At 43.9% G+C, this 104571-nt stretch overlaps 1 protein-coding gene across 4 annotated transcripts; it reads left to right on the top strand.

Annotated features, from left to right (window-relative positions):
• Window positions 1-1115: 1115 nt before the first annotated feature.
• Window positions 1116-92416, top strand: LOC141100346 (patatin-like phospholipase domain-containing protein 6). 4 transcript variants are annotated; one of them, XM_073588762.1, is made up of 35 exons: window positions 1116-1226; window positions 21743-21794; window positions 29864-29963; window positions 33049-33101; window positions 35861-35898; window positions 35975-36115; window positions 36275-36434; window positions 38676-38756; window positions 39473-39601; window positions 40549-40629; window positions 40717-40789; window positions 41040-41138; window positions 41811-41884; window positions 42112-42195; window positions 45760-45837; window positions 45986-46188; window positions 56674-56805; window positions 57919-58042; window positions 58174-58287; window positions 69191-69254; window positions 71312-71422; window positions 71501-71564; window positions 71699-71867; window positions 72111-72293; window positions 72504-72622; window positions 72831-72987; window positions 73233-73349; window positions 73431-73500; window positions 73581-73697; window positions 73779-73927; window positions 76369-76521; window positions 89661-89777; window positions 89903-90029; window positions 90679-90740; window positions 90827-92416. In XM_073588762.1, exons 2-35 carry the CDS (start codon window positions 21744-21746, stop codon window positions 90884-90886), a joined length of 3654 nt encoding a protein of 1217 aa, XP_073444863.1. In that variant the 5' UTR covers window positions 1116-1226; window position 21743; the 3' UTR covers window positions 90887-92416. The 4 variants fall into 4 exon arrangements, with proteins under 4 accessions (XP_073444863.1, XP_073444864.1, XP_073444862.1 ...); XM_073588761.1 differs by having other exon boundaries at window positions 1153-1226; window positions 21714-21794; XM_073588763.1 differs by lacking the exon at window positions 21743-21794 and having other exon boundaries at window positions 1139-1226.
• Window positions 92417-104571: the final 12155 nt, after the last annotated feature.

Genomic DNA, 104571 nt, shown 5'->3' with positions numbered 1-104571 from the left:
ATTCACACACTGAGGTCAACTTTGACACATGGTAAGGTTTTTAATATTAGACCGTGTAGGACCGCCCCGATCAGTCACCTTGTCGACGGTGGGACGGCTTTTATGCCATTTTTGATCAAAAACAGTATTACAAAAAACTCTGTGTTATTTAAATGCACTTTTGCTTTTTACTTAGTTACAGCAGGGTTTCTGCTCATTTTGTCCCTTGTAGGTTTTGTATGCTTTATGGCCAATGTGAATATGCGTTTGTGCCGCATGTATACCAACTTAAACCAAGCTCAATTTTTGTGTTTTTTCTTTGTATTTTTGCCTGTGCTATACATGAATATGAATGCCAGTCTAGGAGCATCGTGATGACAGGCAGTAGGGATCTTCTTGGGACCCCTGCGGTTATAACAATCCATCGGCGCCGCACGATCATGTGACGGGCTCCGGTAGGCGGGGTTTGTGACGCGCTTCCGGCCGTCACGTGTTATATACCCATCAGCCCCTTGTGATATGAGCTCAGGAGGCCTGATGAAGGCGTCCACAGCTGCCGCCTTTGTCTTTATGTGAAGTCCAGTCCTTGGATGGGCCTTTTAGGAAAACGTCATTTTTAACTATTGCATTGCAGTATATAAAACAGCGATCAAACGATTGCATGTCTTCTAAGACTTTTTGTAAAAATATGAAAATAATTTTAAAAAAAATGGACTCTCCCCCTTTAACACCTATTAATAAGAAATAAGAAAAGGCAAATTTAACATCGCCACATCAATAAATATCCGATCTATCAAAATATAAAAAGAATTACACCAAATGGTAAATGCTGTAATGCGAGAAAAAAAATGAAGCTCAATTTAATTTTTACAGGGTGTCCTCCCCTCTATAACAAATTGCAAAAAAAAAATTTTATCTTCCCGAAAGTAGAATTAAAAAAACATCAGCTTATGGTGCCTAAAGAACTAACCCTTAAACAGATTATTAAAAGAAAAAAAAATAGCAAAAATTGAAAATGTTCTGTTCCCCCTAAGGGGTTAATGAATGAGATTCTGCTGCTGTGCCTGTTGACAAGTGTTGGCACGTGGCCGCCCCATATATAGAGATCCTGGGTGGGGTATACGGCACGGTGTCATTGCGCCACCCAATTATAGCCCAGATCCGGCCCAGCAATGGCCATGATGTCACTAATAGTAGCTGAGACTTCATAAGAAAGTCGAAAGAAGGTCGACCAAGTGAGGAAAGAGGTGAAAAGTGTCATTATCTAAGGGGGGTGTAATGGCCTGCCGGAGTCTGCGCTTCTATAGAATATGCCATTTATATAGTGCGATTAGTAAAAGCTGAAAATAATCCATTGTTTCGCTCGCTGCATCCGCTTTCACCTTCACGCTGGTTTACGGGTAGATTTATACCGCTATTATAATAACAGTAGATTATATAGGATGTCGTAAATCTGGCCAGGTGTGAACGTGACCTTAGATTTGTATTTTTTTTTTTTTTTATAAATAATGCCGCATTAAAGGAAAATTGTCAATTCCGTTTAGTAGATGTATAATCGCCTAAACCGAGCAGAAATACGTCCATATTGTGATGGGTAAAATGACGCACAGTCTACGTCATGGTCTGAGTTTTCATACTGTGGCTAAGTGGCCACATTGCAGACTTTCTCTGCGGACTTTCTGCAGATCTATGACCAGTCCATCACCGGCTTGGAAAGAAGAGCGTCTCATTCCTAGGAGGGCTCCACAGGATTATCAGGATTCGAAAATGGGAGAGATTTCCTCACAAGAATGCAAGAATCTGCACCACATATCTGTGGGAATTCTGCCATGTCTGAATGGGATCTAAGAATTGCTAAATTCATACCTTCCCACTTTTAAAGAGAGGAATGAGGAATATATATAGCAGCAGACACAGCACCCATATAGCAGCGCCCGCGCAGCAGCAGGCACAGCGCCCGTATAGCAGCGCCCGCGCAGCAGCAGGCACAGCGCCCGTATAGCAGCGCCCGCGCAGCAGCAGGCACAGCGCCCGTATAGCAGCGCCCGCGCAGCAGCAGGAACAGCGCCCGTATAGCAGCGCCCACGCAGCAGCAGGCACAGCGCCCGTATAGCAGCGCCCGCGCAGCAGCAGGCACAGCGCCCGTATAGCAGCGCCCGCGCAGCAGCAGGCACAGCGCCCGTATAGCAGCGCCCTCGCAGCAACACGCACAGCGCCCGTATAGCAGCGCCCGCGCAGCAGCACGCACAGCACCCGTATAGCAGCGCCCGTGCAGCAGCAGGCACAGCACCCGTATAGCAGCGCCCGCGCAGCAGCACGCACAGCACCCGTATAGCAGTGCCCGCGCAGCAGCACGCACAGCACCCGTATAGCAGCGCCCGTGCAGCAGCAGGCACAGCACCCTTCCATTTTGTGCTTCCACATAGAAAAAGTTCTCCTAGAGAAGCTCTTTACTGTTCCCTCATGCTACAATACCTTTTCATGAACTTTATTTGGTATGAAGCTGTCCCGTGTAGGTTTCATGCACTCACCTTGCCCTTCCACAGATTAGGATGCCCTTGAAGATACCTTCCTACACACTATGATGCCCCCACCGGGCATTCCACTAACATATGATCCACAGTGCCGATACAAAAAGGACGATGCCCCCACTGTTCCTTTCCCCCACAAGCATTATGATGCAGGACCACGTCTCATGTCCTGCATACTGGGTGTAATTCTCAGTATCTGTATTATTCTGTATGTATACACTGCACAGTACCACTTCTTCTGTCCTGTATATATACACTGCACAGTACCACTCCTCCTGTCCTGTATATATACACACTGCACAGTACCACTCCTCCTGTCCTGTGTATATATACACTGCACAGTACCACTTCTTCTGTCCTGTATATATACACTGCACAGTACCACTCCTCCTGTCCTGTATATATACACTGCACAGTACCACTCCTCCTGTCATGTATATATACACTGCACAGTACCACTCCTCCTGTCCTGTATATATACACTGCGCAGTACCACTCCTCCTGTCCTGTATATATATACACTGCACAGTACCACTTCTTCTGTCCTGTATATATACACTGCACAGTACCACTCCTCCTGTCCTGTATATATACACTGCACAGTACCACTCCTCCTGTCCTGTATATATACACTGCACAGTACCACTCCTCCTGTCCTGTGTATATATACACTGCACAGTACCACTTCTTCTGTCCTGTATATATACACTGCACAGTACCACTCCTCCTGTCCTGTATATATACACTGCACAGTACCACTCCTCCTGTCCTGTATATATACACTGCGCAGTACCACTCCTCCTGTCCTGTATATATACACTGCGCAGTACCACTCCTCCTGTCCTGTATATATACACTGCGCAGTACCACTCCTCCTGTCCTGTATATATATACACTGCACAGTACCACTTCTTCTGTCCTGTATATATACACTGCACAGTACCACTCCTCCTGTCCTGTATATATACACTGCACAGTACCACTCCTCCTGTCCTGTATATACACACTGCACAGTACCACTCCTCCTGTCCTGTGTATATATACACTGCACAGTACCACTTCTTCTGTCCTGTATATATACACTGCACAGTACCACTCCTCCTGTCCTGTATATATACACTGCACAGTACCACTCCTCCTGTCCTGTATATATACACTGCGCAGTACCACTCCTCCTGTCCTGTATATATACACACTGCACAGTACCACTTCTTCTGTCCTGTATATATACACTGCACAGTACCACTCCTCCTGTCCTGTATATATACACACTGCACAGTACCACTCCTCCTGTCCTGTATATATATACACTGCACAGTACCACTTCTTCTGTCCTGTATATATACACTGCACAGTACCACTCCTCCTGTCCTGTATATATACACTGCACAGTACCACTCCTCCTGTCATGTATATATACACTGCACAGTACCACTCCTCCTGTCCTGTATATATACACTGCGCAGTACCACTCCTCCTGTCCTGTATATATACACACTGCACAGTACCACTTCTTCTGTCCTGTATATATACACTGCACAGTACCACTCCTCCTGTCCTGTATATATACACTGCACAGTACCACTCCTCCTGTCCTGTATATATACACTGCACAGTACCACTCCTCCTGTCCTGAATATATACACTGCACAGTACCACTCCTCCTGTCCTGTATATATACACTGCACAGTACCACTCCTCCTGTCCTGTATATATACACCGCACAGTACCACTCCTGTCCTGTATATATACACTGCACAGTACCACTCCTGTCCTGTATATATACACTGCACAGTACCACTCCTGTCCTGTATATATACACTGCACAGTACCACTTCTCCTGTCTTGTATATATACACTGCACAGTACCACTCCTCCTGTCCTGAATATACACACTGCACAGTACCACTCCTCCTGTCCTGTATATATACACTGCACAGTACCACTCCTCCTGTCCTGTATATATACACTGCACAGTACCACTCCTCCTGTCCTGTATATATACACACTGCACAGTACCACTTCTCCTGTCCTGTATATATACACTGCACAGTACCACTCCTCCTGTCCATTATATATACACTGCACGGTACCACTTCCCCTGTCCTGTATATATACACTGCACAGTACCACTCCTCCTGTCCTGTATATATACACTGCACAGTACAACTTCTTCTGTCCTGTATATATACACACTGCACAGTACTACTTCTGTCCTGTATATATACACTGCACAGTACCACTCCTCCTGTCCTGTATATATACACTGCACAGTACCACTACTCCTGTCCTGAATATACACACTGCACAGTACCACTCCTCCTGTCCTGTATATATACACACTGCACAGTACCACTCCTCCTGTCCTGTATATATACACACTGCACAGTACCACTTCTCCTGTCCTGTATATATACACTGCACAGTACCACTCCTCCTGTCCTTTATATATACACTGCACGGTACCACTTCCCCTGTCCTGTATATATACACTGCACAGTACCACTCCTCCTGTCCTGTATATATACACTGCACAGTACCACTTCTTCTGTCCTGTATATATACACTGCACAGTACCACTTCTTCTGTCCTGTATATATACACTGCACAGTACCACTCCTCCTGTCCTGTATATATACACTGCACAGTACCACTCCTCCTGTCCTGTATATATACACTGCACAGTACCACTCCTCCTGTCCTGAATATACACACTGCACAGTACCACTCCTCCTGTCCTGTATATATACACTGCACAGTACCACTCCTCCTGTCCTGTATATATACACACTGCACAGTACCACTCCTCCTGTCCTGTATATATACACACTGCACAGTACCACTCCTCCTGTCCTGTATATATACACACTGCACAGTACCACTCCTCCTGTCCTGTATATACACACTGCACAGTACCACTCCTCCTGTCCTGTATATATACGCACTGCACAGTACCACTCCTCATGTCCTGTATATACACACTGCACAGTACCACTCCTCCTGTCCTGTGTATACACACTGCACAGTACCACTCCTCCTGTCCTGTATATATACACACTGCACAGTACCACTCCTCCTGTCCTGTATATATACGAACTGCACAGTACCACTCCTGTCCTGTGTATATATATACACACTGCACAGTACCACTCCTCCTGTCCTGTATATATACACTGCACAGTACCACTTCCCCTGTTCTGTATATATACACTGCACAGTACCACTCCTCCTGTCCTGTATATATACACTGCACAGTACCACTTCTTCTGTCCTGTATATATACACTGCACAGTACCACTTCTTCTGTCCTGTATATATATATACACTGCACAGTACCACTCCTCCTTTCCTGTATATATACACTGCACAGTACCACTCCTCCTGTCCTGTAAATACACACTGCACAGTACCACTCCTCCTGTCCTGTATATATACATTGCACAGTACCACTCCTCCTGTCCTGTATACTGGGTGTAATTCTCAGTATCTATATTATTCTGTGTATATATATACTGCACAGTACCACTCCTCCTGTCCTGTATATATACACTGCACAGTACCACTCCTCCTGTCCTGTATATATACATTGCACAGTACCACTCCTCCTGTCCTGTATACTGGGTGTAATTCTCAGTATCTATATTATTCTGTGTATATATATACTGCACAGTACCACTTCTCCTGCCCTGTATATATACACTGCACAGTACCACTCATCCTGTCCTGTATATATATATACTGCACAGTACCACTTCTCCTGTCCTGTATATATACACTGCACAGTACCACTCCTCCTGTCCTGTATATATTCACTGCAGAGTACCACTTCTCCTGTCCTGTATATATACACTGCACAGTACCACTTCTCATGTCCTGTATATATTCACTGCACAGTACAACTTCTCCTGTCCTGTATATATACTACTGCACAGTACCACACCACCCCTCCTGTATATATACACTGCACAGTACCACTTCTGTCCTGTATACAAACACTGCACAGTACAACTTATGTCCTGTGTATATACACTACACAGTACCACTTCTCCTGTCCTGTATACTGGGTGTAATTCTCAGTATCTGTATTATTCTGTATATATACACACTGCACAGTACCACTTCTCCTGTCCTGTATACTGGGTGTAATTCTCAGTATCTGTATTATTCTGTATATATACACTGCACAGTACCACTTCTCCTGTCCTGTGTACTGGGTGTAATTCTCAGTATCTGTATTATTCTGTATATATTCACTGCACAGTACCACTTCTCCTGTCCTGTATATATACACTGCACAGTACCACTTCTCCTGTCCTGTATACTGGGTGTAATTCTCAGTATCTGTATTATTCTGTATATATGCATTGCACAGTACCACTTCTCTTGTCCTGTATATATACACACTGCACAGTACCACTTCTCCTGTCCTGTATACTGGGTGTAATTCTCAGTATTATTCTGTATATATGCATTGCACAGTACCACTTCGCTTGTCCTGTATACTGGGTGTAATTCTCAGCATCTGTATTATTATGTATATATACATTGCACAGTACCACTGCTCCTGTCCTGTATATATACACTGCACAGTACCACTTCTCCTGTCCTGTATACTGGGTGTAATTCTCAGTATCTGTATTATTTTGTATATATACATTGCACAGTACCACTGCTCCTGTCCTGTATATATACACTGCACAGTACCACTCCTCCTGTCCTGTATATATTCACACTGCACAGTACCACTACTGTCTTGTATATATACACTGCACAGTACCGCTCCTCCTGTCCTGTATACTGGGTGTAATTCTCAGTATCTGTATTATTCTGTATATATAAACTGCACAGTACCACTTATCCTGTCCTGTATATATACACTGCACAGTACCACTCCTTCTGTCCTGTATATATACACTGCACAGTACCACTCCTTCTGTCCTGTATATACACACCGCACAGTACCACTTCTCCTGTCCTGTGTACTGGGTGTAATTCTCAGTATCTGTATTATGCTGTATATATATACATTGCACAGTACCACTTCTCTTTTCTTGTATACTGGTATAATTCTCAGAATCTGTATTCTGTATGTACACTGCACAGTACCACTTCTGTCCTGTATATATACACTGCACAGTACCACTTCTTATGTCCTGTATATATACACTGCACAGTACCACTCATGTCCTGTATATATACACTGAACAGTACCACTTCTCCTGTCCTGTATATATACACTGCACAGTACCACTCCTTCTGTCCTGTATATATACACTGCACAGTACCACTTCTCCTGTCCTGTGTACTGGGTGTAATTCTCAGTATCTGTATTATTCTGTATATATACATTGCACAGTACCACTTCTCTTTTCTTGTATACTGGTATAATTCTCAGAATCTGTATTCTGTATGTACACTGCACAGTACCACTTCTCCTGTCCTGTATATATACACTGCACAGTACCACTTCTCCTGTCCTGTATATATACACTGCACAGTACCACTTCTTCTGTCCTGTATATATACACTGCACAGTACCACTTCTACTGTCCTGTGTACTGGGTGTAATTCTCAGTATCTGTATTATTCTGTGTATATACATTGCACAGTACCACTTCTCCTGTCCTGTATATATACACTGCACAGTACCACTTCTTATGTCCTGTATATATACACTGCACAGTACCACTTCTCCTGTCCTGTGTACTGGGTGTAATTCTCAGTATCTGTATTATTCTGTGTATATACATTGCACAGTACCACTTCTCCTGTCCTGTATATATACACTGCACAGTACCACTTCTTATGTCCTGTATATATACACTGCACAGTACCACTTCTCCTGTCCTGTGTACTGGGTGTAATTCTCAGTATCTGTATTATTCTGTATATATTGCACAGTACCACTTCTCTTTTCTTGTATACTGGTATAATTCTCAGAATCTGTATTCTGTATGTACACTGCACAGTACCACTTCTCCTGTCTTGTATATATACACTACACAGTACCACTTCTCCTGTCCTGTATATATACACTGCACAGTACCACTTCTCCTGTCCTGTATACTGGGTGTAATTCTCAGTATCTGTATTATTCTGTATATATGCATTGCACAGTACCACTTCTCTTGTCCTGTATATATACACACTGCACAGTACCACTTCTCCTGTCCTGTATACTGGGTGTAATTCTCAGTATCTGTATTATTCTATACACACTGCACAGTACCACTTCTCCTGTCCTGTATACTGGGTGTAATTCTCAGTATCTGTGTTATTCTGTATATATGCATTGCACAGTACAACTTCTCTTGTCCTGTATATACACACACTGCACAGTACCACTTCTCTTGTCCTGTATACTGGGTGTAATTCTCAGTATCTGTATTATTATGTATATATACATTGCACAGTACCACTGCTCCTGTCCTGTATATATACACTGCACAGTACCATTTCTCCTGTCCTGTATACTGGGTGTAATTCTCAGTATCTGTATTATTTTGTATATATACATTGCACAGTACCACTTCTCCTGTCCTGTATATATACACTGCACAGTACCACTCCTCCTGTCCTGTATATATACACACTGCACAGTACCACTCCTGTCCTGTATATATACACTGCACAGTACCGCTCCTCCTGTCCTGTATACTGGGTGTAATTCTCAGTATCTGTATTATTCTGTATATATAAACTGCACAGTACCACTTCTCCTGTCCTGTATATATACACTGCACAGTACCACTCCTTCTGTCCTGTATATATACACACCACACAGTACCACTTCTCCTGTCCTGTGTACTGGGTGTAATTCTCAGTAGCTGTATTATTCTGTATATATACATTGCACAGTACCACTTCTCTTTTCTTGTATACTGGTATAATTCTCAGAATCTGTATTCTGTATGTACACTGCACAGTACCACTTCTCCTGTATATATACACTGCACAGTACCACTTCTTATGTCCTGTATATATACACTGCACAGTACCACTCCTGTCCTGTATATATACACTGCACAGTACCACTTCTCATGTCCTGTATATATACACTGCACAGTACCACTCCTTCTGTCCTGTATATATACACTGCACAGTACCACTCCTTCTGTCCTGTATATATACACTGCACAGTACCACTTCTCCTGTCCTGTATATATACACTGCACAGTACCACTTCTTCTGTCCTGTATATATACACTGCACAGTACCACTTCTCCTGTCCTGTGTACTGGGTGTAATTCTCAGTATCTGTATTATTCTGTGTATATACATTGCACAGTACCACTTCTCCTGTCCTGTATATATACACTGCACAGTACCACTTCTTATGTCCTGTATATATACACTGCACAGTACCACTTCTCCTGTCCTGTGTACTGGGTGTAATTCTCAGTATCTGTATTATTCTGTATATATTGCACAGTACCACTTCTCCTGTCCTGTGTACTGGGTGTAATTCTCAGTATCTGTATTATTCTGTATATATTGCACAGTACCACTTCTCTTTTCTTGTATACTGGTATAATTCTCAGAATCTGTATTCTGTATGTACACTGCACAGTACCACTTCTCCTGTCTTGTATATATACACTACACAGTACCACTTCTCCTGTCTTGTGTATATATACACTGCACAGTACCACTTATCCTGTCCTGTATATATACACTGCACAGTACCACTTCTTATGTCCTGTATGTTATGTAAATGTATGTATATATTGAAATTACAGCACCAAGAAGGAAAGTTCACAAAATTACATAAATCACAGGATGGATAAGACATTTTAATGATATGCAAATGATGAAAAAAGGGAACAAAATTGGCTGCTATCAATGAGATTATTAACCTCTTCAGCCTCCTTTTTTCACCTTCATGCCCAGGCCACATTTTACAATTCTGACCGCTGTCCCTTTATGAGGTAATAACTCTGGAACGCTTCCATGGATCCCGGTGATTCTGACATTGTTTTTTTTGTGAGATATTGTACTTCATGGTAGTTGTAAAATTCGTTTAATAATTTGCGTTTATTTGTGAAAATATCGGAAATTTGGCGAACATGTAGAAAATTTCAACTTTTTCAAACTTTGAATTGTAATGGCCTTAAACCAGAGACTTATGTCAAACAAAATAGATAAATAACATTTCTCACATGTCTAGTTTAGAGCAGCACAATTTTTTTTTATTAGTTTAGAAGGGTGCACAGTTATCAGCAATTTCTCATTTTTTCCATCAAAATTTTCAAAACCATTTTTTTAGGGACCACCTCACATTTGAAGCGACTTTGAGGGACCTATATGACAGAAAGTACCCAAAAGTGACACCATACTCCATATGTGGGGGAAAACTACTGTTTGTGCCCATGGCATGGCTTGGAAGGGAAGGAGCTCTGGACTGGAAACGAGAGAGGATGTCATGTCACGTTTGTAGAGCCCAGCTGTGCCTAAACAGTGGAGATACCCCACAAGTGACATCATTTTGGAAACTAGGCCCCTCAAGGAATTTATCTAGATATGTGCTGAGAACCTTTCAATCCCCAGATGCTTCACAGAAGGTTATAACGTTGAGCCGTGAGCATAAAACAATCCAATTTTTCCCACAAAAATATTTTTAGTCCCAAATGTTTTATTTTCACAAGGATAGCAGGAGAAAATAGATCCCCAATTTTTTTTTATCCAATTTCTCCTGAGTACACTGATGCCCCAAATGTGGTCAAAAACTACTTTTGAGGCCCAGGGCTAAGCTTAGAACGTAAGAAGTGCCATATTGGAGTTTAGATTTTGGTGGAATGGTTTGAGGGTGCCATGTCACATTGGCAGAGCTCCTGAAGTTCCAGAACAGCAGAAACTCCCTATAAGTGACCACATTTTACAAACCGCACCCCCCAATGAATTAATATATGGGTGCAGTGAGCATGTTGACACCACATGTGCCTCACAAAATTTTATTCCATTAGGTGGCGAAGAAAGAATTACATTTTTACCACTAAAATGATTTAGCCCCAAGTTAATTTTTACAAGGGCTAGTAGCAAAAAATGGACCTCATAGTTTGGTGTGCATTTTCTCCTGAGTGTACCAATACCCTACATGTATTTGGGAACTTCTTTTCAGGCACAGTGTAAAGCTCAGAAGGGAAGTAGCATCATAATATATAGTGGAGATTTTACTGTTTTGGTTTGCGGGTGCCATGACCCCTGGAAGAGCCCATGAGGTAGCAGACCCCCATAAGTGACCCCAATTTACAAACTATACCTCTCTATAAATTTATATAGGTGTGCACTGATTAACCCCTTCCTGACATCAGACGTACTATCCCGTCCATGGGACCTGGGCCCCTATGCCCATGGACGGGATAGTACGTCTAGCGCGATCAGCGGCGCCCACGTGGTGAGCGCCGCTGATCGCGGCCGGGTGTCAGCTGATTATCACAGCTGACACCCGGCACTATGTGTCAGGGGCGGTCACGGACCGCCCCCGACACGTTAACCCCTTGCACACCGCGATAAAACATGATCGCGGTGTACCGGGAGTTAAAGGGAAGCATCGGCAGGGAGGGGGCTCCCTCCGTGCTTTCCTGAGCCCCCCACGGCAGCGCAATGTGCAGCGCTGCTGCGGGGGACTCCTTTCCTCCAGGCCCCCGGATCCAAGATGGCGACGGGGGCCTTCGGGGGCCTGGGGAAGCTGGCTTCCTCAGTGCCTGCAAAGCGCAGGCATGAGGAAGCCTTGTGCACTGCCTGTGACAGATTGCTGATCTGTCACAGTGATCTGTGATGTGACAGATCAGCGATCTGTCACAGGACAGTGATGTCCCACCTGGGACTATGTAATAAAGTAAAAAAAAAATTAAAAAAAGTGTAAAAATAATTTTAAAAAAATCGCCAAATAAATTAGTGAAAAAAAAAAAAAATATTCCCCAATAAATTCATTTTTTGAAAATAAAAAAAACCCAAAACAATAAAAGTACACATATTAGGTATCGCCGCCTCCGTAACGACCCGCCCTATAAAACTGTCCCATTAGTTAACCCCTTTAGCGAACCCCTTAAAAAATAAAAATAAAAAATGAAGCACAAAATAATGATTTATTATCATACCGCCAAACAAAAAGTGCAATAACGTGCGATCAAAAAGACGCATATAAATATCCATGGTACCGCTGAAAACGTCATCTTGTCCCGCAAAAAACGAGCCACCACACAGCATCATCAGCGAAAAAATAAAAAAGTTATAGCTCGCAGGATAAAGCGATGCAAAAATAATTATTTTTTATATAAAATAGTTTTCATTGCATAAAACCGACAAAACATAAAAAAACGACCTAAATGAGGTATCGCTGTAACCGTACTGTAATACGTAGAAATTGTTCTCCTGTTACCCTTGGGAAAATAAAAAAAATGGTGACTAAAAGATCATGTTTATGGAAAAAATACAAATTTTTTATTTTCACGCCCGGGCGTTATAAACTTCTGTGAAGCACTGGGGGGTTCAAAGTGCTCACCACACATCTAGATAAGTTCCTTGGGGGGTCTAGTTTCCAAAATGGTGTCATTTGTGGGGGGTTTCCACTGTTTAGGTACATCAGGGGTTTTCCAATCGCGACATGGTGTCCGATCTCAATTCCAGCCAAAAACAAATGGCGCTGCTTCCCTTCCGAGCTCTGCCATGCGCCCAAATAGTGGTTTACCCCCACATGTGGGGTATCAGCGTACTCAGGACAAATTGCACAATAACTTTTAGGGTGCTGTTACCCTTGGAAAAATAAGAATTGAGGGTGAAAAGATCATTTTTGTGGAAAAAATATGATTTTTTAATTGTACGGCTTTATGTTATAAACTTCTGTGAAGCCCTTGGGGGTTCAAAGTTCTCACCACACATATAGATAAGTTCCTTAGGGGGTCTAGTTTTCAAAATGGTGTCATTTGTGGGGGGTTTCCACTGTTTTGGTACATCAGGGGTTTTCCAATCGCGACATGATGTCCGATCTCAATTCCAGCCAATTTTGCATTGAAAAAGTCAAACGGCGCTCCTTCCATTCTGAGCTCTGCCATGCGCCGAAACAGTCGTTCCCCCCCACATATCAGGTATCAGCGTACTCAGGACAAATTGCACAATAACTTTTGCAGTCCAATTACTCCTGTTACCCTTGGTAAAATAAAAAAAATTGAACCTGAAGTATTTTTTTTGTGAAAAAAAGTTAGATGTTCATTTTTTTTTAAATATTCAAAAAAATTCCTGTGACGCACCTAAAGGGTTAATAAACTTCTTGAATGTGGTTTTGAGCACCTTAAGGGGTGCAGTTTTTAGAATGGTGTCACTTTTGGGTATTTTCTATCATATAGACCCCTCAAAGTGGCTTCAAATGTGATGTGGTCCTAAAAATAAAATGGTGCTGTAAAAATGAGAAATCGCTGGTCAACTTTTAACCCTTATAACTTCCTAACAAAAAAAAATTTTGGTTCCAAAATTGTGCTGATGTAAAGTAAACATGTGGGAAATGTTAGTTATCAAGTTTTTTGTGGGCCGTATCTCTGTGATTTAAGGGCATAAAAATTCAAAGTTGGAAAATTGCGAAATTTTCAAAATTGTTGCCAAATTTCCGTTTTTTTCACAAATAAACGCAAGTTATTTGAATGAAATTTTACCACTAACATGAAGTACAGTATGTCACGAGAAAACAGTGTCAGAATCACCGGGATCCATGGAAGCGTTCCAGAGTTATGACCTCATAAAGGTACAGTGGTCAGAATTGTAAAAATTGGCTCGGTCATGAACGTGCAAACCACCCTTGGGGGTGAAGGGGTTAAATTGATACCACAGATTTGTCACAGAATTTTATACCATTGGGCAGTGAAAGAAAAAATAATTACATTTTTACCACAAAAAAATTTTTGTTTTAGCCCCAGATTTTACATTTTTACTCTGGCAAATGTGTAAAAAATGGCACCAAACTTTGTCACACAATTTATGCTGAGCGTGGAAATACCCCATATGTGGCTGTACAGTACTGCTTAGCCACACAGCAAGACTCGGGAGGGAAGAAGTGCGATTTGCCTCCTGGAGCGCAGATTTTCCTAGAATAGTTTGCAGATTCCATATACAGAGCCCCTAAGTACTAGAAGAGCAGAAATCCCCATCAACTAACCCCTTTTTGGAAATTATACCCCTTTGGGAATTTATCTAAAAATGTAATGGTGATTTGACTCTATGAATGTTTTCCAGAAACAAGTAGCAGTGGATGTTGCCGAGTGAAAATTGCAAATTTGCTGTTGACGTGCCCATACATTGTAGTGACCAGTACGTCATGTGGGTCTCCCTCCCAGGGCTGTGGGGTACTCGGTACTGGGCCGGTGTCAGGGGAATGTGTCACAGCAGTGGTGACCCGGTCCGTGGCCCTGGGCGCCCAAGTAATGGGGGAATGTAGTTAATGGAATGGAATAGTTCGTGACGCCACCTGTGGTGTTCGGCAAGGGAGGTGTTAAGCCGACGCTGCAGACAGATCCTCCGAGACAGATGGTGTGGTGCAGCGAGGATGGTATAATCCCCCACAGGCTCCATAGCCCAACCTCCAGGCAAGATGGAAAGCTCCCCTCCAACACTCCGCCAACTTATGTGCCTTTCCTGAACGTCTCCTCTATAGCGCCTTTAAGTGTGAAGATCTCCAGTACCGTGGTACTTTGGAGTTCCTCCTGACAGATGTTCCCAAGAACTCTACTTGTACGGCAGACAGCTGTAGCCTGCTTTGGGGACTCCCTTCTCCTGAGTCCCGGTTCTCTGCCCCAAGTCTTAGATGGGAGTAGTGCATTTACAGCCAACTACTCCACCGGTGTCTGCTGCAGAACCATAAGTGTCCATACAACCTCGGGGACCGGGCCCCGGCCTTGCGCTGAGAACCTATAGGCAGGGTTCCTCTTCTAACCCACGTCCTCTCTGTTCTCTCTACTCCTTCGTTCCGTACTTGTCTTTCTTTCTTATGGAAGCTTAGGTTTCAGTTCTACGTCTTTCTCCTTTTCCTTTCCTGTGCCAGCTGGCTCAGATCACTGAGGCAGCTGCAGCACTCCTTCCTCCATCCCTTCTTCCAGGGATCCTCACTCCTGTCTGAGTGACTTCCTACCCGACTGACCTTCTGTGAGACTGACCTGTCATCCTACACTTTCCCACTCTTTTATGTATCTTAACTCCACCCACCTCCCAGCACGTCCAGTGTTCCAAGCAGGGAACCACCAAAGGTGCTCTGCTACTCTCTAAGCACTGAGCCCCAATGTGGTTGTGCAGAACTACCCTGTTGTGTGTGGGGTGCGAGTGTTGGAGCGTGGAAAGGAGTTCCCACCTTACCCGGACGGTGGGGCACTACACCTTAGGAGAAGGTGCAGTATCTCTGTGGCGACCGAGCCTCAGGGGCGCCACATATGCCCACCTCATGCTTCTGGAGCCATGTACCCGTAAGTTAGGCGGGTTCTCTTGACTACAGAAATGCCAAACATGTGGACGCTAAATGTGGTTTAGGCACACTGAAGGGAGAAGGGGGGGCTTTTAGATTAGGGATCTCAGAATTTGCTGAATTTCTTTTGGGGGCCAAGGAGCCATTTTGCTTATTCAGAGACTTTGTTCTACCAGATCCATTCACAGCCGTTCTACGTGTGGTAAAATTGATAAGGCAGGGATTACAGTGATACAGCATTTATATAATTTTTTTAATGATATGCCCCTTTTACACAATAAACTATTTTATAGAAAAAATAATTGTTTTTGCATCGCTTTATTCTGAGAGCTATAACTTTGAACCTGTCAAAGACTGAACTCCTGGTGTTTCCTCCCTCTACTAATGTACCTATACCCGACATTGCTATTTCTGTGTGTGGTTCCACTATTACTCCCCAGCAACAGGCCCGCTGTCTTGGGGTCATACTTGATTCCGAGCTTTCCTTTGCCCCCCACATTCGATCACTGGCTCGCTCTTGTCATCTGCACCTCAAAAACATTTCTAGAATTCGACCTTTTCTTACTTTTCACTCTGCAAAAACTCTTACTGTTTCTCTTATTCATTCTCGTCTCGACTATTGTAACTCTCTTCTAATCGGTCTCCCTCTTACCAAACTCTCCCCTCCCCAATCTGTCTTGAATGCTGCAGCTAGGATCATATTCCTCACCAATCGTTACACCGATGCCTCTACCTTGTGCCAGTCATTACACTGGCTACCCATCCACTTCAGAATTCAGTATAAACTTATTACCCTCACCCACAAAGCCCTCCATGGCTCAGTACCACCCTACATCTCCTCCCTTGTTTCAGTATACCACCCTACCCGCGCCCTCCGTTCTGGTGATGACCTGAGGTTAGCATCCTCAATAGTCAGAACCTCCCACTCCCGTCTCCAAGACTTTACACATGCTGCGCCAATTCTTTGGAATGCACTTCCCAGGTCAATACGATTAGTCCCCAATCCCCACAATTTTAAGCGTGCCCTGAAAATGCATTGATTCAGACTGGCCTATCGCCTCAACACATTAACCTAACTATTCCTGTGTGGCACAGCCAAAAGTTTTACCGTAACCAGATTTCCCGCATCATGTTCCCACATGCTTTATGCATCCATTAGCCCTCTGTGTCTGTACTGTTACACACTTAACATTATGGCTGGTCCATACAATCAGGGCAACCGTTACCACCCACCTTTCGTGTCTACCTCTTTCCTCATAGACTGTAAGCTTGCGAGCAGGGCCCTCATTCCTCTTGGTATTTGTTATAATCTACTGTATGTGATTATTGTTATGCTGTAATGTCTATTGTCTGTACAAATCCCCTCTGAAATGTAAAGTGCTGCGGAATATGTCGGCGCTATAAAAATAAAATTTATTATTATTATTAACTTTATTTTTCCACTCATGGAGCTGTATGGCGGCTTGTTTTTTGCTAGACAAGATGTCAATTTCAGAGATATCATTTTTCTTTACATTTGTCTTTTTGATCATTTTATTCCACTTTTTGTTTGGTGATATGATGAAAAAGCATTTTGTGTCTTTTTTTTAACTAGTGTGACAGTTTTATAGGACGGGTCGTTCTGGATGCGGTGATATCAAATTTGTACTTTTTTTTTGTTTATTTTTTAAAATAAAAATACTTATCGTATTTATTGGTATAATACAAGTATATACTCTGCTCAAAAAATAAAGGGAACACTAAAATACCACATCCTAGATATCTCTGAATGAAATATTCCAGTTGCAAATCTTTATTCATTGCATAGTCGAATGTGTTCAGAACAATAAAACAATTATCAATGTAAATAAAAATGAATATCCCATGGAGGTCTGGATTTGGAATGATACTCAAAATCAAAGTGGAAAATCAAATTACAGGCTGATCCAACTTCAGTGGAAATGCCCCATGACAAGGAAAAGATGCTCAGTATTGTGTGTGAGCTCCACGTGCCAGTATGACCTCCTTACAATGCCTGGGCATGCTCCTGATGAGGCGGCAGATAGTCTCCTGAGAGATCTCCTCCCAGACCTGGACGAAAGTATCCGCCAACTCCTGGACAGTCTGGTGCAATGTGACATTGGTGGATGGAGCGAGACATGATGTCCCAGATGTGCTCAACCGGATTCAGGTCTGGGGAACGGGCGGGCCGGTTCATAGCGTCCATGCCTTCATCTTGCAGGAACTGCTGACACACTCCAGCCACATGAGGTCTGGAATTGTCCTGCATTGGGAGGAACCAGGGCCAACTGCACCAGTATATGGTCTCACAAGGGGTCTGAAGATCTCATCTCGGTACCTAATGGCAGTCAGGCTACCTTTGGCAAGCACATGGAGGGCTGTGCGACCCTCCAAAGAAATGTCACCTCACACCGTTACTGACCCACTGCCAAACCAGTCATGCTGAAGGATGTTGCAGGCAGCAGATCTCTCTCCACGGCATCTCCAGACACTGTCACGTCTGTCACATGTGCTCAGTGTGAACCTGCTTTCATCTGTGAAGAGCATAAGGCACCAGTGGCAAATTTGCGAATCCTAGTGTTCTGTGGCAAATGCCAAGCATCCTGCACGGTGTTGGGCTGTGAGCACAACTGCCATTTGTGGACATCTGGCCCTCAGACCCTCCTCATGGAGTTGGTTTCCAACCATTTGTGCAGACGCATGCACATTTGTGGCCTGCTGGAGGTCATTTTGCAGGGTGCTGTTCCTCCTTGCACAAAGGCGGAGGTAGCAGTCCTGCTGCAGGGTAGTTGCCCTCCTACGGCCCCCTCCACGTCTCCTGGTGTACTGGCCTGTCTCTTGGTAGTGCCTCCAGTCTCTGGACACTACGCTGATGGACACTGCAAACCTTCTTGCCACAGATCGCATTGATGTGCCATCCTGGATGAGCTGCACTACCTGAGCCACTTGTGTGGGTTGTAGAGTCCGTCTCATGCTACCATGAGTGTGAAAGCACAACCAACATTCAAAAGTGACCAAAACATCAGCCAGAAAGCATTGGTACTGAGATGTGGTCTGTGGTCCCCACCTGCAGAACCACTCCTTTATTTATTTTGAAATTGATAGTCAATCAGTGTTGCTTCCTAAGTGGACAGTTTGATTTACTTGGAGTTATATTATGTTAAGTGTTCCCTTTATTTTTTTGAGCAGTGTATATATATTTTTAAAAAATATTTTTACAATTTTTTTTTTTATTTTTTAATTTTATATCTTCTTAGTCGTTCTTTGGGACTTTCACTTTCAGCACTTTGATTGTTGTTATAAAGCATTGCAATTCACAAGCTTTGCAATGCTTTGTAATGGTCAGTGCTGCACTGACACAAGCCTCTTACTAGCATGGTCTAAGGGGTTTGCTGTAGCTTGGTGAATAAGCGGTCGCCATGGCAATGATCAGAGGGGAGAGGGGGAGCCTCTCCCTGCCTTTTAAATGCTGCGATTGAAATTGATTGCAGCATTTAGCAGGTTAAAATACCAGGGGCGGTGCGACCACTGCTCCTGGCAGTGCAAACCAGATGTCAACTATTGCATCAGCTGAACACCCGATGGCGATTGCGCTTGCAGAGCTGCTGTGCCGGTGCAAAATCACGAGGACGTATGGCCTAGGTCAGGAATTCCTTGTCTTCCATGATGTATGGCTATGTCCAAGGTCTTTGCGGGGTTAATAGTAGTCTGAGGAATGTTCTGCTGTGCTGAATACATTCAGGCAAAATCAAGATCCGCTGCTGGCATCTACCTTTTGCAATTGCCAATTAATAACATCCTAAATGTGCTCAAGAGGAGACAAGTCTGTAGACACTGCAGGTCATGGTAGCACATTTAGGCCACTCAGGCTGCTCACAGTACTACAAGCAACATCTCACCTGGCGATGTTGTGTTGAAAAATGGCTCCAGGGACGGTTTGGAGAAATTGCTGTACCACTGATTCCACAATTGATCCATTCTGTACTACAAGTGAAATTGGACATCACATACCAGGCATAAGGTGTCAAACAGTGTCTACACAAGTCATCAGAAGGCATTTGCCCGACGTTGGGTTACCAGCTCGAATTTCAGGTATAGGCGATTCATTGACCTGATACCATCACTCTCAAAGGCTATATGGTGCAGAGCAAGATGGCAATGGAGGCTGAAGGGCGGTCTATCCTCTTCAGCGATAAGTCCCATGTTTCTCTTGGGTACAATGATAGCAGGAGATTGGTCTAGAGGCCAAGTGGGCGACATCATAATGAGGCCTTCATGAGGGAACATCACATTGTTCCTACTATCAGGATTATGGTGTTGGGTGGCATAATGTATGGTAGCAGGACCCCTCGAATCTTCATTCCAGGTACACTATCAGCTCAGTGTTACATTGATTTGGCTTTTAAACCAGTGGTAAGGTCTTTTCTCCAAAGTGTCCAAGGAGACGTTTTTCAACACAACAACAGGCCGCATAATGCTGCTGCTACTGTAAGCTGCCGTGTGGCTTGAACGTGCTACCATGGACTGCAGCATCTCTGAACTTGTCTTTCATCAAGCTCATTTTGGATGTCATTGGTCTGCAATTACAAAGCGAGCTGCCAGCAGTGGATCTTGATTATTTGCCCAAGTCCATTCAGCAGAACATTCTTCAGACTATCGTTAATAATCTCACAGATAGCAGCCAAGTCTGTAAGTGCATGCATTTCTGAGAGTAGCACTCATACTCTATTTGGAAAATGTTGTTTTCATTTTTTCATAAAACTAACCAGCACCTTCGAACAGAATAAAGCTAGTGTGAACAGGTGCAAGATGCCATGACTGCATAATATACAATCTGTAGATTACAAGCACTCTGTAAGCGCTCAGATACATGCAAACATTGAATAAATGCGATTTAGAATGCATTTCTGCATGTTTAAATCTTTGATGAATATTACTTTTAGGCTCCCATCAAAGAAAGGTCACCTTGTTGTGGTTGATGGGCGCAAATGAGTTGGCCAATTTATGCAGTAAGTACCTTCATTTTTGTAAGTATATTCTATATAGTAGTAATGCATTTTAAATCTCATTTATTCGATGTTTGCATGTATCTTACTTAGTGATGAGCGAGTATACTCGTTGCTCGGGTTTTCCCGAGCATGCTTAGGTGTCCTCCGAGTAATTTGACGTGCTGGGAGATTTAGTTTCTGTTGACGCAGCTGCATGATATGTGGCTGCTAGACAGGCTGAAGACATGTGGGTATTTCCTAACAAACAGGCAAACCCCACTTGTATTCAGCCTGTCCAGCAGACACATATCATGCAGCTGCGTCGACATAAACTAAATCTCCGAGCACGCCAAAATATTCGGAGGACATCAGGGCATGCTTGGGAAAACCCGAGCAACAAGTATACTCGCTCCTCACTAATATTAATGCTTACGGAGTGCTGCTGTACTCTCCTGTTTGTTTCCATTTTTTTCATCATTTGCAGATCAGTAACATGTCTATCCATTCGGTGATCTCCATAATTCCATCATTTTTCCTTTTTGGTGTTGCAATTTCAGAATTTGAAGACTTCTCTGGTATGGTTGACAAGGAAGTCCACTATGGGCGCCGGACCAGGGAAGCACAGATCTTTTCTTTTTTTCTCAACTCTATTACGGACTCTTTTTTTGACTCAACAAGCTTCATGAATCTTACATGAGCTACGTCATGTGTATGGCCAGCTTTAGTGCATTAACAAAGTGAAGGACATGACGGGTTTACATGTATTTTCAGGAATATATTGGTGTCTCCTCTTTGTGCAGGATGCTCGGTCACAAGAGCCCAGAGGGCCTGAACTTACTTGAAATTGACTTGGTAAGTAAAAGGTAGATTTCCTTTAAATCTGATTGTCCCAAGGACAGTTTAAATTATTGTATTAAATTTCGTGATGATTGAGAGCAGAAACCAAAGCTCTTCGCTATAGGTCTGCATAATAGCAATAAACACATAAAGGCTACTTTTACATTTCCGTTTTTAAGCATCAGGCGCAATGCGGCGAAAAATGTAAAAACCGGATCCGGCGCCTGCTGCCGCCGGATCCGGCTTTTTTCCCATAGACTTACATTATCGCCGCATTGCGCCTGATGGCCATGCGGTGTGTCCGGCTTTAGCCGGAAACGGCAAAAACTGCCTGTCCGGCGTCTGCAAAAAAACGTTCCATGCAACGTTTTTTGACAGCGCCGGACCGCTTTTTTGCAGAGCGCATGCCCGAAGACTCTCTTTCCCTCTCCCTCTCCTGCACCGTATCCGGCAAAAACAGATGATCCGGCGGGCTGCGGCTTCTACCGGATCCGGTTTGACAACTTTTCGCCGCAGCCCACCGGATTTAAAATCCGGAAATGTGAAAGTAGCCTAAGACTGACATTTCGTACCCCAGTTTTAATGATGGGCGTGCAGGAATAAGATGCGCCAAATTCATTAAGAGGTGCAAGCCACTTAAAGGTGTCCAGACTTTTTTCCCCCATATGTTGCTAAGCTTATTGGCAGGCAATTATTATCTACCTACCTATTCTGCCCTTCGACAATCTCTGCTGGCTCTGCGGTCATGGACTGCTCCAGTCAGTGATTTTCCTGCTTCATGTGATGTCTCATCGATAGAGCTTCTTTTCTGCTCTGCTGATGGGGCGTCACTGCCAATGTATTGATTGTCAGCTTGCTCAGGTTAACACAGTGGAAAGCCAGCGCTGTCAATCAATGTGAGGTCAGCAGTGTCGCTCCCTTGACGGAGCAGAGCAGAAGAGAAGGAACTGCTCTGCCAGCGTGACCTCACAGGAAGCAGGACAATCGCCGGCAGGAGTGGTCGGTGACTTCTCTGATCCGGGAGAGAATGTCTCAGTGCAAAATAAGCAAGGTCGTTCACACCTACCTGCCTATAAGTGCTTAGCCCCATAGGGAAAATAGTCCTTGGTAACCCCTTCTATAATATCAGTGTATGTTTTCAGTGGCATGTGCCTTGCCTGACATGTTACTCCAGCCAGGGACTGGAGTAACATTTCTGAAGTAATGTATGCCTCCACTTTTGATGAATTTGTCAGTCAGGCAATGCCACACCCCAACCCGCCACATCTTCTTCCAAGCTTTACGTTGTACAAAAATTTTGCGACTTGTCAATGTGTTTTACCCCAGAATTCTGGCATTAACACTTTGAATCAGGGTCAAAGTGTTGGAATTTTCAAATGTATTTGTAAAGTTGCTTTATTTTCTTTTATATTTACTGAAATGTAATTAATGAGATGTCTTAGGTCATAGTTTTAATGGCTGCACACATGGAAATTTGGGAGATGTAAAACTGTATGAGCAATATAAAGTGTGATGCAGTGGTTGCACACGTATGCAGTGATGAGGCAGAGACCCAGCAAAGTTCCAAAAAAAGAATCACAGCATTAAATGTCCAACTCATATAAACACAGCACACTATATCCTCCGGATCGCAGCCTGGCACACACCCTCTGGATTACACAGTCACTAAACACGCCACTCCACCACTGACCGGGTGCCGTGGGCGACTGCACTGCCATGTTAATGTCTCTTTACTCACAGCTTTCCACAGTACACAATATCCTTCAGTTTACACTCTAGTCCTCCTTCGGGCACAGGACAGTCTACCTCCAGTTCACTGCCGGGCACCGGACCGTCCACCTCCGAGACTAGTTGCCGTGGGCGACTGCACTGCTGTGTAAGCTGTGGGTGCCAGGCTCCTGAACTGCCTTGGCCGCTTGGCTCTGCTGGCCTGTGTTGCCTCACACAGATGGAGCTCTGCAGAGCTGACTGCTCTGTCCTCTTCCAAACACCAGACTAACACTCTGGCCCTAACACTGGACCTGACACATCCATACCCTATACTGCAGGGTTTTTAACTGGAAACCTGTGGCCTTCAGCCACATGGAAAACCTGGTCTAGGAATGAAATGGAATGAAACACTACCATACTGCACTCTGTTTCAAACACAATAACCCAGAGCAGGTTTTCCCTAAATCTGCCTTGGACAACCAACATTTCCAAGACCTATACTCGCTTTAGTATTAATTGCAACCACAGCTACGTCTGCAGTGCCCTCTCATGGCCTCAATTTGCCTCCGGGCACAATATTGGAATAAATATACAGCAACCCCTACATGTAACACCAGTCACTGCCTCACAAAAGATAAATAGAAAGGAGGCGCACACAGCTTTATAGGGAGGAGGAGGTGCTGGCTGAACTGGATTCAACATATAAAAGTTAAATCCGCCACACTCATATTTATTTGCAGAAAAAAATTTAATGGTTACACCACACAAAAAATTCACTTATGATGAAAAAGAGAGCAAATAGCATGTGACGTTTCAGCCTTGTCTGGGTCTTTTTCAAACAACGCTCGGATTGTCTTATGCTGGCCTCATGTATTGTTACACAGCGAAAATCAAGCTGAAGAGTATTGGGGTATTTTGCTTAGAGGTATGGTGACCAGGGGGACTCAGTAGGTGCTCGGTAATGGCTATCGCTGTAGTGACACCACTCTGACACGCCAGGCTTGGCTTTTCATTCTCCACAAGGAGAAACGTTACCCCTTACATCCCTATGTACTATTAGGAAATTCTAAAGTAATGTCTCTGTTCTGGATCCTCATCTCTTGGCAAAAGTGGAGAGTTACAAAAAGCATCTCTCGCTTCGTAGGACCTGTCCTCCTTTGCACATACAACCTATTGATTTGAATTGGCACTAATTTAACCTGTTGTGGCGCCGTGGGGAAACTGAGCAAGGGTTCTCCACAGATAACAGGTGATCACTGGGGGGGGTGTTAATATTTTTTGCTCATCTATGATAAGTTGAACACGTTGCGCTCAGTTTATTACCAATGGATCGTTCTAGCAAGCATTTTTCAAAATTTTAGTTATCTTGTAAAATATTATAATTACAAAGAGTTTGTAAAATCATATAATTTTGCAAGTAACCCCTTATTAAAAAATCCTCTGTGCTCTCAAGAGCAGAGAGGATTTTTAATTCTTTAGTTTACTACTCATTGCGTAGGAAGAATGTGGATAGTCACAGCACATGTATCAATAAGGAGATATAAATGTAGTGGCGAAATATATACTGTACATGGACCTATAACTGTGTTCAGTACAGCAATATATAAAATGTATACATGGAACCATAAGTAAAAAAACATAATTATTATCTACAGCTCTGGCAAAAATTAAGAGACCACTGCAAAAATTTTCAGTTTGTCTGATTTTTCTCTTTAAGGGTATATTTTTGAGTAAAATGTAAATTGTTCTTTTATTCTATAAACTACTGACAACATCTTCGAATTTCCAAGCAATAAATTTTGTATTTATTTTCAGAAAATGAGAAATGGTCAAAATAACAAAAAAACTGCAGTGCTTGCAGACCTCAAATAATGCTAAGAAAACAAGTTCATAATCGTTTAGAAACAACAATACTAATGTTTTAACTCAGGAAGAGTACAGAAATCAATATTTTGTGGAATAACCATGATTTTTAATCACAGCTTTCATGCGACTTGGCATGCTTTCCACCAGTCTTTCACGCTGCTTTTGGGTGACCTTATGCCACCCCTGGTACAAAAATTTAAGCAGTTCTTCTTTGCTTGATGGCTTGTGACTATCCATCTTCCACTTGATTACATTCCAGAGGTTTCCAATGGGGTTCAGGTCTGGAGATTGGGCTGGCCATGACAGGGATTTGATGTGGTGGTCCTTCATCCACACATTGATTGACCTAGCTGTGTGACATGGCTCATTGTCCTGCTGGACAAACCAGTCCTCAGAGTTGAGCTCAGCTGAGCAGAAGGAATCAACTGTTTGTTTTTCCAGGATAACCTTGTATGCGACTTGATTCATACGTCCTTCGCAAAGATTAACCTGCCCAATTCCAACCTTGCTGAAGCATCCCCAGATCATCACCGATCCTCCACCAAATTTCACAGTGAGTGCAAGACACTGTGGCTTGTACACCTCTCCAGGCCCCCGTCTAACCATTAAATGACCAGGTGTTGGGCAAAGCTGAAAATTAGAGTCATCAGAGAAGATTACCTTACTCCTGTCCTCTATGGTCCAATTCTTGTGGTCTTTGGCAAACTTCAGCCTGGCTCTCCTTTGATTCTCATTGATGAAAGGCTTTTTTCTAGCTTTACATGACTTGAGCCCTGCCTCTAGGAGCCTGTTACGACCAGTTCTTGCCGTGCACTTCACCCCAGCTGCCATTTGCCATTCCTTTTGTAGGTCACTTGATGTCATCCTGCGGCTGCTGAGTGACAGTCAAATAAGATAACGGTCATCCCGGTCAGTGGAGAGTCGTTTTTGCCCTCTGCCGGTCTATAGCTTTGTTGTCCCCAATGTCTGCTGCTTGACCTTGTTGTAATGGACTGCCGTCTTAGAAATTTTAAGGATGGAGGCAACATGACGCTCACTGTATCCCTCTGCAAGTAAAGCCAGAATTGAGCCCTTTTTTTCCTTACTCAAGACTTTTCTTTTCAACTCCTTTGGCATGGTTAAAAGTTATTTTATCATTTCTATTACTTTTGGGATATTACTAGCACTTGTTTTGCCATCCAGCTTGTCCTATTGCAAGTGGATTATGAACACCACAGCAGAGTTTTTTTTTATACTTTCCTTCGTTAAATAAGATTTTGTTCAGGGGATCACCTAATCAGAAGCACATTAATTAGAATGAGGTGTCCTCTGGTTGGAATTCAGCTGACACTAGAATGGAATGGCTGTCAGACATGTAGAGAAGCTGATTTTTATAAAACTGTGCAGTGTCTCTTAATTTTTGCCAGAGCTGTATACTGTACAATACTTATTGCACATCCTGCATTTCTCATATGCACTTCCATCTACTGCCTGCTATACACAGAATTTATGTGTTGTCGTGCCATCGAGTGGTTTTGTACTTTAACATGTTTTTTCGTTGCATTCATTTTTCATTGCATTCATTCATTTTTTCGTTGCATAGGCTAGCTACTGTTTCTGCATTCTATCACAGGTGACCAGTTTCCTAGGCAAGGAATGCGCTTGCAATTCCTTTCCTTGAGAGTCTGCAAGTGATGTTCAGCAGGTGGCCGGATTACTGGAATGCTCTTGATCTAATCCAATGCATCAGAGGCAAAGCTGTTTCTGATTTCAGCATGGTAGAACACACAATTCAGAGCAGTGTCGCGACCAATGCCGCTGGTCTGAACTGTCTTCAGGAGCGAAGCCCTGCACAACGTAGGGATCTTGATATCAGAGGAGTGTTTGTGCTCCTGAAAGTAGAAGATGAACACACGCCTTTAAAGTAACCATCTCACCTGTCACCAGTGATGTACCGCCAATGGTGGCAGGCCATGTGGCTGCTAGGGGACCCAGGAGCTGAGAGCTCCACCTGTCACTGCACGTTCAACTATATCGGCATCCTTTATGCTGATGTATTTGAAAGTAATGATTAAAGAGGGAGCATGAGCTGACTCTTCCTCCTCCATAAATTTTCCTCCGCGCCTGATGTCTCTGCACAGCGAGCATGATGACATCACTACATAGTGTCCACTGCGCTGAGATGTGCAACCTTTCAGAGCGCTTGCTGCAGAGCAGCAGGAGGAGGAGAGGGGAGTATTTTTTTTTTTAAATTGTGGTGGCCATAATACTGTATGGAGGATTCTGAGGAGTGCATTATACTGTATGGAGGACTATAGGGTGCATTATACTATATGGAGTATTATGGGGAGTGCAGTATACTACATGGAAGACTGAGGAGTGGATTATGCTGTATGGTGAACAATCGGAAGTGCATTATACTGTATGGAGGACTATCAGGAGTGCATTATACTGTATGGAGGACTATCAGGAGTGCATTATACTATATTGAGTACTATGGGGAGTGCGGTATACTATATGGAAGGCTATGAGGAGATCATTATGCTGTATGGTGGACTATCGAGAGTGCATTATGCTATATGAAGAACTATGGGGAGTGCATTATGCTGCAAAGAGGACCATGAGGAGTGCATCATATTGTATAGAGGACTATGGGTAGTGCATTGTACTGTATGGAAGACTTTGGGGAGTGCATTATTCTGTGTGGAGGACTATGGGGTGTGCATTATATTGAATAGAAAGTATGGGAAGTGTATTATACTGTATGAAGGACTATGTGGAGTGCATAATACTGTATAGAGGACTATGAGGGAGTGCATTATACTGTATGGAGGATTATTGGGTGCAGTATACTGTATGGAGGACTTTGTGGTCCATTATACTGTATGGAGGACTATGAGGGAGCTATTATAATATATGGAGGGCTATGTGAGTTTCACTATATTATTTGGAGGGCTATGCCAGAGCCTTTATACTTTATGGAGTGCTATGTGGGGGCCATTATACTGTATGTAAGCAAGTATACGTACAATGTGATGGTTTGTGTGGAGTCAATCATGCTGTATTGGAGGAATTATACTGTTTGGGGGGCTAGTGGGGGCCATTATACAGTGTGGTGAGGAGTGGTGCCGATAAACTGCATGTAGGCCCATTATACTGCATGGAGAGCTGTATGACAGGCAAAGTTAGGGCATCATACTGTGTTGGTGCACCATACTTTGTCGGTGGAGAATGTGATATCACGTGTGACTGGATACACCGCCTCCAGCAGGGCGAATTTCAATAACACCCGTGAACCTGGATACACCGCCTCCAGCAGGGCGAATTTAAACAGTGTTAAGGGAAACACCGAGGAAACTGTTACAATGGAGGGCCCTGCAATAGGAAACGGGGACGTGGAGACCTCCTGCACTCCCCTGAGTCAGTGTCCCTACACTCCTGACAATCCCTAGGCAGGTTCCTCACCTGGCGACGAGCTGGATACCTCAAATCCCTAGCTCGCCCTGCACCTATCCCTTTCTAGTGAATTGGACGGTGCAGAAACTAATCCCACCACTGCACTAATACACACACAAGGAAAGTCACAAACAGGGAAAAACACCACTTAGCTTAGCTCTGTTACTATTGCTCCCAGCAACAGAGTACGACACCAAAGTTCAGCTTCACCCCTGAAGCTCGACACCTGAATTCAGCTTCCGCCTGAAGCTATTACACCAGAGCTCCCCTGAGCGGCCAGGAACTCCTCTCTGTAGTTCCTTCCTTCACCAGACTTGGTTGAAAAAGAGCAATATCACCAACAGTGAGTGAGACCACCTGCTACTCCTTTATAGGTAGCAGCCAGGGAATCACACCTGCTTCATTATCACGTGTAATAACACCAGCGGCCACCGGGGGCAACTGAACCAAAGTAACCAGAGTGCAATGACCCTAACAGCCACCGGGGGCAAAACTAGAACTAAAACAACCACAGTGTAATGACCCTAATGGCCACCGGGGGCAAAACTAACTTTAAGCAAACAGCTTAAAGGAAAATAAAAAGGTTACTTGTGCAAAATCTGTCATAATCCAACCTGGATCATGACAGAGTTAAGCTGGAGTACAGTATGGTCACCATACTGTGCATGTGAAGGGTGCTGTGGAAGAATTCACTGAGCAGGTATCAGTGTTTTTGTGGCACTTTTGTTGGCATCATACCTTAAGGAGGAAATGAAAGGAGAATCTAGGGTTTCAGTAGGAGGAAAATTACTTTTCAAAGGTTTCAAAGCTGTGAGATGAGCTCTTCTGTGGCCCCGCCAAATATTAATGCTGATGGGGGGGCTCAATTAAAACTTTTGCTATGGGGCCCCATGATTTCTATGTAGGCCCCTGCCTGTCACCACAATAAAATCCACTGAATCGCCAACAATAGATACTTAAAAAACCAGATTAAGATGTAGAAAGACTCCACAAATAGAGCATGATGTTATTTTATACCAGCACCATTTCTATTCTTTAATTTCCATAACTAATCAGGAATTTATTCCCAAAAGGATTATACAGTGACAAATTACTCCGTGGGGGCAGGATTACTCATGGGTGGAGTCTGCTTGCTATGGCTGATCCAGTGGTTATCACAAGGACGTCAGTCAGGTAAGTCATCATAATTTTTATGCCCACCCTATCTGTAGACGGTGCAGAGATAGTAGTCAAATTGAGACGCAAGTGCCTTTGGGGGCCAAAAAGGCTTCATTGTCACAGAAGACACCAGAATGTTATATTAGTACATAGTCCACACATGGTCTGGTTAAAGATCTTCATTTGGTGCACAGAAACATCATGTTATGAATTTGTACCCGCCCCTGAGGAACGTGCGTTTATTCTCATATTAAAATTAATCTTTTTTTTACTTTACTAATAAACATTCAAGTACAAATAGTTCAAAATCATCTTAAAACCACACAATGGGACAGAGATTGCCTACTTAGGCCTTGTATTCCCTAGATATTTGCTTCTAGGGGTTTTTCCCCTATCTTTAAAACGTATTGAGTATGGGACCAGGGTGGGGAAAGATTTGCACCCTGCATCCCTGTATTCACCTCCCTGGACTTCAGCCGTCACGTAACATTATTTATGTTTGGAGACCAGTGGGGTCCAAAGAAACAACTGTGGAGGAGCAGCATCGGTCTGGGGAGTGAGTACAGGTTTTTTATTTTTAGCGTTCTCCCCTGGGCCCATATGCAATATGTTTTGATGTAGATGAAAAACAATTGTAAAATTTTTATAATTTTTTTTTCGTAATTAAAGGACTATTTTATCTGTCAATATTTATTACCTCTTACTTCTGCAGTATCACTGGTTAAACCCTTTCAGCTCAGGGAGTGATCACATATCTTAGCATTATGCTATCATTTCTTATGGGGGGGGGGGAACCCTTATTATTCAGTAAGTTTCTTAAAAACCACAAGGTTTAACCACAAAGAGTAAACTAATCTTGCTGCATTTCATATTTTTTGCCAATAGAAGGAGCTATAGTATTAGAGTTAAAGAGTCACCCTTGTTTTATTTATTTTTTTAAATTAATAGATACAGTGGCATGTAAAAGTTTGGACGCCATTGGTCAAAATTACTGTTATTGTGAACTGTTAATCAAGTTGAAGATGGAACGATCTCTAAAAGGCCTAAAGTTAAAGATGACACATTTTCCTTTATATTTTAGGAAAAAATATATATTTTCATTTTTTACATTTTAAAAATAAACAAAAAGGACAATTAACAGATGCAAAAGTTTGGACACCCTGTATGTTTAGTATCTTGTAGCACTCCGTTTTGCAAGTTTCACAGCTTGTAAATGCTTTTTGCAGCCAGACATGAGTCTTGTTTGATGGATTTTCATCCATTCTTCCTTGGAAAAATTCTTTCAGTTCTGTGAGATTCCGGGGTCGTCTTGCATGCACTGCTATTTTGAGGTCTACCCACAGATTTTCAATGAGGTTTACATCAGAGGACTGTGAGGGCCATTGTAAAACCTTCAGCTTGTGTCTTTTGAGGTCGTCTATTGTGGATTTTGATGTGTTTAGGATCATTATCCATGCATAGAAGCCATCCTCTCTTTAATTTCAGTTTTTCTTACAGATGGTCTTATGTTTGAATCAAGAATTTGTTAAAATTTCATTGAATCCATTCTTCTTTCTACCCGTGAAATGTTCCCTGTGTCATTGGCTGAAACACAACCCCAAAGCATGATTGATTCACCCCCATGTTTAATGGTTGGCGAGATGATCTTTTCCTGAAATTCTGTGCCCTTTTTTTCTCCACACATACCTTTTGATCATTGTGGCCAAAGAGTTCTATTTTAACCCCATCGGTCAACAGAAATTGTTTCCAAAATGCATCAGACTTGTTTAGATGTTCTGTTGTATACTTCTGATGTCTCTGAAGAGTAGAACAATGTACCACAACTCCAGTGTCTGCTAAATCTTCGAAGGTGTTTTGCAGTCAAGCAGAGGTTCTGATTTGCCCCTCTAGCAATCCTACAAGCAGCTTTCACTGAAATTTTGCTTGGTCTTCCAGACCTTATATTGACCTCCACTCTTCCTGCTAACTGACATTTCTTAATTACATTTCAAACTGAGGAAAAGGCAATTTGAAAACGCTTTGCTATTTTCTTATAGCCTACTCCTGCTTTGTGGGCCTCCACCATTATCATTTTCAGAGTGCTAGGCAGCTGCTTAGAAGAACCTGCTGTTTTTTGGCACAAGGTTAGCGGAGACTGAGTTTTTATAAAGCTGGGAAATTTGCATCACTTGGCCTTTCCTAATGATGATAGTGAACAAGCCATAACCCTAACAGGCTAATTAAGGTCTGAAACCTTGGTCAAAGTTATCTGAACACACAAATCTCCACGGGTGCCCAAACTTTTTCATAGACCTATTTTCTTTTTTGTAAATTTTAAATTGTATTGAATGAAAATATATATATTTTTTGCCTAAACTATAAATTAAACGTGTCATCTTTAACTTTAGGCCTTTTCATGGCATCTTCAACCTGTTTAACTGTTCACAATAACAGTAATTTTGAAGGGGGTGCCCAAACGTTTACATGCCACTGTACACATAAAAAAAAAATCTTTATAATATATCTTATCAGAGAAATCTGTTCCTTTCTCCTACTGGACTGATCTAAATTCATGGGTAATACATATATAATCTGACTTCCGTAAATTACTGAGAAAGGAGATGACAGTTGGTGATTTTGAAATTCTATGGAGGGAGGAGCTAGTGGAAGACACAGACATTCTACTGCAAGTTCTGATGAAAGTACAGTTGTAATTCTCCATGAAACTTTATAAGCACCAACTGCCATCACCTATCTCAGTAATGGGAAACTTTGTACTAATTAAACACACATTTTACCCGATCAGTCCAGGAGGAGATAAAATCAGTAGCATTCATTTATGAAAACTACATTGAACAGTGGTCACCCTTTAAATTGATCACAAGTTAGTTCTTTTCAGTTTTAGGCCAAGGTCCGACAGCTATATTGGAAATCGGGCCATTCGCATCCGCAAATTGTGGATGTGGCTGGTTTCATGTACAGCTCTGTGTGCTCGTCCACATTGCCGACGGGAGCTGAAGCTTCCTTTATATTGCATGCGTTATTCTGGTCCGTAAAACATTCATTGTGTATATATTATGTGATTTATTTTTCCTTTTCATTTTTTTTATTTTTTTTACAGAACCTCAAATTCCTGAGTCTCAGAGACGTCCGGAACAGAGAAGTCCTCACAAGGTAATCTTAATCTCATGTGGTACAGCTGCTCAGCCCCTTTCACGAGCTATGCTGCAATACCAGACATAGCCTTCAGTCATGAATGGCGCTGTTCCTTGAAATGAAGCTTTTGCTTCTGAAATATTGCATAACCAAGTGTATACCAATGGTTTGTGTGATGTAGATCATCTGAATCCTGTAACTGGTGCAGTATCTAAGCTTTAAGCAGTTGTCGCAGTCAAATAGTACACTATTACTGAGTTATTACAGGGCAGTTCTTTATTCGGGACCTCCGACAATTAGCTGCCTGTCCGTGTATTACATAGGTCCGTGGACCTGTGTTATGCTTCATTTCCCCTGTGGTGGCGCTGCAGGGGATTTAAATACTTGCTGTCCGATTCTTTTTTGATTGCTGATCGCTGTGATCAACTTATTTTTTAAAGAATTTTGTAAAAAAAATTGACAGTGAACAGATCCCTTAACCATAAGCCTGAGTCAATTACTGCTTTTAGTTGTGAATGGATTTGGTGAATCAGCACTTAAAGCACCACTCCAGCATTTTAATTTTTTTTTTACCACTGGAGTGGTGCTTCAGATCTAAGTCCCCTGCCCCTTCCATCATATTCACCTTCCGACGTCTTCCCCTTCCATCACTGCTGCTCAGGTTGGTCTCCAGCGGTTTGTGACCTGCCGGTAGCGCCAATGTTTCGTGGAGCGAGCCGGAGGTTACTCTTCAATGCCAGTCAATAGGAGCTTTGTTCTGGCTCTCTTGTATTGAGAGCTTGTGATGTAGCTTCTCACTTCCAGAAGCTACCGTAACAAGATGGCGCCGCAGAACCAGAGCGGCACCGAAAAATGGAGAAGACGCTGGAGGGTGAAGATAATACAGGGGACCTGGGTTTAAAGCACCAATCCAGTGGTGAAAAAAACAAAACTATGGAGTGGTGCTTTAAAAGAGTAGAATCCTGGAACAGTGGGGTTGGGTTGGAGGGTTAAAATTAGGGTGGACGCATCAATTTTCAATGATTACCCCTTTTAGAGTTTTTTTTAGGGTTTTTTTTTGCGTGGGACCTGAAGCTCCAAGTGGGGTGAAATATATAAAAATAATAAAACTAGATGAACAGTGAATGGCTATGTGCACAAAGCAACTATTAGACGATAGAGATTTTCTCTTACGAAGTTGCCCTCATCTTTTTTATTAAGAGAGTAGGCTTCGAAGCTGAACCCACATCAACCATGAGCATGATCTTTGTTTTAATCACTCCAGGATTTCTGAACCAAAGTGGTTAAAAGAAATGACAAAAAAAAACTGATCATACTGTATACTATCTTAATAGAAGATATTGTAAAAGTATAGTAAAAAGCGTTTTATTACACTTTGGGAAGTGACCAAAATATGACAATTCTGGAGTTTTATTTTTTTTTCCCTTTTACAGTGTTTTTGTTATGGGTTAATACATTTTATATTTGGATAAATTGTACTTTTACGGACACCGCAATACTAAATATGTGTTTTTTTTTTATCGTTTTCTTTATTTTAGGGAAGGGAAAAGAGGGTGATTTCAATTTGTGTTATTTATTTTTTATATATACCGTATATATTTTTTTACCTTTTTAGTTGTTTCTTTTTTTGTTATTTTTTTTTAAACTACTTTTTTATATACTTTTTTGGTCCTTCTTGAGATTAAAAGTCTATAACATGTACTGTAATATGGAAAATTAACTATCTCCTTCAGTGTCGGACTGGGATGCCAGGGGCCCACCAGTAAATAAACGCTAGGGGGGCCCACTCATTCACTGATGTATATAATAATAAACTATGTAGTTTGGTAAATAAATGAAGGGATGCTGCCTTTGTCTGTAAACATTCAATTAAGTATATTCAGTCAAGTACTGCTCCTTTAGGAGGATGTATGGCAAATTCATGCGGTGGGTGGGGCCCACCAGGTGATTTACCTGATTAACAGTGGGTCAGTCCAGGTCTGATCTCCGTTGGAAGCCTACCGCTACTACCACTGCAAAATATTTGGCGCTGTGTCAGTGAATTAATAAACAATTATGGGTATGTGGCACTTACTAAACTTCCACAACCCCACCTTCGTTCAGCTGATCACCTGTGAGCCGACCTTCCGCCAATCTGATAGTGATGGCCTATGTTATAGGGGATATCCCACTAACAACATTTATCATCTATCCACAGGATAGGTGATAAATATTTGATCAGTTGGGATTGACTGCTGGAATCAGTGATCGATGGGGGTCCAATCACAGGTCAGGAGAACAGGGTTTGCAAAATGTCCTGTGTGAGTAGAGCAGGCCCTCCCATAGATGGTAAATGGAACAGTGTTCACACATTTGCACTATTGCACAATTCTCACAGGAGCATTGGACCCCCATTCTCAAGATTGATGGGGGTTCCAGCAGTCGGACCTCCACCGATCATACATTTGTGACCTATCCTGTGTATAGGTCATAAATGTTAGTGGAATAGTGCCTTCAAGGAAAGTCCAGAAAAACCTTTTTGGATTTCTCTTTACGAAATGTGGATGAATCCTATAAAACCATAGGACTTCGATGTTGTAAGGCGTTGAAGCTAAGCACCGAACCCCATTTATCTGCGCTCAACGCCTACGTCATTTTATTATGAATTCTTGATTGAATAGTGCTTTTACATTGACTATTGTGCTTGCATCATATCATAATAATATCTAAATGGACCTTTACAAAGAATTTCCAGAAGGCCGGAGCCAGTAATAATAATTTCTCTTCTTTATTGGCAGAGTAAAAAGAGAAAGAAAGTGCTAAGCATAAAACAAAGGTGAAGAAAGTGAAGAATGCTCTGTAATGCCACCAGATGAGAATACAATAATGGTTTATAGGGTCTTTCATTGCAGGATACGACGTGGAGTATGGGAACAGGCTTCCATAGCACCACACCACCAGGAGTCTATAGCCAATCCGCTCCTCAGCAACCCTCCCGAATCGGAGACTCCGGCTTTGCCCCCTGAAGTGCTCTATATGCTGAAAAGTATTCGGTGAGATGTCCGTGACCAGGGTTGATGTGTCCTCTGGTCCACATGTTCCTGTGTAGACCTAATCTCTTCGCGCAGGAACCATGTAAAGTTAATTATACTTTTGCTTATGTAACCATCTGTCATATCGTCTTCCCCTCCTGCTTCCCTTGTCTTGTCTAGGGTGCTGGGACACTTTGAGAGACCGCTCTTCCTGTCTTTGTGTCAACATGTGGTGTTTGAGTATTACGAAGCCGGACATTTAGTCTTCTGCCCTGGGCAGCCTGACTCGAGTATTTACATAGTCCTGGAAGGCAGACTGGAGCTTTCACTCACAGATCCAGTAAGATTTCACTTCTGATCGTCGTATCGGCATCCGTTCTGTGGTTGCTCATCCAAATTATACTTTATTCTGTATGATTGCAGGAAATTTAATGCCATTCTGCTTAGGATTGCACTAACTTCCTCCTGGCACACAGAGTAAATGCCATGCTGATTCATAGGCTTTGTAACTTGCCATCCACTCTCTTTAATATACCAGTAAGGGCATTCCCTTAAGGGAAAAAGGAGAGAAGATGGCGCTGTCTGAGCTTAGTAATTTTTTAAAAAAAGAAAAAATTAAAACACAGGGAATTCGCTCACCCGATGGAGTTGTGCATATTTTAGCACAAATCCTAAGTGATGCATGAAATAAAGCCAATAGGTGCAGCTGACCTGATGGAAACTCCTACAAGGGAGGTCTGGCAGTGCGTAATGAGGGTGGAGATACCAGGTGAAGAACGCTCCTACAAAACCAGATGTAATCAAAAGGAAAAATTGCCAGAAAGGTGTCAGAAGAACAAAATAAGGTAAATTTTTTAAGCAAAAATGCAGCGCGTTTCGGCTGTATCCAGCTCTCTGGATACAGCCGAAACGCTTTACATTTTTAATTAAAATTTTCCCTTATTTTATTCTTCTGACACTTTTTTGGTAAGTTTCCTGTTGATTATATCTGTTTTTACGGGAGCGCCATTCATCTTTTAGTGTTAGGTGTCGGGTTCCTGCAGCTGCACAGCAGGAATCCAGAGCCACGCAGCCAGTGGTCTCCCATTCCCCTCCGACCTCTCAGGGACCTGCACAGCAATCTCGGCGATCCAGACGCCCTGCTCAGACCAGTTCTCTGGGTCTGGTTGTTGCTGCCACCTCTGGACCAGCAATAGTAGCGCAGCCTGCTCTGCAGCAAGCCACTCCAGAGGCTAAGTTCTCTCACCGCGATACTGGGCATGCTCACGAGACGATCTCCCAGTGGAGATCGGGAGTCACGTGCTCAGGTCCTTCTCCTGATCTGATTGGTCCATCTCAGAGATCTGGAAGGTCCCGGAAGCGCACGGCTATAAAAGGCCCGCATGGCGGCTTGGCCATGCGCTAATATAGACTCTTATTGCTATCTGTGTGAATGATGATGAATGCATGTGCTTGCGAATGACTCATTAAGATCCCCTCCCTCTGATATTACGTGTGTGGATAGGGACTTAGTCATAGAGTCAGTGTCAGTCAGTGGCGCGCTACAGGCCACAGTTCACAACTTACAGCACTAGCGTCCGACAGTGCGCCTCCTCTTGGGCATTGTCGTGTGGCGGCTGGGTCGGTCGCCGTGCTGCAGTCAACAGCACTTGTTGGCGTCCGCGGTAGCGACGCCGCACGCACGGCAGGTCTAGACGGACATTGACCCTGAGTCTTGGGCCTAGTCCTGTGACTGTATACTGTGTGTGCACACCGCTGAGACCTGTGAGGTCAACAGGCTCAGCATTTACACTTAAGTTCTAAGCGTCTCTGTGGTGTTAACAGAGTACGCGCAATGCACACCGGGTGACGTTCAACCCCTGTGCGATATACCGCCATATTGTGCGTCTGCCATTATCTAGCAGCGGTGTAACACCTACTGCACGGTGGACCCCGGGCGGCGAACGCACTTATTTTTATTTATTTATTAGTGCGTTCCGCCGTCCCTAACAGTTAGCTCTACCCTCATCCACTCTCTTTGAGCGAACGGTTCCTTTTTACCAGCGATCTATATGTGCTTTTTTTTTTATTTCCTTGCTTGGATTGCTTCTGTCAATGTCCAATGGTTGGCCTGCCCTGAACTGAAAGCCCACCTGTCATTCTTGTTCATCAGACAGGAGAGCAGGAGCAGATAGACCAAGACCTGCCCTCATTTCCTGTATCTGACTTGGGGGTCTCTGCTGCTAAAAATGGATTGCAATAGGCAGAGGACAGTACATGAGACAGAATTGAGACACCCTGTCTTCTATAATCTGGAGATATTTTCAGGGACTGGGCAACGTACTTTTTAAAGAAAGTGATTTGCAGATTGTCTCTGTATCAGTTTCTACCAAATGAAATCAAGTTGCTTGAAAGCACAGGGCCCATTTCACAGCTCTGAGATCTGAAGCAGATTATTTGGAGCTTTGTATCAGACAATAGAGCCACAATTTCATCTAGCTCATTTCTGGGGTCTTGATAAGTATCTCTCATCTACTCAATAAACTCATAATATCAGGTATATTTCATGGTATAACGTCAGAAAATGTTATTTTCCTCGAAGGATGGCACCAGGCATTACATGAAGTCCGTGGCTCCCGGTGACAATGTGCACAGTCTGCTCAGTATTCTGGATGTCCTCACGGTATGGTATTGCTATCGGTTTTGTTTTTTGTGTGTGTGTTGTTTTTTTTAAGTAAAAATTAAGTCCTTGTTAGTATTCGGAGACTTGTACATCCCTTCTTTATCACTTAACTCCTCCATGATTTCAGCTCTACACATTTTCCGATGTCTTCCACTAGACTAAGCATGAGCACATATAATACATACGTGAACACAGGATTGTCTTCTACAGAACTACTGAAGATAAGTGCAAGAGTGGAAATAAATAAATAATTAGGAACACCTAAGTATAAAGTAAATTAAACATGTATGAAATTCACATATATGTTAACTGTGAATCTCCAACTTTTAGTTCCATGTCCAATATATAATAAAATTATGCTAACCCATGCTCTATGGTGCCCGTTCTGATGCTTTTCTTGTCTCCGGTGGTCTCTACCTCCTGGTTGAGTCTTGACACACAGGAAGTGGCTGTGAATACTCACTCAACCAGTTACTGATCACTGGTGTGGTGAGTGATTGAGTGGGTGATTCCCAACATATTCCACCACTACTTCCATTTTTGGTGGACTACAAGGTTTTGGTTCTGGTCTTGATAGCACAATTGACAATACAAAAGCTGGTCATACACCTCTACTGTCTCTGTTAGGAATAGTCAGTTCTATTGGTGACATATCTCACTATTTTCTTTCAAATTGGGGCATTTTAATTAAAAAAAAAACCTGTCTCTCTTTGCAGGGTCACCAGAGACCATACCGTACAGTGACGGCAAAAGCTGTAGAGAAAAGCACTGTATTGCGCCTTCCTGTTGAGGCATTTTGTGCTGTCTTTAAGGCATATCCCCAAAGCCTGATCCGAACTGTTCAGGTTGGTAAACGCTTCCACATATCTTATTTTTCATTGGCTTAAATATATATATCATTAATATGAGTGATAAATCTCTAGGGAATGACTTTTTTTTTGTAATAGTCTTGGCAACTCCAAACTGTGAGGTTGGAGATCACTGCTTCAAAGCCTGGCTCTACAATTAATGACCCTTGGTTAGATGTGTCCAACTATATTGATTGAGTTTTAGATTATTACATATCGTAGTTGTGAGAAGATTAATCTGTAATTTGTGTGAGGTTGACTGGTCCTATTTTTTTGTAAAACTTTTGAAGCCAGCATAAGCCTGTTGAATGTCTATGTAATATAAGGACAACTTGAGTCTACCGTCAATCCAACCACCATTAAAGACTTGCTCTCTTTTCTGGCTCAAGAGGGGATTCTATGCAGGACTCTATGATGTCCAAAAAACTGTAATGAGACAATGAGTCATTACAACCATTTTAAATTTGGTAGGTGGAGATTCCATTTCTGAGACTTCACTGCTTCCCTGTTTGCAAAGGAAGCGAAAGGGAATGTGTTCATCTCTCTTCATGGGTTTATGGAAAGATTTTGCACCTTCTACAATCTACGCTACGTGCTTTCACTGCTACCTCCACGTCTTGTCGCCTAGTGCTTTCCAGCCTGCCAAACATGGGAGCAGAGGACCCCATTTCTCCCAACACTTGAGAGTCCTAGAAATGGATCCCCAACCACAGAGGTTCAAAAAGAACCAATGTGAGAATACCATTAATATGCAATCCCCTTAGACCAACACTTGGCATTACATGGTATCAGTGCTGCCTGGGTCTTTTGACAGGTTTAACTTTTTCACCCTAAAGTTAGAGGTTACAAAAAATGACATCACAGACTGTGCACCGAGGGCCGATAGCTCTTATTCGAAAAAGATTATGCTTCAGTATGTTAATTGTGCCTTCCTGTCTTTACAGATCATTGCCCTTCGGCTACAAAGAGTCACATTCCTAGCACTCCATCATTATCTGGGACTTACTATTGAGCTTTTCCAGCATGTAAGAACCATTATCATTAGCTTATATGGAGTTTGACAAGGGTGGTGCTTACAAAATGTAACTAGGGAGGTGTCTCTCTATGATCAGGACCTCCAGGCTGAACCAGGCACTGCTCGAGCTGCAAGACCTCGTTTTACTAGAAGTATGACGCATGTTGAAGGTAAAGTTAGGATTGCCCGAGAGGGAAAGATTGGAGGAGGATAGCCTCATGTTGTAATAATAATACGAGGATTCATCAAGATATCTTCAAGCTGTTGACTACTCAGTGTTGGTCAATAACATGTCAAAATGTCATCTTTTGAAATTACTTTTCAACAAGAAGGAGCAATATTTCTTCATGTACCTGCTATTACCCATATATGAAATGTGTGACCAACCATAGAATATTGTCATTTTTATATTTTCACAAGATGACCAAGAAGATCGGGAAAGTGCCTCTATGTTATCGACAGCTGTCCGGAGACCTCCACCGCTGGCAAGTTGCAAATCTGTTTCTTCAGGAAGACCAGGTGTGAACATTGGCTAAAGTTCTCTTGTAACCATTGGTTACATAATATTAATTTAACAGGGGAACCTTTCCAAAAGACCACCTCTTTGAGAAGACCGCTCATAATCTAGACCAGACTTTTTTGTTTCAATACTTTCCCATTAGTAAAAGTTGCTAACTAGTCACAACCCCAACCTGATTCTCCTTCATCTTTTCAGTAATTTATTCTTATAGGTACACTAAACATAGACATTTTGAAAAAAGAAAACTGCCTCATCAATGCCTGCTTTAACTGCCTATTTCCCTTTATTCATAGTTTGTCTCATACTGCAACTAACAATATATAAAGAAATCTTTTCGATGTATCCCAGATTATTTCCCATGACAAACCACCTCACTGTCCTGCATTTGACTGTAATACAACTGGCTGCAGCAGGAGCCTCCCCCTCTCTGCTCTGTCAGAAGTAGGACACAATTATTGTAAAGCCACAAGTCTAATATAAAGTCCATCTGTTAGTTATTCTTCACTAGGAGAATAATCCCTGTGTTCGTTTCTGGATCCTATGACAACTTTTTGTATTAGGAATCGAGAATTGTAGACACATTTATTTTATTGTATTAATTCTCGTTGCAGCCTTCTAATCTTGTTTTTGCCTTTCTATTTTTTATAATGATAGTTTCATGTCTTGTATAGGCTTTTGGCGATCTCTGGACTGTGAGCTGGAGCAGAGTCATAGGCTCCAGACACCTACATCTTCACCTACCATGGTAAAGTTCTGCCTTTTTTGATTTGAGACTCAGCAATAGTGGTGGTAGATACTAGTAGGGGCTCTTTGCCTCAGGAGCCCAAAGGTTGATGCTAGTAGTGGCTCTTTGGCTAAGGAGCCCAAAAGTTATTCTGTCCATTAAAGAGACTGGCAGAAAGCTATAAAGGATTGGGTATATTGGTGAGCTAAATACTTTATGCTTACTACATTCTCTGGATTTTCTTGGAGGACCCAGAATTGGAGACTGAGGAGAAGATAAAAAGACTACTAGAGGATGGAATAAAGCAGCTGGCCAAACTGATGGACCTGGAGGTGACATATATTTTTTGTTTCAAATAGTGAGCTAACCAAACTAAACATTGTCCAAATATACCATACTAGATGTGGGCCCGATGCTATCGCATCGGGAGGGCAGTGACATCACGATGGGGGCAGCTCTGTGGTGCTGGGGGTGGTGACCCACCTCCGTGCAGTCCCAGCCAGCAGGAAAAACGGTGGTTTGTGGCTTGTGCTGGACATGGGGTGCGGCGCCACCAGAGGGCGCCTTCACCCCATCTCCAGCACAGGCCGCAAGCCGCGGTCTTTCCTGTCGGCTGTGACTGCACGGAGGTGGGTGGACAGGCAGGCAGCGGTGGGATCCGGCGCATGTAGTCAGGCTGTGGGTCCTGGCGGGGCTCAGGCGGCAGTGGTCCGGCGGCAGGTCCTGCGGCGGCGGTGGGGGGGGTCCGGTGTGGGTGTCCCGGCAGTGTCCCGGTCGTGGTACTGTGCAAGGGCCTGGTACCACTGGCGGGTGCCATATTGGAATACCCATCACTTGAGTATTCAAATATGGTGGTTGGCATACTTCCGGTGCGGCGCGGTGGATTGTGGGATTTGAGGACGTCCGTACGGAAGTGGATGACTGACAATTTTAGGTAAGCATATAATAGATATGCAGTGCTTTTAGAGTGGCTGTTACTAGAATTTAGAAATCTCTGAGATTCATATTATGGCTAATGAGAATATAAGAAATACAAAAGCATGTGTTTTCCAATCTTCAGGGAGTTCCTGGTGTGTTCGTATATTTATAGACTTCATGAGTATAGGCATTCTGCACATAAGTTTACGCAGTTCAGACATGATGGCAAATAGCAAAATTCATATCTGCAAATTAAGTAAAAGACACTCCCTGTGTCCACCCAGCTTAGTCACACCCCTTATCAGTTCTTTTCTCTGGTATTTTCATGAACATTACAATATCCTTTGGCTAGGGTCACACCCACCACCATATTTTCTCTCATCTGAGAGAATCGGGCCAATTTTGTTAATCCCGTTCTAATCAAATTTGATCAGAGTTTGGTCGGCATAGGATCTGATTTTCTGTAGATGTGGAGAAGATAGAAAAACAATTTCTCTACCTTCTCCATTCTGTCAGTCAGTGAAAATCGCACTGCACCCTGATGTCATCCAAGCGATGGCTGATGGTTTCTACAGACTCATTGACATGTATGGCTGAGTGCGATCTGAATATTGGGTGCAAATTGTGGATGCTGTCCGAGGAGAAAATTGGGACATGTGTACGGCACCATAGAATAATGTTTTGTCGGATTTCACTCAGACCGAAAGTACGAACGTCTGCACGACCCCTAACTGTGAAATATAATAGGCCTTAAGACATTAACTCCTTCCTTATAGTGCCGACCATACTAAACAATGTCTAAGTATACTATAAAGTATAGAACCTAAATATTAGTTTTAAAGACCTTTTTTGTATATCGGTTCAGATGTATGTAAACTGCCGCTGTCCGGTCCGCTGGGCGGGGCTTATTCACCTGCTCCCCCCCTCTCTGTCTCGCTCTACACAAGAAGAAATGCGTGGAGCAAGACAGGGAGGGGGGGAGCAGGTGAATAAGCCCCGCCCAGCGGACCGGACAGCGGCAGTTTACATACAGTCATATGTAAAAGTTTGGGCACCCCTATTAATGTTAACCTTTTTTCGTTATAACAATTTTGGTTTTTGCAACAGGTATTTCAGTTTCATATATCTAATAACTGATGGACTCAGTTATATTTCTGGATTCAAATGAGGTTTATTGTACTAACAGAAAATGTGCAATCTGCATTTAAACAAAATTTGACCGGTGCAAAAGTATGGGCACCCTTATCATTTTCTTGATTTGAACACTCCTAACTACTTTTTACTGACTTCCTGAAGCACTAAATTGGTTTCGTAACCTCATTGAGCTTTGAACTTCATAGCCAGGTGTATCAAATCATGAGAAAAGGTATTTAAAGTGGCCACTTGCAAGTAGTTCTCCTATTTGATTCTCCTATGAAGAGTGGCATCATGGGCTCCTCAAAACAACTCTCAAATGATCTGAAAACAAAGATTATTCAACATAGCTTTTCAGGGGAAGGATACAAAAAGTTGTCTCAGAGATTTAACCAGTCAGTTTCCACTGTGAGGAACATAGTAAGGAAATGGAAGAACACAGGTACAGTTCTTGTTAAGCCCAGAAGTGGCAGGCCAAGAAAAATATCAGAAAGGCAGAGAAGAAGAATGGTGAGAACAGTCAAGGACAATCCACAGACCACCTCCAAAGACCTGCAGCATCATCTTGCTGCAGATGGTGTCACTGTGCATCGGTCAACAATACAGCGCACTTTGCACAAGGAGAAGCTGTATGGGAGAGTGATGCGAAAGAAGCCGTTTCTGCAAGCACGCCACAAACAGAGTCGCCTGAGGTATGCAAAAGCACATTTGGACAAGCCAGTTACATTTTGGAAGAAGGTCCTGTGGACTGATGAAACAAAGATTGAGTTGTTTGGTCATACAAAAAGGTGTTATGCATGCGCTGTATTGTTGACCGATGCACAGTGACACCATCTGCAGCAAGATGATGCTGCAGGTCTTTGGAGGTGGTCTGTGGATTGTCCTTGACTGTTCTCACCATTCTTCTTCTCTGCCTTTCTGATATTTTTCTTGGCCTGCCACTTCTGGGCTTAACAAGAACTGTACCTGTGTTCTTCCATTTCCTTACTATGTTCCTCACAGTGGAAACTGACTGGTTAAATCTCTGAGACAACTTTTTGTATCCTTCCCCTGAAAAGCTATGTTGAATAAACTTTGTTTTCAGATCAGTTGAGAGTTGTTTTGAGGAGCCCATGATGCCACTCTTCATAGGAGAATCAAATAGGAGAACTACTTGCAAGTGGCCACTTTAAATACCTTTTCTCATGATTTGATACACCTGGCTATGAAGTTCAAAACTCAATGAGGTTACAAAACCAATTTAGTGCTTCAGGAAGTCAGTAAAAAGTAGTTAGGAGTGTTCAAATCAAGAAAATGATAAGGGTGCCCATACTTTTGCACCGGTCAAATTTTGTTTAAATGCAGATTGCACATTTTCTGTTAGTACAATAAACCTCATTTGAATCCAGAAATATAACTGAGTCCATCAGTTATTAGATATATGAAACTGAAATACCTGTTGCAAAAACCAAAATTGTTATAAAGAAAAAAGGTTAACATTAATAGGGGTGCCCAAACTTTTACATATGACTGTACATCTGAACCGATATAAAAAAGGTATTTATGCATGAAAGGTGCGGGGTCAGGGGGAAGCAAAAGTACTAAGAGAATCCTTATGTGACACACATTTGAATGATATCATTATATGATATCTCAAAAAAGAGGTGAGCGATTCCCTTTAAGTATTGTCCAAATAACACTAACAATGCATAAATAGTAGTGCCACATAACAACCACCATTAAGTGTTCCAATACTACCACCATTCAGTTGCCAAATAGCTCCATACATAACATTATCTGATAGCAGTGCTATCCAATCTATCTGTGTCTTGCTCAGTATTAACCCTTGATATCTTGTTTTACAGGATCCTTCCTCACTGGAGAATAAGGTGTCGCTTCATCATGTAAAGGCTGAGACCTTTATTGCACGGAAAGGAGAACAGGTTGGTTATGGAGAACGCTCCATCTCTTCCTGTTGTATTGTCATGTATTCCTTCCTATTCATGTATCAAATATCTGGTCTATATTTGACGGTCCTTCATATGTTTGACATCTCAGGTTTCCTTATGACCTCTTCTTTCCTCTCTCTAGGATGTTGGGCTCCACTATGTCCTCTCAGGCCGCCTCCATGTTTATCAAGGAGTCACAGGCCGAGAGGACTCTTGTATCTTTGTGACAGCGCCTGGTGAGATGATTGGACAGCTGACTGTTCTTACAGGAGAACCTCTGATCTTCACCGTTAGAGCCGTAGAAGACACCTCCTACCTTTGCCTGAGTCGCACTCACTTTTACCAGTCAGTTTCTTCACAATCTTCTCTGTTGCTTACCCGTATTTTTTTTAGTATTTTACACACAAAATTTCCTGAAAGATTTATTTTTACACAGTTGATTACCTGTTGCATTTATTTTGAAGAAATTACAGTGCTCAGCATAATGCTAAAGTCTGCACATAAGCATGGTATGAATTATAAGGACAGCACCGGGGTTTCTAGGCATGAAATGATCAAGTTGACTACATATTCCAACATCTGTATTTCTCCATTCTTCAAGAACGACCTCTTGTAGAGCCTCGATGCTGGATGGAGAGTGATGACAATTTGTCTCCTCAGAATTCCTCATAGGTGTTCGGTTGGGTTCAGATTAGGAGACACTTGGCCACTGAATCACTTTTGCCCTCTTCAGAAATGCAATAGTTGCCTTACATGTGTGTTTTGGATCACTGTCATGTTGGAAAACTTCCCGTCTACCAATGGCATGGAGTGATGGCAGCATCTTTTTATTCAATACATCTGTGAATTCATGATAATATCAAAGAAATGTAGCTCCCCAACACCAGCAGCCCTCATGCAGTCCTACATAAGAACACTGCCACCAACAGGTATCATTGTAGATACCATGCAGTGCACCTCACATTTGTGACACCATAATGTTTTTAAGCCATCAGTTCCAAAAACATTTATCTTTGTCTCTTCACTCCAGAGTACAGAGTACCAATAGTCTTTATATTTTTCAACATGGACCCTGGAAAATTGTAAGCAAGCTTTTTTATGCATGGGGTTTATGAGAGGCTTTCTTCGTGGACAACATCAAGGCATGACATTCCTCTGCATTGTGCCATGGGAAAATCTCAACTCTGTTTGGCTTCTTACTTCTTTAGCTAACTGCAGTGAACTTACATATCAATTTTCTTCAACTCTTTTCATCAGACAATGCTCCTGTTTAGTGTTAACTTTCATGGCCCCCAGGACATCTCTGTGAGATGGCTGCAGTTGTTAAATTTTTGTATCGTTTTTTCTACAGTATTCTGACTCATTAACAAAGCTTTGTTGAGCTTCTTCTAGCATTCTCATTTCTGGTGTAAAGAAATTAATTTCCTTCTCAGGTCTTGTGACATTTCTCTTCCATGTGGTGCCATGCACATAAAGGCCGTCCTCTGCAGCATGTCCACATCAGACATTACCTGTCTGAATCCTGCTCATATAGGTATTGTAACGGGGTCTTCCAAGCTGGGGTACCTCTTTCAGTACCACCCCGTGTTTTCTGAGGTCCGCTCTGCGTTGGCTGGAGTCTGAATGAATGACGCTGGCTGGAATTCCTCTGAGTGCATGGGCGCATATAAAAGATCACTGCTTCTCCATGTATTTCCAGTCTGACAACACTTTACTCACAGGACACAGAATATATCACACAGATACAGAGGGCCGGCCAATAGACAACGTCAGGCAAGACATGCATTACAAAAGCCACAGGTGGCCAGAGCCTGCAGATGTTTACTGTGGGAATTACAAAGGTGGGGGGAGGGCGGACACTGCTGATACATTAGGGACATGCATCTCACATGGAACCTATTATATATACATATAACTGCACAACATATTCTGGGTGCTGAGTGGTTCTGTAACACGGCTCCCCTTTTCAGCGACGCGATCGGCATACACAGTCTTATCCTCAACGGATCGGTTTGGGGATGACCGAAGTTTATGGGGTTGGTACAAGTTCCGTTTGTCGACTTAGTCCATCGGCGTTACCATTTTGTTTGCCGGGTCTGTAGTGGATGGTGAAGTCCAGAGGTTGTAGGGCTTAACTCCACCGCAGCAATCTGGCGTTGTCTCCAGAGACCCGATTAAGCCAGACTAGGGGATTATGGTCCGTTAGGAGGGAAAACTGTCATCCATACAAATATGATTGCAACTTCTTGAGTGCCCATACTACCACCAGGCACTCCTTCTCAATGGCCGCATAGCTTACTTCACGGGGCAGTAGTTTCCGACTCAGGTAAGCTACCGGGTGTTCTTGGCCGTCCGGCCCGACTTAGCTCAGTACTGCCCCCAATCCAAACATAGAAGCATCTGTATGAACAAGGAAACGTGTAGTTGGATCGGGTGCGGCCAATACAGGGGTATTGGTGAGGGCGTCCTTTAGTTGGCGGAAGGCTCCCTCACACTCTGAGGTCCAGGTTACATGGCGGGGTTGGTTCTTACGGGTCAAATCAGTGAGGGGCTTGGCTACGCTGCTGTAATTGGGAACAAATTTCCTGTAATACCCCGCTGTCCCAAACGCCATGACCTGGGTTTTAGTGCGTGGCATGGGCCATTTGGCTATGGCCTCAATCTTGGCTGGTTCTGGTCGCTGTTTCCCACTTCCCACCCAATGCCCTAAATACTGAACCTCTGCTTTGCCCACGTGACACTAGTTTGGGTTCAGGATGATTCCGGCCTGGTGGATCCTGTCCAATACTGTTTCTAGGTGATTTAGATGCTCTTCCCATGTCGCACTGTAGATGGCGATGTCGTCCAGGTAGGCACAAGCATAGTCCTTGAGACCATCCAGAAGCCGGTCAGCCAGCCTTTGGAAGGTCGCCGAGGCATTCTTCATCCCGAATGGCATAACTCGAAACTGGAATAAGCCGAATGGGGTGACAAATGCCGACTTGGGAATAGCGTCAGGACTAAGGGGAATCTGCCAGTAGCCTTTGCATAGATCGATGGTGGTCAAATACTTTGCCCCCGCCAGCCGGTCTAACAACTCATCCACACGCGGCATGGGGTATGCATCCGTCACTGTTTTCTCATTGAGCTTACGACAAAACCATGTAGTCCCATCCTTCTTGGGCACTAACACTACGGGGGATGCCCAGGGACTATCTGACTCTTCAATGACCCCTAAATGCAACATCTCTTGTATCTCTTGTCGCATCGCCTCTCGTACAGACTCAGGGACGCGGAAGGGGTTTCGTCGCAGGGGGGTCTGATCCTGGGTCTCAACCTTGTGTTGTGCCAGACGAGTGTACCCCGGTCTCTCTGAAAACATCCTCTGTCGCAGCCTCAACAACGCCTCCGCCTGCTGTCTCTCCCGGGGGCCTAGGTCTTCACCCAAGTGTACCTGGTCCCATGTTTTAGATTGAGTCCTTTCCCCTAAGACATCCGGCAAGGGAAGTCCGGCTAAATCCTCTGCTTCAGGTGCACAGATGGCCACTACCTCTCCAGGGCGCTCCCGGTAGGGCTTAAGCATATTCACGTGGAACATGCGGATAACCCTGGGGTCGTCACAATCGGCGACATTATAGGTTGTGTCGGCTATTTTCCCCACTACCTGGTAGGGCCCCTGCCATGCAGCTTGAAACTTATTCTGCTTAGTGGGCTCTAACACCAGGACCTCCTGTCCTATTTCCAAGCTGCGCTCTCTGGCCCTCCGATCGTACCATATGCGCTGGCGCCGCTGGGTCGCCTGCATGTTCTCACGTACAGCCTGAGTCAGCTCCTGTAGGCGGTCCCGGAATTCCAGCACATAGGGTACAATAGGTACCCATTCTATGAGGCCCTCCCCTTCCCAGTGTTCCAGCACTAAGTCTAGGGGTCCCCTTACCCGTCTCCCGTATACCAGCTCGAACGGGGAGAACCCCGTGGATTCTTGGGGCACCTCCCGATAGGCAAACAGGAGGTGTGGCAAGAATTTCTCCCAGTCCCTGTAGGTCCTGGTAAAAGTCTCAATGAGCTGTTTTAATGTCCCGTTAAAGCGTTCACACAACCCATTGGTTTGCGGGTGGTACGGGGCGCTTCTAATGGCCTTTACGCCGCACAGCTTCCACAGTTGGTTGGTGACCTCTGCTGTAAACTGGGTACCCTGGTCCGAGATAATCTCCCGGGGAATTCCAACCCGTGAGAAAACCTGGAGCAGGGCGGCCGCCACCGTCTCTGCCAGTATGTTAGGTAACGCAACCGCCTCTGGATACCGTATGGCATAATCTACCACTGTAAATATATACTTTTTCCCGGACGGACTGGGTTTGGCTAACGGCCCTATCAAATCGACCGCTACTCGGCTAAATGGTTCCTCCACAATGGGGAGGGGGCGTAATTTGGCCTTGCATCGATCCCCCCTCTTGCCAATGCGCTGACAACTGTCACAGGTCTGGCAGTACTGAGGAACATCATAGGTTACCCCCGGCCAAAAGAAGTTTTGTGTCAGACGATGCCTGGTACGACTGACGCCGAAGTGCCCGGCCAAGGGTATATCATGAAAGATTCGCAGTAGCTCCTGCCTATACTTCTTGGGAACTACCAGCTGTTGTTTTATAGTGGGGCTCGTCCCTGTGTGGTGCTGCTCTGTGATCCGGTAGAGGAGTCCCTGCTTCCATACAAACTTTTCCCCTTCTAGTACTCCTCTCCCCTCCTGTGCCTTCCCACGATATCCCTCCAATGAAGGATCCTCAAGTAACTCCCTCTTAAATTCATCTGGGGTGGCCCAAGAAATGTGTCTGGCTATGGGAATACGTGTAGTGCTGGAATGTCTTACCTGGGCCTCTGAGTGTGATTCCACCTCCGCAGCTCGAGCTTGTCTCCGGGTGGTCACAGGATATGTCTCAGCCAGAGGGGCCACCGAGAATGCAGACAACATGGGCCCCAAGTCATTTCCCAGCAAGACGTCTGCAGGCAAATCCTCCATCAAGCCAACCTCAACAAGGCCATCCCCGACTCCCCAGTTCAGGTGAATCCTGGCAGTGGGTAGTCGATGTATGGCTCCACCTGCTACATGGACTGCCACTGTCCGGTCCGTCTTCTCTTGGTCCCGGACAAGATGAGGCTTCACAAGGGTCAAAGTTGCCCCGGAATCTCTTAGTCCCTGCATACGTTTCCCATTAACCCACACGACTTGTCGATGCTGTTGTCATTTATCTGCCCGAGCTGCCTGCATGGGGTCTACTTCATACAGCACTTCCTCCATCTCTTCCACCCCTTGGTTAGTCGTAGCCCCCAATGCCGGGTCAGCTTCGCCTTGGTAGCAGTGTACAGCAGCCCGGCTGAAGGTAGCTGTTCCCGCCTTTGGCCACTGGGTATGCTGAGTCCAGTTGGGGCATTGTCTTTGCAGGTGGCCCAGCTGACGGCAGGTGTGGCATCGCGCCCCAGGGGGACTGTGGTAGGCTGGGTTTCTAGCTGATCCCCCTACAATCTTCAGTGGTTTGGGGCCCTCCAGGTCCATGGGCGGGCCCCTAGTGACCACCTTTGATCCGGAGAACTGCGGCCTCCTGGCATCATGATGTTCATCGGCCAGACGAGCGGCTTCCTCAAGAGTCGTTGGCCACCTGTCCCGAAGCCATTCCTGTGTCTCGGGGTTTAGTCCATTAAAGAATCGTTCTAACAGGAAGAGCTGGAGGACGTCCTCCTTAGTGGTTGCTTGGCTCCCTTGTACCCACTGTAGCAGTGACCGCCATAATTTACAGGCCCATTCAGCGTGGGTATCGGTTACGCGTTTTATAAGTCCGCGGAACTTTTGGCGGTAGGCCTCTGGTGTCAGCGCTTACCGGGCCAAGATCACTTCTTTGATCCGCTCATAGTCCATACAGTCCTCATCAGGTACCGTGCGATAGGCGTCCGCTGCCCGGCCTGTCAGCTTGCTGGCTAGAATCTGAACCCATTCCTCCGGCTTTACTTGATGAAGGGCACACTGCCGCTCAAAGTCCTGCAGAAAGCCATCAATGTCTTCCTCTGCCTCCCCCATCTGTCGGAAGGCATTGTACTGGATCTTTTTGTGGCTTACTGTTGAAGGTACCTGGTCGAAGGCCAGAGCTCCCCCTGCTCGCTGACTCTCCTCTCTCAGCTCTGCCATCTCCATCTTGGCCAGCTCCACTTTGGTCCGCTCTGCCATTTCCATCTTGGCTAGCTCTATCCTGGTCCGCTCGGCCATCTTTTCCTTCAGAACAGTACGCACATCAGCCATCACCTCACGTATGATCTCTACTGCAGGGTTTGGGCCATAGAACGCCAGTCTGTTCTTTACCTCCCTCTGGAATTCGGTCTCCTCCACGTTCACATTGGGGGGCGCTGCACTGTCGTGTTCCATGATGGCTGCTATCAAATCCGCTTTTGTTTTGTTGCTGGCGATCAACCCTCGGGCTTCCACCAGGTCTTTTAATGTAGTCCTCTTTAACTTCTGGTAGTTATTTTCCATTCATTCCTTTCCTCCTGTAGAAGGGGTATCAAATCCCGCTCTCTGCCACCAGTGTAACGGGGTCTTCCAAGCTGGGGTACCTCTTTCAGTACCACCCCGTGTTTTCTGAGGTCCGCTCTGCGTTGGCTGGAGTCTGAATGAATGACGCTGGCTGGAATTCCTCTGAGTGCATGGGCGCATATAAAAGATCACTGCTTCTCCATGTATTTCCAGTCTGACAACACTTTACTCACAGGACACAGAATATATCACACAGATACAGAGGGCCGGCCAATAGACAAGCGTCAGGCAAGACATGCATTACAAAAGCCACAGGTGGCCGGAGCCTGCGGATGTTTACTGTGGGAATTACAAAGGTGGGGGGAGGGCGGACACTGCGGATACATTAGGGACATGCATCTCACATGGAACCTATTATATATACATATAACTGCACAACATATTCTGGGTGCTGAGTGGTTCTGTAACAGGTATTATACACATGACTAGGTTTTTAAATACATCAGTTAGGGACTGTTCTGATACGGGTTACCTTGATGTTTGGTATAGCGGCTTAGTATAAATTTTTTGAAAAAACATATCAACCAATACCCTGTTTTCTATCATCTTTTTACTAGCACTTGCCGTTTACTGTTAATTCTTTACAACAGAGTATTTTATAACTCATAATATTAGTGTGCGCTTGGAACACTCATAAAGAAGTGGGAAATCTAAATTAGGTGGTTATAGAGAAAAAAAAACAACCTCTTATAAGTGATCTTTATGTAGCTGGATAATAGCGAGAAAATAGCAATTAGAAATAGACAATTGTAAGACCTCAGAAGAAGTGCTTATGGGAAAGAATATATATATATATATATATATATATGTATATGTGTATATATATATATATATATATATATATATATATATAGATGCTGCTGCCAATCTTAGTTCCAACCTGAACAATCATTAAAAACTAAAAAGGCATGAGTGAGGGTAAAAACCTGAAATCACTGAACAGGTTATATACTGCAGGGTACTTCTCCCTGATAGCAGCTTAAAAAAAAAGTCAAAGTCAAATTGCAGCCTGTGAACGGCTGTGCAGAGTAGCTGCAATAGTAAATGCACAAGTCAGAGGGGGGGGGGGGGGACTTTCCCATTGGTCTCCGCCGCAACCACCAGCAAGTGAAACCGACGTGGTCATGTGCTGACTCACATCATGAAGGTCCTGTATACCTGGAGCAGCTCACTGACGCCGGGAGCACGAGAGGCCGCTCACGTCTGCTCCACAGCTTGGAGGTACACTGACAGGAGGCTGCCACCGGCCGGGGCAGTCCCTGTAACTCGTCTATACCTCTGTGTACAAAACCCCCCCTCTTTTTCCAAGCGCTGGTGCAAAAAGCGCTATTTTAACCTGCACCGCTTACTGGAGTGAGGACTTCGCATCACATTATCTTTACAGGTACCGCTCTCTGACTTGTGCATTTACTGTTGCGGCTACTCTGCACAGCCGTTCACAGGCTGCAGTTTGACTTTGACTTTTTTTTTTGAAGCTGCTATCACGGAGAAGTACCCTGCAGTATATAACCTGTTCAATGATTTCAGGTTTTTACCCTCACCAATTCCCTTTTTAGTTTTTAATGATTGTTCAGGTTGGAACTAAGAATGCCACCAGCATCTACAGTTGTGGCCAAAAGTATTGACACCTCTGCAATTTTGTCAGATAATACTCAGTTTCTTCCTGAAAATGATTGCAAACACAAATTCTTTGGTATTATTATCTTCATTTAATTTGTCTTAAATGAAAAAACACAAAAAGAATTGTCCTAAAGCCAAATTGGATATAATTCCACACCAAACATAAAAAAAGAGGGTGGACAAAAGTATTGGCACTGTTCAAAAAATCATGTGATGCTTCTCTAATTTGTGTAATTAACAGCACCTGTAACTTACCTGTGGCACCTAACAGGTGTTGGCAATAACTAAATCACACTTGCAGCCAGTTGACATGGATTAAAGTTGACTCAACCTCTGTCCTGTGTCCTTGTGTGTACCACATTGAGCATGGAGAAAAGAAAGAAGACCAAAGAACCATCTGAGGACTTGAGAAACCAAATTGTGAGGAAGCATGAGCAATCTCAAGGCTACAAGTCCATCTCCAAAGACCTGAATGTTCCTGTGTCTACCGTGCGCAGTGTCATCAAGAAGTTTAAAGCCCATGGCACTGTGGCTAACCTCCCTAGATGTGGACGGAAAAGAAAAATTGACAAGAGATTTCAATGCAAGATTGTGCGGATGTTGGATAAAGAACCTCGACTAACTTCCAAACAAGTTCAAGCTGCCCTGCAGTCCGAGGGTACAACAGTGTCAACCCGTACTATCCGTTGGCGTCTGAATGAAAAGGGACTGTATGGTAGGAGACCCAGGAAGACCCCACTTTTTACCCCGAGACATAAAAAAGCCAGGCTGGAGTTTGCCAAAACTTACCTGAAAAAGCCTAAAACGTTTTGGAAGAATGTTCTCTGGTCAGATGAGACAAAAGTAGAGCTTTTTGGGCAAAGGCATCAACATAGAGTTTACAGGAGAAAAAAAGAGGCATTCAAAGAAAAGAACACGGTCCCTACAGTCAAACATGGTGGAGGTTCCCTGATGTTTTGGGGTTGCTTTGCTGTCTCTGGCACTGGACTGCTTGACCGTGTGCATGGCATTATGAAGTCTGAAGACTACCAACAAATTTTGCAGCATAATATAGGGCCCAGTGTGAGAAAGCTGGGACTCCCTCAGAGGTCATGTGTCTTCCAGCAGGACAATGACCCAAAACACACTTCAAAAAGCACTAGAAAATGGTTTGAGAGAAAGCACTGGAGACTTCTAAGGTGGCCAGCAATGAGTCCAGACCTGAATCCCATAGAACACCTGTGGAGAGATCTAAAAATGGCAGTTTGGAGAAGGCACCCTTCTAATATCAGGGACCTAGAGCAGTTTGCCAAAGAAGAATGGTCTAAAATTCCAGCAGAGCATTGTAAGAAACTCATTGATGGTTACCGGAAGCGGTTGGTCGCAGTTATTTTGGATAAAGGTTGTGCAACCAAGTATTAGGCTGAGGGTGCCAATACTTTTGTCTGGCCCATTTTTGGAGTTTTGTGTGAAATGATCAATGCTTTGCTTTTTGCTTCATTCTCTTTTGTGTTTTTTCATTTAAGGCAAATTAAATGAAGGTAATAATACCAAAGAATTTGTGTTTGCAATCATTTTCAGGAAGAAACTGAGTATTATCTGACAAAATTGCAGGGGTGTCAATACTTTTGGCCACAACTGTATATATATATTTTTTTTCCCTTAAGCACTTCTTCTGAGGTCTTAAAATTGTCTATTTCTAATTGCTATTTTCTCGCTATTATCCAGCTACATAAAGAGCACTTATAAGAGGTTTTTTTTTTTTCTCTGTAACCACCTAATTTAGATTTCCCTCTTCTTTATGAGTGTACCAAGCGCACACTAATATTATGAGTTATTTTACCTTATTTCTTTGACACCCTTGTGACAGGTGTCTTAGTGTTGCTGCTGGAAGTACACTCATACACAAGCGCCACTGAATCTCCAAGAGTATTTTATACGTTTGTTTTACTGTGCTTTTCTATGTTTCAGTTGTTAAATTTTTGTATCGTTTTTTCGACAGTATTCTGACTCATTAATGAAGCTTTGTTGAGCTTCTTTTAGCATTCATCTTTCTGGTGTAAAGAAATTAATTTCCTTCTCAGGTCTTGTGACATTTCTCTTCCATGTGGTGCCATTGTTGACAGCACGAAATGGGAAGAGATTTTCTTTATTAAATAACAGCCTTTTATAATCAACTGTCTGCTGGACAGTACATCTGTTTAATGAATAATTAGATTTACCTGTGTTTACATTCTTATTAATTAGAATTTTGTAGTCGAAACTTTATCTTTGTTCCAAAACTTTCATTGGGGTGTTCTCATTTTTGCAACATTGTCTTGAATAAATTTATTAGGAAAATTACTTTTTTAAGATGTGTAAAATAACAAATCTTGTTTGCAATCAATGTTTGGGTATTTTGAACTATGTTATCCCATAGAAAATGTTGATTCTGAAAGGAAACTAAAGGTTTTCTGACACATCTGTTGAGGTGTACTCATTTATGCTGAGCACTGTATTTGACTTGGAAATGTTCCTACTGTCCTAATGGATGTATGCACCATATTAGTTGATTTCTATGTCTCCATCAGTTCATATTTTTCTTTTAGAATTATTAAAGTCAGAATTTCTGCAACTTTATTCCTTTGACGAGCCGAGGTCTCAATGATCGATTCCACTGCTCTATGTTTTAGGATTCTCCGTTCTCATCCCCATGTTCTTCTCTCTGTGGCACATTCTGTGGCTCGTCGTGTCTCGCCATTTGTGAGGCAGGTGGATTTTGCCATTGATTGGATAGGGGTGGAGGCTGGCAAAGAACTTTACGGGTGAGAATAAAATCAGATGACAGGCATAGCTCAGCTTTCATTTTCTCAGTAGTCCCTAAAGTGTTAAAGGGGGTTCCCATATGCACATAAATAGTATACAATACCGTACAGCAACATAGTGCTGGTATACCACACGCAAGGATACACAGCAATATTACTGATATGCTATACACATGAACAGGACCACTTTATCATAAACATAAATAGTATTGCCTTACACAATAATTGTACCGCTATACCACACATATCACTATACTGTTATACAGTACACATACATAGTACCGCTTTACTATACATAAATTGTACTACTCGACCAACACTTGTAGCTCTATACCATGCACATAAGGAACAACAATATCCTATACACACACAGTACATTTATATTGTACACACGTATAGGCACATATACATGCATATACATTACACTCATACACTGCATACTTGTGCCTCACTAGGCTGTTACTTGATAAGAATACTTTTAGATTCAGACTCTATAAAGGGACACTATCATCAGAAAATGATCTATTATATCCGGTTTTTATGGCGCATAAATTTTTTTTTTGTTTGTTTTACATTTTGGCAATTTTTTTTTCACATCGCGATTATTATTTTAGAACACAATTACTAAGCTTGCAATTCTCACACTGGCCACTGGGGCTATTTTTGACACATTTCAGGAAGAGTTTACAGCAGTTTCTTTATCAGCAGAGGCAGGATTACAATGACCGATAACACCTCTATACACCGCGGATAACACAGGATCGGTCGTTCACTATAGGTGATGTCACAGCTGACCTTGCATCCTCCTTCCTGCACTATGAACATTGCACATGCTCATTAGATGCCTTTTTTTTTTAAAAAAAAATAGGGTCAGAGTCTATTGCAACTAATGTACATGTGCGTTTCTTGAAAATTGGAAGATTTTTCTTTTTAATACAGACTGAGATACAGGAAGCAAAATTTTAAAAATACTTTTAACACAAAAACCTATTTTCAATAGGTAATTTTCTGATAATATAAAGGGTTAAGATGTTCCTTGCTTCAATGTTAGGTACACCTCTGTCTTCATTGCTCACTATACTCTTATTCTAATAACCAAGGTGTCTTCTATAGTAAGGGAGATCCTTCAGACTGCACATACATTACATTGAATGGTCGCCTCCGGTCGGTGATCCCGGACCCAGAAGGGAAGACACATGTGGTGGGGGAGCACGGACGAGGGGAACTGATTGGCATGGTATGACTCAGAGACTCTGTAATTAATATAATCATTCACCACATTGAATAACCTCTTACTTTAGCTATAAGTCACCCTTCACTATAAAATTATTTTTTCCCTTCTTACTTTTCTCTTAACTATAATTTCAGGTTGAGGCTTTAACCCATCGACCCCGAGCGACGTCAGTCCATGCAGTACGAGATTCTGAACTGGCAAAACTGCCGGATGGGGTTTTGTCTTATATCAAAAGGAGATACCCGCAGGTGATGACATTCAGCTACAATTAAAGGGTTATTCTCAAGTGTTTAAATGGGTAAAATTGCAAAAAGACATGGTGTGCTGCTTGTTGGCTATATTACCGGCCACATCTGCAGTTTATCAGCAGTGGCCGGTCTCCTAGGCACGGAGCTCAGCACTTACAAGCTGTTTCCAACAGATCTCATAGACACTAAGGGTCTTTTCTGCTTCAGTAGCCCTTCGCTCTTCTGATGCTGCCTCTGTTTGCTGCAGTAGAGAGTGCAAATTTCGTGCTAGTGGCACTGCCATGCTGCTGGTCTGCATTGTCACTCAATCAGAAGCACTCCGCCCCCTATAGGGCAGGAAGCTCTGAGTCTAGGTAGCGATAGTCTCCTAAAAGCCTTCAGAAGTTTCATAAGGAATTTGTAACCTAAATAAATTCTAAACTGTTCTTTCCATCTGCTCCTCAAGGCTTACAACCTAAGGACCCCATGGAAAGCAGCACATTATGTTATACAGGGACGCTGTCCATAGGATCCCTAGGAGAAATAAACAAATCACTGCTCTTAAGATGTCCATATACCAAAAATAGCAGTAAGATGAATGATTGCTCTTCCGAGGAAGAGGACTTGATCTCTAGCACCACCAATAGGAAGTAGCAATCCTAAAAGCCAATATCGATCCTTCAGTGAGCCTTGCGATATAACTTAGGATAAAAGCCAAACCAGAATCTCAATTTGCAGACAATGTTTTGGGGTGATTGCCTCTCATCAGTGCAAGGTAAGAGATCTGATTTTGCTAGGTGAGAGGATCTGAACTGGGGTATAAGGCCTCTTTCACACATCCGTTTTGCGCCGTCAGGCGAGATCCGGCTTTTTTTTGTAAAACCGGATCCGGCGAAATGCAATGCCGGATCCGGTTTTTCCCCATTGACTTGTATTAGCGCCGGAGGGCATTGCGGTTCGTCCGTTTTTTGCCGGATCCGGCTATTTGTCTCGTTCCGGCGTCTGGAAAAAACGGCTACTGTAACGTTTTTTGTCTCCGGCGAAAAAGCCGGAAGCGCCGGATCCGACGCTTCTGGCTTTTTGCCACATGAAAGTCTATGGGCGCCAGAATGCTCCGGATCCAGAAAAAGACGGATCCAGCCACCGGATCTGTTTTTTTTAAGTCTGCGCATGCTCAGATCCAATTGGCCAGCCCCCCAGGAAACAGATATAACCTGCTAGACGGATCCGGCAGAAAAACGGATCCGTTTCTACAGTTCTCCAAAATTTACGCCGGATCCGTTTTTTCTAAAAATAGCCGGATCCTGCCTGACGGCAAAAAACTGATGTGTGAAAGTAGCCTAAGGGGTACCGTTTCTCCTTGTGGAGAGTGACCCTAAGTCATATTGCAAGGTTAGTTGAAGGATCGATATTGACTTTTAGGATCACTACTTCCAATAGGTGGCGCTGGAGTTCAAGTTCTCTTCCTCTCCGAAGAGACTATTTGTATATTTAATTTCCCATATAAACATGCATGGCCTATAAGTCTTCTCACTCTCACATGCCTGGCCTGGCTTGTCTCTCTTCACAAAAAGAAACGTTACCCTTTAGATAAGTTTACCTGTGATTTTCAATTAGGAGAAAGAAAAAAAGCCATGTTTCTATTTATCAGTAGCATCAGGATCAATTGATGTTAGAACTGATGCAATCAGACTTTTTTTTTTTTTTTAACCAGTTTCCATTGCAAAAATATAGCCAGATCAGAAAAAAAGGCAACACGCAACATTTTTAGGTGTGGGTCCATGAAAGGTCCAGCCTAACAATGAATGCGTATCTATTGTGTGAACGATCACACAGAAAACTGTGAGATCAGCTCTGTTACATCAGTTTCCTTCCAGAGTGGTAGTGAAAAATGGATGAATAGGAGGAAACTAGGGATAAGCTACTGAAAGGCACCACTGATGAAACTAATCTCCCGTAAAAACAAAAGGAAGGAGCAATGTAATTAAACATATTTCATCCTTGTCTGGGTATAGTTATGGGTCAGACTTGATGTCCTTTTTTTGGTGCAGACTTGACACAGAAGGTTTTGTGTATTGTGTAGTTTTAGAGCTAAAATTCTGAACTTAAGCACGTTTTTTCATGCATGTTTTCATTCTTCCCATGGAAGACTATAGGGAAAAAGTGTAGCACAAACGCACAGTTCAACAGTGTTTTTAAATGCACCGTGAGCAAGAGTTTTTTTTCATGAAATCAAATCCAACTTACTTGAACTGTTAAACGCTGCAGATATTCTGGACAATAATAATAATAATTTATTTCTAGATCGCCAACATATTCCGCAGCACTTTGCATTACAGAGGGGACTTGTATAGACGATAGACATTACAGCATAACAATAATCACATAGATCAAAACAGATACCAAGAGGAATGAGGCCCTGCTCGCAAGCTTACAATCTATAAGGAAAAAGGGGAGATGCGAAAGGTGGATGGTAACAATTGCTTTTATTGTTTGGACCATCCCTAGTGTAAGAATCAGGTTGTTCCTGTTGCTGCATGAACCATTTAACAGTCTAAATATGTAACAGTACAGACACAGAGGGCTATTAAATGCAAAAAGCATGTGAGAACATGATGCGAGGAACCTGGTTTTGGTAAAAAATTTTGAAATGAGCCACACAGGGATATTTAGGTTAATGCGTTGAGGCGATAGACCAGTCTGAACAAATGCGTTTTTAAGGCATGCTTGAAACTGTGGGGATTGGGGATTAATCGTACTAGCCTGGGTAGTGCATTCCAAAGAATTGGCGCTGCACCTGAAAAGTCTTGGAGACGGGAGTGGGAGGTTCTGATTATTGAGGATGTTAACTTCAGGTTGTTAGCAGAACGGAGGGCACGGGTAGGGTGGTAGGCTGAGACTAAGGAGGAGATGTAAGGTGGTGCTGAGCCATGGAGGGCTTTGTGGGTGAGGGTAATAAGTTTGTACTGGATTCTGGAGTGGATGGGTAACCAGTGTAAGGACTGGCACAAGGTATAGGCATCGGTATAGCGATTGGTGAGGAATATGATCCTAGCTGCAGCATTCAGGACAGGTTGGAGTGGGGAGAGTTTGGTGAGGGAGACCAATTAGTAGAGAGTTACAATAGTCCAGACGAGAATGAATAAGAGAAACAGTAAAGGTTTTTGCAGAGTCGAAAGTAAGAAAGGGTCGAATTCTAGAAAAGTTTTTGAGTTGCAGATAACAAGAGCGAGCCAATGATCGGATGTGGGGGGTGAATGAAAGTTCTGAATCAAGTATGACCACTCGACAGCGAGCATGTTGCTGGGCAGTAATGATGGAACCACACACGGAAATGGCAATGACGGGCATAGGTAGGTTAGTAGAGGGAGGAAACACTAGGAGTTCAGTTTTTGACAGGTTCAGTTTTAGATAGAGGAAGGACAGTGGTAAGACAATCACTGGGGTTTTCCAAAAAGGCAGGCGTGATATCAGGAGAAGAAGTGTATAGTTGAGTGTCATCAGCATAGAGATGGTACTGGAACCCAAATCTACTGATTGTTTGACCAATAGGGGCGGTGTACAAAGAGAAGAGGAGAGGGCCTAGAACCGATCCTTGAGGAACCCTAACAGTAAGGGGAAGATGAGAGGAGGAGGAGCCAGCAAAAGATACAGTAAAGGAGCGGTCAAAGAGATAGGAGGAGAACCAAGAGAGAACGGTGTCCTTTTGAGGCCAATGGAACGGAGCATAGTGAGGAGGAGCTGATGATCCACAGTGTCAAATTCTGTGGAGAGATCCAAGAGAATTAGTGTGACATCGGCGGCCGTGCCCGCCGATGCCCCTTCAGCGGCGGTGCCCGCCGCAGCGTCCCCTCACCTGCGCACTCCTGTCCACGCGCACTTCCGCTCTGGTCTCCGCTCTGCTGCGGGTAACCGCGCCGGCCTTAGGCCGCGCACGCGCGTTCCCCTGCTCTCTTCTGCTAGTAGGGGGCGTCGCTGAGGGGCGGGTCTGTAGGACGTACTTCCGGGTTCTGGATATATCAGGCGTCCGCTCTATTCTGAGGGCGCCTGGTGATTGTGTGACTTCCCTGCACTCATCGGCCCCATATCTACTCTAGTGAATCCTGCCTGTCCTTCTGCTGTTTTCCCCTGTGTGCTCTGTGCCCTGCTCCACTTCCGTCTGTCTGTCTCTGCCCTGTTTCCCCCTCTCCGATCCTCCTCCTGTGGACTCCTGCCCAGTATTTTCCACTATCCCGTCCTGCTATCCTTGTTCTGCCTGCCTGTCCATCGAGCCGTCCCTCCTGGTACCGGCTGTCGCGGTTCTGCCCCCTGCGGTCCTGCCCCTAACGATCCCTGTACAGGGGTCGGTCTTCACCAGGTGTGCTCGGCCCAGGGGCTCCTGATCCACGACCCAGAGGGTCCACTCTTGGACGTATTAGACCAGAATTGTCACAGTATCACCAGGCCATGGATCCCGCCGGTGCCGCGGCCGCTACACAAAAGGAATTACTTTTCCTTCGAGAAAATCAGACCCGGATAATGTCCTTTATGAAGTCTATGGACACCCGGCTATCCGCCCTGCAGACCTCAGACCCCGGGCACGCCCCCCTCCTGGTCAGCCTCCAGCAGGAGCTCGCGCAGCAGCGCGACGCTCAATCCCACATCTTAAGTTACATGGCATCCGTGGATGATCGATTGCTTGCTCTGCAATCCTCTGCAGCCGCAGCAACATCCCCCCGAGACGTAGTCTCTGCCCCGTCTCCCCGTCTGGGTAAACCCCCCAGGTACAGCGGAGACCCTAAGTTATGCCGGGGTTTTCTGAATCAATGCAGGCTACACTTTGAGCTAGCCCCCCTTCAGTATCCTACTGACCGCGCCAAGGTGGCGTTCATTGTGTCCCATCTCGAGGGTGAGGCCCTGTCCTGGGTGAATCCCTTGTGGGAGAGGGATGACCCCGTAGTGTCAAGCATTCAGACTTTCTTGGAAACCTTTCGCAAGGTATTCGATGAACCGGGTCGCTTAGCATCCACCACGGAGGCCCTTTTTAACCTCCGCCAGGGTTCCCTTACAGTGGGGCAATACGCCATCCGCTTTCGGACCCTGTCTTCAGAGTTGGGGTGGAACAATGAGGCTCTTGTGGGAGCCTTTTGGAGAGGCCTCTCCAGTAAGATCAAGGATGAGCTTGCCGGGCGAGACACTCCCACCACTCTGGAGGACCTTATTTCGCTGGCCACTCGTATTGATCTACGCTTTCAGGAGCGCGCTCGAGAGGCGGTCGGAGAGAGAAGGTCCTTTAGGCTGTACCAGGCTCCTGTCCATCGTTTCCCTGCATCTCCTGTTAGTACCGCTCCTGAGCCCATGCAGATTGATCGTGTCAGACTGTCCGAGCAGCGGCGCAGGGAGAGGATGACCAAGGGACTCTGCCTGTACTGCGGAGGGGCCAACCATTTTGTGCGATCTTGTCCGGAGAAGCCAGAGAGGTCGGGAAATGCCTCCACCTAGGTCAGGTAAGAGAGGACCCCCTAGGTGATCAAAATTCCTCTCTCCCCCTTACCCTTTCAGCTTTGATAATTGCAGGTCGGGAGCGTGGATCTGTGGAGGCGTATGTGGACTCGGGTGCTGCTGGAAATTTCATCCGCCAGGAGGAGGTTGATAAACTCCGGATCCCGGTGAATGTATTGAGGAACCCTCGTGCTATTTCCTCCGTTGATGGTAAACCTTTACCCGGACTCATCACCACGGTTACCGTCGAAGTAGACCTTCAAATCGGAGCACTCCACCTCGAGAGAATAGCCTTTTATGTCCTGCCACAACTAGCCCATGCTGTTCTTCTAGGGCTACCCTGGCTCAGACGGCACAAGCCGGTGATTGACTGGCGCTCTGGGGAAGTTCTCCGTTGGGGGCACTCCTGCCAGGAGCACTGCCTACGGGCTCTCACTCGTCCCCGTCCATGGTCGAAGCCTGCCGACCTTCTGGGCCTTCCCGCACCCTATCACACGTATGCTGATGTGTTCAGCAAAAAGGAGGCGGACTCCTTACCACCTCATCGCTCCTATGACTGCCCTATCGACCTGGTCCCCGGAGCCACCCCTCCCAGAGGGAGAACTTATCCTCTATCCCCAGCAGAGACCACGGCTATGACGGAATACATACAGGAGAATCTGGCCAAGGGGTTCATCCGGAAATCCTCGTCCCCTGCGGGCGCAGGTTTCTTCTTCGTTCGGAAGAAAGATGGGTCCCTGCGACCCTGTATTGATTACCGGGGCCTGAACAACATCACTGTTAAAAACCGGTACCCGCTCCCGCTGATTCCAGAACTCTTCGACCGGCTGAGGGGGCCAGGATCTTCACGAAGTTGGATCTGCGGGGAGCTTACAACTTAATCCGAATCCGAGCGGGGGACGAGTGGAAGACGGCCTTCAATACTCGGGACGGCCATTATGAATACTTGGTCATGCCGTTCGGTCTCTGCAATGCTCCGGCGGTGTTTCAGGAATTCGTAAACGAGGTATTCCGGGACCTACTCTATTCCTGCGTGGTGGTGTATTTGGATGATATCCTCGTTTTCTCGGCCGATCTCTCCTCCCATCGGAGAAGTGTACGCATGGTCCTGCAGCGCCTTCGAGAAAATCGTCTTTACGCCAAGATTGAGAAGTGCCTCTTCGAGCAAACAGCGTTACCTTTCTTGGGATATATCATCACGGATTCCTGCCTAAAGATGGATCCGGAGAAGCTGTCCGCGGTACTCCAGTGGCCTCATCCAGTTGGCATAAAGGCCATCCAGCGTTTCCTCGGCTTCGCTAACTATTACCGACAGTTTGTACCCCACTTTTCTACAGTCACCAAGCCCATCACGGTCCTGACCCGTAAGGGGACGAAGTCTAACGGCTGGTCTTCCGAAGCCGAGGACGCCTTCCTTGCCCTGAAACGCTCTTTTGCCTCTGCTCCGATCCTACACCGCCCAGTGGCCAGTAGGCCCTTCATCCTGGAAGTTGATGCCTCCTCCACTGGAGCTGGGGCGGTCCTTTCCCAACAGGCTCCATCCGGACGTCTAGTCCCCTGCGGGTTCTTCTCCAAATCCTTTTCCCCTGCGGAGTGCAACTACTCCATTGGGGACCGGGAATTGTTGGCCATTAAGATGGCGCTGGAGGAATGGCGATATCTGCTCGAAGGGGCAGTGCATCCCTTTACTATCTTCACGGACCACAAGAACTTGGCCTACCTGCAATCTGCCCAGAGACTCAACTCCAGACAAGCCAGGTGGGCCCTGTATTTTTCCCGTTTTGAGTTTAAGCTCCACTTCCGGCCCGGCAGTAAGAACATCAAAGCTGATGCACTTTCCAGGTCCTTGCAGCCACCTGAAAAGGAGGAGGATCCATCATATATTATCGAGCCGGCTAAAGTTATCTCCGTGGCTCCTGTGAGATTCTCTACTCTTCCGCCTGGCAAGACCTTCGTTCCTTTGAACAAACGTCTGGAAGTGCTGCGCTGGGGGCATTCCTCCAAGGTTGCTGGGCACGTTGGGATTAAGAAGACCCTTTTGCTTCTCTCCCGGTATTACTGGTGGCCCTCTCTCCACCAGGACGCAAAGGACTTTGTAGCCTCCTGCAGGACCTGTGCTCAGAACAAGGTTCCAAGGACTCTGCCCTCCGGTCTCCTTCATCCGTTGCCTGTGCCAGAGGCCCCTTGGCAGCAAATCGCAATGGATTTCGTGACTGATCTGCCTCGCTCTGCTGGATGTACTACCATCTTAGTCGTCGCGGACCGCTTCTCCAAGATGGCCCACTTCATTCCCTTGTCCGGACTGCCATCTGCTCCGAAGTTGGCCGAGATCTTTATCCACCAGGTTTTCAGGCTGCATTGTCTTCCTCTACGAATCGTGACTGATCGAGGGGTCCAGTTTACCTCCCGATTCTGGAGGGCTCTCTGTCGGCTCCTGGGCACGTCTCTCGACTTCTCCTCAGCGTATCATCCGCAAACCAATGGCCAAGTGGAACGGATTAATCAAATTTTGACTACCTACTTACGCCACTTTTCTAACGCCCATCAGGATAATTGGGTCTCACTCCTACCTTGGGCAGAATTCGCTCATAATAATCATCCCAGCGAATCAACGTCCAAGACGCCGTTCTTTGTGGTAACTGGGCTAAATCCTGGGGTTCCGTTGCCCTTTTCCGCATCGTCTGGAGTTCCTGCAGCAGATACTCTCGCCAAGGAATTTTCGCAAATTTGGAGGGAGACCAGGGAGGCGCTCGAGGTAGCCAGCATCCGAATTAAGAAACACGCAGACAAGAGACGAAGGGATCTACCCCCATACCATCCCGGGGACAAAGTCTGGCTTTCTACCAAACATATCCGCCTAAAAGTCCCTGCTTACAAGTTAAGTCCTCGATACATCGGGCCTTTTGAAGTACTTGGGCGCATTAACGAAGTAGCCTACAAATTGAGATTGCCGGCATCGCTCCGGGTCCCTAACGCCTTCCATGTCTCGCTCCTTAAACCTGTAGTTCTGAATCGGTTCCAACCAACCTCCATGTCCCCTCCTTCGCCAATTTGTTCGGACGATGTCTTTGAAGTAAAGGACATTTTGGCCATGAAAAGGGTCAAGGGTAAAACTCTTTTTCTTATCGACTGGAAGGGTTTTGGTCCAGAGGAGAGGTCCTGGGAGCCCCGAGAGAATGTCGATGCCCCCCTTATCATGAAAAGATTTCTGACCAACCTCAGAAGGGGAGGACATATGGGGGGGGTACTGTGACATCGGCGGCCGTGCCCGCCGATGCCCCTTCAGCGGCGGTGCCCGCCGCAGCGTCCCCTCACCTGTGCACTCCTGTCTACGCGCACTTCCGCTTCTGGTCTCCGCTCTGCTGCGGGTAACCGCGCCGGCCTTAGGCCGCGCACGCGCGTTCCCCCGCTCTCTTCTGCTAGTAGGGGGCGTCGCTGAGGGGCGGGTCTGTAGGACGTACTTCTGGGTTCTGGATATATCAGGCGTCCGCTCTATTCTGAGGGCGCCTGGTGATTGTGTGACTTCCCTGCACTCATCGGCCCCATATCTACTCTAGTGAATCCTGCCTGTCCTTCTGCTGTTTTCCCCTGTGTGCTCTGTGCCCTGCTCCACTTCCGTCTGTCTGTCTCTGCCCTGTTTCCCCCTCTCCGATCCTCCTCCTGTGGACTCCTGCCCAGTATTTTCCGCTATCCCGTCCTGCTATCCTTGTTCTGCCTGCCTGTCCATCGAGCCGTCCCTCCTGGTACCGGCTGTCGCGGTTCTGCCCCCTGCGGTCCTGCCCCTAACGATCCCTGTACAGGGGTCGGTCTTCACCAGGTGTGCTCGGGCCCAGGGGCTCCTGATCCACGACCCAGAGGGTCCACTCTTGGACGTATTAGACCAGAATTGTCACAATTAGCATGGAGTAGTGAACATTAGATTTAGCTGTTAGAAGATCATTAGAGATTTTAGTGAGGGCAGTTTCAGTAGAGTGTAGAGAGCGGAAACCGGATTGTAGAGGGTCGAGGAGAGAGTTATCTGAGAAATAGCGGATAAGATGGGAGTGGACCAGGTGTTCCAGGAGTTTAGAGATGAAGGGAAGATTAGAGACAGGTCTATAGTTAGTGGCACAGTTTTGGTCGAGGGATGTTTTTTTAAGTAGTGGATGTATGATGGCATGCTTAAATGAGGAAGGAAAGATACCGGAAGAGAGTGAGAGATTGAATATTTTTGTTAGGTGAGAGGTGGCAGCAGAGGAAAGGGACTGGAGGAGATGTGATGGAATGGGGTCACTGGTGCAAGTGATAGGGTGAGAAGATGCAAGGAGCCTGATTACTTTTTCTTCTGTTACTGGTTCAAAAATCAGAGAGTGAGCTAGATGCAGTGGGGGAGGGAGGGCAGTGCATGGTATGAGGTGATTGGGAGATAATTTCCTGTCGGATATGGTCAATTTTGTTCTTTGAAATAATTAACCAGATCGTCAGCTCAAAGCTCCGTGGTTGGGGCATGTACTCTTGGGTTAAGTAGGGAATGAAAAGTGTCAGAGACGTTTCAGGTTATTATATAGTGAGGTGATGAGGGTGTTGAAATAGGTTTGTTTGGAGAGGTGAAGGGCAGTGTTGTATGTTTTAAGCATAAACTTATAATAGATGAAATCTTCGGGTAGATTGGATTTTCTCCACAGATGTTCTGCGCACCTGGAGCACCGCTGTAGGAAGCGTGTTTGCAGCGTGTGCCACGGTTGTCGCCGTCTGTGCCTAGTTGTTCTATGTAAAGGAGGTGCAAATTCATCCAGGGCACTTTGAAGTGTTTCATTGTAATGCTTCAGTGCAGAATCAGGACATGAGAGGGAGGAGATAGGGGCCAACGATGACTGCAAGTTCTTCTTGGTGTTAATGGCCTGTATGTTTCTAAAAGTGTGGAAAGTGGGGGTGACTTGGGCGGGATGGCAGTTCTTGATAGAGAATGATAGAAGATTGTGGTCAGAGAGTGGGAGAGGGGAGTTTGTGAAATTATCCACTGAGCAAAACCGGGAGAAGACCAAGTCGAAGGAGTTTTCGTCTTCATGCGTGGGGGAGTTAGTATGCTGCGAGAGGGCGAAAGAGGAGGTTAGAGATAAAAGGTGAGAAGCAGATGGTGAGAGGGGAAGAGCAATGGGGATGTGGACGTCTCCCATGATGAGGGTGGGGATGTCACAGGAGAGACAGTGTGGAAGCCAGGTGGCAAAGTGATCCAGAAACTGATGGGAGGGTCCTGGAGGACGATAAACCACCGCCACTCGCATGGAGAAGGGGAAGAAGTGTCTGACAGCATGGACAAAAAATAAAGTGGAAAAACAGTGTCTATGTGAGACCATGTGAGCTGTGATAATTTGTACTGGGTGCTGCACAATGCTTTAGTTTTACTTTTGGGGGATTTTCTCTTAACATTGTTGTTTTTATCTATTCTGAATTTACTTTGTAGGTGGTGACCAGACTAATTCATATTTTAAGCCACAAAATCCTGGGAAACCTACAGCAACCACAAGGTGAGCAGATTGGTAGGAATTATTTTTTTTGAAAAGTAGACTGGTTGGAGAAAGTAGTAGAATTAGCATATCATTTTTCTCTCAATACAGCTGTAGCTGATTGCTGGGGGTCCCGTGAGGAGACCCTATGATCATCTTGAAGGGGTTTTCCCACAAACATTTATCACCTATGTATAGTAAGGGGAATAACTGTAAGAACGCTGGAGGTCTGAGCACTGAGAGTCCAACTTCTAGGTCTCCCAACGTGAATTGAGAAGAAGCACACATGCGTCTCCTTCATTCTCAAGGACAATGAGCTCCATTAATTCAGTTGTCACTATTATTACATTAATATCCTTGTTTAAAAAGGTTAACATTTCCTGAAAAGTGTGACCATATCTAATTCCTAAAATTTCCATTAATCTAGCCATACAAATCATAATGTGTGGAGGAGGAGAACAAAAACAACAGTATGTAATGATAAAAATTGTCAAGGTAGTGAGGTGAAAAAACATGTAAAAAGTCACTGCTTAGCACAATTTGCACCAGAATTTTTCAGGTATTTTGTTTAATGAATTTGCCCCATTTTTTCTCCATATGTTGGTGTACAAGAACATCAATTTATTCGTCTCAGCCAAGTGAAAGATGGTCTTCACCATTCAAGGTTTTTAAGGTGGCCACTGGAAGCATTACCTAATATTATTTATGAGTTGCTGGAATGACCGAATATACACTCACTGGCCACTTTATTAGGTACACCATGCTAGTTAGGGGTTGGACCCCCTTTTGCCTTCAGAACTGCCTCAATTCTTCGTGGCAGAGATTCAACAAGGTGCTGGAAGCCTTCCTTAGAGATTTTGGACCATATTGACATGATGGCATCACACAGTTGGCGCAGATTTGTCGGCTGCACATCCCTGATGCGAATCTCCCGTTCCACCACATCCCAAAGATGCTCTATTGGATTGAGATCTGGTGACTGAGGAGGCCATTTGAGTACAGTAAACTCATTGTCATGTTCAAGAAACCAATCTGAGATGATTCGAGCTTTATGACATGGCGCATTATCCTGCTGAAAGTAGCCATCAGATGTTGGGTACATTGTGGTCATAAAGGGATGGACATGGTCAGCAACAATACTCAGGTAGGCTGTGGCGTTGCAACGATGCTCAATTGGTACCAAGGGGCCCAAAGAGTGCCCAGAAAAAATTCCCCACACCATGACACCACCACCACCAGCCTGAACCGTTGATACAAGGCAGGATGGATCCATGCTTTCATGTTGTTTACGCCAAATTCTGACCCTACCATCCGAATGTCGCAGCAGAAATCGAGACTCATCAGACCAGGCAACGTTTTTCCAATCTTCTACTGTCCAATTTCGATGAGCTTGTGCAAATTGTAGCCTCAGTTTCCTGTTCTTAGCTGAGAGGAGTGGTACCCAGTGTGGTCTTCTGCTGCTGTAGCCCATCTGCCTCAAAGTTCGACGCACTGTGCGTTCAGAGATGCTCTTCTGCCTACCTTGGTTGTAACGGGTGGCAATTTGAGTCACTGTTGCCTTTCTATCAGCTCGAACCAGTCTGCCCATTCTCCTCTGACCTCTGGCATCAACATGGCATTTCCGGCCACAGAACTGCCGCTCACTGGATTTTTTTTCTTTTTCGGACCATTCTCTGTAAACCCTAGAGATGGTTGTGCGTGAAAATCCCAGTAGATCAGCAGTTTCTGAAATTCTCAGACCAGCCCTTCTGGCACCAACAATCATGCCACGTTCAAAGGCACTCAAATCACCTTTCTTCCCCATACTGATGCTCGGTTTGAACTGCAGGAGATTGTCTTGACCATGTCTACATGCCTAAATGCACTGAGTTGCCGCAATGTGATTGGCTGATTAGAAATTAAGTCTTAACACACAGTTGGACAGGTGTACCTAATAAAGTGGCCAGTGAGTGTATATTTTGTTAAAGCGGGGAACACAAAAAATGCATGTATAAAAGACCTTTGATTCTTAGCAGGTGATACAAAAGGTTGAGGACCCATAAGAAGATGATAAAGTCCTTCTTATTTCTCCTTTTTAGATCCTAGTAATGTTGCCAACAATCTTGGTACTGTATGTGTTTTACCCTGTAGCAGCAATGTACCTCTCACTGCTTTCACCCTCGAGCTCAAACATGCAATGAATACCATTGGTAAGACTCTCGGCAGGTGAGTGGTTTATAGACCTAATGGTGGTCGGCGTTAATAGATTAATAATCCTTCTCTTTTAGGACCAACTCTGGTTCTTACAAGTGACATCATCAGGGCACGGCTTGGAGCCTATGCCTTAGAAAGGTTTGTGGGGTTCCTTCCCTGCTTAGTTTCAAGTGTACAAATAGCTTGTTTGTTGGTGTTAAACTGGATGTGGCATGGTGATGGGGCAAAAGTAAGATACCTGTTTAGTTATATATAATTACGCTTTTCTGTAGCACCCATGAGTGTCAGTTGTCTACTTGGCTAGCTCAACAAGAAGACCTTCACCGTATTGTCCTATACCAAACGGAGTTTTCACTCACACCATGGACCATACGCTGCATCCGTCAAGCCGACTGTATTTTACTAGTGGGATTAGGGGAAGAAGAGCGATCATTGGGTGAGGTGAGAGCATAGCAAAAGTTATTTGACCACTATTCTTAAACCAGATCTATATAGATGAATGTGTTTCTCTGGAAGAGCTCCCCCATTATTTCTAGAGTTCATTTATCAACCATTTTGTATTTGATAATAATTTTAGTACTATTGTATAGTTAGCTGGACTTGGAATTTAGCTGTCCATATTCCATTTTGTTAACCACCATCGCTAATGGCTGTCTTAGTCCTAATGTTCTTGTTGATCTCTAGCTAGAAAGGTTCCTTGAGAATTCTCCTGTTAGAGCTCTCAAACAGCTTGTTCTCCTCCATCGGATGGATGGTTCCTCTCCTTCAGGAACAGTAGAATGGTTGAAACTGAGGACATGGGTTTCAGGACATTTTCATATTCGAGGCCCAAAGAGGTTGTTCACAAAGAGACCACCACATAGAATGGTAAGAGTAAATTAGCTCAAAATGACTAAAATAGTAGAGACGAATCTTTGTAGACTTTATTAGTGATGGTTCTAGTGGAAGCTTTCAAAAATGAGTTTTTATATATTTATGTGTCATTTTGTGTTTTTTGATTGTAACGATGAGGTTTGGAATCACAAGTATAAAAATATAGAAATTGTAAATTTCATGTTTAGCCAAATTATCTTTCAGCTGGAATTCTACTCCAAAATCCTGAAGAACCAAGTTGACTCTCATAGTGACTTCTCCAGACTTGCTCGAACTCTAACAGGAAATGCCATTGCTTTAGTATTAGGTGGTGGTGGAGCCAGGTTAGTGAATCAGTCTAGTTTTTTTACTGCTTTGTGTGGCTTTCTGAAGGCCAGTTCTCAAATAACCCCTACTGATCATGTTTTGGTCATAGGTTTTCTATCATCTTCTGTAATCTTTACAAAATTCCCAAACCAAAACTGAGGTTCTTTGAGAACTGCGATTGAAAGATGCTGCTTCATAGATTCATTGTGTTACTCATGTTTTCAGAGGGTTTGCTCATGTAGGTATCATTAAGGCTTTGGAAGAGGCAGGCATTCCAGTGGACATGGTGGGGGGAACTTCCATGGGGGCCTTGGTTGGTGGTGTATATGCCGAAGAACTTGATGGGAGTAGAACTAAAGATAGAACCAGCATGTGGGCACAGGTAAGCACTTTCTATCAATCATTGGTTTAACTTTCATAGAGAGGAGTATTTATGAAGGAGATGAAAACTTCAGATTGGTTAGTATCCTACTAATTGTATAAATTGACATGAGCATCATATGCATCATGTGATCATCAGAGACCTAGAAATCCAAATCTTTCATGTTTTTTCCCTATGCTTTAGCTCTGGTCATAGTTCTAATTATAGATCTTCCTTATCCCTTTTATATACTTTTTATGCACCAGATGATGTCTTCTTTGCCAAGGACAGCTCTGGATCTTACCTACCCAATCACCTCCCTGTTATCGGGATCTAGATTCAATACAACGTTGATTCACCTCTTTGGACAGCGGCAAATCCAAGTAAAATATTTTTTGTTTGGATTTCATTTCATAGACTTTTTTTGTAAACTTCTTCTAACATAACTTTTTTTTTTACATTAGGATCTGTGGTTGCCATATTTTTGTATCACAACAGATATCAGTTCTTCTTCAATGAGGGTTCACCGAGAAGGTATGAGATGCTTCTGCCACATGCTGTGCTGTGTATTTGATAGAAACAGCAAAAAAATAGATTTTGTTATCCTCCTCTAGGCATACTTTGGCGCTACATTCGAGCCACCACCTCCTACATGCCTTATCTTCCTCCTCTATGTGACCCAGTAGATGACCACCTCTTACTGGATGGATGCTATGTCAATAATCTTCCAGGTAAGAAGCGAATTTGAGGTAAATATTAAAAAGTTATCCTTCAGTTTTTAAATTTAAGTTTTTCGTTTGTTCGGATCCTAGCCGATGTGGCTCGTTCTATGGGGGCACGCACAGTTCTTGCAGTAGATGTTGGCCAGCAAGAGGAATGGAATACATATAATTATGGAGACAGTCTATCAGGATGGTGGCTCCTCTGGAATCGTATCAACCCTTGGGGAACAAAAGTGAAGGTAAATTATTATTGGGTAGCCAATAGTTCCATGCGGTAAAATTCAAGAGGTTGCTTTACAAAGCTATAATAACAAAAGTATCACTTAAAATAAAGTGTCCTACATAATCATAAAATCTAAACCCAGGAACTTTCCGATCGGATAGCCTATAGGTGTTATGGACTGGCCTGAGTTGGAGTAGTGGTATTGCAACCACTAGGGGCAGCACCGGCAGGTAGCTTAGTCAGGAATAGCTATGACTAAGAATGATGACTATGACTATGAATAGCTATGAATAGGGGTCGGTACACAGGAGAAGCAATGTAGTTAGAGGATCAGCAGGTTGTGTAATCGGGAATGGCCAGAGGTCGGTACATAGTAGCAGTAGTATAATCTTGAACGAAGCAGCAGCTAAAAGGAGAGCTTGACAAAAGGCTGCGAGCTCAATAATCTCGCAAGGATGAAAGTGCAAAGCCAGTTTTAAGTAGGGTGTTCAATCAGGAGATTACAGTGTGAAGGCAAGTAGCTCAGGGTGGAGCCAATCAGTAAAGGGGGTTTTACACATAGCGATATCGCTAGCAATATCGCTATAACGTCACTGATTTTGTGACGTTATAGCGATATCGCTATGTGTGATACTTACCTCCGACCGGCTCCCCCGCTGTCCATCGCTGATCGCGCGAGAATGTCCGGCTCCATTTCTCGTTGGGCGCTTCCTGCTGGGCTTCCTGTGGCGCCGACGAGTGACATGTGGACGCGGGCGGGAGGACGTCTTCATCGCCGCGTCTGAAAGGTAAGTATCATCCGCTGGATCGCTGCTGCATCGCTGTGAGATCTGCCTGTGTGGCAGCTCACTAGCAACCATTTAGCGATGCACCAGCGATCCTGACTGCATCATATCGCTGGTTGGGATCGCTGGTGCATCGATAAATGTAAAAGGGCCTCAACTCATGGTGGAGCCAATCAGAAACAACACATGCACTAGTATCTGGTTTAGCAAGGAATTGTCCAGCGAGCTGAATAACTCATAGGGAAGAGATGACAACTGACGCACAAGAGCTGCTGGGTTCGTGTCCTGTCAATAGGACTATTTGAATGGGCAATCCATAGGACCAGCCTAATGGTGGTCCACGTTGCATCAGAGAACAGAGCATTTAATAATCCAGAAAATATAAGGGTTAGAATAATCTAGTACTTGGTTGCAGCAATATGTTATATGTTGATGTGGCCTCTAGGGGTCTCACTACTTTGATGTGTGTACTATAGAGTGTAAGAACTTGTTGGTTGGAATGTATCACAAGTCTCATGTAATAAATAAGCCTGGAGATATCCAAGGAGTGTGATCCTTGACCGGAAATACATAACAGAACACTGGTAGTGAAGGAATATATTGATTTGTACTAGTTTTTTTTTATATGTCTAGGCAATGGTTTAACCATTCCCAATATAGTTTTTGCTATTAGTGCTTTATCAATTACTATGAAAATGACAATATTATCAGCTTTTAGACCTATGTCTTATGCCCATTTTGATCCTTTAGGGCGTTTTGAGCTTTTTTAAAGTGTACCTGTCATTCAATATAACATTCTTAAACTGCAGATATCGCGTTATACTGGATGGTCATAGATTTGTATTGATGCAACTCTTTGAAATGGGACGTGGAGCATAAAGAGAAAAAATAGTCATAATACATCATGGGCTACCTGTATAATTCAAGGGGGTGATCCCAGACTCCTCCTGAGCCATGCCACTGAGATGTTACAATACAGCTCCAGTGGCATCCAACACATATGCTAGTAGAGATAAAACTGAGACCAGTCCCCTTCAGTTCACTGCACGGGCCCCAGATGCTGCGGGAGCTGCTTTGTAATTGCAGGACTGCATGACTCTGGATGGGATGAGGACCGCCCCTCTGACTATTTTCAGGTAGTACGCGCTATTTTATAACTCTACATTGTTTTTATAGTCCAAGAGACATCTTTAGATGGTTATAACTATCTTATAGCCATAGTTTAATACCAGTACATTTTATTATGCTATAGGTATATTGTGCCATTATATTACATAGCATTTTTGCAGGCATTATGATCAATGTCCCCATTGGGACTCACAATCTAATCTCCCTATCAGTATGTCTTTGGAGTGTGGTAGAGAACCTGAAAACCCAGAGGAAACCCACACAAACATGGGGAGAACATACAAACTTGGCAGATGTTGACTCGCTGCAAGTCAACAGTGCTAACCACAGAGCCGTTGACCATTTTATGATAATTAGGAAACAAATGAAAATAACGGTATTGGTAAAGCTTGTTCGTCAAGCAATTATTTAAATAATGTTTTATCTTCTATTGAAGACCAAAAAAACATGTCTGGTAGACCGTAACTGGCCAGTGATCGCATTTTCTGGACAGAATCTAAGGCTTCTTTGTACATTGTAATGTTTCCATGTCTTATATGATTAGATCCCAGACATGGCAGAGCTGCAGTCCCGCTTGTCATATGTCTCTTGTGTGCGGCAGCTTGAGATGGTGAAGCTCAGTGGCTACTGTGAATATCTGTCCCCTCCGGTGCAGCGCTTCTCCACCTCAGAATTCCGTCGCTTCCAGGAAGTATATGTAAGTCAGACACATTACAAATCTTTATAATCAATCCACTCTTAAGGTGAATTTTATAATGTAAACTGCATAAATTATTAAATATATCTCTTAAACCTGATAAGTCTGGTGTACTTACCTTGGAAATCCTTTGTAGAATCGCTGTATAATCCTGATATTAACATGAGCATTTTAAGATACCAGCTGAATGCGAATCTGGACTCCTAAAATGTTCATTTTGATATTAGACAGAGAAAGTTTCCAAAAGGACTATACAGCCATGTTGGCATGGATTTTCAAAGTAAGTACACCAACCACATCTGGTCTAAGAGATCTATTTTCAGATCATAATATGGAATTTGGTGAAATTTCCACTTTATAAAGTACCATAGTACGATTAGTATTTTAGTCCAAGACTACCCAGAAGTGTATCCGGATGTTTCCAGTACACAAAATAGCAAAAATCAGAAGTGACACAAGGTCCAGATTCACATTATCTTTGGACCACGTGTTTGTGGCTCCTTTGGTGCTTCTGGTTGAAGCCCTGAAAAACGGGACTGCCTAAAAAGATAAACACTGCTAGAATGGAAGGCAAGACTGAGCGCAAAGTGACATTTGCTTCATTATAGTGAAGGGCTTTTTTGGAATTCCATTTTTCAGGATTTCAGATGGCAAGCCTGATGGAGCCACAAATATGTGGCCCAAACATAATGTGAACATAGCCTAAGTCAGACATGAGAATGTTGGAAGCAGCCTTACAGCAGGACAGATCAAGAGACTATTCTTAGGTTGACACTTGGGCTACCTACTTTAACCTTAACCCCAGGAACGAGATATAGACTTTATTGATCACATATTTATGTTGAGGTGACCAGGGAAGTCCACAATAAATGGCCAGACAGCTATTACTGGCTGGGCAAAACCTAGCCAGGAAAGATCTAAATCCCAAAAGTGACCGGTGAATATCTGTTCCAGTAGTGATATCGGATGGCATCAGGCCAGAGCTGCAAGTTGATGGCAATGTATTGCTAAAGCAACAATATGCCTTAGATTACCTGGGTTGGGTCCTGCTGTTATGACTCATGACACAGGGGCGGACATATCATTGGTGCAACCTGGGCAGCCACACAGGGGCCCAAGAGGTAGAAAGGCCCCATTTCCACCTCCAAACCAGGTGGAATTGTGAATTATGAGGAGCTATTGGACTGCAATGGGCCCATAATACTGTTCTTGCACAGGGGCCCTCTTCTCTCTATCCACCCGCCAATACCATGATGAACCTGAAAGGTGCGCAGGGCGGTAATCATGGGAGATGGGCTGTGTTCCCACGCCCTCGCACGCCACAAATAAACAGTGTCCCAGTCCATTAGTGTCACTCTGTATACAATGCAGCGTTCTCACATTCAGGCCGCAGGCCTCTGCTGTCTCCACGATCCAGGAACAAGGAACAGCCACACAAATCAGGGTTTACTGGCTTCATAACAAACAGTTCAACTTTACTTAGCAGTCCCTATTCAACTTATGATACAGCACAGTACATTTCTATGTTCTCTGTATGTTCGCTTAATGGCTTCCTCAGCCTCTGAGATACCCTTTCCAGCTCCGCAGCTCTCATAAGACCTGTCCCATCCCCCTCACGTGTCTCTTTGTCCGACTTACACTTGTTGGAAGGGAATAAGGCACACTCTCTAGTGCACAGTTCTGGTCGTAGGCCTCAAATATTGCAGGGATGTCCACAGAAAACAGGAGCCGACGTTCTCATGCTGCCCAAACAGTGGGCACTTCTCGTGACCTCCAGCCTTCTGCCCTTGAATGCTGCTAACAATTTATTTATCTTGCAATTTAATCTCTCACCCCAAATTTACTGTGCTAACCAGGAAGTGCTCCCCTCCTTAACTGACCCTGCCCCATCCCAAACTGTGCTGGCCTCAAACATTTAACTGTATTTTAACCTGTCTGCCCCTGAAGTCTGTTGCTGGGTAAAATTCACCTTTCACCTACTTAACTATCACTATCTTCTAACCATATACACTGAACTATACTAATATGCCCACAACTGAATATTTCCCCCTTTCTAATGTAATCTATACACTCACTGGCCACTTTATTAGGTACACCATGCTAGTAAGGGGTTGGACCCCCTTTTGCCTTCAGAACTGCCTCAATTCTTCGTGGCAGAGATTCAACAAGGTGCTGGAAGCCTTCCTCAGAGATTTTGGACCATATTGACATGATGGCATCACACAGTTGGCGCAGATTTGTCGGCTGCACATCCCTGATGCGAATCTCCCGTTCCACCACATCCCAAAGATGCTCCATTGGATTGAGATCTGGTGACTGAGGAGGCCATTTGAGTACAGTAAACTCATTGTCATGTTCAAGAAACCAATCTGAGATGATTCGAGCTTTATGACATGGCGCATTATCCTGCTGAAAGTAGCCATCAGATGTTGGGTACATTGTGGTCATAAAGGGATGGACATGGTCAGCAACAATACTCAGGTAGGCTGTGGCGTTGCAACGATGCTCAATTGGTACCAAGGGGCCCAAAGAGTGCCCAGAAAAAATTCCCCACACCATGACACCACCACCACCAGCCTGAACCGTTGATACAAGGCAGGATGGATCCATGCTTTCATGTTGTTTACGCCAAATTCTGACCCTACCATCCGAATGTCGCAGCAGAAATCGAGACTCATCAGACCAGGCAACGTTTTTCCAATCTTCTACTGTCCAATTTCGATGAGCTTGTGCAAATTGTAGCCTCAGTTTCCTGTTCTTAGCTGAGAGGAGTGGTACCCAGTGTGGTCTTCTGCTGCTGTAGCCCATCTGCCTCAAAGTTCGACGCACTGTGCGTTCAGAGATGCTCTTCTGCCTACCTTGGTTGTAACGGGTGGCAATTTGAGTCACTGTTGCCTTTCTATCAGCTCGAACCAGTCTGCCCATTCTCCTCTGACCTCTGGCATCAACATGGCATTTCCGGCCACAGAACTGCCGCTCACTGGATTTTTTTTCTTTTTCGGACCATTCTCTGTAAACCCTAGAGATGGTTGTGTGTGAAAATCCCAGTAGATCAGCAGTTTCTGAAATTCTCAGACCAGCCCTTCTGGCACCAACAATCATGCCACGTTCAAAGGCACTCAAATCACCTTTCTTCCCCATACTGATGCTCGGTTTGAACTGCAGGAGATTGTCTTGACCATGTCTACATGCCTAAATGCACTGAGTTGCCGCAATGTGATTGGCTGATTAGAAATTAAGTCTTAACACACAGTTGGACAGGTGTACCTAATAAAGTGGCCAGTGAGTGTATGTCCTATGCTATACCTTAGACTAGTCTAGACTTTCCCTGCACACTATACATGAATAACATTATACATTAATAAAAAAAATCAAAATACATTACATTAGCTGCATCACTTAGTGCCTATAGAATTCTATGCAGATTCACATATCACTTTACTCTTACAATTCAATAAAACCATATCATGATACATATTCAAATACAGTTCTTGCAGATGCTGTCTTTCGGGGGAGATGCCTGTGACAGCTCCTGTCACACCCTTACAAATCCAGTTCCTGACACGCAGCCTTTTATTCTCCCATAAATAGCCTTATATGCCAGCATATATACGCAAGACCAATATTACACAGCTGATTATTAATTATTGCATTAGATGCCACCACATACAGTATATTCTTATATGAAAGTTCATGTTGTTCTATTACACTGCGATTCCCACTGTTGGGACTCCCTATGTGATAAAGGTAAATATGTCCCTTAGAAAAGTGCTGCTTCTAAAATAAACTCCTGCTATCAGTACTAATCATGAGGAATTTCCTGGATTTAAGGCTTATAATGAAGAAAAAGCTACTGATCAAAGTGCAGGGATCAACCATATGAATAAATTTTATTAATTACACAAAAAGACTGCACCATATAAAAACATCTAAAAGTCATGACACATGCAAAGCACACAAGGCTCATAATGGAGCCAACAAGACAAGTCCCATGGAGTTGTGAGTAATTACAGCGGCTCAGAAAAAGATGGTCATTTGAAAACATGTGAAACACTGAATAACCTGTAAAAGCATTATAAACAGTCCCCATCAGTTTCTCATTAATATGCAAAACGCATTAATACATCCATAAAGGGGATAACAGGTGTTCACAATAACATAGTTATATCCATACACAAGAGCCATATACAATCCAGGACAGAATGCAAGCAATCATATAAAAGGATTCAACGGCCTGAAAGAGAAATTGAGACATAATAGAGCCCACATAACTGGACATGAATTATGATGTCCCACCTGATAAAATTCACGCAGAAGCTATGGGACCCGCTTCAGTTTGCCTAAAAGGAGAATCGTTCGGCAAACGACACTGTCAATCTGGCACTGAAGTACATTTTGGATCATACAGATGAACGGCACTCATATGTCCGGATTCTTTTCATGGACTTTAGCTCAGCGTTCAATACCATTGATCCGAATTTACTTCATAAGAAAATGGTAGCTCTTGGAGTCCCTCTCAACTTATGCTTGTGGATTTATAACTTCCTGACAGCGAGGATACAGAGTGTAAAAGTTGGACCATTCACTTCGGACACCTCGGTCACAAACATCGGGGCACCTCAGGGGTGTGTTTTGTCCCCGTTACTGTTTTCTCTCTATACGAATGATTGCATCTCTTCAGCAGACTCAGTAAAAATCTTGAAATTTGCCGATGATATGACACTGATTGGTCTCATCAGGGGAAATGCTGAAGACTTGTATCGGAGTGAGGTGGAAAGAATATGTGACTGGTGTAAAGCCAATAATCTTGTACTCAACACTAAAAAACTTCTGAGATGGTTGTGGATTTTAGGAAAGATCAACATGAGATACTTCCAATCTACATCCATGACGAAGTGGTTCTTAGGGTCACAGAGACCAAATTCCTTGGTGTTATCATCTCTCATGATCTTAAATGGGGGAAAAACGTGGATGCTGTTATAAGAAAAGCACAACAGAGGATGTTCTTCCTGCGTCAGCTGAAAAGATATGGTTTGTCTAAGAATCTGCTGATCTTATTCTTTAATGCTGTCATCAGATCTGTGATTTGTTCCTCTCTGATAGTCTGGTATGGGGGAGCCACTGCGCATGACAAACTCCGCTTACAAAGGACTTTCAGAACAGCAGAGAGAATTATAGGTTCCCCCCTGCCTAAAATCCAGGATCTTTATGATAAGAGTATTCGATCCCACGCATTGAAAATTTCATCCGATCCCTCTCACCCGGGACACTCCTCATTCCAACTACTCCCTTCAGGACGTCGCTTCAGAGTCCCCAAATGCAGTACCAACCGCCATATGAACAGCTTCTATCCACTCTCTGTTCAACAATTAAATCGTCATGTGTAGACTATATACTGTATCTGTCTTGTTAGATGTTACTTGTTGTATCTGTTGTTATATATTATGTTGCCTCTTTGCCACAAAGAATTCCTTGTATATATGTAATATGTACTTGGCGATAATAATAAATTTGATTTGATTGAATTTGATTTGATTTGATAAATACCAAACAAATAGTACCCAACCTGAATCCTGCCTGCAATGTCCCTATAAAAAATCGCTCACATGGGGGGAGCTTGTGGAGTGCCCGACGCGTGTCGCCACCGCAAGGTGGCTTCGTCAGGGGCTGGAGAGTCAGTCTAATGAAGGTCCAATAAGTATATGCAATAATTAGCGAAAATAAATTGCAGCCGCGGCCGAATACCTGTGTAGCCGCAATCACTACAGAGGCCAGGACACACATTCAAGCCTGGAAACGAAGGTCAGTGACACACAATTCTTTCCGGGTCAGCAGTGTCTGACGTATCGGCTCCCCACTGCGCAGGCGCATGGTCAACGGTTGCCACAGTAGCAGGGAGAAGCGTTGCTAAATCATGCAAAGTGTCCAGTCTCCACTGCGCAGGCGCAAGGCCGAACGGTTGCCACAATGACAAACAGAGGAGTTAGTAAACTTAATGATCAGCAGTGCGCTAACGAGAAATATGCAAATTTATCCACAATGCGCATGCGCAGGGGAAATAGTTGTTGTGGGCACAGAGAAAACAGTGTTATTATTAAAGATAATCAGTACATAGTGCATAGATCATGCAAAAGTGTACAGTTTCCAATGCGCAGGCGCAAGACCAAATAGTTGCCACAGTAACAAACAACGAAGTTAATAAGTTCAAAGATCAACAGTGCGCAAGCGCAAAATATGCAAATTTGTCCATAGTGCGCGCGCGCAGGGGAAACAGTTGTCATAGACACGTAAGAGACATTTTAAAATAATCAATACATTGTCACAGATGCGGCGAAAAGTACCGTCGCAGCCAGTAACAACTGCAATGATCAAAATTGTCACATAACACCCATTGTGAACCGAGATAAGAGAAAGATCAGCATAATGAACATACATGTTCATAGGCTCCTAATGAAGCCAGAACGAGAGAGAATATATTGAGGTTCCAGAATATCAAAGTAACTTGCTGAGCGATAAATAGATGGTTGCCCACATGGCAAAATTAACCATATTATGCGAGCGCAGATAAGATGATTACAATAGAGCACAGAAGGATCATTATTAATAAAGGGGTGTTAACTAATAAGCCAATGAATCATCACGTATACAACAGGCAATTCCACCCATCGCAGGGGCTACCTGAAAGATTGACATATAGTCAGAGCATCATGCACAGCGTATATTGAACCAAGTCTACATGAACAATATGAGTGTTCATAGGCTCCTAATAGAGCCAAGGTATGACGAAATATCTTAGAGATCCAGGACATTATAGTGACAAACTTGGCCAGATAAATGGGCAAACAGGGCGCCTAAATGGCTCAGCGCCCTCCACCTGGAAAATAGTCGAATACATAAAAGCACCTATATGATCTTCATAATGTACATACTCAAAAGCGGGTATAGGTATCAAAGATATATATATTTAAAAAGTCAAGCCCAAAAAAAGATAGTGATAGCACCAAAAATGGTGAAGAACCATACCAATATATGGGGAGGTGAAATCCAATCAAAATGTTGTCAATTATGATTTTACACAATAAAGGGACATAGTATGTCCAAACCTCCCACCAGACTTATTCCATGATGCTAAATACATAGAATGTTGATGACGATCCAAGATGTAAATACGGTCGACACCAGCAATGCTGAAGATAACATAGGTGAAAAGATACCGTCATCAGATTTTATTCAAAAAGGGTGAGTATATAAATACCCCAAGTAGAGTCTAGCCCAAAGATAAAGTAAGACCCCACATGTCAACAAGTTCACACCCACATAAAGACAGGAGAGCAAACTGGGCTTGTTATACACCCTCAAATTCATACCATCATAAAAGGAGAAAAAGATAGATAGACAATTGGAGATCGCGCATGGTAACCATAGGAGAATTTTAGATGGTAATGATGACGAACAGCCATAAAGGTAATAATGGCTGTTGCCAAATAATCTGACTCCACAAGCTCCTCCCAATATTGCGATTAATAAAGTTGAAAAATGAAAAAATTCAATAACGCCGTCCACTCCACAAACTCCTCCCCATACCCAAACTTAACCTGGATGTAATACGCTAATAAGTAAAAGAAATTGACGCCAAATAAAAAGTCCAAGCACAAAATAATGGGTCCATGTCAGAGTGAAAGTCTCTAGAATGCTTGAATCTCTTCACATGTATTCCTGGAGGGATAATAGAAACCAAATCCAGTAGAGGAGATCCAAAGAGGCCTTGATCCAAAGAGTGACAAAAAGAAGGATGTATCCCAGCCACAGCACACAGACAAAACAAGTGGAGTTACAAGAGTGATCCAGGCTGTGCTGATCATACCCAAATAGATAGGAACCTAAAAGAAGAGCAAAAAGGGAGACATAACTATCTAGTTGGATCAAATTTGTTTGTAATAACCCGTAAATAATAACTCTTCGTTGAGTCCCAAAGGTGACCGACTGCAAAGGTCATAGATCCACCTGGATTCCCGTTTCAATAATTCCAACGAGATGTTGCCCCCTCTAATGTTGGTCTGTACTGTTTCCAAGCCCATAACCCTAATGCCAGTGCAACGTCCATTATGTTCACACAAAAAGTGCATGGCTACTGAGGTAAGGGGTTTACCTTTTTCACGATCCGTTCTTGCCGTATTGATATTGGAAAGATGTTGTTGAATCCTTTTTCGAAATTCCTGTGTAGTTTGTCCTACGTAGATTTTCGGACATGGACAGAATAATGCATACACAAGGTTTTTGGACCTACAATTAAAAAAGGTCTTAGAAGAAACAGGGAACTTCAAGGTTGGAACATTAACCCCTTCACTACCAACAGTTAAGTGGCAGATATTACATCTGCCACAAGCAAAAGTCCTCTCTCTGTGGCAACCGTTGACCATGCGCCTGCGCAGTGGGGAGCCGATACGTCAGACACTGCTGAACCGGAAAGAATTGTGTGTCACTGACCTCCGTTTCCAGGCTTGAATGTGTGTCCTGGCCTCTGTAGTGATTGCAGCTACACAGGTATTCGGCCTCGGCTGCAATTTATTTTCACTAATTATTGCATATACTTATTGGACCTTCAGTAGACTGACTCTCCAGCCCCTGACGAAGCCACCTTGCGGTGGCGACATATGTCGGGCACTCCACAAGCTCCCCCCATGTGAGCGATTTTTTTTATAGGGACATTGCGGGCAGGATTCAATTTAGCTACTATTTGTTTGGTATTTATGTCCAGTTATGTGGGCTCTATTACAGTCATATGTAAAAGTTTGGGCACCCCTATTAATGTTAACCTTTTTTCTTTATAACAATTTTGGTTTTTGCAACAGGTATTTCAGTTTCATATATCTAATAACTGATGGACTCAGTTATATTTCTGGATTCAAATGAGGTTTATGGTACTAACAGAAAATGTGCAATCTGCATTTAAACAAAATTTGACCGGTGCAAAAGTATGGGCACCCTTATCATTTTCTTGATTTGAACACTCCTAACTACTTTTTACTGACTTCCTGAAGCACTAAATTGGTTTTGTAACCTCATTGAGCTTTGAACTTCATAGCCAGGTGTATCAAATCATGAGAAAAGGTATTTAAGGTGGCCACTTGCAAGTAGTTCTCTTATTTGATTCTCCTATGAAGAGTGGCATCATGGGCTCCTCAAAACAACTCTCAAATGATCTGAAAACCAAGATTATTCCACATAGCTTTTCAGGGGAAGGATACAAAAAGTTGTCTCAGAGATTTAACCAGTCAGTTTCCACTGTGAGGAACATAGTAAGGAAATGGAAGAACACAGGTACAGTTCTTGTTAAGCCCAGAAGTGGCAGGCCAAGAAAAATATCAGAAAGGCAGAGAAGAAGAATGGTGAGAACAGTCAAGGACAATCCACAGACCACCTCCAAAGACCTGCAGCATCATCTTGCTGCAGATGGTGTCACTGTGCATCGGTCAACAATACAGCGCATGCATAACACCTTTTTGTATGACCAAACAACTCAATCTTTGTTTCATCAGTCCACAGGACCTTCTTCCAAAATGTAACTGGCTTGTCCAAATGTGCTTTTGCATACCTCAGGCGACTCTGTTTGTGGCGTGCTTGCAGAAACGGCTTCTTTCGCATCACTCTCCCATACAGCTTCTCCTTGTGCAAAGTGCGCTGTATTGTTGACCGATGCACAGTGACACCATCTGCAGCAAGATGATGCTGCAGGTCTTTGGAGGTGGTCTGTGGATTGTCCTTGACTGTTCTCACCATTCTTCTTCTCGGCCTTTCTGATATTTTTCTTGGCCTGCCACTTCTGGGCTTAACAAGAACTGTACCTGTGTTGTTCATTTCCTTACTATGTTCCTCACAGTGGAAACTGACTGGTTAAATCTCTGAGACAACTTTTTGTATCCTTCCCCTGAAAAGCTATGTTGAATAATCTTTGTTTTCAGATCATTTGAGAGTTGTTTTGAGGAGCCCATGATGCCACTCTTCATAGGAGAATCAAATAGGAGAACTACTTGCAAGTGGCCACTTTAAATACCTTTTCTCATGATTTGATACACCTGGCTATGAAGTTCAAAGCTCAATGAGGTTACAAAACCAATTTAGTGCTTCAGGAAGTCAGTAAAAAGTAGTTAGGAGTGTTCAAATCAAGAAAATGATAAGGGTGCCCATACTTTTGCACCAGTCAAATTTTGTTTAAATGCAGATTGCACATTTTCTGTTAGTACAATAAACCTCATTTGAATCCAGAAATATAACTGAGTCCATCAGTTATTAGATATATGAAACTGAAATACCTGTTGCAAAAACCAAAATTGTTATAACGAAAAAAGGTTAACATTAATAGGGGTGCCCAAACTTTTACATATGACTGTATGTCTCAATTTCTCTTTCAGGTCATTGAATCCTTTTATATGATTGCTTGCATTCTGTCCTGGATTGTATATGGCTCTTGTGTATGGATACAGTTGTGGCCAAAAGTATTGACACCCCTGCAATTCTGTCAGATAATACTCAGTTTCTTCCTGAAAATGATTGCAAACACAAATTCTTTGGTATTATTATCTTCATTTAATTTGTCTTAAATGAAAAAACACAAAAGAGAATTAAGCAAAAAGCAAAACATTGATCATTTCACACAAAACTCCAAACATGGGCCAGACAAAAGTATTGGCACCCTCAGCCTAATACTTGGTTGCTCAACCTTTAGCCAAAATAACTGCGACCAACCGCTTCCGGTAACCATCAATGAGTTTCTTACAATGCTCTGCTGGAATTTTAGACCATTCTTCTTTGGCAAACTGCTCCAGGTCCCTGATATTTGAAGGGTGCCTTCTCCAATCTGCCATTTTTAGATCTCTCCACAGGTGTTCTATGGGATTCAGGTCTGGACTCATTGCTGGCCACCTTAGAAGTCTCCAGTGCTTTCTCTCAAACCATTTTCTAGTGCTTTTTGAAGTGTTTGGGTCATTGTCCTGCTGGAAGACCCATGACCTCTGAGGGAGACCCAGCTTTCTCACACTGGGCCCTACATTATGCTGCAAAATTTGTTGGTAGACTTCAGACTTCATAATGCCATGCACACGGCCAAGCAGTCCAGTGCCAGAGGCAGCAAAGCAACCCCAAAACATCAGGGAACTCCGCCATGTTTGACTGTAGGGACCGTGTTTTTTTCTTTGAATGCCTCTTTTTTTCTCCTGTAAACTCTATGTTGATGCCTTTGCCCAAAAAGCTCTACTTTTGTCTCATCTGACCAGAGAACATTCTTCCATAACGTTTTAGGCTTTTTCAGGTAAGTTTTGGCAAACTCCAGCCTGGCTTTTTTATGTCTCGGGGTAAGAAGTGGGGTCTTCCTGGGTCTCCTACCATACAGTCCCTTTTCATTCAGACGCCGACGGATAGTACGGGTTGACACTGTTGTACCCTCAGACTGCAGGGCAGCTTGAACTTGTTTGGATGTTAGTCGAGGTTCTTTATCCAACATCCGCACAATCTTGCATTGAAATCTCTTGTCAATTTTTCTTTTCCGTCCACATCTAGGGAGGTTAGCCACAGTGCCATGGGCTTTAAACTTCTTGATGACACTGCGTACGGTAGACACAGGAACATTCTGGTCTTTGGAGATGGACTTGTAGCCTTGAGATTGCTCATGCTTCCTCACAATTTGGTTTCTCAAGTCCTCAGACAGTTCTTTGGTCTTCTTTCTTTTCTCCATGCTCAATGTGGTACACACAAGGACACAGGACAGAGGTTGAGTCACCTTTAATCCATGTCAACTGGCTGCAAGTGTGATTTAGTTATTGCCAACACCTGTTAGGTGCCACAGGTAAGTTACAGGTGCTGTTAATTACACAAATTAGAGAAGCATCACATGATTTTTCGAACAGTGCCAATACTTTTGTCCACCCTCTTTTTTATGTTTGGTGTGGAATTATATCCAATTTGGCTTTAGGACAATTCTTTTTGTATTTTTTCATTTAAGACAAATTAAATGAAGATAATAATAACAAAGAATTTGTGTTTGCAATCATTTTCAGGAAGAAACTGAGTATTATCTGACAGAATTGCAGGGGTGTCAATACTTTTGGCCACAACTGTATAACTATGTTATTGTGAACACCTGTTATCCCCTTTATACTCTTTGTGGATGTATTAATGCATTTTGCATATTAATGAGAAACTGATGGGGACTGTTTATAATGCTTTTACAGGTTATTCAGTGTTTCACATGTTTTCAAATGACCATCATTTTTTGAGCCGCTGTAATTACTCACACTCCATGGGACTTGTCTTGTTGTCTCCATTATGAGCCTTGTGTGCTTTGCATGTGTCATGACTTTTAAATGTTTTTATATGGTGCAGTCTTTTTGTGTAATTAATAAAAATGTATTTGTGTGGTTGATCCCTGCACTTTGATCAGTAGCTTTTTCTTCACTATAAGCCTTGGTTCCTGTTTATACTGATCGCAGGAGTATCCCCCTTTCTTTATCTAGTGGTGCCCTCCTGGGTTTCATATGTACATGAATTTCCTGGATTTATATCCTATAATTATTTCTATGTCACCCCTTAACTTCATGTAGAGTTGGACTGGCCCACAGAAGAAAAGGAGAATCCTCCAGTGGGCCCTTGAGCAGAAATGAACCACCACCAGGGCCGGACTGGCCATCTGGCAAGTCTGGCAAGCGCCAGATGGGTTGGTCCAGTCGTGGGCTGCATTGTCTGCTATGCTGTTAACCGTATCGGCGCCCTCAGGGTGCAGCTGAGATGAAGCATCAGGGGGGAGGAACAACATGGACCTATGTGCTTTCAAGTGTCAGGGCTGAATTACACTCCTAGTCCATCCCTGGCCACCACCCTCTCATATGAGCAGTACTTGGCACAATACACTTGATTTACTATGTGCAGACAAAAGCATCATCTTTTTTTATTCAGCAATCAACCCATTTATTGGCTATTGAACTTTGTGAATGAGGATAAGTTCATATTTCTATGTAGCTGAAAAGTGGGGCCCTGGAGTTGATGTTACTGGTGGGCCTGTGGTGCGCCAGTCCGACACTGTCTTCATATCACATTTCTTATATCTTCATCTGTCCTCAGTGTCTCATCTATTATGTACTACGCAGGATATTGGATACGACTACGGGAAGCTTATATTTACAGAGTGGCATCGAGGAGACGTCATTGTGAAGATGTTGCAAGACCACAGTGCCCCGGACTTAGATGACCGTCAGGAGGGTGGTGTAAGTGTGATGTCACTAATTCATATCACAGAGTACCTGCTAATTAGCTATATCCTCTGACTATGTGTTACAGTATAGCCTTGTGATGTCTTACATGGTTTCCCTCCCCATATCCCCATATATAGGTCGGCATGGTCCCAGGTTTCACCGATCTGGCTGAAATTGTGTCTCGCATTGAACCTACCAGCAGCCGATACATTCACCAAGGACCGCAAATGTCAGATGATCGAGACTATGTTCTACATTATGCAGGTACCTCTGCAAATATTGGGAATGCAGTATTCTCGGATGTCTCAGTTCTTTGTCATATAGCTTTTGATACTGAGATTTAGGCCTCATTCAGACGTACGATTTTTCCACCTACGAGAAAAATGGAAAGATTATTCTGATCAGACGTTGATCAGAGTGTGGTCCAATTGTCATCGAATTTTCTCATAAGTAGAGAAATAATGAAAAAAAAATTCTCCACGCTGACTGTCCATGAAAATCGGACCGCGCTCTTATGTCATCCTAGTGCAGTCCCGATTTTTTTCACTGACCCATTGACTTGCATCGCCGATTTTGATAAAAATCGGACATGTCTCCACGATTTTCGATCACGGACATGGAAATGGTCCCATAGACTATCACAGGTATGAGTGCTATCCCTGAAAATCATGGTTAGATCTTATACGCAAAAATTGGACATCGGAATGAGCCCATATGCTGCTGTTTGCAGAGTTTTTTGCACTGAACTGCTTTCGTTGTCTTTGTATGACTGACATAGACTTTGCAGTAGTAAGCATTCAAAATGGACTTGTTCTGACACTATACACCCATAAATGCTGGCCGTAGCTCATGCAAGATTCCATCAATCTTATTTTGATGGAACTTTCTATAAAATTCGTCTTTATTTTGTTAGAGGAATGTCTGCTAAGCGGAGACCAACCTGATAACACATTCAGAAGTGAAGCCTATGAGACAGTAAGCACTTTCATATTTATCTACAAATTTGTGGCAAGTTGTTCCCAAATTTTCACCAATTGACTATTTTTTGTTTTACTTATCAGGATGAAGAGAAGTCATTAAAGATCAAACAAGTTTTTGGATCTGGTCTTCCTCATTGCTAGAGTGGCCCTTACTCCAATCTAGAATTTTTGGGTCTTCAGATTACTGCTGGGGAGAATAAGAAATGCACAACTGGATGATTCCTAATTGTCTTTGACGATTGTGAGGAGTGTCTCTTTATTTATAGGCTTCATGAGTATAGGTGTTCTGTACATAAATTTAGGCGTTTCTTACGTGATAGAAAATGGCAAAATTTACAGCTGCATAATAAGAAAAAGACACTCCCTGTATCCACCCCGCGTAGTAGCACCCCTCATCAGTTTTTTGCTCTAGTTCTTTCATGAGAAGTGTCAAACCCTGAAGGCTTTTTCAGACGTTCGTGCCAATCGGCCTGCGCATAGACTTCGATGTAGGTGTCCCGACCCAATCGTTACAGCCTCATAGAAATACATGAAGCTGTCGTGCTCCGGTTGGCAGACCTATGGCCAGTCTGTTCATTGTGGTCAAAGACCGGACCGAAATCCTTGGACGTCTGCATGAGGCCTTACTGTGAGATTTGTCAGGCTTGATTCCTTCCTTACTCTAACTTTATGGAGTATGGATACATTTTTTGTTGTGATGTTTTTTCATTTTAGTATTTTTTTTCTAACTTTTCCAAGTTGCAATCTCCCCCATTTTCCGAAAATAAAATTGTGGGCTGGAGAACAAGCAACCTTCAGGAAATTCGGGAGGTTGCGATGTGGCCCAGGAGATCTGACGTTGCTTTCGGTAACATAGGAGGTATCGCCTTTTTGTGGGAGAATTGACTTATAGACATAACATTATGGGGTGGATTTATGGAAGCTGTCTATAAGAAAAACTATCTTTGCCCATAACTACCAATCACAGCATATGTTTCTTTTATTAAGAGCCCTACTTGAAATGAAAGCTTTGCTGTGATTGGCTGACATGCCCAACAAACAGTTTTTCTAATAGACAGTTTAATTCTATTGTCCCCATATGAGGAAATGAGGCAGATTTAACAAAATATCTAAAAGAAAAAACAACTTTTTTTGTCCACAGCAACCAATCAAAGAGTAGCTTTCATTTATTTAGAGCCCTACATTTTTACAGTTTGTTATATCTGTGCCATTTACTCATTTGGGGAGAATATCATGAAACTGTCTATACACTTCAGCCTCACACCATCCTGGGTGGAGGAGGGAACAGATAAGGATAAGTCAGGAGCATAGCAAGGCACGTGACCCCGGGGCATCCACCATCTGGGGTAATCCTGGGGACAGGTACATACTAGGGCGCCCCCTAGAGTGAGGGATAGGGAAGGAGCCACTTTCCCCCAGAAATCCTGCAACAGTACCATGACATTACATTAGAATACCATATCGTTTAAGTGGTTTGGGTGAGTGTATGTAGCAATTCACACTACAAAAAGATTACACAGCTATAATTATAAAAAAGGATGTCTCTATAGAGAGAAACTGGAAAAAATGAATGTCATATATTAAATGTGTTTATATTTTATATGGTGAATGTAAAAAAATGAAATGACTGAGTTTGTTTAACATTAAATTAAAGCATTAAATTTGCACAGACTAACTGCATCATATGAATATATACGAGACATGTTCAGCGTAATCATTGTATGGAGTTGGTGAATATGAAAATATTAGTTTTGCACAAATACTGTAAACTACACTACCGTTCAAAAGTTTAGGGTCACTTAGAAATTTCCTTATTTTTTAAAGAAAAGCACAGTTTTTTCCAATGAAGTGAATATTAAATGATTCAGAAATACACTATACATTTTTAATGTGGTAAATGACTATTCTAGCTGCAAACATCTGGTTTTTAATGCAATATGTTCATAGGTGTATAGAGGCTCATTTCCAACAATCATCACTCCAGTGTTCTTATGGTACTTTGTGTTTGCTAACTGTTTAAGAAGGCTAATGGGTGGTTAGAATACCCTTGAAAACCCTTGTCCAAGTATGTTAGCACAGCTGAAAACAGTTTGGCTGATTAGAGAAGTTATAAACCTGACCTTCCTTTAAGCTAGTTGAGAATCTGGAGCATTACATTTGTTGGTTCCATTAAACTCTCAAAATGGCCAGAAAAAAAGGACTTTCATGTGAAACTCGACAGTCTATTCTTGTTCTTAGAAATGAAGGCTATTCCATGCGAGAAATTGCCAAGAACTGAAGATTTCCTACAACGGTGTGTACTACTCCCTTCAGAGGAGAGCACAAACAGGCTCTAACCAGAGTAGAAAGAGAAGTGAGAGGCCCCGCTACACAACTGAGCAGCAAGACAAGTACATTAGAGTCTGTACTTTGAGAAGTCGACTCCTCACAGGTCCACAATGGGCAGCTTCATTAAATAGTTCACGCAAAACGCCAGTGTCAACGTCTATAGTGAAGAGGTGACTCCGGGATGCTGGTCTTCAGGGCAGAGTAGCAAAGAAAAAGCCATATCTGAGACAAGCTAATAAAAGGAAAAGATTAATATGGGCAAAAGAACACAGACATTGGACAGAGGAAGATTGGTAAAAAGTGTTATGGACAGACGAATCCAAGTTTGAGGTGTTTGGATCACAAAGAAGAACATTTGCAAGATGCAAAACGACTGAAAAGATGCTGGAAGAGTGCCTGACGCCATCTGTCAAGCATGGTGGAGGTAATGTGATGGTCTGGGGTTGCTTTGGTGCTGGTAAAGTGGGAGATTTGTACAAAGTAAAAGGGATTTTGACTAAGCAAGGCTGTCACTCTATTTTGCAATGCCATGCCATACCCTGTGGACAGCGCTTGATTGGAGCCAATTTCATCCTACAACAGGACAATGACACAAAACACAGCTACAAATTATGTAAGAACTATTTAGGGAAGAAGCAGGCAGCTGGTATTCTATCTGTAATGGAGTGGCCAGCGCAGTCACCAGATTTCAACCCCATTGAGCTGTTGTGGGAGCAGCTTGACCATATGGTACGCAAAAAGTGCCCATCAAGCCAAACCAACTTGTGGGAGGAGCTTCTGGAAGCATGGGGTGAAATTTCTCCAAATTACCTCAGCAAATTAACTGCTAGAATGCCAAAGGTCTGCAAAGCTGTAATTGCTGCAAAGGGAGCATTCTTTGACTAAAGCAAAGTTTGAAGGAGAAAATTACTATTTCAAATAAAAATCTTTTTTTCAAACCTTGTCAATGTCTGGAATAGATTTTAAATTCATTTGGCAACTCATTTGATTAATAAAAGAATGAGTTTTCATGGAAAACACAAAATTGTCTGGGGGACCCCAAACTTTGGAACGGTATTGTACATGAGAACATCATAGAAACTAATAAGATAGTAAGGTCTGAAGAAAAAGTGTAAACTCACCCCAGATCGCAAAAAACTGCTAGACCTCAAACCCTGTTTTCCCTTCCCTTTTTAACCCGCTTGCTTTAGTGATGAGTCTGACAGAGAATGAATGGAGTTGGGTGGTGTGTATCCACCCACCTCTCAAATTTAAATAGGGCCTCTAGAAAACCCACAACTGGAATCTGTTGGGGACAAATTCCCACCAATTGGCAAGTTATGACCGGGTGATAACTACAGATGAGCACATCTGCCACGATTAGAATTTGACAGTATGCAACCCCTCCCGCTGCCTTACAGTTCCGCTGCAGAAGCTCTCCGGCCAGTGCTAAGTGAGGCATCTTGCACTCAGCGATAAGCTTCTGCCACCGACTAGGCCTCAGACATCACAACGTCATAATGTCATGACACAAAATGAGAAGTCCCAATTAATGTCTTCAAAGGGCAATGTGCTTCATTACGTCATGGTGCGGGTCATCATGTCTGGGATTTTCTCGGTGTCGTGTGAAGATCGTAGTAGAAGACAAGAGAAGAAGAACTAAACACTCAAAGGCGGGCTGTAGCGACAGGATAGGATAGTGGTGAGGTGAGTGTATATTTTTTCCATTTTGATTTAAAAAAAAAATCAAATTCTGGAGAATTTGAATTTGTTTTTCAATTCACGGTGAATCCAGGTGAACAGATTTGGTTATATCTAGCGATAACTTCTAAAGATGTGAATAACCTTTTAAAACGTGTGTACCAGCTCTCCCAAAATGTACAGAAGGCTCCTGAAAGCATTGTCTCTTTCCAAGTATGCTGTAGAAGAAAGCTAGAATTAATAGGAAGGAATTTAGGTAGTTTCTGCTGTTTCAACTGAAGCATATTAATTACCATGTTCCGTTACACCAGAACCATGTAAAGTGTAACATGAGGATATTTAATGATGGGATTGTACGAGCCAGACCCACCGTAACCTATTATTAAATGCGATTATGAATGCAAATAAACAGTACAAATAATTTGATCCTAATTCGTAAGCTGCTTTTGGCTTTAATTTTGCCTGTATTTAATTGTGAAATTCAAAGGGCATATAAAAGGTGATGCAGCGGTGCTAGTAAAGTTGTTAAGAGGAATGGTTATCAGAAAATTACTTATTGTATATGTCAAGCTTTTATGCCATATGTTTTATGTATGTGTTTACATTTTTACATTATAGTTTACATTTTCACACAGGTCCCTACATATAATATTGGAGTGATTCTTCCTGTTAGGTAAAGACTTTTCAGCAGTCTTACAGGTGCTTCTCACAAAATTAGAATATTATTCTAATTCACTGAGATAATGACTTTTGGATTTTCATTGGCTGTAAGCCATAATCATCAACACTAACAGAAATAAACACTTGGAATAGATCACTCTGTGTGTAATGACTCTATATAATATATTAGTTTCACTTTTTGTATTGAAGAACTGAAATAAATTAACCTTTTGATGATATTCTAATTTTGTGAGATGCACCTGTATTTTCATTACAGACATGATTGCAAAGACAGATAACACCTGTATATACATTAAGCAAAACAACTTGGGTGAGGCATGTAGTATACGTGGTAAAATTAATGTAAAAAGTGGTAATACCTAATCAGCTAAACTAACACATATACCTGCCAGACTCTATGGAGCAAAAGAGACCATTCGGAAATATATAAATGCCAAAACGAAAGAAACCAAACTGTTTGGTCATCACTCATGCCATTGTGATCAAGCTAAAAAACCTTTATTGAATGTATGGTTAGTATAATGGTTGCACGTCTGTATATACAATCACCCTGACGAAGGTCTACACCAAAACGCGCGTCGGGGTGGACACAACATGCACTTAACTGCACCTTACAGGTAGCTTATGTACAGGCATTTAACACGATGTATGTGTACTACGCTGCATACTCTTATCATCATTACTGCCCTCTAATGTCAGATTTCATCCAAAATAATCATGCCCATTATTAGGGAACTACCTTGTCTATTAAGGGCATTGCTGTTATAACAATACGGGGTTTGTCCGGTCTGCACATTTTCTCATGAATATTTTGTAACGATACATGCTATTGTAATTTTCTCACACATACCTTGTTTGTTACCTTTTGACTTTTTTTGTCCGGTTAGAACTATCTTTTGTTTTATACATGTGCTTTAGGTCAGGGTTCTCCAACTCCTGTCCTCAAGGCCCACCAACAGATCATGTTTTCAGGATTTCCTTAGTATTGCTCAGGTGATAATTGCTTCACCTGTGCAGTACAAAGGAATCCTGAAAACATGATCTGTTGGTGGGCCTTGAGGACAGGAGTTGGGGAACCCTGCTTTAGGTGATCAATTGTATATACTCTTGTGCTGTGTGTGCAACTGTATTCAGCAGTGCAACTATTGTACTTACCATACATTCAATATAGTTTTTTTTAATCATGATTACAATGGCACGAGTGATGACCAAACAGTTTAGTTTCTTTCGTTTTGGCACCTCATATATAGTAGATACCACAGAATTACAATGTTCACAACGGGTGATGTCCATATTGATGTCAAAAGCTTTAAAAAAAGTGAAAAAAAATGTAGATGGGGTGAGGAGGGAGTAAGTATTCTCAAGAAGTATAAATATTCTCAATGAATATTAACTATGAAATGTTAGATGACATACAACATAGATGGACCTCTGTGTCTCAATATATTGAGAGCTGGTCTCTGGGCCCATGTTTTTTTTTTTTTTTTAAATTGTTGTGGAGGTCTGGGGGGGGCAGGGAAAATGTTGAAATGGATGGAAAAAGTGATGAATGGAAGGAGAACAGCATGGGTAAGACTCCTGAGAGCATCTCTGACTCCCAGATCGCTGCTGAGAACAATGATTTACACTTTTATTCCACTTTACTAAGGATTGACAATAAGACATTCAAAATCGAAGAGAAATTGGAGTTTTCAGGAAAAAAGTTTTATGAAACTTTCCTTCATATATAATGACTTGTATATAAGACAAAATGTAAAAATGTATTTTAAAAAAATTAATATTCTATAAAAAAATTGGAAATTTCAATGTAATTTATGAAGGAAGCAAGCAAGAACTACCAAAAATTGGGTGGAAGAGGGACTCAGATTTCAAATGTCATGTTGTGTTACTCCTAGACTCATAAGAGCTCTTCACTAAGTGGAAAGCTTGCCAATATTTACAAGCAGGGTCATCAAGACACCCTTCAAAGCACCAACCATATTGCCTCATTCAGATATTGCGATAAAAGTGAAATTGTGGTACTCCTACACTCATAAAGCCAGAAAAAAATTAGGAGAGTCATCCATTAGCTCTTGAAGGCACCACATGTAATGCCTCATAAAAAAATTAAACTGTAGTTGATGTACTCCTCCACTCTTAAAGGCTTTGCTCAAAGTGCAAAGCAAGTAAAAAAATTATAAGGAGGGTCATCCATACATCCTTGAAGGCATCAACTGGAGGACCTCATTCAAATATTAAGCATTAAAAACACTTTATGTACTGCTGTCATTTGGTGGTGTTGAAAAGTGGGAGCTAATCAAGGCTTTCTTCCTTTTTTTCAGAGTTAGTCTGTCAGCATATTTGTTAACCTGCGAAAGCGCCTGTCTGTTATGACCCCTCAAGTGGCACTAAAGTCCAGCTCCGAGAAGATGCTAGTGGCAGGGCAGCACAACATCTCCAAGGCATAGAGAGACAGCTCATGCCAGGAGTCCAGCTTTCAGACCCAATAGTTGAAAGTCATAGAGAAATTAGGGAATATGCTGGTTTGGTCGGCCAGGTTTTGCTTGACCATTTTTAAAAACTTTTCCTTCCTTGTCTAAAATACCCGGTCTTCAGGCCCTTGATGCTGGGATGGTGTCATAAAATTTGCCCAGGCCATTGACGGTGTACCCCTGCCTCTGCTGTGTGTCTCCCTCGCTTCTCTTCCTTTGTTGGGCAAGGAAGCTTGCACCCTGCCACTAACGTCTGGAATTCTTTCAATATATTTTCCTCAATGGCCTTCTGGTGTAGCACCATTTTAGAAGACCTCTCCGCCTTAGGAAGGAGAGATGTCAAGTTCTCCTTGTAGCGTTGGTCTACCATGGTGAACAACCAGTACTCTTAATTGGTCAATATAAATATAACACAAGGGTTGCAGGAAAGGCAGTGGTGTCAAGCTATCTATAGCCAACCCTTCCCTATCTCCACCACGATGACGACTCTCTATGTCTTTCTCCTCTTCCCTCTCTTTTGCCTTCTCAGCCATTCGACATAGGAAAGATGGGATGAAGGTTTTGTGGGTACAAGCCTCTGTTGTGATAGCAACCAGCTCCTGTTCCTTCCCTTCATCTTAGCCTCCACCTCCTCATTGTTCCGCAATCCACGCTGAAGCGATAAGATGAGACTGGCCTGGGTAGTATCTTCCTGTCTCATGTCTTCCTCCATCTCCACCTGGTCCACATGTATAGTTTCATGTTTAATAGTGAGCACTGACTGTTTAAGTAGGCACAGAAGTGGGAACGTTGCACTAACTAAGATGTCATGGCCCTCACCATCTTCGTGGAGTCCTCAAAGTCTTGTAGAACTACACAAATGTCAGACATCCATACCCTATCTTCAGTTAGGTGTGGAGGCTGACCAGAATACAGATGGGCATGTTGGAACTGGCATTCAACAACTGGCCTCTGCTGCTCACAAAGCCTTGCCAGCATGTGCAGCATGACGTTCCAGCGCATGGTGAAATCGCACACCAATCTGTGAGCTGGCACTTGCTTGCGCTGCTGCTGCAGCACTGCCAGAGCGGCGGCAGCTGTAACTGACTTGCGGAAGTAGACGTTGAAGTGGCCTACCTTGACCTTGCTCTGGCAAATCTGGGTAGGTTTTCAGAAACTGCTGAACTACCAAGTTGAGCACGTGTTCCAAGCATAGTACATGTGTAAGCTTGCCAAGCTTCACAGCCACCACCAGATTTTGCCCATTATCACACAGGACTATGCCTGTGTAAGGGGGTGAAGCACCGAAGGAGCCGAGGGGAAGTTGCCTTCCTGGCTCTGTGCCCGGGACCATCGAGCAGGGCGTTAGGTTCCCCGGGGGATGCTTTAGGAGACTGCTCAGTGTTCAGGAACAGGAAGAGGTCAGGACTGAGAGCGGGAGATCTGCCCACGCTTCCAGCAGAGCAGCGCAGACAGGTGAAGCAGGAGGACGCTGACGCAGGGGCAGAGAGGAGACGGGTGCAGTGCCTGGAGACTGAGAGACCGCAGACACGGGCAAAGGGCAGTGAGTACTTGAAGCCTGGCACCGCATTGCCAGGGAGGCTGTTGACCCCCCTTCTTGAGGAGACGCTGCCCCACAGACAGACCGTGTCCCTCGACAAGACGCCCCCCTGTTATGAATGAGTTATCCACCACTTGGTCCCAAATCTGGTGCATTCTCTCCACCACAGTGTCAACACCTGGGCAGGCAGAAGACTGAAGAGAATCAAGTCCATCAGGTTCAGAGCTGCTCCCGAATCCACAAAAGCCTTAGCGGAAAATGTGGACAGGGAGCAGATCAGAGTAATTGCCAGAAGAAACTTAGGTTGAACACCACCCACAGCAAATGTGTGTGCAAAACGTTTCTCTCGTTTAGGGCAGACAGAAATAATATGAGAGGCATCTCCACAGAAAAAACACAGCTTATTACGCCTTCTGAACTCCTGATGTTGTGCCCTAGACAAAACTCTATCACATTGCATAGGTTCAGACATTTGTTCAACAGGTTGCAACACCTCTCATGCAGTTTTGCGTTCACGCAAACGCCGATCAACCTGAATGGCTGATGACATAGAATCGTCAAGACCAGAGGGAACAGGAAATACCACCATAGTATCTTTTACGGTTTCTGACAAACCCTTCCGAAAGAGTGCTGCCAAGGCACCATCATTCCAGGTAGTAAGGACCGCCCACTTTCAGAATTTTTGACAGTACAACTCGGCAGAATCCTGACCCTGGCTCAATGCCAACAGGGCCTTTTCAGCCTGATCAATAGCATTAGGTTCATCATACAACAACCCCAAGGCCTGAAAAAATGCGTTCACATCAGTCAGAATAGGATCATCAGGTTTCAAAGAAAACGCCCAATCCTGGGGATCGCCGCGCAGCAAAGATATGACAATTTTAACCTGCTGCGCGGAGCTCCCCGATGAGTTAGGCTTCAAGGCAAAAAATAATTTACAATTATTCTTAAAATTCAGAAATTTAGACCGATCCCCAAAAAACACATCAGGAGTAGGGATCTTTGGTTCAGCAGCATGTGAATGAGCAAGATAGGCAGAAATTCCCCGCACTTCAGCAGTAAGCTGCTCCACACGATCAGACAATTGCTTAATCTCCATTGAGAAAAAATTCCCCCTACGGCCTCGGAGAAATAGAGGAAAAAATATACACCAAAAAAAAAAAAATTCTGACACTTTTTTTTTTTTTTACAATTCTCTCCTGCTATTGAGCACCCTAGAATCTGCGGTATGGCTGGTGATTCTGTTATGAATGAGTCACCGGAGGAGGAGAAAACAAAAATACAAGCTAAGTCCAGAAAACCGGAGAGGTTGGTAGCTATCGGATTGCAGACCCCTGATCCTATACACCACAACTAACAGTAGCCGTGGGGGGTTCCTACGGTGCCCTAGACCCCTCGTCACAGCCGGAGAACTACATAAGCCTACAGAAGGAAAGGGGAAATCTAAACTGCTCCAGAGCAGACCCCAAAGCAATAGACAGCCCCCAACATGTATTGTCGGTTAAAAAAAGGTGAAAACACAAACACAGACAGAAAGACAGGCTGAGCAAACGATGGGGCCCAACTAACTAGATAGGACAGGACAGAAAAGATGCTGGCTGCAATCCGCAAAAAACCCTACCAAAAATGTCCCAACCGTCTGATAGGGAAAAAGGCCCTGAAGTCGCTAGACTTCAAAATCACTATATCAGCACTCAGGTATATTCTGAAAACAGAGCAAAGAGATCAACTGATCAGAGACAAAAATAGAATTCAGCCAGTCCCAACCAGGACTGGCTGAATACAAACACTAAGGCTACGTGCACACGCTGTGGAATCCGCTGCGGATTAATCCGCACGGATTTTACAAAAACCGCAGATAATCCGCAGGTCCAAAGACCTGCGGATTATCTGCGGTTTTGCCTGCGGTTTGGTCCTGCGGATTCACTATCTCCACAATGGTGGAGATAAGAACCCGCAGCGGTTTCCGCAGAAAGAATTGACATGCAATTCTTTCTGCGGATTCAAAACCGCAGCAAATCCGCGCGGATTTTTCCGCAGCGTCGGCACAGCGGTTTTTTATTCCCATTCATTTGAATGGTACTGTACACCGCAGCTAAAACTGCTGCGGGTCCGCAGCGGCCAAAAACGCTGCGGAAACGCAGCGGAATCCGCAGCGTGTGCACACAGCCTAAGGAAACCAGACAAAATCTCATGGAATAATAGCAGGGCAAAAACTTAGCTTTTAGTAGACAGGAACTAAGCTGAATGCAAGAGCTCAGAGCAGAAAGGATCACCAGCAGCCCTGCAGGGCGTCGGCTGCCTTATATCCACTCAGAAATTCCAGATGTCCAATCACACTCCGCCTGTTCAGATGACAGGTTCTTCCCATCCCAATCAATTTCACTACCTCTCTTCACCAGCAGAGGGCGTTCATCAGACATCAAAGGTGAAGGGGAGAGTGAACTCACAACACCCCCCCCAGCAGAGAGACTGGAACATATGCTGAGACGCTCCCCTGTGACCAAGGGGAGTTCAGTAACGAGACGCTGACCTGCAAGGAGAGACTGTGGGAGGCAGAGTACCAGACCCTGGTGGGAGAACACCGCTGTCATAGCAGAGACAAGGACCTTGAGTGGATAGCGGCATCCTCATACCCCTTGGGCTCCCACGTTAACCCCTCTTACTACAGTTGGACAATACCCAGGCCTCCAGAGACAGAGGACATCAAGCATTGCTTGTGCCTCGGTGCCTACGTGGAAGAAGAGTGATCTCTGCAATCAAGATCTCCAGGAACTGATAAGTTTCTTCCCCCCTAAGACAATAACTTCATGTTGTTTGCACCCCTTATACTTCTCCAGTTCCTGATATAAACTTTTACAGCATTTTCTCTGTTATACTGTATGTTTACCAGTTTTACTCCATGTAAATAAACCTCCCCTTTCACTCTTGGTCTGTCTGCTCCGTGGTGACATATATCCCTCCTGCACGTTATTACACCTGGTTGGAGGTTCAGAGGAAAAAGCCACAGATCTGTCTGGTCTGTTATTCCTTTGAGTAACTCTGCCACAGTGTGTGATTTGTCCCTAGACAAATTAGCTTCAGCAGAGCCTGTTGCCGCTTCCATGAGGAAGTGCTGCAGAGCTTCTAGCTTGCCACTGATGTGGATAACGTGCTGTGAAATAATATATCAGAGATGGAGGATGAGAAGGAGCAGGAAGGGGTACAGTAACTGATGTAGGAGGTGGAGGAAACCTTGATAGAAGTACAGCCAGCAATCATTGGTGTTGAGAGCACATGTGCCGTACCAGGATGGGACTTGGCCCAGCCCCCATAATGTTCACCTAGAGGAAACGTACCATCCCTGGCCACAAGCACTTGTACATGTGTCAGTTGTTAATTGGGCAATCCCAATAACTGTTTAGTAAGGACATGGCTGATGTTCCTGGACACGTCCTGGTACAAGGCGGGATGCCACATTCCAAGAAAAAGTGGCGGTTGGGGACCGAGTACCAAGGGAAAGCTGCCGCCATGAGTTGGCGGAAATCTTTCATGACATGGCGGAAATCTTTCATGACATCATTTCCAGGGCAAGCAGCCTGGAAATGTGCCCGTTCAGCGTTTGGGCCTGTGGGTGGGTGGCTGGAAACTTTCTCTTTTGTTACAAAGCCTGGAGTAGGGACAGCTGTACCCTGTGCTTGGACAATGATTTGGAAGTGCCTGATGATGGTGCATCAGAATGTGCAAGGACAAGTGCAGGGCATGAGACATTTGTGCCAGTGTCATGAACAGGGGATTGGGAAACACCTAGCACAGGGGAAGAGGCAGTGGTGTCACCCAATGGCACCAATAGTGGACTCAGATTTTCGGCCTACCGAGTTGGGTGCTTAGATGACATGTGCCTCATCATGCTGATGGTGGTTAGTCTTAGTGGTCACGTCCCTGCTTATCCTGGCAAGATACAGGTTGCAAATGACCATTTTTTTTGTCTCAAAACTCTCATTTAAAAACTCCCAGACTGGGAAACACCTAAGTCTTTGATGGAGAAATTCATCAGTGTGTGTGCTCTGCAGAACAGTTGTCCGTTTTCCCCCTCTGGTCATCCCACTGGCTCTTTCTGCCTATTTCTGCCTTGCCCATCCCTGCCCGTCAGTGCAGCTGGCCTGCCTCTGAATGCCAGCTTTTCAGGTTGGGTCGGTGACTGCGTCATCCAACACCTCATCTTCCACCGCCGCACTCTGGTCCTCTGCAGCTTTATTTTAAATAAAGACCCAGTGCCTGCCGGGCCCCTCGGGCCCCCTGGGCAGGCCCACCCCGCACCATGGCCCAGCCAGCACCGCAATCCCCCCCGTGCACAATGGTCCAGCCACAGCGCCGCCCTCACCTGATGTCACACACTGCTCTGCTCCTCCACTTCCTCATTTGGTCAGTGTGCCACATGGGACTGGGAGAGGGACGGAGCTTCACCGCTGGTGCGTGGCCAGATAACAAGGTAAGAAGACACTTTTTTTTTTTTTTTTGAGTGCGGCGATCCGGGGGGCACAAGGCAGACTGTGAGATGGGGGCAGAATGCTGGAAGCTGGGGCCGAATGCTGTGGCAGGATGATGGACGCTGGGGCAGACTGCTAGAAGCTGGGCGAGATTGCTAGAAGCTGGGGCAGAATGCTGGACATGGGGCAGAATGCTGGACATGGGGCAGAATGCTGGACATGGGGCAGAATGCTGGACATGGGGCAGAATGCTGGACACTGGGGGCAGAATGCTAGACGCTGGGGGCAGAATGCTGGATGCTGGGGGCAGAATGCTGGATGCTGGGGGCAGAATGCTGGACGCTGGGGCAGAATGCTGGACGCTGGGGCAGAATGCGGGAGACTGGGGCAGAATGCGGGAGACTGGGGCAGAATGCTGGACACTGGGGGCAGAATGCTGGACGCCGGGGCAGAATGCTGGACATGACGGCAGACTGTGAGACGGGGCAGAGTGCTGGATGCTGGGGCAGAAGAATGCTGGACGCTGGGGTAGAATACTGGAGACTGGGGCAGAATGCTGGACATGGGGCAGAATGCTGGAGACTGGGGCAGAATGCTGGAGACTGGGGCAGAATGCAGACATGGGGCAGAATGCTGGACGCTGGGGGCAGAATGCTG

Source organism: Dendrobates tinctorius, unplaced genomic scaffold, assembly GCF_039654945.1.
Source record: "Dendrobates tinctorius isolate UK_male_01 unplaced genomic scaffold, ASM3965494v1 ptg000104l, whole genome shotgun sequence".
In the NCBI taxonomy this organism is placed as follows: Eukaryota; Metazoa; Chordata; class Amphibia; order Anura; family Dendrobatidae; genus Dendrobates; species Dendrobates tinctorius.
This window is presented reverse-complemented; position numbering and strand designations above follow the sequence as displayed.

Excerpts from the sequence above, each read along its gene's own strand:
- LOC141100346 (XM_073588762.1), top strand. The coding sequence starts at position 21,744 with ATGCTCGGTCACAAGAGCCCAGAGGGCCTGAACTTACTTGAAATTGAC. Across the intron at positions 21,795-29,863 it reads ACTTACTTGAAATTGACTTG|GATTATACAGTGACAAATTA; the intron begins GTAAGTAAAAGG and ends TATTCCCAAAAG. Across the intron at positions 72,623-72,830 it reads TTAGGTGGTGGTGGAGCCAG|AGGGTTTGCTCATGTAGGTA; the intron begins GTTAGTGAATCA and ends TCATGTTTTCAG.